Genomic DNA, 108,430 nt, shown 5'->3' with positions numbered 1-108,430 from the left:
ACTGTGAGGATTTCCCCAAGGATGGGGAACAAAGCCGTACAATTCTCTTTGTACAATGCCTTACCCAGCGCCAGCTGCAATGTAAAGCCCAGGAAAATTCTCTCCCCTTGGAGATAATAACAATACTAAAGGGACCAGTGATGGTGGCGAAGGTGGCCAGAGGAGTAGTTTTGTTGATGTCAACACTGAGAAGAGTGATGGAGGGAAGTGCTGGTAGTGATGGAGACAGAGAACGGAATCACGGGGGTGGAAGATGGAGGTGGAAATGTTGGCAATGATGATGCTGGGAAAGGACTAGTGGACAAGTGGAAAGCACACCGAAACGGAGTGGGAGTTCTGAGCTCAACATCCACTGGCTCTTTGACATTACCCTTGTTGAGCCTGTTTTTGCACTTATAAAGTAGGGATAATACTATCTGCAGGGAGATTGATTTTAAAGATATTTTTTTACATAACCTTCACGTGCAAACATATCTCCCTTCTCCTAGCCAATGAGCCATCCCTTGTCAAAAATATTTTTAAAAAAGTAATAATTCAGCCAAACCATCAGGCATGTAAATGCAGTACCTCACACCCATGACCTCCCTTTTCTGCAAAGACTAGAGAATGGTATTTATAGTTGAATTTAACCAATATTTATTAAGTCTCTACTCTGTATCCTATGCTTGGTTCTGGGCTTGCAAAGAGGGAAACTCTTAGTCCCCTTCCAGGATGTGGGTGAAAAAAGCATTTTGTAAACAAACTTTGAGCATCTAGGTGACGCTGCAGTGGATGGCATGCAACATCTGGAATCCGGAGACCTGAGTTCAAATACAGCCTCAGACACTGACTAGCTGGATCCCCTGGGCAAATCACTTCACTCTGTTTGCCTCAATTTTCTCACATGTAAAATGATCTGGGAAAAGGAAATGTAAAACTACTCCAGTATTTTTGCAAAGAAAATCCCAAATGGGGTCATAAAAAAATCAAACATGACTGAAAATGACTGAGAAACAACAGAAGCCTCAGGATCCTTAAAATAGGTGTGTGACCTGAATATTAAAGATTACATCATTTTTTAAAATTAGAAAATTAGAAAAAATTAAAAATTAAAAAATTAGAGAAATAAAAAAATTAGAAAAGCGCCAAATCATGTACCTTTTCCAAATCATGTATGGCTAGACCAAACAAGGTCTAGAAGGAGCAAAAGATAAAACATAACTTTGGTTACAAAAAATTGACAAGTTTTAGCACCAACAAAATTAATGCAACAAGAATATGAAACAATGTGTCAGAGGAAAATGTGTCAACTATTTCCACTAATGGTCTGGTGTCCAAGATATATAGGTAACTAATAAATTTATATAAGACCAACGTCATTCCCTACTAGATAAGTGGTAAAAGAAAATGAATAAACAGTAAACAAAAATTACAACATACCAACAGTCACAGGAAACATTGTTTCTAACACTAATAATAATAGAAATAACAATAACAACAATTTTGAGGTTTAATGCTACTTCCAGAAAGTTGGCAAGAATAACTAAAGATGGGAATAGTCAGTGTTGGAAGGTCTTTGGAAAGACACCACACTGATGCACTGTTGGTAGAGCTGCTCACATTCTGGAAAACATTCTGGGAAAAGATTTTAAAATAGACTTAAAAAGTGCCCAGAGCTCCTACCTCAAGTATGGACTCCCAAGGAGGTCAATTATTTTTTTAAGGTCCCTATATGCACCAAACTATTTATAGCAGCATTTTTGCAATAGCAAAGTAATTGCTTATCTATTGGGCAATGTTTAAATGAGTTGTACATGAATATAAAGCAATATTGCTACATAAGTAAGATATGATGAATGCAGATAAGTAGGAGATGATACATGAACTGAGGCAAAGCAAAGTAAGAACCAGGAAAACAATATATTGCTTGTGTATACACAAGCATGTCAATAAACCAACAAAACAATCACAGCTGATTATTGTGAAATTATAATGAATCCCAATAAGAGATATATGAAGATACCTTCCCTCCTTCTTTGAAGAAATAGGAAATTCTGGATATGGACCATTGCATATAATTTCAAACTTTTTTAAGGTAGTAGATCTGCTGAATTCTTTTTTTTTTTTTCCTTATTTGTTTTAAGGAATGACTCTTTCAGGAGAGAAGGGGAGAAGGATATACTTTGGGATTTTCAGCTGAAATAAAAACAGAACCTATTAAATACAATTTTTATTTTTATAAAATGCTTTGGGGCTAGAAGCAACTTTCAAGATGGTATCAGTCAATTTGTACTTTAACAAAACCCTTCTCTTGAGACCCTACGTGTCCCTCCAATACCTTCTGAAATGGCACTTTGCACTCTGAGCTCCAATTATAGAAAGTGTTTCCTTATGCCAAGACCAAATGTGCTTCTCTTTAACTTCTATCATTGATTCTAGTTTTGTCCAAATAGAATCTAATCCTCCTCCCATACGATGGTCTTCAGATACTTGAAGACAGTAATCATGTGCCCCACTACCCCTTCAAATCTCTTCTTCAGATCAAACATCTCAGGTTCCTTGAGCTACTACTATTTTCAGTTCCATTTTTTCTGAGCTCCGAATCTGCACCTTTGAGTACTCATATGACTTCTCCACTTGGCTATCCCACCACCACTTAAAACTCAGTATCCCAAACTGAGCTTAATATCTTTCCCCCTAAACTTTATCCTTCTGGTTTCACTGTTTCTGCCAGTGGTTCCGATATTTACCCAGTCTTCCATATATCCAACATGGGTGTGATCTTTCCCCATCTATCACTTCTTAAATCCAATCAGTTATAATACTTTGTCAAATCTCTTGCCATACTGTCTCTAACACTGTTTTTTTTCTTTCTATTCCTACTTCCATCTTGTTAGTTCTTATTACCAGGCATCTGAATATGGTGAAAGTCTCCTGAAACACTTGCTTGATCTCTACTCTTTCTTTCTAGTCCATCCTTCATATGACTGCCACTTTAATCTTACTTAAACATATCATTCTTCTACTAAAAATTCTCTTTATGATATTCATTGCATGTATTCTTATTTGTTCACTTTATAGTTATGATGCATGCACCCATTCATAATACATATATACATATACACATACATGCATGTATATATACCTGTTTGTTGCCTCTTCATTAGAATATACACTCCTTGTCAATAAAAATTGTTTCATTCTCTTTATTTGTAGCCCCAGTGCCTAGCAAAGTCCCTGGCATATATTAGGTGCCTAATAAATGCTTGTTGATTGATTGAGTCAAACTTCTCCACAATCTAGTCTCATCCTCCCTTTCTAGCATTTCTCCTATTCATGTGTTCCAACTAAATGGAACTATTCTGCCTCCCTTAAACTTGCCTTGTATTTTCCCATGTTTGTGTTTTTGTTCACTTTGTTCCCTGGAATGTCTTCAGTTCACCCTTTTGCCTGTTGGATTTCTACTCAACCTATGAAGTCCAACTCAAATGTCACATCCTTTATGAAACTTTTTCTGATTCCTCCCTCTTCCTCAAAAAATAATTATTGTCCCCTTTGACCTTCCTACCATCATTTTGGCCTATATTCACACTTGTCAGGAAGAGCTGTATATTATAGTTTTTGTCCTACCCTCCAATGGATTATAAACTCTGGGAACATATACTTATTTTATTGAAAATGTGTTCTCCCTCCGTGGCTCTGCACATAGTAGATGCTTAATGAATATTTGTTATACAGGGAACAGTGAGATTTGAATTGCTGAAGAAAGTAGGACAAAGGATGCCAGTTTCCCTAGTTCCAGCCAGTTCCTTTCAAGTCTTGCTCCTGAGATAATTTTCATTGACCAGAGACCACAATATTTGAAAGTCAATTCCTCACCACTGTTCAATCCAGCTCCTTCACAGTTTGCTAAGTAGAATTTCCCAAATGATTTTCAGGGACCCAGGCTAGCAACCAAGAATAGTAATTAAAAGGAAGAGTTTATACTGTACAGAGGAGTTTAGTTAAAAAACAGACGTAAATTTCAACAGGATTCTCTGGTTAGCAAGTTAGATGGAGCTTGTTGGAGTGTGGCCTGGAATCATAAAAGAGCTAAATCGTATCAGGAACGATGACCTAAAAGAGCTGATAAACTCCATCTTCTTATGGGAGGAAGAAGCCACATAGCAGATGAAGAGTGGAAGATGATAATAATAGAGAATGAGAGGATTCCACCAGCTCTTTTATGGATCAAGCAGTAGTGCCAGAGGCAAAATTGGTCTTGAGTGGGCATTCTTCCTTGGAAATGTGAATTCTCTGACTTTATGGAACCTTCAGCCATATGTTCCCTAGAAACCTATATCCCTTCTCTCACTATTGATGTGTTAACCTATAAAAGAGTATATTCTGTTTATGTATGAGAAAAATTTTTTTGCTGTTTTTTTTGTTGCTATATTGCTAAATTAAATGTCTTTTGTTTTAAACTAATGTGTCCTCTGACTGGCTAGTCTTTTTTTAAAAGCCCACATCAATGGGGGCTTATGACTTATGGTTTTGGACAGAAGAGCTTTATAATGTACTTAAATGTGGAATATCTTCCAGAGGACCCACACACAATTATGGAGATCCCCAAAGTGCTACATTTGTGGAAGCTCTTGTATTGCAAGGATCAACTGGAAATCTTTTATTTTAATGTTCTATCCTTGTCTGATTGGACAGTGGAACTTTTGGTATGTTTTTCACAGATGCAACCAGTTGCTTTGAAATAGTTATGTATTCCTGCCGATCAAGGTCAAACAACATTGTTGTTTATTGGTGTTATGGCTGTGTTGAGACAACTAGCACTATGGATGTTCAGCCATTGGAAAATTGATATGTGCCGGAATAGGAGTAGACCTTCACTGAAGATCTGGAAATATTTAATGATGATTTGGATTAAGGGATTGAAAATATTTTGGTAATACCGAGGTTAAATGGGGAAGAAATATTTGGCACTGTTTGTGGCAAAACTTGATCTGTATTATACAAATACAGAGATGTGTGCCAGCATCTGTAAAGAGATAAGTGTTGTTGTTGATGGCTGGAAACCAGTTAGTAAATCCGCTACGGTGGATTAGGACATAGTAAGAAGGTTCAAGGCATTTGTAAGAAAGAAGCATGGACTGAACATAAATTGAGAATTGTGGTAGGGCAGATGGCACTTAACAGTTCAGATTCTTGTAGTGAATATTAGGGATGGAGAAAAGATCACCAGCTTAAAAATATAAGAGATGTGCAAATGGTGTGGTCTTAGACAAAGCTTGTGACCCCTGGGTCTCAGTTTCCTCATCAAATGAAAGTCTTATTCTCTGAAGTCCCTTTCTGCTCTAGGTCTGTGTTACTAGGATTCTAATACATAAAAATATGATCATCTTTAAGGAAAAATTTCTGCCCCCAAATGAAAACTTTTTGAATCCTGGTTAGTTTGTAACATTAGACTATTTATGCCAATGGCAGGAAATCAATGCAGAGAAATGGAGGAGCCAAAGGAAAGCCTCAGGGGACCCACTTTTGATCTCATAAGCTCCATGAAATTGCCATGGCCCAAGGTCATGGAGTTGAAGTTCTTAGGAAGCCTGGGGGTATTAAGCAGGAGAAATCCTGGTCCAATTTTTCCATACCTTTCATCTGGAGAGAGTGAATCCTCTGACTGGCTTAGGGATGGAAAGGCTAGTCCAGAGACTGGTAGTCAAAGGATTTATTGATACAAAATCAGTGCGTGTTCTCAGACAGGCTCACGTAGCTCGTAGGCTGGTGTATATTGGAGATGGATTTGGGACATCTATCGCCCCTTGATCAGCAAGGATGATTCTCTGAGTATGTGGAGTGAAAAGATATTTAAGGCAAAAATGAAAGTCAGAGAGAGGTTGGAAATGAACAAAGCCTGCCCCAACTTGGTCTCATGCAGAGACCACTGAGATCAAAAGAAAGTCTCCCATAGACCACCTCACCCTCCATATAGAAGCCTAAAGCAAATCTGTGGGGTATGAGAACAGTGAGCAGCCGTGATTCTTCCAGGGCAACAAAGAATATGTGGGGGGAGGAGTGTTTGTATGAGAGGGGATGGAATCAGAGATCAATATTGACTGCTTCTTTCTCATGGGCTCAGCAATTTGCTTTTTCTACTGGGAAGAGAAGGACTATTCCTTCAACCCAGTCTCAAAGTTACGAGAAGCCATTTGGAGGGTTGAAGGAAGAGAGGGGCTTAGAGTGGAGCCACTTCCTTTTTAAGTGTCTCCTGAGGGCTGGCTCTTCCTGTTCAATGGTTATTATGGAAATACTTTGTCAAGGGGCAAGAGGGTTGAGGCACACAAAACGTAGCCAACGTATCTGTCATTTGCAAAGCATCAGGGTACTCCTCAGTGAGGAGTGAGGGTGTCCCTCGCATGGGAGCAGTTTGTTCAGATATATGGAGGCAAGGGAGGCCAGAAAGAGATGGGGAAAGTTGTTGGATAAAAGTAGAAGCAAAGTGAAAGAAGGCAGGAAACATTTTCTATTCAAAATATTTTCTCTCAGAAACTGGAAGAAATCTAGTGTTTACCTGCTCCTAAAGATGGTAAGTTTGGTCATCAGGATAGAGAATAATATGTGCGTTAAGGTTCAATATTATCTATCATCAAGTAAAATCCAATTTAATGATTACTTCTTCCTCATAATTAAGCACCCACTAAGTGACTAAAATTGTAAGGCTTTAGGAGATTAAATGAAGGTGAGACTATCGTAGCTGAAGTCCTCAAAGCAGCTACTTAGAATAGATAAGGCAACAGCTGGAGTTAGTTAAGGGTTAGGGTTTGGGAGACCAAAAAAAAAAGAAAAAAGAAAAAGAAAAGAAAAGAAAAGAAAAACAGGGATAGATAGACAGAGACAGAGAAAAGAGATACAGAAACAGAGGGATGCGGAGAGACCGGGAGAGCTAGATAGGCATATTAATAGAGACAAAGAAAGAGATAGAAAAAGGGAGATAGAGAAACAGAGGAAGAAGGAGACAGACAGAAGCAGAGGGAGATAAAAACAGAGAGAAGAGATACAGAAACAACAGAAAGATGCAGAGAGACTAGTGGGAGGGAGAGGGGAAACACAGAGAGAGAAAGACAGAGAAACACACACAGAGAGAAACAGAGAGACAAAGAATAAGAGACACAGAGAGAGAAAAGGTAAAATGTATAGGATCAAAGGATTTGGAGGTTAAAGGGGGCTTTAGACATTTTTTTAAATCATTTTTAAAGAAGTACCAAAGCCTAGATCACTATGGTTATTTAACTTACCTCATATCATTCAGAGAATAAGTTAATTGGAACCTAGGTTTCCCAACTTCAAATTCAGCATTCTCTCCACCTGGTTGACATCAGGAATAACAATGCTCTCCTCTGAGCTCTAGCTGGGCACCTCCAGCTGCCTGGATAGAGGATCCTTTTACTAGATTCCGGGTTCTTGAGCTGAGTCTGTGGAAATTTGTAAGAAATCTAGGACTCTAAATGGGTAAAAATCATATCTTTGTTTTCACTCATCTCTAATTGCAATTCAATATTGCTTTCAATTATGAATTTTAAAAAATTATTCTGGGGAATTTGTAGGTTTCACCAGACCACCAAAGGAGTTCATAATTCCAAAGGGTTTAAACCTTGGTCTAGAGCCAGCATCAGTGGTTATTTCTCTTAATATTTATGAGTAAGGAAACTGAGGCCTTGGGAAATTAAGCAGCTTCTATAAGTGTCTTTGGCAGGATTCAAATCCAGGACCTCTGACTCCAAAGCAGATGCTGATTTTGCCTCATCTCCACCTGTTTGACCTATCGTTGTAGGAAACATGACATCTTCACCCTTTTTTACCTTCTCTCTATGTGAGGGATGTAGAAGACCCTTACCCAAAATGATTACTCAGAGATCACTCAGTAGAAGGCAGAAAAGTTGTTTATTGAAAACCTCCGGAGGATGAGCCGTCCCATCTCGAAATAAGAAAGAGAAAGCTTACGATAGGAGGGCTAAAGAAGTAGTAAAGATACATAGCTTTTATACAAGAAATTACATCACAAGTAAGAGAGGATTGAGAAAGGGAGGGGAAGGCATCTAATTGGTTGTTGCTATTTGGGGAGATTGGAATGGAAGGTTTCTGTTTCCGCAAAATCTCCTGATTTCAAGGAAACAGAAAGTCAGGCCTTCAGGCTTAATCAAGCAGACAGTGGTCCAGCTAATAGACTAAATATCGATAAATGTCAAATACCAATAAATGTCATCAGCTCAAGTTAAGTAAATATGTTTCTAGCTGGCCAAGGCTCAAGTAGATATGAGCCTGCACATATTATACAGGTCAAAGGGGAAACACAGAAATAATGAAAATAAAATGCACAAAAAGAATTCATACATCCCTGTAAGTTCTTCACCTTATCTCTCTCTATTCCATACACTCTACCATTACTATTTCCTCTCCTACTCATTTATTTCCATCTTTTTCTGTCTTTCTCCATCTCTCTCTGATCTTTCTCTTTTTTCTCCCTCCTTGAACCTAGCCCAGTATTATGTTCATTGACGATTACTCAATTTATGCCTATGACTGACTCTCTCTGAGGGTCTTTCTATGCATTTTCCTACATGCTCGTGCACACACACACACACACACACACACACACACTCCCTAATGAGAGTCTCCTCTTTATTTCACTTTCTTTCCTTCTCTCCCAACCCCTCCCCCTCCATCCACACCACCCGACACCATACAACTGTTTCTATAGAGGCTGGGAAATTGTCCCTCGTGACAGATCGACCTTGAAACAGCTGTTTAATAAAATATGAGATCAGGAGGAGACAGCCGGCAACCAGTCCTCCCTCTCCTTCCCTGCCTTTTCTTCCTCTCTCGCTTCCCCAGCCAGAACAGGAAGCCACCGGCCTCAGAGACAGTGTCATCGTTGTTGCCGTTGTTCAATCATTTAGTTGTGTCCAATTCTTTATGACTCCATATGAGATTTTCTTGGCAGAGATACTGCAGGGATTTACCATTCCCTTCTCCAGTGGGTTAAGGCAAATGGAGGCTAAGTAACTTGCCCAGGATCACACAGTTAGTAAGTGTCTGAGGCCAGATTTGCACCAGGGTCCTCTTGACTCAAGTACTCTAACCACTGAGTTACCTAGCTGCCCAGAGGTAGTAAGAGCTTCATAAATCCAGGCTTCCCCAAAACTCCTAGACAAAAATTTGATATCAGGGGGAAGTTGCCCTTATCTCAAAATGTCTCCCATAGTAATGCTGGAAGCCTTGCCAATAGCAACTCATTTCTTGGGGCTCAGGATTTTTTTAGATTAAATCCTCTTTGAGTAGAGGATAATATGAGGTGTAGGGAGACAGAAAGTGTGACATAATCAGCCCCTAACCCTACATTAGAATTTGAGATTCAGAGTTGGAAGGTACATCAGACACTAATTAGTCAGTTCTTCTCATCTTACAGATGAGAAGACTGAGACCTATAGAGGTTAAAAGATTTGTCAGAAGATAATTTGAACCCAGTTCTCCTGACTCCAGGGCTACCAATAAGAAAAATGAAGCCCAGAGAAGGGAAATCCTATATTATAGTATCTTTCCATTAGGAAGAAAAAGTGGAAGAAGAAGAAGATGAGAGGAGGAGGAGGAGGAAAGAAGGAAAAGGTGGATGAGGAAGAAGAGGAGAAGGAGGAGGAGGAAAAAAAGGAGAATGAGAAGGAGTAGATAGAGAAAAAGAAGAAGGAGGTAGAGGAGGAGGAGGAAAAGGAGAAGAAAGAGGAGGAGGAGGAGGAAGAGGAGGAGGAGGAGGAGGAGGAGAAGAAGAAAAAGGAGGAGGAGGAGGAGGAGAAAAGTATAAAATAACATGTTTGTAGTACTTCCCCAAACAGCCTGATGGCCATAAACTCAGACCATAAACAGAAACCTTTCCTCTGCCCCTTTCTGGTAACTTTTCAGCAAGAATAAATTTATTAGATACAACACTGGAGAGAACACTGAAATTGGGATTAGGAACCTCCTTTTTGAGTTCAGGCTCTGCTACTTACTTGCTATGTAACTTTCAGCAAGTCCTTGGTGAGTTCTTTATATATCCTATTAAAGAAAGAATGGCCTAAGATAGGGGCAGCTGGATAGCACAGTGGATAGAGTGCTGGGCCTGGAGTTACCAAGACTCATCTTCCTGAATTCAAATTTGAACTCAAACACTTCCTAGTTATGTGACCCTGGACAAGTCACTGGATTCTGTTTACCTCAGTTTCCTCATCTGAAAAATGAGCCAGCAAAGAAAATGGCAAACTACACCAGGAGTTTTGCCAGAAAAACCTTAAATGGGACAATTGAAGAGTCAAAAATAGCTGAACAGCTATAGTATAAACTTTACTTTCTTCCTGAATTTCTGTGGCACTTGAATCCCATTCATACACTAATCCTTAACACAGACAGCTTTGTTTTAACATCTCTGTTTCTGACAATTCTCAGATGAAGAAAGACAATTCTCAGATGAAGAAATGGAAACTATTTCTAGTCATATGAAAAGATGCTCCAAGTCATTATTAATCAGAGAAATGCAAATTAAGACAACTCTAAGATACTTACTACACACCTGTCAGATTGGCTAAGATGACAGGAAAAATAATGATGATTGTTGAAGGGATGCGGGAAAACTGGGACATTGATGCATTGTTGGTGGAGTTGTGAACGAATCCAACCATTTTGGAGAGTAGTTTGGAACTATGCTCAAAAAGTTATCAAACTGTGCATACCCTTTGATCCAGTAGTGTTACTACTGGGATTATATCCCAAAGAGATTATAAAGAAGGGAAAGGGACCTGTATGTGCACGAATGTTTGTGGCAGCCCTTTTGTAGTGGCTTAAAACTGAAACTGAATGGATGTCCATCAGTTGGAGAATGGCTGAATAAATTGTGGTATATGAATATTATGGAATATTACTGTTCTGTAAGAAATGACCAACAAGGATAATTTCAGAAAGGCCTGAGAGACTTTACACGAACTGATGCTGAGTGAAATGAGCAGGACCAGGAGATCATTATATACTTCAACAACAATACTATATGATGACCAGTTCTGATGGACCAGGCCATCCTCAGCAACGAGATCAACCAAATCATTTCTAATGGAGCAGTAATGAACTGAACTAGCTATACCCAGAAAAAGAACTCTGGGAGATGACTAAAAACCATTACATTGAATCTCAATCCTCTATTTATGCCCACCTGCATTTTTGATTTCCTTCACAAGCTAATTGTACAATATTTCAGAGTCTGATTCTTTTTGTACAGCAAAATAACGTTTTGGTCATGTATACTTATTGTGTATCTAATTTATATTTTAATATATTTAACATCTACTGGTCATCCTGCCATCTAGGGGAGGGGGTTGGGGGGTAAGAGGTGAAAAATTGGAACAAGAGGTTTGGCAATTGTTAATGCTGTAAAGTTACCCATGTATATATCCTGTAAATAAAAGGCTATTAAATAAAAAAAATAAAATAAAAAAAATAACATCTCTGTTTCTTCAGATTCGGTATGGGTGTTAGAGGACCATAGATATATAGTTGGAAGGGACCTTCAAGACCACTGAGGAAATCTCTCCCATTTTATAGATAAGCAAATGGGGACTAGCAAGTGAAGTGACTTACCAAAGATTTCACAGAAAGTGAATAGAAGAGTGATTTGAACCTTGCTCTCCAACTATAAATTCAGTATTCTGCAATGAATGCCATCTCTCCCTATCTCAATCAAGCTCTTTGAAGGGAGGCACCATGTTTTGTCCTTCTCTTTCTTATATGGGAAGTAGGTCTTAAGATGTGTTTGGTCAATGAATGAATATTTTTTAAAAGTATACAGGACTACATCAGGAACTGACCAGGGAGACAAATGGCAATCTCTTCTCTGGGATCCTTGCTTCTTATTCCAGTCATAATGGCCAATCATCATGTCTCTGGAGCAAAGGATCCCTTTAAGTTGGAACCAGGGAATGGGGCTACAAGATTTGGGAGGGCTCAAAATAGAGTCGGATGGAAGTAGAGAAGGAACTGAATGAGGATATAATCCAAACAAGGAGATTAAAGGCAACAATTTAGGTCCAAAACTTTCTTCCCAGTTCATTGCTGGGAATGAACTTTCATCACCTTTCAAAAAGATGCTAGAAAGTAGTTCTAGTCAAGTGTTTCTCTTTCTTTAAGACTGCATAAGATTAAAAACCTTTGAATGAAAAATCTAGAATGTTTATTAAAGATATACTACTTGCTAGGCACTGTCCTAGGTGCTAAGGAGAGAAAGAAAATGATTCCATTCCTGCCCTTAAGGAACTGATCTTTTACTGAGAAGGAAAGTTGGTACACAGACAAATGTACTGCGGAGGTGGAAGGCAGATTGAAGTACTTTTAAAGTACTAAAAGTCAGGGGGGACATGAACAACCTTAAGCAGAAGACTAGGAAAGAAGGATGAATGCTGTGATGGAGGAGAGGGGAAAACAGTCAAGAAAAGGAAAGAGGATGAAAGACAAGAAGTAAAGCTAAAGCCATGGTTGGGAGGTAGGTGAGGGCCAAGACTGAGGGTTGTATCTGCACCCCTATCCCAGCTGCTGTGCCCTGGAGCCATCATCATACCCACCCTGCCCTAGTTATGCCACTACCTATACCCATCTCCTTCCACTTGGCTGCTGATCTTGCCTGATTGTTGTTCTGTACTCCCTGCTCTTGCTGTTCACTCCCATGGAAACCCTTTCAACCTGTCTCTGGCCCTGATACCTGAGATGGATGAAGCATGAGAGAGAGAGAGAGAGAAGGCTTAAAGAGGTTTCACCTGGGTGCTAGTTGTGTTTTAACTAAAAGAAGCACAAAGAATTGTGTATGTATAAGAGAGACAGAGGGAGGGAGGGAGAGAAACAGAGACACAGGAAGAGGGGGGAGAAATAGATGAGAGTTGACATGAGAGAAAGTAAAAATGGAAGAAAAAAGTGAATGAGAAAGAGGGGAAATGAAAAATAAGAGGAGTAAGATACTAAGAATTGGAGAGAAAATGAGAGAATGAGAAAACAAGAGAAACAATGAAAGTAGGAATAAAAGAGAGAAGGGTGAAAGAGAATAAGATAAATGGAATGAAAAATAATTAGAAAGAAAGCTGAGAAGAAATGTGAGACAAAGCAGAGAAAAGAAAGTAGGTTAAGATTGAGAGAGGGTAGATGAAAGAGAGAATGAAAGAGGAAAAAGATAAGAGAAAGGGAATAAGAATTATAAAGAATAGTGAGAAAGAAAAATTAGAAAAAGAGTATATGAGAGGAAAATAGATATGGAGGGAGAGAGAAAGGGAAAAAAACAGAAAGAAAGAGAGGAGAAAAAGAAGACAGAGACAAAAAGATGGAAAGGAAAGGAGGGAGGGAAAGGGAGAGAGAAACAGAAGCAAAAGCAGAGAGAAAGGAGGAGAAAAGAGAGGAAGGAAGAGAGAGAAACACAGAAAGAGAGAGGGAGGTAGAGACAGAGAGAGAAGGGGAGAGAGAGAGAAAGAGAGAGAGACAGAGACAGAAAGAGAGAGAGAAAAGGGGAGAGAGAGACAGAGACAGAGACAAAGAGAGAAGAGAACAGAAACAGAAAATAGAGATTGAGAGAAGGAAAGAGAGAGACAGAGAGAGCAAGTTTTCAGGCAGGTGCTGAGGCCCAGATGTCAGACTGATACTTCCAGTGATGCTCTGCCCCAGTTTCTCTTCCTCTGCTGTCAAGCTGTCAACTGAAAAGATCCAGTTCACCTGAGCTGAGCGTGCACCCACTCTACACATGTATTCATAGACACACACACATATATGCACCTACAGACTTAGAGGGACCAAAATGCAGATTAACAGTTATTGACCTATGCAAACACAATGAAATGTGCGTGCACACACACACACACACACACACACACACACACACACACCAGCACCCAAAGCCCCAGAAATGCAGAGGGTGGAGAATTGGGTCACCACCTCAGGTTGCTAAAACCTGCCCCTCCTCCTCCATGAGGCCTGCCCTGACTGCTCCAGCCCACACTGAGTGAGTCCCCCCTCCTCTGAACTGAGAATCCATAATTGGAGCAATAACTCAAAGTCATTTTAATGTGTGCAAAGTAAATAATCCAGTAAAGGACAAAAAGCCCCAGATAAGTTGCCAGTGATGTATGATTGCCTTTTCTAGGGTGGTAAATCAAGTCAGTTTCAATTGAATTCAGCAAGTGGTCCCTGCGTGGTGGGCCCTAGGCTCAGCAGGGTTGGTGGGATAGGGATGGAGAGAATAAGGAGACACTCTAGCTTTTTTGCTTATATTTTGGACAAATGAAACCTATAGAAACAGACCACACAGCTAAATTTGGGATTTTCAGACCCACTCCCACCACAAGTTATTACCAGAGAAATTGACAATAAGATTAATCTCAGCTTTGGGAGGAAAGGCTGAGAGGCAAAAGGAGGTAGCTGGACTAAGAATCTGTGGGTCCAAATTCTAGACCTCAGACTCAGTTTTCTCAGCTGTCAAATATACTCATGGTATCAGTCTTACAGGGTTTCATCTGGGAAATAATTAACTGAGCTGGCCATGCCTTCTGACCTTATATGAGACCACTGAGCTAGTTGGGATCAGGGATTCAAACAGATGAGAAGTTTGGCGAGAAGTGCTCCAATCTAACCCTTGAGAAGGAATCACTAAATCACTTGCAGAGGAATAAAAGCATTTCAGACTCCTCATATTCCATTCCCCTTGACCAGAGGGAAACTTCAGAAAACTGGATTTAGTCTGTTCCCTAGGCATCCTAGCATGTACCTGGGACAGCTGGCAATGTGTTTGCGTTAGGAGTGAAGAACAAGAAAGACTGGAGGAAGATTCAAAATCCTATAAAGAACCCAGAAAAAAACAAAACAGTGTAACTATACATGACAAGAGGGAACAACTTGAGGATTCTAGTGAAAAGATTTCCAGAAGCTATGAGTTGCACATTTTCTACATATACTCTCTAAGCTTGAGTCCATGTTTCCCTGGGCTCTGTATGTGCTTATAGAAGAATGGATCACATGCTTTTAGAGGAATGTTTTTTAATTGTTCTTATTATATCATCCTAGTAATTCCTAAATTCCTAAAAATTAATTGTTTGACCAATTGTTATCAACGGAAAATCATGGTGAGAAGCATACCAGTGGGGGCTCATGAATATTAGATATACAATCCTCATACTACCCAAGGGAAACAGTAGATATCCTTTTCTGGGTATTAGACTTGTAAGTTCAAATAAGGGTTAGGAAGGTAAATCCAAAGCTTAATTGTGCTGCATTATGTATGTGGTTTGGGGTTAGACACTTCCCCTTGGGTGGGATTGGGGCAAAAGCAGTTTGAACTAGATTCCATTCTGCTTACTATGCCATATCGTTTATTGTATAAATATAGTTCCTATAGAAAATTAATGCCCTGTTTAGTGATATGTTACACAACAATGAATGAATAGGGCTGATAGGAATATGAGAACATCATCAAGGAGGAGGTTAGAATGACCTTTTAAGTGGGTTCGATTCCATGAAACTTCCTTTTTTTAAAAAAGTGACCACTATTTGTGGTGGTCTTTTTCCAAAACACAACCAGGTGATAAAAGTTCAGATCTTTTATCAGCTGTAATGGGCTGAGGCTTGAGTTGATGCACTGAGGTCCCAAGCACATGAGGCTAAATAGTAATTGGACTATACTCTATTAATATACATGCTTGGATAAAGAATGGCCCCCGCCCACTCTCTGTGCAAGTCCAGATGTGTTGTATAGGAAATGACGATTTTGGTGGGTGGAGGCAGAGAGACAGGAAGAGAGGCTGGGAGAGATTGGGCCTGGGTTCTATGCTTGTAGCTGTTGGTCGTGTGGCTGCTGATCTAGCTAGCTTCTTGACTCAGCTGCACACATTGCTATCGCCCATTCTCTTCCACCTCTGATCTTTTTTCACTGAGAATAAAGATTGACGATTTTCCCCTAACCTGAATTCCTGACTCCGGCTGATTTTAAAATATGCGGTCTTCACAGGCTGCGATTTGGGAGTAATCATTGATTGTAACAGAGACTAAGGCTGCCTCCAGAAAAACCTTCACATATTGGTGGGGCTGACAGGCCCTTCAGTGGATTTCATTGGAAAAGCTGCAATCCTGATTTCCTTGGAAAAGCCTCTGATCCTGATTTAAGTGGAAAAGCCTGTGACCCTGATCGAGTGAATCAGGCCTCCTTTGGTAAGCAAAAGGATCTCGAAAGTTTTTGAAATTTAACAGGCAAAGTCTTCAGTTCACTCATCAAACTGCTGGCGTGTTCCTTTCTCCCATCTCTTATGAAGCACCCATTTTTATTTGTAATCGAAAGCCAGAAAATTAAGATTACATTTGTGGTGGAATGTCCCGTTACTCATCGACAGCCAAAAGCTCCACATCACTTCTAAAACAGCCTCGTGAGGAAGACAGGTCTTCTTGGAGGCCCCCATTAGACCGTAACTATTGTCCTCACTTGCTATTTGCACAGATTACATAAAGGCTTGACAAACAACACTCAAGACAAGCAATAAGCAATTGCTGGATAGAAATACCTTTATTTCTAATATTAGTAATACGGAGTTACACAGTATTATAATCATAACACTCAGTTGTAGATATATTTAAGTTCGGTGCTCTCTAAATGGCAAGGGTGAAAGGGCATCTGACTATTTTCCACAGACTAATTTGAAAATTCAGTTTTCCTAATAAGCATTGATGTGGTGCAAAGAAAAGTAGAAATCAAACTGTTTATTGTTGGTTTACCATTTGGAGGCATTTTACATAAATATCAAATCTTGAGGTTACCCTGGATGCAGTAGAAAAACCTTTTAAATGAAGTTTTTGTACAATAGAAACTTCTCAGCAGTCAAAATTTAGACTGTAAAAAATACATGCAAAACATACTTCGCTAAAACACTTAACTTTGAACAAAGCACCAAACTACACAAATGCAGAATGAAAACAGTATTTCAACTCCACCAAAAGTGGTCTTCATAAAAGGTGTAAAAGTCACCTATTCACTAGGCACTGTTCACAATAAAAAAAAATATTGTCCACAAAACAAAAATCCCATTTCAGAAATTCACCATCTTCATGCTCTAATAGCCACAAGGTGAATAAAATCGAGATCAAGACCATGACCTATAACCCCCACGACTGTAATATGGGGAGGGTGATGGCCTCCTGTAAATCTGATCCCTGTCTTGGGCAGCTCTCCACCCTCCTCCTCCTCCACCTTCTCCTCTGTAAGATCTGCTGTAATAATCACGATCATCATACCCTCGATTGTAGCCTCTATCATAGTAACCACGACGGCGGGAACTGCCATAAGTAGGTCTTCCCATGTAGATTCCAGGGGTTGGGGTGTGGGGTCTTTTTGTTATAGAAAAGTCTACTCGGACCCTCCGGCCATCCAGTTCCATTCCATTGGCACGCTCTTTAGCTTCCTTGGCATCATCCACATTCTCAAAGTAGACAAAGGCAAATCCTCGGGAGCGCCGAGACTGTTGGTCATACACAATGGACACATCCGCAATTGGGCCATATTTGGAAAATACTTCTCTGAGATCCCTCTCATTAGTATACAAACTCAATCCAAACACTCCGAGACAACAATTGGGGTCGGGATTGGCTCTATTCCCAACGTGACACCTGCGGGTAGACTTTGGAGAGTGACTGTGGCTATGTCGCCTTCGGTAATCTCGACTGTACGACCTGCTCCGGGATCGTCTGTGGGAGCGGGAGCGAGAACGTGATCTAGTATAATGCCAACGAGAACTTCTTCTGGATCTCGATTGAGACTCAAACCTGGACCTCGACTTGGATCTGGAGGGCAGGGAATCTTCCTTGGAACGTGACCTTGCTGGGGTGTGCCCTGTGGATTTCCCAGATCCATGGGCACTCCCACTTCTGGAAGCGGAACGGGATTCCGGCTCGCTGTAGTTCTGATCCCCGCTGTAGCTCATGGTGCCGCCGGGCTGCCTCGCTGCCCTGTCTTGCCGTCGAATCCGCCTCTGCTGCCGCTGTCGCTGCCTCAGCTGCTCGCTGCTGCTGCCGTCTCCTCTGCCGAAGACTGACCTCCCGCCACTGCCTCTGTGTCCCGCTCTGCCCCTTCTACTCGCAAATGAAAAAGCGTCGTATTTAATACATATAATTTAATACTTCCCTCGATTAGGGTCACAGGCTTTTCCACTTAAATCATGATCGCAGCTTTTCCAATGAAATCCACTGAAGGGCCTGTCAGCCCCATGTTCAAGGCGCCAATATGTGAAGGTTTTTCTGGAGGCAGCCTTAGTCTCAGTTACAATCAATAATTACTCCAAAATCGCAGCCAGCTGATAAAAGATCTGAACTTTAATGTGTCCTACAATGTAACCCAGTTAGCCCAGAGGTCTATCTCTGGTTCCAAGAGATCTTGCAGGTTTGTCCTTGGCTCCTGCCTCTGCTTTCTTCAGCCTCCAGCTCAGCTCCGACTTGTGGCTTCTCAATCTCCAACTGAGGCGAGTAGGCTTCTGTATCTCCCAATCTGGTTGCGCGTCTGGGAGTGGGCTTCTGCTGAACTGACCAACGCTCCCTTCTTCAGTCTAATTCAGCTGAACTCTTCTCTCAGTGTTTTCAGCTCAACTTCCCAAGAGAGACTCTGTCTGTTTCTTATATAGGATCTCTGAGAGAGAGGGATTATGGGTTATCTCCCAGAGTGCTCTCTGGCCCTAAGGGAGGTGTGAATTCGGATCTCATACTAAGCCCTGAACTGTGTGAACTCCATTGAGTACTTAGATACTTATGAGCTCTCTAAAGGTATGAACACAAGCATTGTTTCCATCAGTATTAGCAACTTATCACCTTGTAAGGATTCCCTCTAAGGTGTGAGCCAATAAGCACTGTATCAATTCTATTGAGTTAACACCAGGATTCTGACATCACCCTTGAGTTTTCACCTTGTTTCAAGTTGAGTTGACACTAGGATTCCAACAACTATTTACATGGAGCATTCTATACACCTAGTTTCCCCTCCCCCCAACCTTTCTACCCAAAGGAGGGAGGTCTTCTTCCCCTTCTCCAAGGCCAACATTGGTCATTATAATTTTACTGTGTCAGTTTCATTTCCTTGTTCTTTTCATTTACATTGCTATCAACTTGGTATACATTTTTCTGCTTCTGTTTATTTAGCTATGCATCATTTCAAAGGAGTTTTCCCGGTTCCTTTGAATTCTTTGTTTTTTTTGTTTGTTTGTTTCTTATGTTTTAATAATATGCAAGAAGGGGGACTTGCTAGGGGATCAGTACAGAAGGTTCAGGGCAGAGAAGCCCAGAACATCAAAAAAGCTATAGACCTAGCTTCAGTCTTTGAAGCTCAGCACTGAAGAGAGGAGACAAGAAATGCCATAGTGATGGAAGAAGGTAGTTTGGTGTGGTGGGGAGAGAGTGTCTGAGGATACATACTGTGTAGCCCTGAACAACTCTATGATCCTATGTGTGACCTTGGTCATTTAATTTTCTGAGATGTTTCCCCATCTGTAAAATGAAGGAGTTGGATTAAATGATCTATGAGATTCTTTCCAGAGTAATGATCCTGCAATATGTCTGTCCTGTAATATGATGAGGGACCCCAGAATGTCCCAGATCTTCACCATTAGAAACGCTGAGATTTAGCACCGCTCTCTCTCTCTGGGTTCAACTTTTAAAGTGTAAACAATTCTGGGAGAGATCCCATTTTTCATCACTCATCATTCAGTGAGAACAAGGTTATCAGATACTCTCCAACTGCCAGGAAGACATTGTGGAAGGTGCTGAGCTGAAGAGGAGAAGGGGGTAAGGAGAGAGAGAGAGCAAACAAGGACAAGCTTCTTTGGCTTTTTGTGAAGGTTTGGGCCTTGTTTTCCTGGCTTTCTGCCCTGTCCTTTTCCTAGTTACAGCTGGCCTGGCCTATTTGCAATGCTTAATGTCTCTGGACAGCCTTTTGGAAGGGAGAAAACAGCACTGGACAGAAGGACAGAGCAGCTGTCTTCGGCTTCTGACCACAGCGGGGTTTCTCAATCCAGGACAAATAAAGAAAGAATAATGAAAACTGCTCCAACAGCTTTGCTGGAGATGGCCAGAGGAGCAAGGGAGTCTCTGGGGGAATTGAGAGGAGGGGAAGAAGGAAAGAAATGGATATTGGCCCAGGAGGTAGAGGTAGGAGGTAGACTCCAGAAGAACATGGAGATGAAGAAGCATAGAAGTCTTGGAAGGATGATGACAGAGCCACGGGGGGTGGAAGAAGGAAGGGGATATCCTTCTAATTTTCTCTGGCCCAGTTATTTACCTCCTCTTTTTCCAAATCCCCCTCCTCAAATCTTTCCTTTAGTAAGATGGAAGGAGAGGCATTGATCCATTCTCCCCTAGTACAGGTCTGAAAGCAGAGGCTTGGGAAGAAAATATCCAGCCTGGATCTAGAACTTCTTCTCTGACCTTTTCCCAGTTCTCTCTTTTTCTCCATTAGCTATGGGGATGGGAGGGACCAAGTTCTTTGGTTTCAGGTGAGGACTCAGACTTGGAGACTAGTGACTTAGTCTTAGACCCACCTGTCATCACCCTCCAAGCACTCATCCCTACTCCTATGTGAGCGATTATCCCATAAAGAGGGGAATCTGAAGATGAAGCTAGGCAAGTGTAAGATTAATCTAGGTTCGGAATTTACATTTCAACAGGCATAGTCTTAAAGAGGGTGGGTATAAGTTTATTACTGCTCAGAATCTTGATTTAAATAAGACATAAGGAAAGAGGAAACTCATAGTACAAAAGAAACAAACACACTGACCACTATAACAAACAAACAATATACAACATGCATCATTGCCACTCAGAGGAAGCACCAATATCTGAATTCCTTGGCTAAGAAAATGTCACAGCTATTCAGAGTCTCTAGTGGAAGCCATTGCTAGGCAAGCTGTCCAAGTACTTCCTAGCCCAAATCCTCAAAGTCCCTTTCCACTGAGGAGTTTTTAGAGGCTGAGAACAAAGAAGACACTAAGCTAAGTATTGTCATTTGATACATGACTCTTGAGACATAGCAGCCTCCCACGCACAGGATGCTCCATCACAAGAGGCCCACCAAAGAGAATATTTGTTCATTCTTTTAGGAGGATCGTGTTTACTTCAGGAACTGGCCAAGTTTTCTGGATAAACACAGGCCTGCAATGAGGAATACTCATTAATTAAGGCACCAAAAGGATGGTTGACCTTTCTTTTATTCTTCCTTGGCATTCCATCAGATAACTGCATGTCTGTTCTCATGTTGTCAGCAAAAAAATAAAAATAAAAATCACAAAACACATGGCTTAGACTTACTTAAGATTCTTTTCTCACTAGGATTCCTTACAGCAGGGTAAATCCCAAAGGTGTAGCTTCTGGGCTAAGAGTGGTTGGTTGATAGGAGCCAATAATTTTGAAAATCAGTAAAAATTTCTCCAGAATCCAGTCAATTACTTATTAGGCAACTATGATGTGCCAGATACTATGTCAGGAGCGGGGAAAACACAAACAAAAATCAGTCTCTGACCTCCCTGAGCTTCCTTTTGGAGAATGGATTCCTCAGTATCTTTCCAGAAAAGTTTAAAATGCTCCCAATTCCTGGGGTGTGAGCTAACTATAAGAGGAAGGGGCCATGTCTGAGTATTTTGGGGGCATTCAGAAACAGAGGCTGATCCAGGTAGGAGATTGAAAAAAGAGAAAGAGGGAAAAGAGAAAAGAGAATGAAGAACAAAGGAAGGGAGGGAGAAGAAAGATCCTGGAAGCCACTCCCTTTGTCCTTCTCATTTTTCAGAATCCCACCCTGCCCTCTGCTTCCACCCAAAAGCAACCTAAGTTTCTTAAGAATCTGAATTGTGTTATCTTAAACCTTTGCATGTGCCCAGCATCTAATACAGTGATCTGCACTTATAAATGTTCTTGAGCTGAGAAATGAGAGACTGGAAGAGACAAGAAAGGAGAAAAGAAAAGGGGATGAGATAGAGTGAGAGAGGCAAAGAGAAAGGAGTAAAAAAAGAGACAGGAGAAAGGGAGATAGATGAGGTTATAGAGAGATGAGACTGAGAAAATAATAAATGGAAAACAAAGAGAAGGTGAAGGGGAGGAGATAGAGTAGAGTGATCTAAGAGGACAAGAAGAAAAGCAGAAGGAGGGGGAGGAAGGAGAAAAGAAAGAAGAGAAGAGAAGAGAAAGATGAAGGAAGACAATAGCTTGAAGGAAATCAAGAGAAGCATAAAGGCTGAAGGAATTGAAAGTCTATTGGGAGAAAGACAAATCCTCTAGGCTGGAGCTACAGGTACCCCTCTGTTTCCCTTATCTCCCCCAATCCAGAGAGCCTTTCACAACTGACTGGAGGGGAGAGGAAGGTTACTGAACCTGCCTTGTTAGTTGCCCTGGGGATGTCTGTCTGTTCCTGCAGGGAGCTATCTTTTGACAGGAAGTCCAAATCCCTGTGATAAATCAAATGAGAGCAAAGTGAAGACCCAGAGGTGTTCCACCTCCCTTACTCCCCACCTCTGGGATAACCCTGGTTTCCAGCCTGGGAGGAGGGAGCTATCTTCTAATTCTCTAAAGCCAAGTTCCTCTTTTTGAATCCTATCCAGCTTTCCAGTCAAATCAGTCTTTCCCCTTATTTCTAGTGAATGGCCAGAAAGTTACCTTGAGTCTGCATCATTCAGGACTTTGAATGCTAGACTAAAATTTGAACCCAAGTCCTATGTCCCTGGAGTCATTATTCTTTCCAGCGTCGCAGAAGCTCACACACTCAAGGTGAACTTATTGGCAAACATCTGCTTTGGGCCTCTGAGGCTTATCTAAGCAATGCTACAGTGGCATTTCACAATGAATGAATTAAGATCTTTATTAACCACTTAATAATCAAACAATTAAACACTGGTCTAAAACTGGAGGTCCATAAACAAGACTGAGATGGTTGCTATTTTCATGGAGCTTACATTCTAATGGAAGAGGGGACACATAGAGGGGAGCTGTAGCCAGGGAAGGGAGTTTGGTCTAGGAAGCCACAAGGATAAGTAAAGTGAATGGATATTAACATAATCAGCATCCACTTATTAATGCCTAATGTTATGCCAGAGACAGCTTATATTGCTAATTAATAATGTTTTCCCCCCAAAAATGTTGGTAGACATCCTCACTCTTTCTAAACCAGTTACTCTCTCCTTTCAGTGAAATTCAATTTAACAAACATTTATTTAGTTCCTTAATTAGTATGCTAGGGACTGAGGATAAAGCACAGATAAAAAGGGGGGAGGTCAGGAAATAGTCCCCACTCTCAAAGATCTGACTTCCCACTGAAAGAATAGGACGTAGAACCAGAGAAGTAAATATAAGAGAATTTGAGGAAAGGATCATGATGGCACCCAAACTGAGATTTGAAGGAAGTGAAATACTTTAAGAGTCCAAAGGGAAAAAGGAATAAGCATTAATAAAGTGCCTACTATGCACCGGTACTTTACAAGTATGAAATCATTTAAGCTTCACAACTCTATTAACAAAGTACCATTTCTATGTCTGAAATAACTGAGGCAAAAAGTGGTTAAGTGACTTGTTCAGGACCATAGAGACTGGATTTGAATTCACATTTCTTGACTGTGAACTCAGTACTCTATCTACCTTGATATCTAGCTACTGAGGAAAGAGGCATTAAAGACAGCTTATCCAAAGGCATGGATGGGAAGGAGAGAGGAATTCCCCAAATTTGGGGAATGGCTACTACACCCATCTAGATAGAATATAGATCAATCAGCCTGGAAAGGGGAGCTAGAGTCAGATTCCTGATCTGAGGATTGACATTGTCAGACCTATGACTTGGGGAAACTATTTAGGGAGTTGTGTGGTGAGGGGAGAGAAAAAGACTGGAAGGAGGAACACTAATTAGCAAGTTACTGCAATAGTCCAAAGAGAGAGATGATAAGGCCCTGAAGCTGGATAGTAACTGTGAATAGAAAGAGGACAATAGGAGGGATATGATCCAAGTGTGATTGAAAAGTCTTGGAGAATTTGGAATAAAGGGATGGAGAAAAGGAAGGCGTCAAGAATGGTTATGAGGTTGGGAACTTGGGCAACAACCTTTAGCAAAAATGGAAAAGCATGGAGTATGGTGGTAAGGTGGAAGAAAATGAGATAATTGGGGACAGTTGAGTTTGAGATGTCTGTGGGTCATTCAAGTAGTGATATCCAGTTAACTAGAAATAAAGCTTTGGTCATTATCTCATTATCTGTGTTGAGGTGACACCAAAATTGATGGCAATTCATGAGATCATTACGGGAGGGAACAAAGAAAAAGAATAGAATAAGACTCAGGGAAAAGCCTTGCAAGAAAAACATGGATGTGTGAATGGCAATGCAGTTAATGAGTGTATCAGAACACATAGAGAGGGAGCTTAAAGGACCAATGTCAAGGAAACCTAGAGAAGAGAGAGGATTCAAGGGGGTGGTGGTCAGTGGTGTCAAAGGTTTCAGAGAGGTCAAGATATTGAATTTGGATGATTAAGAGATAACTTTGGAGTTAGCCTTGGGCTTTAAAGAGATTGAAAAGTGAGTAAGAGATGAAGAAATGGAGGTAACAAATGTATTCATGACTTTTTCTAGAAGTTTGTTAATGGGGAAAGGAAAAATAAGCAAGGCCCATCATTTGACATGGGGAGAGCTAGGTGACACAGTAGATAGACAACAAAACCTGGAATTAGGAGACTCATCTTTCTGAAATCAAGTCTGACCTCAGATACTTAATAGTTGTGTGATCTTGGGCAAGCCTCAGTTTCCTCATCTGTAAAATGAGCTGGAGAAGGAAATGGCAAGCTACTCCAATATCTCTGTCAAGAAAGCCCCAAATGGGGTCACAAAAAGTCAGACATGACTGAAAAGTGGCTGAACAACATACCTTGAAATGATGGAAGGGGCCAGCAATAGTTTTAAGACTATGTGTTAATGATGACATTTGTTTTTTATAGCATAGTCATTTGATCTATTCTGACTCTTCCCAGAATCCTCCCCTCTATCATAGGCATTTGCTGATATCACTGTGTCCCAACCTTCACCCCTCAGCGTTGAGCCCTCTTGTAAGAAAGAAAAATTGTCAAGCTAAACTAAAGGTCAGACTTCATATAACATCATCATGGCACTTAATACACGATGGATGACCATGACCAGTGCTGGTTCTTCACTGAGAGGAAAGGGAAGAAGAAGAAGGATTGATTGGGCTCAAAAAGGGAGGGGAAAGTTTGAAATTGTCCTTGTAGAGAATGTGATTGAGTCAGAAAGGGAAGAATAAAGGGATTGTCATATGACAGTGAAGAACCAATTGAATTTGGAAACCTAAATCTGTAGTGGACCCAGTTTGCCTAGTTCTGTGACTCTTCCACAGGAGCAGAAAAGGATGCTGGGGGCAGCCAAAATCTCATTTTGCGAAGACCTGAGCAGTAGGACAAGGGACAAGAGATTCGAGGATACATGATATCTAGTGGAACTGATCAACTATAGATTTAAGATTGAGACCAGAGCAGCTGTGATGGAAGAGAAGGAGGGGAGAAGGACAAGAGGGAACTAAGAGACCTATTTTGAAGTGACTAAGTATGAGCTGGAGGATGGCAGTGATGGCAGGAAAACTCTGGATGAAGAGATACAGACAAGGGAGAACTTTTCAAAGGAAGAGGTCGCTGGTTTACAGGGGCTCTGAAAAGTAAAAAATATACCTTCCTCTCTTCCTGGTCCAGGGACCAGAGGGAATAATCACCCTCTGCTGGAGGTCACCAGAATCTTACAGAGGGACTCCAGAAGGCCACAAGTTCACTAATGGAGAGCTAAAAATGACCATGTAGTCCAAACCCTTCATCTTTACACATCAAGAAACTGAGTCTCAGACAGGTTAAGTAACTTCCCTAAGATCACACAGGTGATAAGCATCTTGTGCATTGACCCCTGCTGCCTCGTAGACACCTCAAGGTGACGAACTTTAGAACCAAGGGAAGTTTGTTAACAACAGTGTTCAAGGGTATTTACATTATTATAAGGGACTTCTTGGAGACCAAAAAATCTAGTAGATCCAAAGTAGTAAATCTCTAATGGTGAAATTTTAGGCGTCAGTGAGGAAGATATCCGGGGGCAGGAGAGAATCCAGTGTTCTTTATATCAAACTACCCTTACCCCACCATCAATCATCAGCTTTCTCCAGCCCCAGGAGGAGCCTGAGACCCCATCAGGGAAGGTCAGGGTGAGGGAAAGCATCACAATAGGAAAACCCAAAGGAAGAAAAAAGAGAAGATTAACAAAAGGATGGGGGTGATGGTGGAGGAAGCTCACAACCATTTATATATTGTGCTCTTTCTTCTTTTCCATTCACTGAAATGTTAGCATTTGCCCATGAGCGTTTACTTCCCGATAGAATCTGCAACGCCATTGTCCAGTAAGGAACTTCTCCCAGCACAGGTCGGCACCTTCTGTACAAAATAGAAGCTTAAGCATAATGATGATATGTTAATTGACTTGACCAGGATCACACAGCCAGCATATGTCAGAGCCAGGACTTCCTGACTTCCCATACAATTCTCTCCACTATACTTTGCTGTCTCTCATAAAAATGATTATTTTTACAAAGAATGAAATAACGAAGGAGAAAAACAAAGAATAAAACAAGAGAAAATGAGGGCTGTGGACCAGCTCCCTTTTCTCAATATGCTACAAAGGCTCTTGGAAAACCCTAAAATTAGGACAAGGGACGGGGATTGAGCTGAGCCAGGGCGTGTGCTCCCAGACAAAGAGGCAAGTTTCTCTCACCCTCTGGCAGGATGGGCACATGCTAGCTCAGACCTTTGTCCGCACACGTGCGTTCAGGACCATCCAAACCAACCCCTGGACTAGAAAACCCCAAATCCCAACAAAGAGGGAGAATGGGCAGACACACCCAGGAGATCCTTCCACTCACCTCCCAGCAATCCCCACGCCCACAGGGCTTCAGACCTCAGCCACAAACACAGCCCTCCAACCGAACACACACACATTGCTATGGCAGCCCTTGCACACCCGCCAGGAGAGAAGCTCAAAAACACAGGGTGTCCCTGGAGCGCTCACACACTCTCAAACGCGCTCACCAACGCACTATAAATAATGGATCATTGAACATCACCCAAAAAAGCCCCTGCAGTGCTGACAGCAGCAAGGCGGCCTCCGCTTTCTGACCCTGCCTTTAATTACTCCTCTAGGGACCTGAAAGAGGTTGATTTAGCATCCTGCAGCAGAGGCTGCGGCAGATATAAACCTCTGGGCTGGGGCCCAGCCCAAGGACTGCCCTGACCCACCTGTTTGTCGAAAATAATAATTAAATCACTTTATACTAATATCACATAATAGCCATAATTAAATCACTTTATACTGATATCATAATAGCTAGCATTTCTATAATGTTCTAAGGTTTGCAGAGCACTTCGTGCATCTTATCCTCATTACAAACCTTTTGAGTTTCAAATCATTTTACGGATGATGAGACCGCACTTAAGTATTGGAGGCAGAATTCAAACTCAGGGCTTCCTTGCCAGGTCTAGTCCTCTAGTTCGCTATATTACCCAGGTAACTTTTCTTTCCTTTGCCATTATTCAATTCTTCATTCTAAAGGGGCGGGGGGGGGGGGAAATCTGCTTCCCTCCTATGTACTTACCACCCATCATCTCAGTTCTTTCTCCCTCCCTTTCCATCCCACTGATCCTCAGATTGGGAAAGGTCCCCAGGCTCAAACCCTTTCAGGGGCTCAAGCCACAACCGCTCGGCCCTGGTCACAGATCCCTGGGCCAGGTATCAACAAAGAGTGAGTCTATTTCCACCTGAACTTTTGTTGGGGAATGGGACTAGTAACTCAGGTTTAAAGCATTCCACATTTCTGACACTCCTATCTATTTTACAATCTATCGGTGGTTGATTTTTTCTTCCTATGGTTGGAAATTAGCTACAGTCCAAAGGGTCTCAGCTGGCTTCCTGATAGATGAAGAGCAGGCTATTGGCTGTAAATGAGGATAGTGTGTGTGTGTGTGTGTGTGTGTGTGTGTGTGTGTGTTGTGTGTGTGTATGTGTGTGTGTGTGTGTGTGTGTGTGTGTGTGTGGCTTGGGAAGAGAAATCTAAATTAACTGCTCCTTTAATTCTGTGAGGAAGCAGGACCCTTCCAGCCTAGAGGGAATCACAGCCAAGTCTGGGTCAAGGGAATAGTAGCTGGACAGACTGGCTTAGCACCTAAGCACCAGCTAGGCTGGGAGTGGGGAGCTTCTTTCAATCACTCCATCAACAAGCAATTTTAAAGTACCCATAATACATCACGCACTGAGCTGAGCGCTGAAGATACAAATCCAAAAGTGAAGCCATCTTTTTTTTTTTTTTTTTTTTGCAAATGAAAAGATACTTAAACAACATCCAAATAAAGTGACAAGCAAAGAATTCTTCCTTTTCCTTCCCTCCCCCATAAACATATGGCAGCAAGGTGGTACAGTGGAGAGGGAAGAGAGCTTGGAGCCTGGAATCCCTGAGTTCAAATCTGGCTTCAGACACTTACTAGATATGTGACCTTGGTTTCTTCAACTGCAGAAGGGGGATCATTATAACACCCACCTCCCAGGACTGTTGTGAGGATAAAATGAGATGATATTTGTAGAGTGCTCAGCACAGTGCCTGGCATATAGATAGTGAATAAATGCTTGTGCCCTTCTCTTGCATGCAGGGGCCATCCGTGACTGAGAGCATATGGTCAGAGAACATATATTCATGTGTGTGTGTGTGTGTGTGTGTGTGTGTGTATAACCCTCCTGGAATACACATGGAGGATTAACATTAAGGAAGTCCTTTGATTTGAGTGCATGTGTAGTATATATATATATATATATATATATATATATATATATATATATGACACATACATGAGCAGACCAAGTTGGATTTTAGTGCCGTTAATCTTCTGATGTCATCAATCACATCGCCTTCTGTCATTCAGTGGTGGACGTCAACTCTTTGCTCTCCACTGGGCTCCTTGTCTTTGCTGAGGGCATCATCTCTGAGCTAGAAGTCACATCTCCACACTGAGTATCATCCGGGTTCCCCTCATCTCTGAGCTGCTCTCTGCTACCACTTACTGGGTGTCAGTTCTTCAGGGTCTTTTCCCCATCTATTAAAGTGTGATGGCCAGAAAGCCTCTCCCTGACAAGGGAGTGCTTAACTGCTCCAGGAGCCCCCACATCTAACTAGAGAGCCAGCAAAGATCGGCTGGAATACTTCAGGATGAATAAACCCATTGTTTTAACTTCTGAGGACTCACGTTGATTTGAAATAGTCTTTTACAACTAAAGGTCTTAGGGCTAGGAAATTCCTTGAAACTACCCTTTTAAACCTTCATGAGGATCCTGTGTCTTTCCCCACTCCCAACCCATTTGAGGGATCTTTTTTTTCTCTTAAAGCTTTTTATTTGTCAAAACATATGCGTGGACAATTCTTCAACATTAGCCCTTGTAAAAGCCTGTGTTCCAATTTTCTCCCCTTTCCCCCACGCCCTCCCCTAGATGGCACATAGTCCAATATATGTTAAACACAGTAGAAATATATGTTAAATCCAATATATGCACACATATTTATACAATTATTGTGCTGCACAAGAGAAAAAGTGAAGCAAAATAAAATGCAAGCAAACAACAAAAAGAGTGAGAATGTTCTGTTGTGGTTCACACTCAATTCCCACAGTCCTCTCTCTGGGTGCAGATGGCTCTCTTCATCATTAACAGTTGGAACTGGTCTGAAATATCACATTGTTAAAGAGAGCCACGTCCATCAGAACTGATCATCGGATAGTCTTGTTGTTACCATGTGCCATGATCTCCTGATCCTGCTCGTTTCACTCAGCATCAGCTCCTGTCAGTCTCTTCAGGCCTTTCTGAAATCCTCCTGCTGATCGTTTCTTACAGAACAATAATATTCTATAACCCATACACCACAATTTATTCAGCCGTTCCCCAACTGCTGGGCATCCACTCAGTTTCCAGTGTCCTGCCACTACAAAGAGGGCTGCCACAAACATTTTTGCCCACGTGGGTCCCTTTCTTGAGGGATTTTTTAAACACAGAAGCACCATCTAGAGACTGGAGCAATGAAGGTTCCTTCACTCTCCAAATCCTCTCTGAAGAGGAGCAAAAACAAGTGAAAATTGAAGAATTCCATTTCCCCTTCCCTTCATGGCTCAACATCTCTCATTTCTGTCCATATTATGTATATTTGTCAACAACAAAGAAACCTTGACCTGTATTCTAAATAGAAATACTTATTTTCTTTTCCACAGAGTCCACCACTTGGTCATACGCCATAGTATTGTTCTCTCATTGTTTCTAAGGTGTGACTCTTGTCTCCCAGATAGATTGTGCACTCCTCAGTGGCAGGGATTATGTTGTATTTCCCATAACAGCTAGCACAAGGCTGGGCACAAATCAAGGGAGAGGGAGGGGAAAAGGTGTTAACCTGTTTTCTTTCTTTTTTTTTTTTCCCTTGAGACAATTGGGGTTAAGTGACTTGCCCAGGGTCACACAGGTAGGGAGTAAGTATCTGAGATCAAATTTGAACTCAGGTTCTGCTGACTTCAGGGCTGGTGCTCTCTCCACCTAGTTTTCTGACATCTAGAGAGCCAAAAAATGAAAACTGCATCCTTCCTCTCTCCAAATAGCAGGATGCTATTTACAGCTAATGCCACTCCAAAGGGGCCAGGCTCCCCATTAACTCATCCTGTGACCCCTCTGGAGCCCTGACTTCCTTTTCTGGGTCTCCGTTTTCCCTCTTGTAAAATGAAAACAATTATTCCTTGTGCTTGCTACTTCCCCTTGAGAACTAGAAGATGACAGAAACAATCTGAAATCCCTTGCCTGAGTCTCCCTACTCTAAAGGGTTCATGGAAATGTCACCTAAGCCGAATTTTTATTTGGGGTGAACTGAGCAGACCCAGAGCCTGCCTGATGGGGAGAAGGGGGGGCAGAGATCCTCGGGCTAGGGACCAAGAACTGGGAGATCACAGAACTCCGAGGCATCTAGAGCAACCACCTCTTCATTTGATAGGCGAGGACATTGTTAGGTGATTGTTCAGGATCAATAGAAAGCATCAGAGTTGGAATTTGAACACAGGTCTTCCGTGCTGCCAATTGGAGAAGCAACTGAGCCACTGAGCCTGGCGGGAGACCCGGTCCCGGGAAGGGATCGCCCTCAGTTTGGGGACAGATGTCAGGCTGGTCTGCTCATTATAGCAGATTGTCATAACGGGCTCTTCTCTAGATAACAGGGAACGCCATCACTGATGGACACTGATTGGGGCAATGTCAGTGGGAGTAGCCCTATAGAAATGCACTTTTTATCAGGCAAACCGATCCCATTAGAATGTTCCTTGGGACGTGGCCAGGGAGGGGGCCCTTCCCGAGCTTGACCAGGTTTTCTCTGAGCTCGGGGGCTCATTAGACTGCAGCAGTTCACTGACTGGTCCCCTGAAGAGAAAGGAGAATTTCTAATAACTCCCCTTTCCTCTCAGGAGGGCAGCCCCCCATTCCCTGGTTAACCTAATTACATGGGGCTCGAGCCTGGGATGAAAGCTATTCTCCAGCCAGGCTGGAAGAATATTAAATCTGCAGGAGGCCAGAGGGAGAGGAGGGTGGCGAAGTTATTTTTAGACAATGAGGCCATGGCTGCTGGTGGTGTTTTGAAGTCTAGCTCTCGGGCTGCTGGGGAGGGAGGCGGCGCAGGAGAAGCTTTAAAAGGGAGGGAGACTTGGAAGGGGAACCGTGCTGGCCAGTACGGCCCCCCAAGCAGACACGGTCCAGGAACAAAGGAGGTGGAAGAGAGAAAATGGTTCTTTGCTGGATTCTTCTAGGCGAGGGGAGGTCTCACCGCCATGTCTTCCTCCTCTCTGATTCTTCCTCCCAAATAAGGTGGCCCAACCTGAGATCCCATGGCAGACCCTGGCACCTGTGGGCCGTGATGGAGGCACATCACGCCCCATTTGAGGTTGAGGCTGTTAACCTTAGTTTCCTTCCTCTCCATCCCTTTTCTCCCATCCCATCCCTTACGCACCTTAACAGGAAGGTACAAGGGAGAAAAAGTCAGATTCTCAAAAGCTTAGTACAGTGGGAATGGCCCTGGGAGCATCAGATCCAAGTTCAAATCTTACTTCTGAAACTCCCCGAGACAACCTCCCTGAACCTCAGTTTCCCCCTTTGTAAAACGAGGGGGTTGGGCAAGATGCCCCTTTAGGTCCTTTCCAGCTCTCCACCTGATTCTCTCTCACAAGGTGGAAGAAGTTTGTCAGATGCAGTGACTTTTGCTGAGCAGTCCATCTGTTTACCTGTCCCTCTTCCCCTGTTGTTCTTAATAGGACAGGACAGGCTCCTTTCCCATAAGGAGGGGAATCAGGGGTAGGAGGGAAAGAGCAAGGGAAGCATTTATTAAACACCTACTAGATGCTGGCACTACGTGAGATCCAAAGTTCCTCCCTGTTCCATTGTGAGAAGCAAGCGGCTCCTCAGCTAATCAAATACGAATTAGACCCATATTGACCAGGGCTGGGAAAAGCTCGAAAATGAAAAACAAATTGACAGTACAACAGGGAAGTGAAGAATGGTGATGGGATCGATGCTTCATTTCTGCTGATCTCACATTTTCAGATTTGAGTAGGGAGTGAAAGCAGATAGACCCATTGCTGGATGAGGAAAACCAACAAGTGAGCTGACAGGGACAGAGGAGAGGCAGTCAAAAGTCCTGGTTTCAAATCCTATGTCCAAGGATTATTTGCCCTCTCCCTGCCTCCGTTTCCACTCTTAGGGGTTTCTCTGAGAGCCTCACCTGGGGAGGGAGGGAGCGTTCTCCCCTCTTTCCCCTTCCCTTGCCCTCTATTCTGTCTCCCAGTCACCCCTTCTCCCAAGCAACCCTCTTGTCCCGGAGGACGGAGAGCACAGAGATCACATTCCCGATCGCTGTCCTTGGACATCTCTCAAGGCTTCCTGGGCCAAACCACAGTTACTGCCCCGACCTGGCTGGAGGCAGGCGGGAGGGACCAGGGTTCCTGCGTGTTTCATGGGCAGGGAACCCAACCCAAGAGCAAGAATACCATCATATCCTTGGGCCCAGAGTCTACACCAGCTCAAGAGCTGGAGCCACAGGGGACCTCAGTCAGCTAATCCAACCTCTTTTCACCAATGAGGAAACTGAGGTAAACAGAGTAAGGTGACTAGCCCAGGGTCACAGCTAGTAGTGTCTGAGGCTGGTTTTCTACTCAGTTCTTGACTCCAGCATCACTAATCTACGTCAATAGGGGTGATCTCTTCATCTCTCTCTCCTTCCTTCCCCCCAGAGGCCCTTGCTGTAGGAAAAAAGGCCAGGCTGGCGCGGGGAACGACTCTTTCAAACCCAGACTGCCACATTCTAGGGGAAAGTTAGACGGCACTTAAATTCTCGACCCCAGGTGACTCTGTGAGACAGTGGCGGGGAACAGCAAGATCGTGTGATGATCAGTTTAGTTCCTCTCAGCGACACCGTGATCCAAGACACTTCCCATAGACTTGGGATGGAAAATGGCATCTGCATTCAGAGAAAGAACTAGGGAGACCGAACATGGATCAAAGCATACTCTTTTCCCCTTCCTTTTGTTTTATTCTTTTTCATGAATTTTCCCTTTTAATTTTCCTTTTCCAACATGACCCAGATGGAAATGTTAAAAATGATCACACGTGTATAACCTACATCAGGTTGCTTGCTGGAAAAAAAAAAAACTGGAACTGAAAATCTTACAAAAATGAATATTGAAAGCCATTTTCACATTAATTGGAAAAATAATATACTATTAAAATAAAAAATAAATCTAAAGTTGCAGATGGGTTGCTGATCTGCCTGGGGCAGAGGGGAGAGGATGGTCCACACTCAGAGTTCCTGAAACTGATTGGTTTGTCATTTTAGCCTCATAGGTAGTACAAATATTGCTGCCATTTTACAGATAAGGAAACTGAGGTGCAGAGAAGTGATTTGTCCAAGGTGATACAGACAATGAGTAGGAAAATGGAGTCCCTGGATTCTACTCCGGGGTTTTTCCCACTGTGCTCCATTTGAAAGGACTGAGAAGAGACCACTCTCCAAAGCAAGAGTCAGAACCTTAAAAATGAAGACTGAGGAAGCCTCTCGAAGGGCCAGCCAGGCGGCCATTGTCTCTGCTGGAAGGGAGGCTGCAGCCCCTCTCTATTGTTCCCTGCCAGCTGTCTTCCCCCGCAGGCCCAGGCTGGAGGACGAGACTGAATCTCGGCTGCTTTCTGCCCTAGGCTGGCCAGGCCACTGCTAATGAGGAGGAGGGAAGGGCAGGGACCCAGGGGACTCTGGGAAGGCACTCGGACTTGTGATATCAAGCCTGGCTCTTTGCTGGAGTTCAGCATCATCCCCGAGCTCTGGGAACACGGGGGGGGGGGGGGGGGGGCGGGGGCAGCAGAGAGGGGGGGAGGTAAGCCAGCCCAGAGAGCTCGTAAGTGGGTTAATTAAGGAGAACCTTCTGGGGCCCTCAGTAATTAGTAATGGGAACCATCCTGAAAACCCACATCTGGAGCCCAGAGAAGAGCACATCACCAGAGTGGGGCCTGCGGCAGAGGCTACATCCAGGACCGCCTGGAGGGGCTCACCATGGACCCATTGCCCACCTCCCTGTGACCATGTCAGGGACATCATTCCCCCCCCCCCCAACATACCACTGGCAGGCCCATTTGCCCCCAAGTCTGGAGTGAATCCACCATCCTACTGAGCCAAAGGCTGAGGCTGGTAATTACCTCATTGGAGAAATGGGCTTTGTTTTTTTCTTTTTTTCGGGGGGGGGGGGAGGACAAAATGAGTAGCCATATGCTTTATCTATCTTTCTTTCTCGTTCTCTCCTTCTCTTTTCTTTCTTTCTAGATATCCATTTTTGGTGAGGAAATTGGGGTTAAGTGACTTGCCCAGGGTCACACAGTTAGTACACATCAAATATCTGAGGTTGGATTTGAAGTCAGTTCTTCCCGACTCCATAGCCAGCACTCCACCCACTGTGCCACCTGGCTGCCCCGTGACCGTATGCTTTAAAAATTAGGTTGCCAGCCTAGCCTTCTGATGTCCAATGGTCCTATAGCTCTTGTTGCCCTTGAAAAAGAGTAAGGATATTAATATTGATAATATAACACCTACTATGTGCTAGATCCTTTACAAAGATTATCCCAGCTGTCACTGGGAGACAGGTGCTATTTATTATCTCTATTTATAGTTGAGGCAACTGATGTAAGCAGCGATTAAGTGACCTGCCAAGATCAGAGTTAGTAAGCATCCCAGGATCATGGTTCTAGAGCTGAAAGGGATTTTAGAATTATTTTCTCTTACAGTAATTTGGAAAAATGCTTAATATGATTGAACACGTATTACTTATAAGAGATTGCTTATCATCTTGGAGACGGGAGAAGGGAAGGAGGAAAGAAAATTGGAATTCAAAATCTTATTAAAAACAAATGTTGTTGGGGGGGAAATCTTTCAAAAAGGAAAAGAATAAAAAAGAAAACTGAGGTCCAGGAAGGTTAAGGGCCTTGAAGCATGATTGGGGGAGGAAGGGAGGGGAGGATGGATGGGGCTCACCAAGGTAGCAAGGATCAGAATTTGAACCCAGGACCTATGCACTTCCCATTCTCCTATTTCTACCATCATCCTGGCTTTCCCAAATCCAGCTCCTTAATGGATTCATCCCCAGTTTCTAGGCTCACTGACTAGGCTATTATTCCCTCCCAGCTTGGCTTGGGAATGCTAATGTTTCCTCAGCCCCATCCATCGGCTCCTTCTCCTCAGCCACAAGCCTTCAGCACCCTCTCCTGGCCCCTCGAGGTGTCGCCGGGAGACACTTGGCAGCTGTGAAAGAAAAGGCCTTTTTGGGACACAGGCCGATAACCGGGGTCTTTGTGTCACCGATAACCGCTCTGGATCCTCGCCAAGCTAAAAACCGTTCGCCCCCTGCCCTCGTCTCAGCAGAAAGGGACTCGATTCCCTCCATGCCTTCTCATTATCCAACTTGGCTATAACCATGTCCATCACTGAAGCTGCAATTAGTTTGCAGGACACACTGTTTCACCATCTAATTATCCTGATTGCCAGAAAGCCATTTCCGCAGCAATCCTCGGCTTTGTTCCCTACCAGCAGGACCTACTGTACACACGGCTTCCCCTTGATTTTTCCTAGCAAGGTTCACGGGCCATTGGTCTCAAGTCACAAATGCAGGAAATTCAACCCAACTGGTTTGGGATCTCTCCCGGAGGAAGGCGGAGGTTGTAGTTAGTTTGGGGAGGCTGAAAAAGCGAGTGGGGGCTGGAGAATTTGGGGGTCATAGCTGGGGATGGAAAGGAAGGTCAGAGGTTTATTTCTTTTAAGGAGATAACTCATCTACGGCTTTCCAAGCTTTGTGGAAATGGAGGCTAGGAGATACCTGGAGGCTCCCCCATATTTTCACACCCCCAGCATCTAACATGCTTTGGACTCTTTAACTAGGACTACTCCGGCATCTCTTAACTGATCACCCCTCCTCATTCACTTCCTTGTGCACCCTCCCCATCCCTGCCCGATTAATCATCCCAATGCACAGCTTTGAATGTCATTCTCTTCTCAAAATGGGGTCATGTAATGGGAAGGATAGAGCAGGTCGATCAATGCTCTCTCCCCACATTGTATGAATGCAACAGTCTCTAAAGAAGAGTGAATAAGGACCAGTCAGAGGGATGGAGAGACCCCAGCGGGGTGTGAGAGAGGGTGCGTCGGAGCCAACTAGAAAAGCATCATTGCATGATTCAGCATGAACCTTTATGCTTGGGAAATCGGCAAACGCTACACGTTGGAAACTGAGCCGCTGTTTTCGTGTTGTCTAGGTTTAAACGGAGAAAACCATCATGTCCATTAAACTTAAAAGGATGTACTGGGACAGTTCTTGGGAAAACCGATTTCCCAGCACACCCCAGGAAAGCTGCCTGCCACATTCTAGACAGAGATTAAGGACACCCAGAGTAAAAGATGCTACCAAATGAATGAATAAACGAGTAGGTGAATGAATGAAAGTGCATTTAATGACCCCTTGCTATGTTCCAGGGACTGTGCTTTGTACTGGAGATACGAATACAAAGTGAAGCAGTTTCTGACCTTAGAACACTTAAAATCTGGCCTGTGATGGCCAGGCGGGGAGTTTTGGTCTGGAAAGGCATAAAGCTGATGAGTGGGAAAATTGTTCTTATTAGGTATCATTATATTATATAATAACAATATTTAGTTATTACCCCCATTTTGGGGCAGCTGGCTGGCACAGTGAATAGAACACTGGGCAAACTTGGCCTTGAACCTGGCTTCAGACACTTACTAGCTGAGTGATTTTGCCCAAGTCACTTCACTCTGCCTCAGTTTACTCATCTGTAAAAGGAGACAAAGGAGCTGCAAACCTCAGTTCCAGCCTCACCTGTAGAATGAGGAGGTTGGACTGAATGCTTTTCCGGTCCCTTCCAGCTCTAAATCCATGATCCTGTCAGGGAAAGTGGAGGGGTGGGGGCTGGATCCGTGACAGGGGGACCGACCACTTGGCGAGAGCACGAACTAAACGATGGATGGCCCTCAGGCCCCAATGGACAGAGAGACTGCAATCTCTATCCCCACACCCATTTGGGTGGGTATGACTACTCTGGTCCTGACTCAATTTACCAGGCTCATTTCCCACTAATTCCCCCCCCCCACCCCCCACCCCCCAGTCAGCCGGGATGATTTGTTCATCATCATCAGGTGGCAGCCTCATTTTTTTTTGTTTGTTTTAAATTTTTATTTTTATTTTTATTTTATTTTTTTAATAACTTTTTATTGACAGAACCTATGCCAGAGTAGTTTTTTACAACATTATCCCTTGCACTCACTTCTGTTCTGATTTTTCCCCTCCCTCCCTCCACCCTCTCCCCAAAGATGGCAAGCAGTCCTATACATGTTAAATAGATTGCAGTGGATCTTGGATATAATATATGTGTGCAGAACCGAACAGTTTTCTTGTTGCTCAAAGAGAATTGGATTTAGAAGGTATAAATAACCCGGGAAGAAGAACAAAAATGCAAGCAGTTTACATTCATTTCCTAGTGTTCTTTCTTTGGGTGTAGCTGCTTCTGTCCATCCTTGATCAATTGAAACTCAGTTGGATCTTGTCTTTGTTTAAGAAATCCACTTCCATCAGAATACATTCTCATACAGTATCGCTGTTGAGGTATATAATGATTTCCTGGTTCTGCTCATTTCACTCAGCATCAGTTCATGTAAGTCTCGCCAATCCTCTCTGTATTCGTCCTGTTGGTCATTTCTTACAGAACAATAATATTCCATAACATTCATATACCACAATTTACTCAACCATTCTCCAATTGATGGGCATCCATTCATTTTCCAGCTTCTGGCCACTACAAAGAGGGCTGCCACAAACATTTTGGCACATACAGGTCCCTTTCCCTTTTTTAGTATCTCTTTGGGGTATAAGCCCAGTAGAGACACTGGCAGCCTCATTTTCAAAACTGGGGGCAAAGGCCAAAGCCATGCCCAATACCCCAAAGCTTCTTTGCGCTTCCGTTTTAAGTCTTTAATGATCGACCCTTCTCCTCCAGGAGGGGCCGTTTCCTCCCTTGTCTTCCCCGACACCCCTCAGCTCTGTTTCTGCCTCTCCTCTGCTGGCCTTCCCTCTGGGCAGCCTGTAAGGTGCGCTGACGTCTCCGGTGGATTAGAAGCTCCCTGCAGAAGCCCCACATGTGCCGTTCAGCAGATGAGTTGAATGAATTGTCCCTCTCTTCCTCAGTGGGATCACCTTCCTCCCCTACTGTGCCAAATGAGACGACCACTTGTCTGCCCCCCCCCCAGCTCTGCACTGCGTCCCCCATTTTTCCACAGGGATTTGGGGCTTGCTGATGGCACACACTCCATCCAAGCTACCAGAGGCTGGCTTTGGCCGGCCCACCGTCTGTGTCTGAGATCAGCCTAAAAGCAGACAAAGTGGGTTACCAGAATGGCTTGGGGTGGGGGTGGGGGACGACTGGTGTGGCTATTTAGTTTTTTCCACCCAAAACGACTCAACAGGGACAGTGGAGAAAGTTGTGACATCAATGAGGAAATCACAGGCTCTTATTACACACAATTCCCCTTCACAGACCTGGCAGTGCAGCCCCAACTGGCTGAAGCCATCTTGGCTTTCTGGCCCATTTATCACCCAACTCTCCCTTCCTCGTTTATGTGGGTGCAGATCATCCCCCTGCCTAAAACATATCCTTCACCAGCTTCTCACAGCCTTTCGTTTACCCAAGAAGTTTAAGCATTTCCTTCTTTATTGGACAGCTTGCCCCATTGACTGGAATCTTGGGGAATAGTGGGAACACAGATTGGCAGGTCAGGATAAGTCTTTTCTGATCTCCTCAGCTGCCAGTGCCCCCTCCCCAAAAAACTTACCTTGCACGTATTCTACTTGCACGTGTCCACACCAGCTTCCCGCTAGAACACCGAGGGCATCGTCTGTGTCCCCAGCACCTAGCACAGTCCCCGACACTCAGCGGGTGCAAGACTTGCTTGACTTTAATTCTGAGGATCACTAAGACCTACATGAAAAGAACTTTAGTCCTCCCTTCTTTCCTGGGGCCTCATCATCAAAGGCATTTTTATTCTAAGCCCCATTAGTGTCAGAAAATCCCTTCTTTGAGAGCCAAATCGGAATATTAAATTCTCCCTTTCTTTCTGGAGGCAGCAGTGGAAAGCTCCCGTTATGATGGAGGCTCAGGACTGGTGGAGCTTAATCCTTCTGCCTCCCTCACCAATGGGCTCCCGCGTTCCCTTCATGTGCTGGGGGGCCTTGGTCACAAACTAATTAGATTGAGATGGAATGGGAGGCCAGCCGACATGCTCCTGTGGAACCGAACCTACTTCCACGTCGCGGTCTCTCTCTCCTCCACCTGCAGCTAAAGAAAGCAATCCAGGGCTGCCAGAGCGTGGTTACTGTCAGTGATCGCCCGAGGCGGCAGCAGCTACCAAGGAGCATAAATGAGTCTGGGACAGTGGAGGAGGAGGGAAGGAAACTATCCCAGCAACAGCCCTGCAGTCTCATCTACTGAGAACTGGGACCAGCAGCTGAGATGAGCCTTTCTTGCCTCCTTGGATGAAGAAGACACCCCCAGGTCTGAAAACCACAACTAAATCAACTCTATCACTGATGCTGGACAAGGAGCGTCCCCATGGGGTCCTGTTTACCACCTGTCATAACTTTCCTCACCAAGGTGCTCCTCCTCCCGCCGCTTCTGTGACAACATAGGTTTTCTGAGAGCAGCAATAATCTTAGCTTCTGAATTTTCATCCCCAGTGCTTAGAACCCCAAGACTGAAACCTGGAAGGAACCTCAGATTATTGAGTATAAAATATTAACTGTTTTTTGTCGTAACCTATGGTCTTCTCTGAATCATGGACAAATTCTCATAATCACATTAGAATGTAAGCTTCCTGGGAAAAGGAATTATCTTTTTCTATTTATGCAATGTGTTTAATAAATGTATTTTTAATATTCATTAAAAAAAACCCACAAGATTGAGGAAAATCAATTATGCTGGGATAAAGTATTAAAAAAAAAAAACAAGTACACCGACTCCTAGCTAAGAGTCCCTTGTCTACACTGACCCCTTCATTTTAATAGATGAGGAAACTAAGATCTAGAAAAATAATCCAGGAAGACGTCAGAATCGAGGCCAAATGATACAGAACCACAGAATTTGGGCTGGCGAAGGGACCTTGGAGCAGTCTAAGCTCTCTTCTGTCAGACCCACAGGCCTTAGCCACCTTAGTTTCAGGCTATGGTAATACTGCAGCCACTTCCCTTCCCTCTGTAGCATCACAGAGCGACACTCACTGCCACCCTCCCTGATCATCACCATGGCCCGTGGGAGCTCACCACAGAGGGGCTCCTGAAAGCCCCAGGCCTTTCTATTCTCCTTAGGTTCAGTTAAGGAGGGCAGTGCTGATGTCATGATTTCAAGGTTGGTTCCTGGGCTGTGTAAGTCTCTGTGGCGTACTCTCAGAGACGCCGTACCGAGGACCATCAGGAAAGCATCAGTTTGGGAAGAATCGGATCGGCCCCAGGAAAATAGAAGGCGGTACGGCAGGTGTACGAGCACCCGCTTCCAATGCTGTCCCACCAGACTCAGTCCCCGGTACCAACGCAGGAGGTGGGCCAAATGTCGCCCCAGGAAGGAGTGAAATGGGAGCCTGTGGTACTTACAAAGAAGCCCCCACAGGATGCTACCCTTTGAGGGTCAAGGGCTAGAAGAGGGCCACCAGCCCCACCCTGACCCCAAAGAAGGCTCAGAGAAGGAACCACAGGAGAAAAAAGATGGCCGCTTTATTGATGTGCCAATATACCAATCGACAAAATTCCTTAATACAATCGCTCTCCTCAGAGAAGACGCATTGCTTAAGAAACAGCTTTCAAGTGACATGATGCTTTAATAAATTAAGGAAAAGGATTCCTCTTTTCACAGGACCGTTTTCTCACTTCATACTCTTCACAAAATCCTCTCCTTTCTTGATGGAAGCCTTCAGCTCAGGAATAGCCTCAGCAACCATCTTCTGTTCAAAAGGTGAGAGCTTGCCGATGCCCAGGTTCTTCTCGATGCCTTTTTTCTGTAAGGGAAAAGAAATCGATTCTGGGAATTGCAGCAATTGGGCTAATATACCCAATACTCCCCCGTACCCCACGTCTGGGCCACAAAGCAAGGGCATCAAGCTCAGAATGAGATTCAAATACAATGGGGAAAGGCTTAACAAAACGACAAGAAAACACAGCTTTTAGCATTATGAGGTTTTCTAAATCAGAATGATGGCCCCTCGGGGAGGCGTTTCAGAGTCCCTTTTCTATTTGAGTTTGACGCCCCTAGCTTGACCCCATGGATATCAGCTGTAACCTCCCAAATCCCCCCAGAGCAGAGCTTGCACTTCTTTCCTTCTTAGCATCACTAGGGAGATGACTAAAGAATGAAACTGAGATGCTTATTGCTAATTATTGTATTTACAAGGGATGATATATACATAATGATACTCTGGAGGCCTGGCAATGTCATCCCACTGTACAGACAGGGAAACTGAGGTACAGCAAGACCAAGTGTTGTCGGACGGGAAGTGTTAGGGCCAAAACCTCAGATTTCATTCTTTTCTCTTAGACTTCATGGCTAAAAATGAAAAAGCACCAACTTCTGCCCTCCTGTTCACTGTTCAACAGTTTCGTGCCAAACAGGGCCTTCTGACAGAAGTCTGCTTTAGTGGGAGACCCGCTCCTGCTACATCTCATCAGTCCTAGAGTTTGTGAAGGCCCAGGTGTCCCAACTGCTTGGAGCTCTGCACAAAGCACATCTGGGACAGGGCAGCCTCACCTGTCCAGGGGAGGGAGGAGAAAGAACAGGGACCTGGAAGTGCTGGCTCCCCACCACCAGCGGTCCAGATCTCAGAGCTCTCAAGAATTTAGGAGGTCCCTAAACTAGGCGGTCTGGCTCAGCGGGCAGTGGGTTCTCAGAGGTCTGTGAGTGAACGCTGACTGTCTACAGATGGTGGCCATGAGGCCTTCTGGAAGGAGCTGGGCTGGGGATGACCCGAGGCCCCTTCCCTTTGCTACAGAACTTAAACAACGGGCCGCCCAAGGGGCTTTCTACTTCCAGAAAAAGCTGGGACCTTGTTTTAGCACACACCCTTCACCCTGGTCTTCAGGGATCAGGAACTGCTAGCATCATCGCACATACAGAAGCTCTGCTGGACAGTGGGCCCATTTCCCGAGTCCCCAGAAACATACCCCGAGCAGCAAGGGCGTGGAAAAGTAGGAGCACTCTGTCTCTTCTGATCTGACAAAGGAGCACTCCACGACTCCCTCCTTCCCATTCATTGCATCCACAACAGAGAACACAAATCTGGCGCCGGCATAGGCCATTGACAGGGTAGCAGAACCTAGAGGATAAAATCAGGTTAGTAACAGTCTGTTCTGAAACCAGCACCAGTCAATGCTCAATGATTGAACAGCAGCATGGACTTTCAAGTCCATTGTCCCCCTTTATCACCTGATGCTTCCACTAGCTACCGTCAAGCACCCCGAGCCACAAGCAGGCTCACTCGCCGTGGCACAGACATGCGAAGCCCCCGCCAGGGACCCCCGCCACGCTGCCCACAAGAACCCACCTGCTCCGGCTTTGGCTTTGACGACCTCTGTCCCAGCCTCCTGGATCCTTCCCGTCAGGGTTTTCAGCTGATCCTCAGGAAACTCCACCTTGGGTGTGCACTGGAAAGCAGAGGGGGATGATCTTACACAAGCGCTCGCGGCTCTCAGAGCAGCAGACTCTGAGCTTCACCAGCACAGCCCCCCCACAACCTCCTGGACTCCAGTGGCCTCTGATTCTAGGAGGGTTGGGTGGCCACACCTCAGGACACAGGGCACGGCTGTTGTGACTCAGGTTTCTGAGAGCTGCGGTGGAACTGGGACACATTCAGCCTGTGTCCCATCTCTAGACTTAACCAGGCCGGGATCACAGCCATAGAGGCCACCCCAGGCCTTCCCCAAGGTTCCACCATCAGAGCTGGTGCCGGCCGGTTCAAGGTTCTGTGCCACAATCAGAGTTAAGAAGACTTTATTGGGAGAAGAGACTCTTTATCAAGATAAAAAGTCTTCAAATGATTCATTTATCCCAGGCTTCCTGGAGCTTCTGATAAGCCAGCTAGATGGCACAGCAGATAGAATGCTGGGCTTGGAGCCAGGAAGGCTAATCTTCCCAAGTTCAATTCTGGCCTCAAACACTTACTAGCTGTGTGACCCTGGGCAAGTCAGTTCACCCTGCCTGCCTCAGTTTCCTCATCTGTAAAATGAGCTGGAGAAGGAAATAGCAAACCACTTTGGTATCTTTGTCAAGAAAACCCTAAATGGGGTGAGAGAAATTAATATTGCATTAATCATTATTAATCTGTGATCCACTCTTTCCCTTTCCCTTTCTTTTCTATTAAGAATTGATTTCTAAAAAGGTCAGTCAGTCTCCATTTAGAACAGAGGGAGGAACCTTTGCCTGTAGGAGAAACCCCCTAGTTTTTGATCTGCTCCAATACAGTTTAGGGCAACCCAGCTCCAGAAGAATAAACTAAGTCGAAGGAAAAGGGCTCAGACCAGATTCTTGTGGCTATAGAAACTCAATATCAAGCCAATATTTCAGCAGGAGGAGCTAAAAACCTTGAGCCCACTTCCTCATTAAATCACTAAATATCCACCAATCAGGGGTGAGTTTCGCCTGGCAAGGGAGTTCCCTTTCAGAAGGGATTTAAGATGCTTCAGGATCTCCATTAGGAAGAGAAACCATCAATTTACTGATCACAAGCTAGCCTAATTTACAAACCGAATACAAATTACCCAGAAATTCTTTCCAGAGTTTCCTTGGTCATGGGTGTCATGAAGAGTAAGGCATGACTGAAAGGACTCCACGACAGGCCCCGCCTTCTAGCTCAGCTAGAAGCACAGTCCACAGACCCTTCTCTCCCACCAGTGCAGCCAAGCCCTCTTGGCAAGTCCCATAACGTAATCCACATCTAGGTCTAACCAAGGTCTAACTGGCAAGCCTCTTTACTGACACTCATCCCAGGTCTGGCCCCAGAAACTCAGGGCAGAAAGAACACTGACTTTCACTCTCTCCCTGACACTGGTTTGAATTGGGGCAGCTCCCTCACCTCCCTGTGCCCATTTTCTCATCCACCAAAAGAGGCGGGGAGGGACCCCAGGCAGCTCGGGGACCTGTCTGGTAACTCCCTTCACCTACTTCCTTTTGCTCATCTTTAAACGTGGGAATGGACCACGTGGTCTCTGAGGCCTCTTCGCACTCCAGACCCAAGAACCATGATCCCTTTAGTGAACAACTTGGCTTCGTTCCTCCCAGACAACTGTAGGAGAGCATACTTCTTAGAGGCCGGAAGCAGACCCCGGCCAGGGAGCACATACCTGAGAGATCAGGGGGATGATAGTCTTCCCTGCATGGCCTCCGATGACGGGGACGTTGACTCGAGCTGGATCTAGGCCCTGCCAGAGTTTAAGGCTCAGTTAATTTCTAACCAGATGTTCCACAGTAAGTTTCTGCATGACCTTTCCTCCAAGCCTTCTCTCCTCATTCTGGTAACACCACAGCCCCCAAACCCACAAAGCTTTATCAAAAACAAACTCAGAAGATAAAGAGTCAGGTCACAAAGCTCAGGCCTAACACCACCTATAAAAGAAGGCTGGAAGTACATGAAAGAAATTGACTTTAAGGGTTCGTAACCTGTGAACTTTTTTTTTTTTTTTTTTTTAAATACGGTTGAATATTTAACATGTATTGGTCAACCTGCCATCTGGGGGAGGAGGTGAGGGGAAGGAGGGGAAAAATTGGAACAAAAGGTTTTGCAATTGTCAATGCTGAAAAATTACCCATGCATGTATTTTATAAATAAAAAGCTATAATAATAAAAACATAAAAACATAAAAATAAAAATACGGTTGATACCCACATTTTGTTATCATTGGTTTCCTCTGGAATCCGATATATTTTATTTTATACATACAGGGACATGATTTGGAGAAGGGAAGCATAGCTTTCACCAGATAGCCAATGGAGACCACGACAGGCAAAAAGCCGAGAAGCCTGCTCAAACGAGCCAATGACGGTTTAAAAAAGGTTGCCTGATGCACCTGTCACCTGCCACATGGTCAGCTGGGAAATGTTGCCCAGGCAGTCAGGAAACACGGGTGTCATGCGACACCTGCTCTGCAAAGGGCTTTGAGCTCAGCACATTTCCCTAAGCTCCAGGGCTCCCCAATACAAGCTGCTCACCCCTGGCTGAGACAAGGATGGCATGCAGCTCACTAGAACTTTTGGATGCACTAGGTTAAAATTACACAGACACAGAGCTGGGAAATGAGCCTCCTTAATCCCCAAAGAGCTGGTGTGACCAAGGAAACCAGTCACGGTCAGATTCCCTAAATCTGGCTAAGAGATATGCTGGGTGGTCGGAGCCGAAGTAAGCCTTACCTTCAGTTCTGCCACAAAAGTATTTGCTCTGACGATATCCAGGGTTGTGACCCCAAAGATTTTGTTGGGGTTGTACACGCCTTCTTTCTTAAAAACTTCAGATGTGATCGGGATGGTAGAATTGACCTGGGAGAGGGAACAGACAAGATGTCACTTCCCCATTTCAGAGATGGGGGTGGGGGGGCAGCGACAAAGCATCCCATCAGGTACCGACCAGCAAAGTTCATCTGCTCTTAAAGCCCAGGGGCTACATCTCTCCATGTCACAGTAAAGAGAACGTATTTGGCACAATGGGGTGCTTGTTCCAATGCCTGAACTACTGGTGATAGGGCTGATAACCTGAGGCGCAGCCTCAGCTTCATTTCATGGCCTCTAGAAAACTAACGGTGTCTTCATCATAAGCTACTCGGTCTGGGTGAGTCTGAAGCTGTGGACACTACCCCAAAGCACAGCCGGGCCTTTCAAAGTTCAGCAGCTATGTGGAAAACCCTGCCAGCGAGTCCAGTCCATATCCTCACGGAGAAATAACTAGGTAAGAGGCTGGGAAAAGAGCAAGCACCCACCACCAAGAAGCAAGGGAACCACCTTTAACTACTGGACAAAGGCTGCTTTCCTTCACTGAGCACCTTCATCCAATCCTTACTGTGATAGTCAAGTCCAAACTTAGCCTAAGCATTGATAAGAGCAGAAGGCTCCTGCTCCACAAGTACCCTGTGGAAAACAATCCACATGTGTCTGGAGGCTGTAGTGGGGACTGAGTAGGGGCCGATCACACAGACTATTTCCACCAACAAGGCAATGGCAGCAGGGATTGGATGGGCTAAAGAGTAACGACTAAGCTCTAGGAGGAAGACCAGATAGTAACCATAAAGGGCAAAAACCAAGAGATCTAGGAGAGAGAGAAAAGGCTGCGCGATATTAAAGGAAGAAAACCACCTAGATAAGACCTGTTATAAACGGCCAAAGAATTAAAGGGAGTCTAATGCTATAGAGAGCTGGACAAGCCAGTTCTCATTTATGGAAACCGAGTAAATGTTGGGGAAACCCACTTCAAGTACAGACCCACACTGCCACATGTAAAGTCTTCACACAGCAGAGTGCCCTTCTTGGTTACAGGCCCGCCTGAGGCCCAAATGCTAAGGGATGATGCTCACCGGGTTCGCAATAATACAGATCATGGCTTCTGGGCAATGCTTGGCACAGGCAGCAGCCAGAGTAGCTACAATTGTAGCATTGGTGTTGAAAAGGTCGTCACGAGTCATTCCTAGAAGCAAGCAAAGGAAAGGGGAATCACTTCCTCTCCTCCCACTGCTGCCATCCTGGGTCCAAGTTTAGCCCTGGGGCGAGTGGGGAGGCCATGCTGGGGGCTCAGGCAGCAGCTCTACCAGACATACCTGGCTTTCTGGGGACTCCGGCAGGAATCACGACAACGTCACAGCCTTTCAAGCAATCTGGCAGCTGCTCGGGTCCCATGTAACCTAGAAAAAAAAAACAGTTCACGGACTCAAAGATGCTAGCGTCTACGTGGAAAGGAAATGGGCACAATTCCAGCAGACCCAAATATTTCAAATGAGAAAAGAGTTTGTGTTCTTACACATGGATTCCACTTAATGTTGTTTCACAAAAGTCTTTAAGACGTTGGCACCTGCTCCATCCTATCATCCCCAATCAGTGTGGCTCCAGCCTACCCTCTTTCAACTTTTCTGTGCCAGACCAGCTCATTCTTTCCTTCCCCTTTACTGCCTCCCCAGAAAGAGATGGGGAAAGGAAGCAAGGAAGAAGGCATCTAGGCTTTGCTTCTAGGACATGCTCTGGCTCTTGGTGAGTAGTGCCTTTTCCTCCCCCAAACACATCCTTTGACAGAGTCACTGACCAATATTATAGTATAATGTGGGCCAGTACAGCCCATTCCTCACCAACATCCCAGCTATTATTTTTTTAATTATACAGATGAGGAAACTAAAAATGACTAGCAATTGGAAGATTTGAGACCCCAAATCAATTCTTCTGATTTCAAACCAGATGCTCTGTTTTAAAAAAAAAAAATCTCAACTGTCTCCTGAGGCAAGCTTAGAATGGACCCAAATCTCTAAAGTCATTGATCAACAAAAAGTTATTATAACAGTCCCAGAAAGGGACGATAAGGGCTGCTTGGATTCTGATGAATTTTTCAGATCATAAGCTTTACAAAATTGGCACAACTAGAATATGACGAAATATTTTTAGACATTTCTGTTTAATGAGATCTCTGCCTATTAAAGTTCAAGATGGTACAAGTGTCGTAAAAGTCTAAATCTATATCGACGATGAAGCTTTAGAATCATATATGTCTGATTAAAACTAAAAATAACCCACTAAAAATAGACTCAGAGCAACTCAAGCTCTGACTCTGAAGTAAAAGGATCATTCATTCATTCAAAATAGAAGCCAAGGACAGATTTTTGTGGGCTTGCTGGCAGTACCTTTTACATTTGCTCTGGTCTCAATGTGGCTCAAATCAGCTGCTACACCCGGAGTATGAGCAATGTCGTAAAGCGTTAACCGGCTCACCAAAGGGCTATTCTTCAGGAGTAGCGAAAGGGGCTGTCCGATTCCTCCGGAAGCACCTAGCACAGCAACTTTTGCATTATTCTAGAACAAGGAAAAAGAAAGAAAAAGACAATGTCAACAGATTAATAGAAGGAATAAAAGCCCTATAGAGTAGTCTGGCATCACATTTCAGCAGAAAAACACAACATTCAGGAAACGTATGATAGCCAACTTCATTCATTAGAAAACATTTTTGTTGCAAAGTTTTGTCAGAAAAAGTTATTTTAAATGGTATCTATACAATGGTCAAATAGATGGGCAGCTATGTGGCTCAGTGGAATAGAGCACTGAAAAAGCCCGAGTTCAGATCTAGCTGTGTGATCCTGGGTGAGTCACTTAATCCTGTTTGCCTCAGTTTCCTTATTTGTAAAATAAGGTGGTGAAGGAAATGGTTAACCTGCTCTAGTATTTTTGCGTGGAAAGCCCCAAATGGGGTTAACAAAGAGGAGGATGTGACTGAAATTATTAACACCTTCACCTTCACCCCCAGTCTTACTCAATTTGACAGTATTTCAGTACCATACCCAATAATTTCCATTCAAATAGTCTTATTGTTGATCCATAACCAAAACTGACCATTACCCAACTACCACTGATAGCCAGGCAAGCCTAAGAGCCCTGGGGTCAGCAGGGTCTGAGCCCTTTCCCCTCACATATCCTTGCCCTGGTTACAGTCTAGCCTCAATGGCCAATGGGACCTGATAATTTCCTCTGTTGAACCCCAATATCAGAAAAAGAAATAGTTTCATCAATGGAAATGACATTGTACCATCTGCTTTGTCAGTGAAAGTGAACTTTGTCACAGATTTAATATGTCACAGATGAAATATAACCTATTAAATATAGAGAATCTGAACTACTTGAGAGCAGGGATGTTTTGCGTTCTATTTGTATTTCCAGTGCTCAGCACAGACTGAGCCTTTAACAAATACTTTTTTCTTTTATTCATTCATTCATTTCTAACTAAAAACCTATCTATTAGAAACTTAAATTAAGGCTAGCCTCCCTGAGACAATTCTACTCCATGGCAGAAGTCATGAGAGAATTGTTTTTTAGTCAACGGAGTATATAAAAACGCTTTCCCCCACCAAGGCTACACAAAGTTTTTGCTGCACTTCCTCACCATTTCACTAACCTAGAAGGTCTCAGCCCACAGAAGCTCCACCTGGCATGATCTCAAAAAAGTTAGTCTTACCTCCTCTTAAGGTAAGGAAGCAAATACATTTTGTTCTCCATATAATAAAAGCCCTAACAATGTGTTTCAAAACCTCATGACATAATAATCCCACAATGAGAACCTGCTAACTCAAGCTGAGGCCATCTCAGCTCCAGTCTATACCTTCTTGTCAGCCACTGGAAGGACTAAGAAAGTGCCTGAAAACAAACAAAACCAAACCCTAAACTCAATATGAAGAGACTGTCATTGGTAAAAGGAAATCTCCCTTTTCTGGATGTAAATCATCCACCTCTTGTTCTCCTGTTTGAGAAGCTCAGTGACTTCCCAGGTTCTAACAATGAAATCTTCCTGCCCCCAAGGCCAGCTGTCTCTTCCGGGCCCACCTGCTCACCCGGAGACAACTGGCCAGAGGAACTAAGTCAAGGCAGAAAATAGGGACAGAAGTAGAACTGGGCTAGTTCTGGTTGGGCGGTGTGGCCTTCTCCCCACTCATCATGGCCAAGCATCAAGATCAACTGACAAGCACCAATTGGGGAGTCCCTGAGCGTAAGGCAGCCATGGCCAGAGCATTTGTCCTCAAGGAGCAGCCCCTGCATGGAAGGGACAATCACCTGAGTATCCGAGCAGGCTTCCCAGAAGACAGGAGCTCTGGATTGAGAGGGAAATGGGAAAGTAGAAAAAGTGTGGGATCTGCAAGTAGAGAATTTGGGTTCAAAATCCAGGCTCTGCTTTTTATTCTACTTAGAAATATTTAAAACCAGCTGCTTACAGGAGGCTGAGTGAGAGGCCTTAGGTGCAGCTCTGCTAGCTCTTCTGTTCTCTCCCTGGGTCAATCTCCTCGACTGTAAATTGAGAGGGCTGGATCATGTGGCCAACAGGCCGGTGAAGAGTAAGACCACTCCAAATGTGGGTACGGATTGCTTGCTGTAGAGCATGGAGGTGGAAGATCAGGGCTGGTGTGGCTGAACTAGGATGAGGTGGAGCCAGCTGGTCTAAGGTGAAGCAGAGTTTTAAGGAACATGCAGGGGAGGAGCATGCACTTTATCCTAGAGCTAAAGGCTGAAGGACCAGAATGGGCCAGTAACTTTTCCAGCCTGACACAAGCACTTAAGTGACAACCAGAATTCGCACCCAGCTCCTCTCATTCTGATATCACCAAACTGTGACTTGCAGTGGTGGGAGAAGCCTGCTCAGCCAGAACAGATTAGTACCTGCTCCACAATGGTCAGTCTTAGAGGATCCAAGTTCTATTATTCCTATTTTTCAGATGAGAAAACGGAGGCCTAACATGGAAGGGTCAGAGAGATGATTCAAAAACAAGTTTCCCACTTATTCCTAATTGGCTGAAAATATTCTCTTTCTTCACCTGCATCATCAAGAACCAAAACTGTGGGTAGAGGCTGTCCCCTTCTTATAAATGCTTTATTACATCAGGGTTCCAAAGTGATCTCTATTGACAATAGTGAACATCAGGGATTTTTTTGGGCCCAGTGGCAGACGTGCAACTTCAGGCTTGAAGGACAGTAGTCTGGGGCCAAGGGTGAGTACAAAGGGGCACACACAATAGACTGCCAGCCCTGTTCTCTATCCATACCACTATTTCCTCTCTATTGGCTTTAATCAAGGAAGGGCAAATTGAGGTGACATCACCTTTCAAGTCCAAGAATTATCATTCCTGACCCCATCCCAAGAAAGAATATGACTGGTCCAAGGTCCCACAGCTGGAGCCTGAACCTAGAACTTCTGCCCTCAAGTCACTGTCCTCCCCACTTTATTCCCCAGCTTTCCTATTACTGAATGTAAAGACTTTGCTAAATGCAACACTGAGGTACTGTTTAGAATTCATCCATGAATTCATACTTCATAGACGCAACCTGGCAAATCCCATAACAACCATACACTTTCTTAATTAAGAGGCAGTTTAATGGGATTCCAAGGAATTAATGAATAAAGCAGCATGAATTAAACAAGAAAAGTCAAACTTCTAAGTTATAAATACTGGGGAGTAAAACAGAAAATTGCAGACAATCTCTGCCCTCAAGGACCTTGCACTCTAATTGGGAAAGACGATACATAAAAGTTCCGTTGTCTGGAAGATGTAAAATCCTAAAGACCTAAGGGTGTGAGAATAAGGCAAATACCAAAACCAGAGGTCCTTAAGTTACTTAGTTAAAATGATAGTGCAATGAGATGCAAGCACAGAGATAGGACACTCCATTTCATGGAGGAGATTGCACTCTCATTCAAGTCCTGTGAGCAGCCAAGCAGCCAAGGCAAAAAGGACTTAAACTGGCAGAAACAAATTTAATATGGCTTCCCAGTACATGGCAGATTAATAACAAATCAGAAAGTGGTTGATCTGCTCCAGCTAGGAACTTCATAGCTAAAAGGACCACTGAAACTGGAGCTCCAGGTCTGTGGACAGCAGTCCTTTACCTTTGGTAGGCTAGAAGCTTAGGGCTTTGCTTAGCTCAGTAAATGAGTGGTATGTCATTCTTAGGCCTCCCCATCTCCATTGACTTGCTTTAGATACGAGTGAATTAATCTATAACTTTCTATAGTGAGTACCTTTTATTTGCTTTCTAAAGGAAAGAAAAAGAGATAGTTCTGTCCTGTTGGAATTAATGATCTAGTTGGGAGAGAAGATAACATACCTGAAACGATTAGTAAAAAACACGGTACAATAAAATCTTCCCAACACCCATTGCTATTTCTGAGTACTCTGAATATTCCAGGTAAATTTCAAACTAATCATTACCAAATTTACTCTAAATTTTTCCACCTTGTTAAATTCAGGATATAGAACATAAATCTTTCTTGTTGACTCATTGTTTCAAATGAACATGGTCATGGGTCTGGGAAGGACCTTAGAGCATCTGGTCTCTGCACTCAGTGGTTGAAAATCATTAGGCTTACCGATTTCCCTTGTTCTGTATTATTTTTCTGGATCCTCCACTTTCAGTGGTCCTTTTAGCTATGAAGTTCCTAGCTGGAGCAGATCAACCACTTTCTGATTTGTTATTAATCTGCCATGTACTGGGAAGCCATATTAAATTTGTTAAAAACTGACCCTGAATGAGGGCTTATCCTACCAGCAAAAGGCATTATCTTTATCTAATGGAGTTTTATATTCTGAATAGAGGACTTTTTTTCTCTAATTGTTGACCATGTTTCTGCCAGTTTAAGTTATGCTAAATTCTAATAAGGCACATTCTACCAAATTCTAAGGGTGAAGAGAAGAAATGAGGACCCCAAGAAAAATTCAGGCAATATAGAAACAAAAGATCAACATGCATGGCAGATTAATAGTAAATCAAAGTGGTCGAGGGTCCCCTCTAGTCAGGAACTTCATAATTAAAAGAAAGGACCACTGGAGGTGGAGGGGGACCCGGAAAAATAATATAGAACTAGGAAAATCAGTTACTTAATGATACTTGAAGAGGAGAGAAACGAACAGAGAGGCTGTGTTTGGCCCCTAACAGGTGGGTATGATTTGGCCCATTTTGGGACTTCCTCAAGTGTAAATGACGGTTGAAGAATAAAAAACTTAATGGTTCTCTTCTTAATAAGCGAGTCACAGCTCTTGGTCCTGCCCTTTCAGAATGTAAATGGGGAGCTCTCTCTGAACATGTTGTAACTGGCATTCAGAAGAGCACTCATGAAGCTCCCAGATCACTTTTCTTCACGATGTTTGCCAAGCTGAAATGCATGAGACTGGCTCCCGACTATGCTCCCTCTGCCTGCCAAACTTAACACCAAGTTTTTAAAGACTATTGAGTTTGGCAGGTGGCAGAGCATATACATACACACGCGCATCTCTATCTCCGGGGCGTTGCTAACACTGAAGGAGACCAGCCCCCTCTCCAGTATCTTTCCCAGGAGGCACCTGGCGCTCCCACGGGAACAACTGCCCCGGTTGGTTGTGCCCTAGTCTCCAGCTGTCCTCCTTTTTGCCTTGGCTGCTCACAGGACTCGAATGAGCGCAATCCGTGCCCTCTCCGGGGCCCAGGGCCTCGCGGCACCCCCGACCTTCCTTCCCTAGGGTCTGAGCGCGGCCTCTGCCCCGGAGCAGCCTCCCCCCCCTTCTCCCGCCGAGGCCTCCTCGGAGGGGCTGGCCTCCATCTTGAGGACCGGCCCGCGCGCCACGCGCCCACGGCCCCCTCACGGCCGGGGGCGGGCACTCTTCCCTCCCAGTCCCGTCCCCCGCTGACGCTCCTTGCGTGCGGATGCACGGCGGGCACTGAGCCGCTTCCCCTCCGCGGGCCTCAGTTTCTCCCCCCCCCCCCCCCCCCGGCTCTATTACTCTGAACTCCCCCTCCCCCCTGCCCGCGGCCCTCCTGTCAGTCATCCCATGACCTTAAGGAGCGGCCGAGCTCTCGCGGCCTCAGCTCCCCCTCTGTCCTCGGGGCCGGCGCCTCCCGGCCGGCGGGGGGCCCCGGGCCTTACCTGCGCCGAGGTGCTCAGGCCGCGGCGGAGGGCGCTGCCGACGGGGCGGGCGAAGGAGGACAGCATGATGGAGCGGACGGAGGGCTCGGGCTCGGCGCCGGGCAGGAAAAGGGCCGGTGACTCCAACGACCTCCAGCACGCACGCAACACGCAGATACGCGATCACGCCGTGGCCGCGTCAGGCTCCCGGAATCCAACCCCGCGAGATTTGACGCAATCGCCCGGCCACGCCTCCTTTCAAACCCGACCAGCCTGAACCTCGTCCAATCTCGCGAGATCAGCCTTCCAAATCCCGCAAGAGTCCCGCTTTCTTGTTCTCCTGCTTGCCAAGGTTGAAAGGGACGCCGCGAAGGGGATGCAAATCTCGCGAGAGTTGGAAGGCGTGGTAGGAGTTGGGCCTTGCAGCCTTCGGCGGTATGGTCCTTAGCAACCGGTTGCTGGCGGAAACGGAGGAAGAAGCACCGTCAGAGGTGGAGGCAGGACCGAGAAAGAAGGGAGGGAGGGAGGGAGGTACAGAGGGAGAGCCTGGGGATTACTAGCAATAACAGTAATAACAATAACGTGTTAGCTATAATGATGATGATGATGGCAATGATAACAACAAATAGCCACGAAAAGCACAAAGATGACCCAAGCCTGGGCCCACGTACTGTCCCTGGGCGGAGCGGGGGGCCCAGAGTCGGGTCTGGCCAGGGACAGTTACCGAGGGCCCCTCAGGCCCAGCGGGGCCTGCCGGCGGAATCGGTTCCCTTCTGTTTTAGACATTTTCTCTCTTGCATTTAAAGACACGAGGCTGAGAAACGGTCCTTAGGCCAAAGGGGCTCGGACCAGCCTTGTAGGGTTGCCTAGAGCCCTGCCAGGGTTTAGTTCTTAATCAAAGTCACAGCCAGGATATTAGAGTAGGACTTGAACCCAGATCCTCTCAGCTCCCAGGACAATTCTCTATTACACCAACACTTCATGGTAACTAACAAGAGGTAACTAAGAAACGGTAACTAACAAGAGGTAACTAAGAAACGGTTAATTAACAAGAGGTAACTAAGAAACGGTAATTAACAAGAGGTAACTAAGAAACGGTAACTAACAAGAGGTAACTAAGAAATGGTTAATTAACAAGAGGTAACTAAGAAACGGTAATTAACAAGAGGTAACTAAGAAATGGTAACTAACAAGAGGTAACCAAGAAACGGTAATTAACAAGAGGTAACTAAGAAATGGTAGTTAACAAGAGGTAACTAAGAAACGGTAACTAACAAGAGGTAACTAAGAAACGGTAATTAACAAGAGGTAATTAATAAAAGGCGGTTAAAAGGGCCATGGACCGTCCAAGTACCACATCGTGAGAGCCACAAACTCCTGCCCTCGTAACTTTCCTCCCAGAAATCATTCACACATCGACATACACTTACAGATACAACAGAGACACAGCATTAAAGTAACCTGGAGAAATGGAGCATGTGCTGAGGTCCCCCATTGTATTATGTAGTCATTTATCCAGCCTCAAGTGGAATATTTTCTAGGAGAATGGTTTTTGTTTATTTTTGAAGATTTACTAAGTGGGAGTAAATCCTGATTTCAAAACCAGCGCATGCCCCATTGCACAATCAATTCCATTCACCAACAATGGAGCATGTGCTGGTTTTGAAATCGGGATAAACTGCCCCTTACTATCTGTGTGAAATGACCTCTGGAGCCTTTAGTTTGCTCATGTGCAAAGATGAGGATGAAAGTCCCTTCTAACTTTAAATCTCTGCTCCCGGTGTGTGTGTGTGTGTGTGTGTCCTCTTAGCAAAGAAATGGAGATAGGACATTTTCCTATTTAATTAGCCAATAAAACATTTTTAAGTCCCAGTGCTAGACCCCGAAGATAAAATGACCAAAAAATAAAACAAACTTCTGAAGAAGCTTATATTACATAGAGAACTCTTAAGAAATTTTAGTCTCATTCAGTTTGTTAACTAAAAAGATATAATCTCTCTAAACCTAAATTTAGATGGCAGATGAGGTAAAATGTTAAAAAGTCAAAATGTTCTGCATTAAAAAAGACATTAAACTAACAGTGGGGAATTAGAAATAGTGATCTTGACTTCTCATAAATCTGGCCTTTATTTTTTATTGTCTTAGTGAATAAGGATTTTTTAAATCTTTATTTTTATCGGTGCCTTTTGTTGTTATGCCTCATTAATGTCCAAACATATCTCCTCTCTTTCCTCAAGGCAAATATTAGGATAGAAAAAGGAAAAAGAAGTTTAACACAACCAATATCTTGACCATGTCTGATAGTATATGCAATATGTGGAATAAGATTTTAATAAAACTGAATTGGATTTGGATAAATGGATTAAAAATATAATTTGTCATTTAATCGAGAGCCCCAGTTGTCTTTCTGATCATTCTATAATATACCTAGTCATATATGTATATATACTATATATAATATATATGTAAACCATGCCTATGTACATATGTATGTACTATACACACATATGCATATAAGAATATTATGTGCATAGAACAAGTTATTCAATCATTTTTCAGTCTTGTCCAACTCTTCATGAACTCATTTGGAGTCTTCTTGGTAAAGATACTGGAGTGGTTTGCTATTTCTTTCTGTAGCTCATTTAACAGATGAGGAAACTAAGACAAACAGGATTAAGTGACTTGCTCAGGGTCACATAGCTAATAAGTGAGGCCAAATTTGAATTCAGGAAGCCGAGTCTTCATGCTTCCAAACCCAGTATTTTATCCACTGTGCCATTTGGCTGCCCCATAGTACCAAGTACATTTTGCTTAATATTTTTTGAAATCTTTATTCTTCACTGAAGATGCTGCATTATAAGTTCTTTGAAGTTGCTTCTTATGGACATTCAAATGATTCTTTGCATATCTAGATAACTTAAGCTACATTTAAATTGAACTATTACTTCCTAGTAATTATTTTAATAGTATTTTTTTTCCAAATACATGCAAAGATAGTTTTCAACATTCACTTTTGCAAATCCTTGTATTCCAGATTTTTTTCCTTCTCTTTCCCCCTTCCCTTTCCTCAAGAAAGCTAGCAATCTGGTACAGGTTAAACAAGTTCAATTCTTCTAAACATATTCCTATATTCGTCATGCTGTGCAAGTAAAATCAGATCAAAAATGAAAAAAAAATCACGAGGAAAAAAAACAAGCAAACAACTACAGCAAAGTTGAAAATACTATGCTTTGACCTACATTTACTCTTCATAGTTCTCTTCTCTGGATGCCGATAGCTCTTTCCATCACAAGTCTTGAATCACCTCATTGTTGAAAAGAGCCAAGTCTATCACAGTTGATCATCACATAGTCTGTGTATGTATTGTTGTGTACAATGTTCTCTTGGTTCTGCTCACTTCACTAAGTATCAGTTCATGTAAATCTTTCCAGGCCTTTCTGAAATCATCCTACTCATCATTTCTTACAGAACAATAATAATCTATTACAATCACATACCATAACTTATTATTTTTATTTATTTATTTTATTATAGTAACTTTTTATTGACAGAATCCATGCCAGGGTAATTTTTTTTTACAACATTATCCCTTGCACTCACTTCTGGTCCAATTTTTCCCTCCCACCCTCCACCCCCTCCCCTAGATGTCAAGCAGTCCTATATATGTTGAATATGTCCTAGTACATACCATAACTTATTCAGCCATTCCCCAGCTGAGGAGCATCCACTCATCATCCAGTTCCTTGCCATTACAAAAAGAGCTGCTGCAAATATTCTTGCTCACATGGGGCCTTTTCCCTTTTTGATGATCTCTTTGGGATACAGACCCAGTAAAGACACTGCTGGATCAAAAGATATACAGTTTTATAGCCCTTTGGACATAGTTCTAAATTGTTCTCCAGAATTATTGAATTATAAATGACTTTTTTAAGATGAAAAGAAATATATTTATAAAAGTTCCTAATTGTCCCTTCCCAGTAGAATGGCTGGATTCCTTTTGTGTGAACCAACAACACTTTACAACATCCTGAATCAGGAGGCAAAGTATTCTAGATTAGCAGAGCCCAACTATCTCTACTTACTAGGTAAGTTAGATATTACTTTCCTATTCATTTGTTGTATAGGATTGGTCATTGAACATAAATCTTGTACATGTGGGGTTCTAAACTTGCCCATGCTGTGGAAAATGAATTCAGAAATGGATAAAACCAGGTCCAATAATTTCTCCTCCCTGTCCAGCCTGAGCAAGGGGAGTGGAGTGGTGAAGGAACATGTTTGGCCATAAGCTATGACAGAGATGTCTCAAGAGAGTGGTGCTGTAAATTGAGCTGGCCCAGTAGCCTGGGCTGGGCGATGCCGTTTGTAAAGGTTACATGTCTGAGTGAAAGGCTAGAAGCAAGTGGGAAGTTTCTGGAGACAAGAATCAGTTCTCCTGAGGTTCTGAGCAGGTTGGTCTCGGAGGCAAAATATGATATTGTCAGGCTCCACTGTGGGAAGCAAAGGAAGATGGGCCATACTTAGATAAAAGTCCAAGAAATCCGGGGTCCAGAGTGGTTTAAGTTCATGCAAAAGGTATATTTTTCTAATTTGTTTTGAATCGTAACATTTGGGGAATACTTATGCATCTTGGTCTTCTAAATGAATTTTATTTGTCAACCTCTTCCAGTCACTGCTTGCATTTCCTAAATGGGAAACAGTGGAGTTTGCAGGGCAGTAGCTACTTTACAATTTATATTTTGATAAGACATACAACAGTGACCATAAAACAAAATGGAGTATTGTTAATGTAAAAGATATATTTATGGATTATTGATTTCCAATAATACTTGGGACCAAAAGAACCAAGATTTATTGGGGGAGATTTCTGATCTGTACTTTCTCAAAGTGGTTGAATATGAACTCTTTCCACAATGATGTAATCTAGTTTGGGAAGATTTTTTTTCCCCAAGCACTAGAGGCATTGTGGTATAGTATGAGAGGTGTAGAAAGCTAAGAGATGGAGAGGCCATAACTTAAAAGGGGCAACAGACATGGTAGTATCAGATAGAGCCATCCTGGGAAGTCAACACTATCTAGAGTCCCAATCAAAAGAAGTCATCATTCTCTAGCTTTCTATGCCAAGAGAAGTGTTTGATGTATTGCTGTGTTGAGATTGAAAGGGCAATGATTAAGACAAACAGCTTTGAACTCTTTATTTTCAACCCTGGTACCAGATGTGATCTGGCCATTGCTTCCTTTGAGGAAATGGAAGGATTAATTAGAAAGTTAAAGAATACCTTTCAGGATACTGTTGGATTACTTGCCAGGATAAAACATACATTGCTTTTCTATTTTAATTAAATTCTTTGTGCTCTGATTTCATGCGTCACTATAGACAGATAGATTGGTGGGGGCTCTGTGGACTTAAATAGATGATGATCTTAACAATATTATGAACTGGATATAGCCATGTCTTATTGGGACCATTTGGGTTCCATTTCTTTTTTTTATTGAATGATCCTAGTTTGGTCAGGCAAAGGTTCCCTGCTCTAGAACTTCAGAACTGCTCTAGAATATTTTTATTTTATTTTATCATTTTATTTATTATTTTTATTTTATTTTATTTTTATTTCTAGGCTTTAATTTGATAGCAAAATTTAACAGTACAACTTTTATAGACCAGACCAGTTGTTTTAAATAATTGTTATCCTGTTGAATGCCAAAAAGTCATTGGAGTTTTGCTGAAGTGACCTTGTGGAATTCTCATTCTAAATTACATTCTTGAATTGGGGAATAAGCACCATGTTTATTCAGCTGGTAGAAAATTTGGGCAGAACCATAGAATTTGGTCTCCATTGAGTACTGACGCCTGATTGGCCCTTAAGGGAGATATAAAGTACTGCTTAAAGGAAATGAGAATAGCTGGAGTGTGTCAATTGCCTGAAGAAGTAGAAGATCCCAGTATCTCCAAGGAGGTTCCTGTGATTGGGACAATTTGAGAAATAGGTATTGAACTCTCTGTTGCTTACCAAGAGATGATAAGACATTTTATATCTTTTTTGGTGAGAGAAAGATGAATTGGGAATGATAGAAGAGGCTTCCTGGGGGAAGCTGCCCCCTCTTCAACATCTAGGAGTTCAGCGTCCACATCGTCAGTGGTCTTGTGAGTATAGGTAGTCATGGACTGCCTTTGTCACAAAGGCCTCATGCCCACTGCCCAGGAGGGGAACTGCTTGAATGTGGGGCTTGGCTGGGATGATTTACACCCCATGCAGAAGGTAAAGGTGGGAGATTGCCCAACAGCAAAAGGACAGGGAGGGGCGAAGGATACCTGCGGTTATGTTGCAGGCCAGCCCCATGATTGGCTGTTGGAATGAGGCCAGGATCCTTCCACCCTTTGGAGAGTAGATCCCTAGAGTTCATGCTGAGGCCCTCACTTGGATACCACTCTTTTGAAAGTCAAGATTGTGACTCAGACATATCATTTGTCCTAAATGCAGCTTATTTTTACTCATATTATTGTTTTAAAAAGTTTCTTTGGGGAGGAAATGTCACAGAATGATAATGGTCCTCAAGTCTGATCCCCTTGTTCTACTAAGGAAGCTGAGGGGCATCCCCAGTCTCATCTAGTTTGTTAATGATAGGCCCAGAAGAACAGTAAGCCTAAGCCTTCTAATTCCTTGTCCATCAAGAACCAGGCACCAGAAGGGTTTATTTCAGAGACAGTTTGGAAAAGTTGCAGGAAATAAATCGTATAATGCTGGGAATGGAGGGAAGAGTTGAAACCTGGGGACTATCTCATAGAGATTCAAGCCCACTGCTTGATGGGATAGAGCCAGAGTGATCTCCCTCAAGAAGAGGGCAAAATCAGTGAAAGAACTCTGGGAGATGACTAAGAACCATTACATTGAATTCCCAATCCCTCTATTTTTGCCTGCCAGCATTTTGGATTTCCTTCACAAGCTAACTGTACAATATTTCAGAGTCCGATTCTTTTTGTGCAGCAAAATAACGGTTTGATCATGTATATTTATTGTGTACCTAATTTATACTTTAACATATTTAACATGTATTGGTCATCCTGCCATCTAGGGGAGGGGGTGGGGGGAAAGAGGGGGAAAATTGGAACAAAGGGTTCAGCAATTGTCAATGCTGTAAAATTACCCATACATATAACTTGTAAATAAAAAACTATTAAAAAATTAAAAAAAGAAAACAAGAGGGCAAAAGCCAGCAGAGGAGCAAATTCATGAGAGGGTTTTCACTTTCTGAATTGAAATGTCCTGAATTCTGATGTAGGTGAAGAAAGAAGAATATTGCAAATTCACTTCCATTCCACAAGCATCTCTTCCATTTAAGGAAACAAGCATATTTCCTTATATTTTGTAAGGAAAATGGAAACAGTCCCTGCCCTCAAGAAGCTTTCACTCTGCTGAGGGGAAACCCTATGTCCACCAAGGGTAAAAGTCCCACTTTCTGGGGAAACAAACACTGTTGAGTGGGAGGATCCAGAAAGGCTTCGTGTAGGAGGTGGCTTTGGTGCTTGAGTGAGACTTCGGATCCCCAGGGATGCAAGTGACGAGGAACATGTTCCAGGCTATAGAGTGTATAGTGCAAACAGCACAAAACCATTCAACCAGGAGAGCTGATGCCACTGGCTCCGGCTCTCCTGCGCCAACCTCAGTGACTGTTAACCTGCTTTGCATTTTCAGATGTCCGAACCAAGCGAGAGTATGATGAAAGTCACATCATCACAGCTCAGAGGATGAAACAGGTACTTGGTGGGGCTGCAATATCTGACCTTTGTAGCCAACCCTGGGTCTCCCTTTGTTTCTCCTCTCCCTTCTCATCATGCTGTGGTGGACAGACCTAAGCCTTGAAATCAGAGCTGCTGGCCCCACCCCACACAACTCCATGAGCCTCAGTTTTTTCATCTATAAAATGGAGGTGATAATGCTTATGTTAACTTCCCTTAATACATTCTGTTCCACGGGTCCAACCATTTTGGAGAGTAGTTTGGAACTATGCTCAAAAAGTTATCAAACTGTGCATACCCTTTGATCCAGCAGTGTTACTACTGGGATTATATCCCAAAGAGATTATAAAGAAGGGAAAGGGACCTGTATGTGCACGAATGTTTGTGGCAGCCCTTTTTGTAGTGGCTAGAAACTGGAAACTGAATGGATGTCCATCAGTTGGAGAATGGCTGAATAAATTGTGGTATATGAATACTATGGGAATATTACTGTTCTGTAAGAAATGACCAACAGGATGATTTCAGAAAGGCCTGGAGAGACTTACATGAACTGATGCTGAGTGAAATGAGCAGGACCAGGAGATCATTATATACTTCAACAACAATACTATATGAGGATCAATCCTGATGGACCTGGCCATCCTCAGCAACGAGATCAACCAAATCATTTCTAATGGACCAGTAATGAACTGAGCTAGCTATGCCCAGAAAAATAACTCTGGGAGATGACTAAAAACCATTACATTAAATTCCCAATCCCTATATTTATGCACACATGCATTTTTGATTTCCTTCACAAGCTAATTGTACAATAATTCAGAGTCTGATTCTTTTTGTACAGCAAAATAATGTTTTGGTCATGTATACTTATTGTGTATCTAAGTTATATTTTAATATATTTAACATCTACTGGTCATCCTGCCATCTAGGGGAGGAGGTGGGGGGGGGGGCGGTAAGAGGTGAAAAATTGGAACAAGAGGTTTGGCAATTGTTAATGCTGTAAAGTTACCCATGTATAAATCCTGTAAATAAAAGGCTATTAAATAAAAAACAAACAAACAAACAAAAAAATACATTCTGTTCCAGTCAGACCAGCCTGCCCATTTAGATCTATTTAGCTTGTTTCCTCCTCAGTAGAATGTCAGCCCACTGAGGACAGGAACTATTTCATTTCTTTTTTGTTTTTTAATCTCAAGGCCCTAGCTCAGTGCCTTCCCCTTAATGCTTATGGGATTGAATTGAATTGAATTGAATTGGGATGATCTTAAAATAGTATGAGATAATAGAAGTAAAGTGCTTTGTAACTGCAAAGTGCTATATAAATGTCAAATAATTTACTTCTAATAAGAGAGATAAATAGGAAGCTAGAAGGACAGGCACCATTGACATTTTTTTGGTGCCTCCATATTTGACTTAGTAGTAAAAGTCTTTCACACCATTAATGATTAAGTGCAACATCAGAGATGAAGAAATAAATTGTTCCCAAGGACAATCTCAGCTGAAGGCACAAGTGGGGATTTTTCTACCTTTTCCATTTGCTGCTGGAGTTGTTTAATATTTAAGGTGATATCATGAGCACGTTCTCTCAGTTTCATTTCCTAGTTTGGGACAGATGCCACAAAGGACTTTTGCAAACATATTCAGCCTTTTTCTCCTTAAATGTAGAATTGATCAGAATAAACAAAACAAAGCCAAGACCAAAGAACAAATATGACAGCTACTAAATTGTCACCATGCTTGCTTTTTTAATGTTTCACTTACCTGTTTCAGGCTTAGTATTTATTATGCTTATTTTTCATGTATATATTCATATATGTGTACACTGTCATCATCAATAGAATATAACATCATTGATGACAGGTTTCTCATTTTTGAGGACAGATTTTCTCACTTTTAAGGACAGGGATTCTCATTTTTGAGGTTATGGATTCTCACTTTTGAGAACAGGTTCTCTCATTTTTGAGATTAGGGATTCTCATTTTTGAGGACAGGGACTCTCATTTTTGTTTTTAAGAGAAAGAGGTTGTGATTTCACCCCCTACCCTTCAGCATAGCTATGGCAATCCCAGATGTAATCAACCAGATGAAGTTGTAATATGTGAGCAGGATGAGTTTAAATATGAGTTGTGAGCATCTCAAGAAGGGATTTCAAATAGCTGAAGAAATTTCAGCAGGTTGCTAAGCCAGTGGAGCGGGGTTCCGAGATGCAAGATTGCAACAAGAAGTAGAAAGACCAGGCCTCTGAAAGAGAATCACTTTTGGAGGCAATTGGGGTTAAGTGACTTGTCCAGAACCACATAATTAATAAGTATCAAGGGTCTGAAACTAGTTAAAAAATCAGGTCCTTGTGACTCCATCCACTAAGAATCACTCTTGGAGAGTTTCTCCTCTGTTTCCTCTACTGGCGGGATGTCACTGTATCCATCTAAGAGCAGAGGAATCCCAAGGACAGATGGATGTGGAAAGGCAGACACTTAAGGAAAGAGAGGAATGCCAGATGTGGGCTCCAGAAAGAATGTCTAGTGCCAGGACCCAGGAGTTATCCTTGTGCTACAAGACTTCTCCACATGAATATCTCACCCCTCCAAGATTGAACCAGTCTTCCCTTGGACGCCATTTTATTTATGGGAAAATGTACTCCAAGATTTTTGGGGAAATGTACCAACAGTCTTTGCTAAGCATGTGTGGTAAATGCCTTTGAAGAGAGTCTTCTAGCTATTTGTAGAAATCACACAACAGGAGGAAGTCCATTCTCACAGGGTTACTCCCCAAACTCTAAATATAGTGAAACCCAACCTGCCAGTGCAGTTTGGGAGAATATGGCTACACACACACATATGTATATATATATACACACACATAAACATCAATCAGGTTAAGCTCCTTAAGGACAAAAACTATTTCATTTTTTGGTTTTTTTACCCCCAGCACTTAGCATAGCGCTTGACATACAGTAGGTACTTGATGAATGTTTGCTGATGAATTAAATAGTCAATTGGGAGCATTCTGGGGCTTTGTATCATGTGTTGAAACAAGACTTGTCAATGACATTTTTTAAAGTAGAGTTGAAAGAAAGCATGTGGTTTACCTTAGCTATTTGATGCTCTTCACTAACTTTATTTTCTTATCTTTCATGAAATTAGCTTCTTAAGTCTACCTCCTGTCTCATTCCCTTTGCTCACCCCCTGCCCCATCCCCAGCTTTCCAAGTGTCTGGGTAGAAGAAGAGTTTGAGAGCAGGGCCAGTGATGGTGATCCACCACTTATGGAAAGGAAGAGAAAAGGAAAGAATTGGAGCTCTACAGCATGGACTCCTTTTCTCCCATTTTGACAAAGTTGAATGGTGGCACCAACCATAATTAGATGGCCCAGGAGATAGAAGGCTTGACTTGAGTTCAAATGTGGCCTCAGAAACTTCCTGACACAGTGATTCTGAGAAAATCACTTTATCTCTGTTTGCCTCAGTTCCTCATCTGTAAAATGGGGACCCAGTGGAGAAGGAAGTGACCAGTTATTCCAATGTCTTTGCCAAGAAAACCCCATGGACAAACCCATGGGGTTATGGAAAGTGGGATGGGATTGATTGACTGAACAAGCACAACCAAGCCACCCTCTCACCTAGGAGAAGGCAGAATCCTCAAAGTCCCTGGGAGGCCAGGAGGGCATTATCTTTGTCATTGACACAGCTCCAGTACTTAGCTTAGCTCCCTCCCCGTGGACACTCAGAAATTAAAAAGTGCCATCCTTCTCCTGCTTTCCCAACAAAATCTCTTTTCTTTAGAACCTATTTCCTTGTAATATCTGATGAAGACAAAACTCATTCATCTTTACTCTTTATCCATCACCAACATTTCTTAAATACAAGACACACGGTGAGATTTTATACAAAGAAGTTACCCAGAAGATGTAGGGGAGGGAGATAAGTCTCCAAAGGGCTACACTGTGAAACTCTGGGATCACTAGGTACAAGTTACAGGAGACTTGGTTTTGGAGAAGAATTTTCTAACAGAGCTATTTGAAAATGAAATGAAATAGCTGCCTTCTGAGGCCATGAATTCTTTGGCACTCGAAGTATGACAAGCAATTACCAGATATATTGTTACAGGTGATTTCTGTGTTAGTTGGAGAGTTAAACAGGGTGATTGCTCAGGTCTCTTTCAATTATACAGCCCTATCATGAATGCCATGAGCTGTCCCTAAGGTGGCTGCTCATCTTGCAACACCTTTGATTAAGGCCTTCCAAAGCAATCTGAACAACACATGGATTTATCAGCCCAGGAATAGGGCCGTGCCATGATTAGTTCCTTTCTAGGACTCCATAATGTTATCCTGCTAACGTCCTTTTCTTGTTGTTTTGTTAGAATGGAAGTGAATATATTATTCCAGAATCAATGGATCTGGAGTGTGTGAAATACTGCATTGTGTATGATGGAACCACTGACTCCTTGGATGTGAAGTTTGAACTCACTCTCAGAGAGATGACTGAAAGCGAAGAGGATGAAGGTGGGTCTGCACAACCCCCTCGTTGGCATTCAGGAGTGGGAGAAGGGGGTGAGGGCTGAAAAATCACTGTGTCTTCTATACTTAGAACACTGCAGCTGTGGGCTTACAGAAGGCGGCTTGGGCCAAGTCTCTGCCAGGGCGACATCAGTGTCCTGGGTCTGGGAACTCTGGGCAGGTGTCCCTTCTAGTCCTAGGGCTATGGGCCTGTATTCCTAAGTCATTTAACTTCTCTGGACCTTACTGTAAAATGAGATTCAATTAGATGACTTCTTGGAAGCCTTCCACCTTTCTTAGAAATTAAATTCTTTTCATTATGAATTAGAAATTCATTATTAAAGATGAATATGTCCATATACAGTGGTCAGAAAATTGTACACAAAACCAAAAAGCTGTTGTATGCAACTTGTGGTAGTACTGACATTACCCTGCTTGTCCATGGTCCCCTCTGAACTCCATTCCCATCTCTTCCATATTTTTGTAATGTTTCATTGGCACTCTTTTCTTTATTTCTCTTTTTATTACTATCCCCACCCAGTTCTCCCCATAACTTTTTCTACCCTTGCTTATAATGAAAGTATAGTCAAACAAAATAAATTGGTGCTGTAATAGTAGTATCTCATCTGTAATCCATCACTTGTCTACCACACAATAGGAGGTGTGATTTATCATCATTCTTCCAGAAATATGATTAGTTATTTCATTGACCAGAGGTCTCATCTCTTTCCAAACTGGCCTTATCATTTATATTATTGTATAGATTGTTTTCTTAGTTCTGCTCCCTTAGTACATAAAAGTTTTCCCATTTTTCTCTCTTTTCCATCCTTTATTATAAAGCAATAATATTTTTATATAAGATAATTCCCAGATTGACAGGCATCCATTTTGTTTCCAGTTCTTTGCTATCAAACAGAAGTGCCACTGTAAGCATTTTTGTACTCCTAGGTCCTTTCCCTTTTACTTTGATGTGTTAGGGGCCCATCCTTCGTTTTCCTGAGTCACAGGGTGTGCAGAGCTGAATGATGCTTTCCAGAATGTCTAGACCAGTCCACTGTCCACCAGCAGCCATGTCTTCTCATAACCCCTTGAGCTGTGGTCTTGTTCTTATCCTCTTTGCCAGTTAGGAAACTATCAAGTGGACCCTCCTAGTTGTCTTAATTTGCACTTCTCTTATTGGTGGTTCTTTAAAAGCATTTTTCATTTGTGTTGGGTTTGTTTGTTTGTTTTGATAGTTTGAATTTCTTCTTTGGGGAAACTTTGTATCCTTTGACCATTCATCTACTAGAGAGGGACTTTTGCCCTTTTGATATTTATATCAATTCTTCATGGTTTTGGAACCAACCTTTGTCAGGGAAATTTGCTGCAATGATTTTTTTTACCCTTGTGAATTACTTCCCTTCTAACTGCATTGCTTTTGTTTGTGCAAAAGCTTTTCAGTTTTGTGTAATCAGAACCATCCACTTTATCTCCTGTGATTCTCTCTATCCCTTGTTTGGCTAAGAATTCTTCTGTTATCCATAGGTATGCAAGGAATCTCCTTCCATGCTCTTCTTTTTTTTGTGACATGATACAAAAAAATGGATGTCTAGGAGCTTACCGTGGTAAGAATGAGGGTTAAGCTAAGCTTTATTTCACAGTTTTCCTTCTCTTGATTTTCAGTCCTGTACCCCCGGCCTCAGACACCTACTAGCTGTGTGGGCCTGGACAAGTCGCTTCATCGTCTGCCTCAGTTTCCTCAAATGCAAATGAGCTGGAGAAGGAAATGGCAAACTGTTTGCTCCAGTATCTTTGCCAAGAAAAATCACAAATGAGGTCACACAGAGGCAGGTGTGAGTGAAAAACCACTCACCAACAATGAACTTTATTAAAACCTCTTCCTCCTGTGTCTGTGTCTGTGAAGCATTCTCCGCCCTGTTAGTTTCCTTTGACTCACCTCTTCCAGACCAACCGAGTCATCTCCAACCCACCCCCAGGGCCCTCCCGTGGCTACCCTCCTCATTCAGACTCTTGTTGCCACAGCCAACGGACTGTAGCCCTGGCCGCTCGTCAGGCTCTGTTCTCCCTCCCCAAATGGTTTCTCCCGAGCAAAACTCTACCCCTGATATCTCTGGGATGAAATAGAAATTCCTCAGTCTTGGGCGGCCTGTGGAGGACAGTTCCTGGTTTCTAGCCAGACCGGTCCAACAGGCCTTCACCAGCTCACGCTTCACATTTTTGTCCCAGCACTGGTGGAGGAACTAGGAGCTGGAGACTGGCTCCTCAGGGCTTCTGTTGTAAAAGTTAACAGTCTCTCTGGGCCTGAGTCTGCCCAGCAGTGCTGCTTGGGGCCCCTGTCTCTGCCTGCAGCCACCTGGCCAGGGTTGCCCAATCCCCGCCCCTGCCAGTGCAGCTGGGGCACATGGACAGTGATCCTTTGGTGCAGGTGCCAGCCTGGGGCCATGACTTCCCTCCACCCAACCCCTCTAATTTTCCTTTCCTCACTTGAAGGAACATTGGAATAGAGGGCGGCCCAATCTGTGGCTCAGTCTGTAGGGAAGTGCGGAGCCACTCAGGCCTTGGATTTATAGATAACATTTTTACACAAAGAGCTGACATTCTGGGGTTGTCCTTTCATTGGTGGATCAAGGCAGTGGGCCTCCTTTTTAATTTCTCTAGAAAAGTTAAGCAATAACATTTCCCCAGCCTAAAATTCTTTCTAGATTTTCACTTATAAAGTGAGCTCAGCCAAAGCCAGGGGTTTTCTGAGGGAAATAGATTGAGTGCTGAGGACATTTGCCTTTCCCACCCAAGGGAGAATCCTCTTTCTTTGAAGGGGAGGCACCTTCTCCCCAGGCTGCCTCAGTTTAGTATAGATTCTGATAAAGGTCTCTGGAATTGTGCCTGGAGTGGTCCTTGGTTGCTCAATCCTTCCGAATGTTAACACAGAACTGTTTTGTTACTGTCTTGATTTCCTTCCTTAGATTTCTATAAATGTTATCTAGAATTATGTAGGCTCTTTTTAGGGAAAGAGCCATTTTTGAAATCTCTGTAAGCCAGAAATGACCAAGAGACTGGTCTGAACAAAATGAAATAAAGTCATTTCTAGCAGACATATGCCCAAAAGCAGAGCATATATGGTTATTTTCTCTTCAGCACTGCCCTCTGATCCCCCAAATTATGTGTCCGAATAAAAGAAATACTGATTATTCTTTAATCAAATTCCTGGCCAGTTAGTTGGGAAAATAGAGAGGGCCCAGAATCAGGAAGACACAAGTTCAAGTCCATCATCTGACACATACTAGCTGTGAGAGAATTAGTTAACTTCTGTTTGCCTCGGTTTCCTTAACTGTAGCTGACACATAGTTGGCACAATAATAAATGCTTATTGTCTTCTATAATAATTGTGTACCTCATTAAAAATGGGTCAGATACACTTTGTGGTTAAATTGTATTTGATTGTAACACTGAGTCATTCATATACATTCAGTCTTTTTTTTAATTTGTGATACTGCTAGCTATTTTAAAATTTATTATCACTCACACATGAACTAATTGAACAATAAAAAGAAAATCAAAACCAAAAATCCTCAGAACCAGTTTGTGTGGCCCAGTAAAATAAATCCCCACATTGACACATCCAAAAATTTCTGCCTTGTTCTGCATCCTAAGACCAGGCTTCTGACAGGAAGTGGATGAGTTGTTCCCTCCTCAGCCTTCTCTTTGCATTGGTCAGAGTTCTTTGCAGAGTAGTTTGACTTTAAAATGTCTTTTCCTAAATCATCCTCCTGGTTCTGCTCATGTTGCTCTGCATCAGTTCATAGGAGTCCCCCAGTTTCCTCCATTGTCATTCATTTCATCCTTTCTTACGTCCATTGCATTCACAGAGCATTATTTGTTTTGTTATTTCCTAATGGGGGGCACCCCTTAGTTTCCAGTTTGGGAATAAGAGAAATACTTTTGGTCACATAGGTCCTTTTCTTCCTTTGATCTCTTTAGGTTAATTATAACATTTACATGTGCAGTTTTACAGTGCACTTTCCAAATATTTTACTTTATGCTCGCGTGGGAGGAAACTGAGGCAGGCAGAGATTAAGTGACTCGGCAAGGGCTGGGCAGTGAGTAAGTGTCTGAGGCCAGATTTGAGCCCACTGTGGCGCTGTCAGAGGCTTCCAGAAATAGGCCTGTTAGGAGATGGGCCAAAGAAGAGCTGTGTGGGCCCAGGGCAGTGATCAGGAGGGCCCCGCTGGGCCCAGTTTCCCCGCAGAGGCTGCCTTAGACATCCCCTCTTTGTTCTTTACCAGGCTGCCCGATGCCGGGTAGAACCTCAGAGGTGCTTGAGTCTGCATTTTGCTCAGTACACAGGTTCAGGCTTTATAGCTTAGGGCTTGTGGATCACCCTCCCCTATCCGTGATCTGCGCAAGGATGGGGTAGAATAGGGTGGGATTGATTCTTGCTTTGGGTCTTTGTTCATTCAGACAATGTTGTTTTGGGGGCTGCCATCGAGGGTGCCAAGGTCTTGGCAGAGCACACGCGCCACCCTGTCTACATCCTGAATGGGGGCTACGAGCGGTTCTCGGCTTGCTACCATTTCTTCAGGACCCAGAAGATTTTCTCAATGCCTCAGGTAAGGTCGGAGCAGGGGAGCTTTCTCATAATAAGCCAGTTCTTAGAATCAGAAGTTTAGCTTCCCAAGTCAGTATGCCTGGGTTCGAGTCCCAGTTTTCTCATCTGGGTGAGCTACTTCTTAGCTTCCCCCCTGGAAAGGGTGAGAGCTGGATGAGGTGGCCTCCGGGGGACCTTGTTATTGTACAGAGGAACCCGAGCTCTCCAGAGCAGAAGGAGCTAAGACCAGAGCTGGGGCCAGAGAATGCCAAGGTTTTTATAAACATTTCAGCGGAGGGGCATGGCCAAGGTTGTGTGGCAGTTATGGGGCTTTTCCCCTTGCCTCGGTCATCGTGTTCCCTAATTGGAGCCGTCTGACATAGAATCATCAAGAGAGGGGCTTTTCCAGTAGTCATGCTTTGGGGCCAGTAGAAGCTTTGCACTTGGGACCACTTTATCGTCACCGTTAGCAGATGGATCTAGAGCAGGGATTTAAAAGGGGCTCCTCAGATGAGGGAGATTCATCAGCCCGTGCTGATAACCATAGACCCTTTATGGCTAAACGTACTCAGACACTGGGGATACAAAGAGGAAAGAGGGGTGTTCCTGCTTGCCAGGAAATCACAGTCTAATGGAGGGGACACAGCCGCAAGTCAGGTAGAAAGGCCCCATGATCCTTAGGGTGCAGCAGACCCTGAAGAAGAGGGTCATTCCACTGGTAAAATGCTATCATTTTCTGATGCTGAACCACCAGATAGGGCCAAGGCTTTTGGGGACAAGACCTTTCCTCAGTGGGTCCTCAGGGGCTGTGGTCCTGCAGGAGTAGGTCCAGGCTGCCTCTCCAAGGGGCTATTTCTTGGGATGGTGGCTGAGGACACTGGGCTGAAAATATGGCGATTTCCAAGGCTTTAGGGCTGTCTCCACTAAGATCTGAGGGGGAGAGCAGTCGTGGTGGTAGTTTGGCTTGCCTGCCCTGGTAGCTAGTTGGCAGTTGGTGAGCATGGCTGGCTCCTTCTCTCCACAGGAGTCACTTTATTTAAACACCATCTATCTGTTTATTATTTTATTCACATTTATTAGTATATATACATATATATTTGTGTATGTATTTTTGGTACATTGATGACTGTATAATTTAATAGAAAACACTTGAGGAATAGAGAGGGTCATCAAAGGTCATCATGAGCTGCATCCAACCCCTAAACTGGACCAGAAGTTGACAAATCTACCAGCAGCAGTGTGCAAGCCCTAATGGCAGCAGTCCCACTTCCACAGCAGAAACAGGGCAGAGTAAGAATACAGGCAGGGGGTGGCCAGAGGGCCTGTGGGCCCACAAGGGGCTTCCCCAGGATTTGGCTAATTGCAACACCAAGTTCTCAACATGTAACATCGGGATCCTTTGCTCTCCATGTCTCACCTCTGCTCAGAGATGTCTAAGAGCATCAGGTTTCCCTAATATGTGTCTGATTGTCTCTCTGCCTCTGATGTCTTGGGTAGAGGCACCAGCTACTAAGGTTGCATGGGATATGGAGTTCAAAAAAGGGAGAACTGATCAAGAGAAAAGGCTTGACTTGGTCTGTTGACGAAAGAGAAGGCTCCCAAAGCTGAGATTTTCTAAAATACAACAACCCTGCAAGGACAGCTCCCCAAATGAGAACAACCTGTAACCTGTTAAGGGACAGGTCAATTCTCTGAGAGCTTCCACAGCTGTGGATCACAGCATCCAAAGGAACTGCAGGGCAGCCTTTGCTGACCCAGGGGTTGCGGACTGAGAATGAGATAAATTGGAGGCAGAGGGAAGAGGAGAGATGTCAGACAACACAACCGGCTTCTTAGTCTCCTTGTATCATCCTCTCACAAGAGGAGATCCATTCTGGGTTGGATCTCCAGCAGCCTCTGTCATGAAATACACTCCTATGTATTCCAACCGCTCCCATGTATTCCAGCAATAACAACCATACTAACTAGAAAATGGCAGAATAAATTATAGTACATTAATTTAATGGATAATGGTGCTATAAAATTATCATCAAGGATCATAAAAGGAAATATTGGAAGATCACATGAAACAATGAAAAGCAAATACAGATCAAAACAAAACTATATACACCAATTATAGCTGTACAAAGCAAAAAAAAAAAAAAATTAAGAAATAAAACACAGAACAGTGAGCAGACCTGGAAAGGAACATAAAGCAAAAACATTTGTTACTTGTTTGTTTTTATTCATTTGGTTCTACTGAGTTAAGTGAACTTTATGTAAGATTTTATCCCATGTTTTGGAAGGTTACTAGATTGTTTTTGTGGTTCTTCATGGTTTGTAATAAAACGTAAGGAATATGATATACAATTTCCCAAATGTGCCCCAGCCTGGTGGTCTCTTCTTTTTTAATTATGAGACCATTCTATTAGAATCATTTTAGTCTAGAGCATAGAGAACTGCTCTTGGAGCCAGGAATATCACAGTTCTGACACATAAATAGACAATTCATTTAGCTTCTGGGCAACTCCTTAAGACTAAATTGCAAAGGTGCCTGCCTGTATTGATAGAGGAAATTTCTCACTGGAGGCATCCTACACAGGTGAGAACACAGGTCCAAAAGACCCCAGAGCATCATTGATCTGTAGAACCTAAGATATATACACAAGACGTGTGCATGGGTGTATATATACATATGTATGTATGTGTTCATAAGCGTGTATACATATAAACACATCTGTAAATTTAATTTGATTCATGCATTTTACATCCACTTTGTTTTTTAAGTGTGAATGGCTGAAGTAAACTTCTGTAATGGTGTCAGTTCCAACAAAAAGGCTTTGTGGCATTCTCCAACAAAGTAGTCAATCAGTCAGTCAGTCAGTCATCTGCAAATAAGAGCATCTAAAGAATCTCATGGTTATCAAAGTATTCTTTTATTTTGGTTCTTTGCAGGGCATCTCCCTTAGATGACTCTATATTTCCCTGTTTTTCCCCCTGTGTGAGGTTAGTGTCCAGATTGCTGAATATTATCTCCATAGTTAGATCATCTAAGAGTCTTATAGAATCACAACATATTCTTAGGATGCATTTACTTCGGTGAAAGATAACAGGGCAATGATAACCATAACATATCTTAAAATCCAGAGGAAGATCTTTAGCAAGTTGCATAACCTGAGTTGACCAACTCTCAGAAGATCCATGATAAATTTAAAGGGGAACTTGGATGGGGAAAATGGCCTCTTTATAACACCACTGTGAAATTGAAATTTAGCATTTCCTTCAGTAATAGCAAAACATTTTTCTGAGGTTTGCTCTGTAGGCTTCCCCCAACTGTCATATAAATGGAAAACATAGTGTGCTGTTGCACACTGAAACATCAAAAGTAAATATAATAAAATTTAAAAAATCAAATGGGATTCAAATAAAAGATATGAGAAGACACCAACTCACCCCTGGGTAGAAGTGGGAGACCCATAGGTGTTACACATGGCACATATTTACAGACTTTTTCAATGTATCCATCAGTCATGATTTTTTTTTCCATTCTTAAAAACAAAAAACAAGACATATCCCACTATGAGTCATAGGGAATGACTCTTAGGAAGAAGAATGAGGGACACATGGGATACTATAAAGATATAAGAAACAGAAAACTATTCCATTTCCAAAAGGAATGAAGCTGAGTAGAACAATGAACCATAACTAAGCTGAAAACTCTTAGTCTTTCTTCTATCAGGAACAGGACCCATTGTGATCTGAAGCCAAGAAAGATCTTTGGTACAGGTTGGAATCTTCCAGCCAATGAAGACGGGAAGACGGAAACTCTGCATTGTTGGTGAAATTGTGGAATGATCCAACCAATCTAGAGAGCAATTTGGAACTATGTTCAAAGGTCTATAAAATACTGCATATCCTTTAATCGAGCAGTCTCATAAAGGGAAATACCTGTTGTATAAGAAATGAGCAGACTGAGTTCAGAAAAGTCTAAAAAGACTTACATGAAAGACTTACATGAATTGATGCTAAGTGAAGTGAATGGAACCAGGAGTATATTGTACACAATAACAATATGTGATGATCAGTTATGATGGACTTGGCTTTTTTCAACATTGCAGTGATTCAAGGCAATTCCAAAAGACTTGGAATGGAAAATGCCAGCTGTATTCTTAGAGAAATATATGGAGACTGAATGTGGATCAAAGCATAGAATTTTCATCTATTTTTGCTCATTTTTTTTCTTTCTCCTGTTTTTTTTTTCCCTTTTGGTCTGATTTTTCTTGTACAACATGACAAATACGGAAAAAATGTTTAAAAGGATTACACATATTTAACCTATATCAAATTGCCTGCTGCCTTGGTAAGGGGAAGGTAAAGGAGGGAAGAGAAAAATTTGGAACACAAAGTGTTACAGAAATGAATGTGGAAAACTTATCTTTACATGTATTTAGAAAAACAAAATACTATTGAGGAAAAAATAAAAATTAGTTTCAAATAAAAAGTGTTTTTCTGTTAAGTTGCATGAAACCAAATGGAAAGACTGTGGTTCACTCACAAGTCAATCCTTTCCTTCTCCCTCTACAGGAATTGGATGCATTTAAGCCATATCCTATAGAGATAGTGCCTGGGGAAGTCTATCTGGGAACTTCTGAACAGGCTTGCAGTTCTCAAATTCATAAACATCTGAAAGTCAAAGCTCATGTCAATGTCTGCTTTGAAACAACACCCTTGTAAGTAATGGGACTTCGGTGTGCTTGGTGGGAGACTGAGTCTTTTTAATTTATAACATGATTAATGAAATATGCATATGCCCCTCAGAATTATAGAATCTAAGTTTCAAAGCCTCAGAGAGCTCATTTAGCACAACTTCATCCCTAGTGCAGTACGTTGAGGTCATCTGAAGAGGCATAAGTCAATAAACATTTATTGTTTATTAACAATTTGTTGATTGAGGTTTGAGTTCGACAGTAAAGCTTTTTTGTGACATCATTTCACCACGGCCAAGTATCCATGGAATTGATTGATGCCCATTGGTATATAACTATAATTTCTATCCCCTGTCTAGATTAAAAAAAAGAAAAAGAAAAAGAAAATTGGTTGATTTGTTAATTCATTCAATCTAATTTTCTAAATTCCTTCTCTTACCAGGAGAGTTGTATTCAATCTACAATCCAGATATCAATTTCAGTTAGCACATATGTTCATGTCTTTTCAAAAGCTGCAATTCTGTCCTGAAACTCATCCTCCCTGGGATTTTTAGCACTGGACAATTCCCTCAGTTGGTATTACTTATAATTATAATAGTTTAGGGAAACACTTTAATCCAATTAATGGTACTTTTGTTGTTATCAAGAGAGCTTCAAAGGAAGTGTGGATTTAATCTTTTCTCTCTCCATTGTCATGTTTGAAATATTATATCTGTCTCTCAATGAAATGTGGACACTACTATAGTTTTACAAGAGCAATTTTGAAAGATCCAGTTTAATAGTAGGAAACAGAGTCATCAGTTGGAAACCTTTTCCCCTCTAGTTAAAAGTATAATATCCTTCTAAAAATGATCTCCTCACCTGGCATTATTAGGAAAGGAGGAGTGTTGCCTGAACTTTCTAAATGAATGAATCTTACCATATAAAGTATATAATCTTCTAAAAATGTTTTGAAATCATTTCTGGAGGGCCTTCAAAACATAATATGCTAAATATAGAGTGTCCCAAAAGTCTTAGTATCATTTAAAGCTTATTAAAGCTAAAGAAGGAAGAGAAAGAAAGAAAGGGAAGAAGGAAGGGGGGAAAAGAAAGAAGGAAGGAAAGAAAGAAAAGGAAGGAAGGAAAGAAGGAAAGAAAAAAAGGAAGGAAAGAAATAAAAGGAAGGAAGGAAAGAAGAGAAAGAAAGGAAGGAAGGAAGAAAGAAAGAAAAAAGAAAGGAAGGAAGGAAGCTTATGAAGGCTGTAAACTGCATTAAGACTCTTGAGATACCTGGTATAGCTTGGCCTTTTCGTGCTAACTCAGGTCAGTCTATCAAAATTATCTACTTAAGTTGAGCTCCACTGAAGCTCATGATGCTGTCAAGGTCCCAGACATGTATAATTTTTTTAGTTCTTGGGTTACTGATATGGGTTACTGAGAGATAACAACAATACTAATAATCATAACTGGAATTTTAGATTTCTACAGTGCTTTATATTTATCATCTCACTGGATTTTTACAATAACCCTGTGAGTTGTGCTGTAAGGTGTTATAATTGCCTATGAAAAGTTATGGGATCACCTGGCTGGTGTCAGAAGTGGGGTAGGAGGCCAAATCTTCCTGATCCCAAATCTGGAAGGCTTTATGGCAGAGGTGGCATCAGAGTTGGGCTTTAAGAGTTAAGGATACAAGAAGCAGAAGTTTATTGAGAAAATATGGAAGCGTGAAAGACCTAATGTGTCCAGGAGCCAGTAACTCTCTTCCCCACCTGCACGTGTCCTGTCTCTCCGTGGCTAGACTATAAGCCCTACAAAGCAACAATCAGGTGTATCTTGAATCTCCTGTGTCTGGCCCTGAGGGACCTCACAGACCTAAGAGGACCTCCTTCCCATTTTATTTCAGGATCTAGAGGAAGCACAGAATTGGTCAGAGTGCCCTGCCCGTGGTTACTCGCTAATAAGTGACAGAGTCAGGATTTGATACCAGGTTTTCTGAAGTCAGATTCTTTGGTCTTTTCATAAAAATGTTTGCTGGACTGAGTTGGTTGCAATGAAGAGATTGCAGAGATTGTGATCAGCTGTGGCTAAAGAGGAGAGATTACGACCATAGCTTATACCTAAAATGTGGGAAAGTTACTGTTCGGGTTATGGTGTGGATCTCTCCTGGAAGCCAGTAAGGCATGTGCTAAAGTGTGGGCAAAGTTTCAAGGCCAGCTGGTCCCCATCCTGAAAGGGGGTGACTGCCCCCACCCCCACTGCCGCCTGAGAAGAAGGTTCTCCCACCAAAATCCGTGGCTCCATTGGACAGATCAGCAGCAGAAACAGATACGGTTTTATCTGTGGGAATGACATTAAAGATGAGTTTGTATGTTAGCATGATCTCCCCTCTCTACTCCAGCCAGACTGAAATCTCTACTAACCAAACTTGTGCATCTTCCAGTCTTGCCTAACGATACGTTAATGTGATGAGGGTCAGGCTGGTGGTGGGCAGCAGGTCAGTGCTGTGGCCATTGCTTCTGTGCCTTCAGCCTGAGGATTTCTCAGGAAGAGTTCCCTATCCCTTTCCCTTCCTGATTTCCACTCCCTAGTGTGGCTTGTATGAAGCTGGCCATCTTGAAAGAGTCAAAAAGGGGTAACAGGAAAAAGGACAGCAGTTACAGGCCACACTCCTGCTTTATGTGAACCAGTCCATGGCCCATTTGGGAATCAGAGAGGATTGCTTATGTTGGGGGAAACAGCAGTTAAGTTGTGCAAGTCAGAACACCCTTCCTCTCCCCAAGCCCTACTTTCATTATCTCCTTTCTCCCCCATTGCCTCCTGGGCAGCTGATGTGAAAAATACCAGATTCTTTTTTAACAGGTATATTCTTCAACAAACTGTAGTTTCCCCCATATCGACCATACCTGATTCAAAGAAAATAAGCTAAAAAAGTGCTTTGTTAAGTTAATTAGCATTTAGTAAGCACCAAACAATATGCCAGATACCATTCTTGCTCTCAGGAAGTGAATGGGGGAGAGAGCATGTAAACAACTTACATACAAGATAATAACAATAATAGTTAATATATATGTGCACTTTAGGGTTGGGAGAGCACTTTACAAATCTTATCTCATTTGATCCTCATAGCAACCCAGTAAGTTAGGGGCTATTATGTGCATTTTCCAAGAAGGAAATGGAGGCAAACCTAAGTTGAGGAGCTTGCACAAGGTTGCTCAACCAGTAAGTATCTGAGGCCCAGATTTGAAATCAAATCTTCCTGACTCCAGGCCTGTTATTCCATCTGTTGCCCCACCCAGCTGGAGATAATCTCAGAAGGAAGACACCAGTGATAAGGGGGATCAGTTAATGACAAGGTATGTCACAAAGTCCATACTTGGAAGCTTATGCAGCTTATTCATAGGAAAGACCTCTCTCATTCATAGCCCGTTTGCTCTTTCACTTCTTTATAAAATACCACAATCTCCAAAACCTGCTGGTTTCCCATAAGCCAATTGAGAGACAGACCTAGGACCCAACAATGCCAAGGATGACCTACATACGTTGTATAAACCATCATCAGGGGAAAATGTAATTATGGGGGAGCCAGACTGAGGGAGTGAAGGATGACAGGCTGGTCAGAGGCACCCTAAAACAGCTCCGAGGCCTAAAGGCAGGCCTCCAGCACATTGGACAGCTCTTTTTTGAAGGCTCTGTGATGGGAAATGAAGATAAATATTAAAGGCAGCAAGGGATGGTGTGGCAGGTAAAAGGGAAAGAGTGGAGTTTGGCCTCTGGGAGACAATCCTCCACAAAGAAGTCTCACAGAGAAAAGGGAATTTTTTCTGAAAGACCCTTCCTGGGAATCACGGTGCTGAGTCAACCTGTCTGGCTCCACCAGAAATCAGTGGATGAAAGATGGAATGGCTGAGGAAACAAAGGTCCCAGGCTTCCGAGCATATTGATTTACTAAGTAATGAGTGCCAGTAACATAACAAATAGGGACCAGCCCTCCTCAGCTTGGCCCCGGACCCCTAATCCAGGGAGAGACATGTTTATGCATTAAGAGAAAATAATGAACAGGCTATAAACCAGAATATAAGATTAGGCAACCTGATTTCTAAATGGAGGCAAGATTAGGGGCTTTTTGAGTTGGGAGAGGAAGAGTGAACAGGTGTAATTCACTGAGGTGTCTCACTCCCCATCCCCAAGTGTTCAGTCAAAGAAACAAGGAAACAGTAGTTGATTGACCAGTATGGGGCCACTTTCCAGCTAAAACATATGGGTTGCTTGAGATGTGTAATTATGAGAAAACTCCTTGCATCTGTCTCGGGATCTGCCTGGCTTTCTGGTCAGCGTAACTTAAGCCTTTGATGAAGGGTCTCTAAACAACAGGTAGAAGTGGTCCAACTTCCCAGTCATGTAGGGCTAGGTTGAAACCATGCAATAAAGTTTTTATACAAGACAGAAACTGGGACAGACCCATTATTTAATAGAGAGGGAACTGAGGTGGCTCCAGAATTATCACTAGGTGGAGGCAGTATGGTTCACCCAATTCCCACAATGACAAGTAAGGGATTGAGGTTGTAATCTGCACCTTCTGAAGGGGAAAACTTAAGCACTTGTGTTAAAGAAACACCCTGTCTGCCAATCAGAAAATCCAACTATCCAAAAGAATTCATTCTGTAAAGGTTCTGAAAACAAAGGTTCTGCCATATCATAACAATCATCATGAAAGGAAAGGCAGTGTGGTGTGTTGGGTAGATTGCTAGATTTATAAGAAGGAAGACTTGGGTTCAAACCTTGCCTCTAACACATGGTTCTGTAACTACCAGATGATCACTGTAAGTTCCAACAACTCTCTATGACTATAAACTGAGTTATAATCTGTGTTGGTGGAGAGAATTCCTATCAGTCAAATCCCCTAACGTCTCCCGCTGTTGTGGAAAGAATTCTGGGATCAGAAGATCCGGGTCATATCTTCCCTCTAGCACTTCATGAGTGACCTTGAACAAGTCCCTTCAACTCTCAGAACCTCGTTTTCTTCATCTGTCAAATAAGTGGGTAGATTAAATGTCCTCTTTCCACTTCCTTTATGGCTCTAAATCTATGCTTCTATGATCCACAGTAATAAAGAATTAGGGAGTTCTAAGTAGTCATTGTAGCCTTAGCAAGCCAAAAGCTGGGCTCCAGTTCCTTGCTAGGATTTACGTTGTGGTTCCACGTCACTCGCCAGATATATCGGACAATAGCAGCCTAAGCCCTCCAGAGGCTCCCTGGGGATGTGATGAATCATGGAGGGTGTTAGATGTTCCCTTCCAGTCCCTCCTGAGAAAGGCAGTGATTTTTATACTCAACAGATATTTCTCATTGGTTCAAAGGTTTTGAAAAAAGTAAAAGCCAATTCTCCAAAAGATCGTTTTGTGGAGATTTTCCTCTTAACTAGTCATGAAAGTCTGAAGGTATGATAAAAAAGGTAGGACCAAGACCTAAGTTAGATTCTGCCCACACAACAGCTTTGTGAGCTTAGGAAATTCAATTTCTGAACCTCAGTTTCCCCCTCTGGAAAATAGAGATGACAACCCGTGCCCTATCTCATGAGTTTGTTGGATGAGAGTGTAGGTGGAAGCCAGCACTATGGGGATGAGTATTGTGAGCTAAGAGCCAATTCTGGGCCCACTTTTTAATTCCTTGGCCCATCTAAACCTACCAGGGAAGTAATGGAGTTGGCCTGGAGATTTTTCTTTGTCTATCGAGTGTCCTTGGCCAGGGAGGGGGTTGTGAAGAATTTGCTGTGAGGAGGGCAGAAGATGAGAAATCTGAGTCAGATCCCTAAGCCGCCTAATTAAACCACAATCCCTACCCTCCAGTTATAGCAAAGACGAGAGGGCAGGAGGCCAATGGGGAAGAAGCAGATGCTTCTGGCTCTCTCCGGCTGTACAGGTCATGTCCAAGGGCCCGCCTTCCACGGAAGCAGATGTTTTCATTAGGACCGATGATGCTGATGAGATGAAGCAGAGAGGACACAGGAGACCCTCAGACTGACCCCAGAAAGGAATGATTGAGGTGAGATTGGACAGAAGATGGTGATCAGCTGTTCTTTGTCTGCAGAGACTTAGATAAGAGAAAACAGAGTTAAGTGCAGCGGGAGATGTTTGTACATGGAGGTCAGGCAGGTTACAAGAACTGTCCTGGGCTTTCGTATCTCTTCTCACCTCAATGGAAATCTGAGAAGTGCTGGAAGTGGCCCCCAGAGAGCGGGGGGGACAAATGGAATGGGATTTGTGAGACAACACTGGACACTGGAGGACAGTGCACAAGGATGTGAAGAGATCTGGGAACGGATCTTCCACCTGGGAACCTTTTCTTCTTCCAAAGCTTCTGGGGACCACACAGGGCACAGAAAAGAGACAGCTTCTGGGATGGGACTGAGTTCTGGAGGGCCAACTTCTAGCTTAAATGGAGACTGCTCAGCAGCTGCTTTTAGAGCCTCCACTTCCAGAAGAGCAGTAATTAACTGAGATGGGGGATCATTGATGACTCTGAGAGTCCATGAGCTGATGACCAGGAGCCGAGGAGAGGGGCCCAGACCGGGAGTCAGTATCCTTCTGAATCACCCTGGTACCTGGAGACGAAGAGGAGAGGGACTGGCACCCACTGAAGATCGCATCGGCTAGTGAGCTGCAGGCGAAGAGAGCCCTCCCCTCTTTTACCCTGAGGGGCCCAGACATACAGGTCTTCCTTAATCCTCTCCACAACCTGAGGAAATTTCAAGTGAATCGGCACTATACTTCCCTTCATTGTCACTATACTCGATAATTTGTATGTTCAGTCAACTACCAGACATTTATTAAGCACCTACTGTGTGCCAGGCATTCTGAGGACACAGAGAAAGGCTAAAAAATGACCTCTTTCCTCAAGGACGCCGCACTTAAATGAGAGGAGAAAACATGTCAATTGCTGTGTATATACCAGCTATACACCGGCTAAATAGGAAATAATCCTAGGAGAGAAGCCCATAGAATCGGGAAAGGCTTCTTGTAGAATGTGGGACCTACGTGGGATCCAAGCGGACTGAGGAGATTCCAGATTCAGGTTTAGGGCGAGATGTGTAGATTTCCAATTTTTAATCTCATCCCCTAGTTTAAATTCAAACCATTCAGGGAAATGGCCTGAATATTTGCAGGCTGAGCTCCCTCTAGTGGCCACTGTGGAGACGGCAGCCTTTTGGAAGACTGGACCATGTCTACACCAGAGCAGCAGCAGCAGCAGCAGCTACTGAGAGGGTGGCTCCTGGTCTGGAGATTGTATTTGCTGGATAAGTCATCCATGGGGGGGTCACACTGCCTTCCTCCGGCAGGAAGACAAAGTGCCACATACTGCACTCAGCCCGGGAATCCCGAGGCAAGGCCCTTCCATTCCACAGGGAGCAACACGTACGCGTATTTGTTGTTATTTTTCAGGTGTTCAGGTGACTCCTTGTGATCCCATTTGAGGTTTTCTTGGCAAAGGTGATGGAGTTAATGGAGCGGTTGGCCACTTTCTTCTCCAACTCATTTGGCAGGAGAGGAAACTGAGGCAAACAGGGTTAAATGACTTGTCCAGGGTCACACAGCTAGTGAGTGTGTGAGGCTGGATTTGAACTCAGCAAGAGGAGACTTCCTGATTTCAGGCCCGGCATTGTATTCACTGTGCTTCTAGCTGCCCAGGTACACATAAGTAGCTATAAAAGTATCTCTATAGAAACAAGTATATAATAAGTAGTTACAAAATATATCTACATATACAAGTAAATACAGCGGGGAATCAATAGCTTCTGAGAGGATCCGGAAAAGTCTCATGTTGGAGGATCATCCAAGCTGAGCTTTGTAGGAGTCCAAGGGTTGGTTCTAAGAGGTCAGAGGTGAGGAGGGGCTGCTTCTAGACCTGAGGCAGAGCCTGGACAAAGGTGAGGAGATTGGCAAAGGTGAGCTAATCTAACCATTCTAGAGAACAATTTGGAACTGTGTCCAAAGCGCAGTCAAACCCAGCAAAGCCACTACTGGTTCTATATTCCAGAAAGGTTTTTTAAAAGGGGGAAAGGAACCTATATATATATATATATATATATATATATATATATATAATATCTATAACAACTCTTTTTTGTGGTAAAGAATTGGAAGTTGAGGGGATGGGCAAACAAGTTATAATATATGATTATGAATGACAAGCAGAATGATTTCAGAAAAAACTAGAAAGACATATATGAACTGATGCAAAGTAAAGTAAGCAGAACCAGATAACATTGCACACAGTAGCAACAATGTCACAGCAATGCAGTAATCCGAGACAGTTCTGAATTCAGGACATGATAAAAATACTATCCATTCTCAGAGAAGGAACTGATAAGAGTTTGAATGCAGATCAAAGAATACTTTTTCTTTTTACTTTTTTTTTTCTTTTACAACATGACAAATATGGAAATATGTATTATATGATGGCATATCTATTATCTCTGTCAAATTGTTTGCCTTCTCACTGAGGGGAATAAGGAGAAATGGAAGAAGAAAGTTTGAAACTCAGTTGTTTTTTAAGTGAATGTTAAGAACTTCTATAACTAGAAATATAAAACATGTGAAAATAGAAAAAAGTAGAAAATAAAACTGATAGCAGAGTAAACAAACAAGTTCAAAAATGGACATCGTTTACCCCCAACCAAAGGCTGGGGAGGGAGAGGAATAAATTCTCTAAATTCCCTGCTACGATTCAGCTTTTATCAGTTTTTTCATCAGAATGCAATATGATCACTCAAAATAACACATCTTTTTGCCCTCTCTGCTGCTGCTACTGACCCAGTCCTCCTCCTCCTCTACCTGTTTACCTTTCTTTCCCTCCCTTTTCTCCCATTCCCCCCCTTCTCTCACCTTCTTTTTTTTCTGTTTCCTCTTCTCTCCCTTGCTCTCTCTCTCTTCCCATGGCTTTTTAATTACTCTTTCTTGTCAGCCTCTTTAAGTCTTTCCCACATCCCCAAAACATGCAATATTTCCTTGGTCTGCGGGATGATTAGAAACTTGAAATCCTAAGAATCTCAGCAAGTCTGTGTCATTTCTGCTGCCTGGGAGGGAGGTGGAAGCTATCCAAATAGGAGGAAAATCACTTTGGTAATTATGTAAAGTTTGGATTGGGGAGGGGAAAGACTGGAGGCAGAGAGATTAAATCATTCTGTTATGGTCTAGGTTAGAGGAGATACAGTTCCATGAGTAAGTGGGGGTCCTAAGCCAATTTATTGCTGCTACTATTGTATAACCAATCCCAAGGAACTCACGGCACAAACTCAGAATGTCACATACAGCCCAATGTATCATGAGTTCATAGATTAAAAAGCTAGGAGGGACCTCTAAGACTATCTTAGTCCAACCCCCTTCATTTTATTGAAACAGAAACTGAAACCCAGGGAAGATTGCCCAGTCAGTTGCCCAGAATCATACTGGTTGTCAGTACCAGTGACAGGATTTGAACCATGGTGCAGGTTCCAAATTCAGTGTTCTTTCCCCTGGTCTACACCACCCCACTCCCTTGTCCAATCTTGACATTTTTCAGGCCCACCAAAGGCGTTTAAAGGAGAATTTGAATTCTTCCTGACTTTTAAGATCATCATTCAATCCACTATACACCTATATAATCCCAGCATCTAACACAGTACCTGGCCCATCATAGGCACTTAAAAAGTGCTGATTTTTTGTTTGATGTAGTCATAGACTTTAGAGCTAGAAAGAACTCATGGAATCAGAGCAAATGACAGAATTTCTGTAAAAATCATGACATGCAATGCTTTAATCTCCTAGATGAAGACACAAAGCCAGGAGAGCACAGCCAAGCCTTGTGGTTATAGCACTTGGGCTGCAAGCCCCTTCTCTTGAATATTCATTGACTGCTCTTTGGGCAGACACTGCCATGTGCCCCAATTCACTGCCCCCACTTTGAGAGCCTCTCCTTCTTTGGCACTTCTGGTTCTCCTCCTACCTCTTAGACCACTCTCCCTGCTCTTTTTCAGTTCTTTCTTAATGTCCTTCCCATGGTGACTCCACACCCCTCTTATGCCTTCCAGTTTGGCATCCCTCCTCCTGGTCTCTGCGTGTGTTTATAGTGCCCCATTCTACTAGTTTACCAAGCTCACTGCCACCCCTTCCCAAGTAGACTGGAAGCTCCTTGAGGTAGGGATGGTTTCACTTTTGTACTTGCATCTCTAGTGAGAAGCATGGTGCCTGACTCATAATTAACATAACTGCGAGTTGATTAAGTCAGTCACACCCAGGGAATTACAGGATTCTGCCTTTGAAAATCACTCTCTCTGCATCCAGTCTCCATTCTCATCACTGCCACCATAACTCAAGCCCTTGTTTTTTCCAGACCTCAATTCTTTCTCTGCTTTAATCTACCCCTGTGCTGCCATATTACTCTTCTTACCTACACACATGCAATTGTAGATCATAGGTGTAGAGCCAGAAGGGACTCAGAGGTCTTACAGATGGGGAAACTGAGGCTCAGAAAGGTTGAGCCATCTCTTCAGGCTCACACAGCCAGGGATTTTAATTCAGCTTCCTACCTCCAAGCTCAGTACTCAGTTTACCACAAAAGCACCTTGTTCCTGCCCCCAAGACATTCACTTTTGATCCATTGCCTCTCAGGAACTTAACTTGACATTCAAAGCCCTCCACAATCTGGACCTAACTGGACCTCTCTGGCCTTCTGTTCCATCAGGCCCCTTTCAGTCCTGCTAGGGCCATTCTCTGTTCACCAAACCCATCCAGCAGTTCCCATGTCTCATGTTCCCCAGTTGAAATTGCTCTCAGTCCTGACCCCATTGCCAAATCTAGTGACCTCTTATTAGTCATCTTGCTCCATCTTTTGGTAACATTGCACTTCTCCCTCTTCCATTCTCTCTCTTGCTTTGATTTTGTTTTCACTGTTCCCTTCTTGTCTTCCTTCTATCTCTCTGATGCTTCTCTGTCTCTTTTCTAGTTCCCCTTCCTTCTTCCACTTAGAGTCTGTCTCAACCCTCCTCTTTTCTTTCTTGGCTAACTTCCCAATTTCTTTGTTTGTCTTAATGGTGCCCATTAAATCTCCCCATCAAAATCACCAGGGCATTCTTGATTTTCCCTGCTCTGTTTCCTCCCTATGTCCAGCAGGCTGCTTCCTGCATCTCCCCATTGTGGCTTTCCATGGTTTGAAGTAAAACTGAATGTGTTTGAATAGCTCCATCATGTTCCACAAAGCACCAGCTTTAGGATGATCGCTCTGCTGAATTGTCAAGTTGACTTTCCTGATAACAGCTGAGCAGGTACTAAACTTAGAGCCAGGGGTCCTGATTTTGAATCCCTTCTGCCAGTTCCTGCTTATTTTGAACAAGTCACAATCTTTCTGAGCCTCAGTTTCTTATCTGTAAAAGAAGTGAGTTGGATTAAATCTTCCCCATGGTTGTTTCTGGTTGTAATCTGTGGCCCTAAACTTCTGAGCTGAAAGCTGTTTGCTATGCAAAACATTACTCAGATCACAAGTCTTCTCAGAATATAGCACTTTATTTTCAAAAGGCCACATCCCACTCTTTTCCTCTCCATATTTTGCTTTCAGAAGGTACCTTCTCCATCCCCCTCTCCAAATATTATTCAAATTTATCCATCTAAATTATAATCTGTCAGATATAACCCTATGTATGCTCAATCCAAGCTCCAGGGAATAAGCTCATCCATCTGTCCACCTAGTAATGATCGCCTTATACTTTTAGATCAGTCCATTTCTTTGTTACTCTGCCCTGCTCCCTGCTGCTCTGGCATTTCTTCAACCCTCTGGAACATGGACAGTCTCTTCCTGTTGATGTCTAGTAAATCCAACTGAGTAACATGCCAGGGAAGCATTCTGTCTCTTATACATCTTCAGATAAAATATTTGGAGAAAAATAAAGAAACGAGTCATTTCTAAAGATAAATGAAAACTAGCAAGGCAATTTCTTTGTTCATTTGTGAGTAACTCTTCATGATCCCCTTTGGGTTTTCTGGGCAAGAAACTAGATTAATTTGCCGTTTCCTTCTCTCGCTCATTTTCCAGATGAGGAGACTGAGGCAAGTGGGGTTAAATGACTTGCCTGGGATCACACAGCTAGTTAGTGTCTGAGGTCAGATTTGAATTCAAGTCCTCCTGACTCTAGGCCCTGCACTCTGTACATTACAGTACCACGTAGCTGCCTGAAATTCTAGCCAAAGGGCCCAGTTGCTACTCAAGACTTCAGGTATCTTTGGTCCTGTCTTTTCTTTCTCTTTGCTTCAGCTGTTCAACTCTGCTGACATAACCACTATCAAGTCCTGTCCATTATTCACTTCTAATTCTCCCCATTTACCTCTTCCTCTTTACTTTCAGTGCTATCATGTTCAGACTCCCATCATCCTTTTCCGCCTGGCTTAATGTAGCACCCTTCTGACTGATCTCTTTACCTCCACATCTTCTCTTTATAACCTAATAGTTTAAAATACTGTCAGAGTAATATCTCTCATACACAGGGCTGATCCCCATTATAGCCCTGTTCAAAGCCCCTGTCTTTTAACTCCCCACTCACTTCAGAATAAAAGGCCTTGACTGGTACTTAAGGCCCTTTACAGCTAGCTTTAACCTACTGGACTAGATCAGACGAAAACAAAAAAAGTTATTATAGCGAGTCAAGTCCAAAGACAAACGAAGCGCTAGGAAGCTAGATCTTGAGGCCCTTGTTGAGTTAAAAGTCAGCCCGAATAAAGCACATACGTGTTTGAAACACCTGTCAGTAAATCAGGTAAATCAGTAAAAGGCCACAGGAATGGTAGCAGGGCCACAGGACTAGAAAGGACCAGTGCTATCCTGATGCTCAAAAAAAGAAAAAGAAAAAAAGAATAGAGTTTGACAGCCATAATTTGGTAAGCTTAACCTCAGCTCTTAGAAAGATTCTAGAATGTATTATCAAACGGGGTCATTTGTAAACAACTCTTCAATTGTAGACATTTAAAAAAGGAAATGCCAGCATGACTTAATCAAGAATGAGTCAAACCAGACTAATTTTATTTCCTTTTTTGGACAGGTCATTAGCCTCCAAAAAGACTTCAACAAGCTAGATCTGGGAGACCAAGAGCATGACATTTAATAGAGATAAATATAAAGTTATACACTCATGTGCACAAGTACACATGCAGGATGATGGAGACATGGGCAGCTAGCATCTCAGTGAAAATGATCTGGGATTTCAGTTCAGTGATTGTAAATGCTCAAACTGTCAGCAGGGTGATCATGGCAACCAAAAAAGTCGTATTCAGTCTCGGCTAACTTTGAGAGTCATGTGATGTGATACCCTCACAGATCACATAGAGAGCGTTGTATTCAGTTCTGGTGCCATATATTGGGAAGGAGGTTGATCATGTGGAACATATCCAGAGGAGGATAACTAGGAGGATGATGGGAATCAAGACCTTGCCATAGTAAGATGGGAGAAAAAAAGGCTTGGGAAATGGGGAGATAGGAGCTTGAGTTATCTTTAAGATCCTGTGAGATGAGGAAGAGGGACTTAATCCGTTTTGATTGATCCCCCAAGTTTAAGAAAGAAAAAGTTTCAGAGAAGCATATTTTGTTAAGCCAAGGAAAAACTTTCTCACAGTTGCTTGAATTGAAGCAGAATGAACTGACTTGAAGTGTAGTCACCACAATTCAGTGGAGAGAGAAATCAACTGTGGAGCCAGAGAACATGCTCTGACCTCTCCTGGCAGGTAATTTCTTGGTCCTGGGCTGTAGTTTCTTCAGCTATTGCTGAAGAGGTTAGACTCAGTGACTGCCAAGGACTCTTCTAGATCCCAGGAAGCGAAGGTTGGATGACCCTATTATTAGAGAGGGATTCCTGAACAGCTCTGGTCACTGAGGTCTCTTCCAACTCCAAGACTCAATGGCTCTGACAACTTTGTAGCTTGAATGAATGTGTGTCCTCAGCTCTTCAGCCATTCTGAACACTTCACTGGTCTCCAGTTTTGTTCTGACTCTCTCATTTCTTGTCCTTGTGCATGTAAGGAAGCATAGTGGACAAAAGATGAACCTGAGTTCAAATCCAGCTTCAGACACTTAACTAGCTGTAGGATTCTGAGCAAGTCACTTAACCACTGCCTGCTTCAATTTCCTCATCTGTAAAATGGGATAATAGTATCTATCTCCCACGATTGTTGGATGATATTTATAAAGCACTTTGCAAATCCTACAATGTTATCGGAAAGGTTGCTATTATTATGATCATTGTGTTGCCCACTGTCAGTAGAATGTGCTGACTTCTCTCCCTATTGACGTTCTTTCACTGCCCAGCTCATATCCCACTTGCCCTAGGAAGTCTTTCTGGATCCCTCAGCTACTTGGTCTAATTCTTCTTAGCAAATCATCCCTTTGTAACTTGTATTATAGTTGCCTGGATATTCAGAGGGTCCCAAAAATCTTAGTGCAATTTGAAAGCTTTTAAAACTATACAGATGGGACAGCCAGGTGGCGCATTGGATAGAGCACCAGCCCTGAAGTCAGGAGGACCTGAGTTCAAATGTGACCTCAGACACTTAACACTTCCTGGCTGTATCACTTAACCCCAACTGTCTCAGCAAAAAAAGCAACAACAACAAAAAAGAATTTAAAGCTAAAACTATACAGAGACTTGTGGATCACCCCTGTAGATCTCACTGTATTCCCTATGTCTAACCCAGTGCCACACAGACACAAGGCACGTGGTGATTATTGAAATAACTTTGAAATAATCATCGGAATCCGGACCCTGCAGAGCCCAACTCAGATGGCACCCTCTCTATTATAGACATATTGTTGACACATGTGTATGTCCCTTTTTTGGATTCCCATTACACTTTGGGACTATACCTCTCTCAGCGACTCTCACCCTCTGCAATATTATTTTCTTATGTACTTATGTACAATCTTCTCTCCCTTCTAGTAGACTGTGTGACTACACAGCCCTTCCCATTCAACCTTAGATCAGGGATTCTTGCCGTGGGATCCACAGTCCATGAATAGATTTTAGGGAGTCTATGAATTTGTTATTGTTGTTTTGATATCTTGGTTACTTTATTTTAATAGAATTGGGTTTTTTTGTGTGATCTTATATATTTTATGCTTTAAAAAGATGATTCTTAGAAGGGGTCCAGAGACTTCACCAGCCTGCCTAAAGAGTCCAGAATCCAAGATGGCTGAAGAACCTGAGCTAGATAGAGGGAGAGACAGACAGACTAACATATAGACAACAGACAGAAGAATGGCTGGAGAGAGAGAGAGAGAGAGATGGGTGAAAAGATAGACAGACTGAGCATGTATTAAGCTCTTACTGTGTCAAGCACAATGCTAAGTGTTGCAGGGACAAATAAAAAATCAAGCTGGTCCCTCTCCTCAGAGAGACATAAGACAAGACATAAAGAAGAGTTGGAAAGCTGCTTGGAGAGGAGCCCTGGAGAAGGAGGAAGAGGTCAGACAGGACTGAGCTGAAGTGTGCCTGAGCTCCTTCCTAAAATAGGGATCTCAGGGAGGGAAAGGAGAAGGGCCCAGACAAGGGGTTTCTCCAGGGCAATGTGGTGGTGGGTGAGGAGAAACAGGAGTCAATCGATCAATCAGTATTTACTAAGGGCCTACTATGTGCAAAATACTATGCTAAGCTAAGAGTCCAGAGCAGAAGTCCACATCCTGTCTATATTTTGCAGGGGGTGGGGGTGGGGGGCGGGAGGGAATGAGGGGATAGGGGAGTGGGACCAGACCCATGATCTCATTGGCAAAGGAAACTCAGGGAGAAAAATCTGTCAGTGCAGCCTGACTCCTGCAGTCTAGAGCCTCATGCAGCTTCTGGGGCCCAGGACAGTCTCCCTCTGAGAACAGCTTTCTCTAAACCACGCTACCTCTCCCATACAGCCGGAGTGCAGCCCAACTTACAGTTGCTGACCCCCTTCCTGTGTGTATCTTTAGCTTTCAGGGAGATAAGAATAAACTTCTTCACATAGAAGTGACGGACTCCCCTGAAGAGGATCTTTTCTCTCACTTCCGGCATACCTCTCACTTCATGGGTAAGCATGGCCGTGGTTGGGGGGGCCCCAAGCAGGGAGGGCAGCGTGCCCGTGACTCTGCTCTGGCTGTGGTGGATGTGACCTCTGATGAACGGCATATGGGGAGTGTCAGCATATCTGAAGGCCGGAGGTGTGTCCCCAGTGTCCCCTCACTAGGTCCCGTATGGAGCCAGGGGTTCTCCTGGATGGATAAGCTCCCTTTTCCCATTCCTGGCAAAAGACTGATCAAGGAGCCCCTTCAATGGAGCAGCTGGAGGGAGGTGTATCAGATGAATTGAATGTAATGGGCCTGGGACGGGGGAACTAGCCACTGAGCACCCGAGACCCGCAATGCAGGCAGTGCTTTGCCAAGGACGCAGAGCCAGTGTTATGCGGGCATGTTCAGCAGCATGTCTGCGTCCATGAACAGCACCCGCCATCTGAGAAGTGTCACAGAATCATGAGGAGGGAAAGTCATGACCGTCGGTCCCAAGGCTGGAGAGCACCGCGGGAACGGGACAGACCTGATGGTTCCTGGTCCTTGGCGCCTTGCTTCCTCTCCCTCTTCCCCATCCCTGAGTCTTCAGGGTTGCTGTTCTGCTGCTGTTTTAAATAGTTTCCTCTAAGGTAAAGTGGTTGACTCCTGTCTTCCTGTTCTCTGCATAGATGTCTTGCACAAATGCAACACAAGAGGAGGCAAAAGGATGGAAATGCATAGGAAAAGAGAAAGAGTCTTTTAAATGGGTCCCCCCTTTCACAGGGGCTTAGGGCAAACAAAAGAGAACAACTGAGCCATATTTCCCGTACAGCAGCTAGGAGCGCAGCAGTTAAACCACCAGGCCTGAAGTCAGCAAGACCTGAGTTCAAATCCAGCCTCAGACACTTCCTAGCTGTATGACTGTGGGCAAGTCACCTCACCCCGTCTACCTCAGCTTCCTCATTAGTCAAATGACTTGGAGAAGGAAATGGCAAACTATTCTGGTATCTCTGCCAAGAAAACCTCAGAAGGTCATGAAGAGTCAGATAAGACTGAAAACAAGAAGTGCCGACAAACTTTTAGGTAACCCAAGTCCCAAAGCCCTTTGAAATGAGACTCTGCTCATTGGTGGAAGTCAATCCCCCCCATGTAAGGGGCAGGATAGAGCTGATAAGAGTGGAGAGAGGAGGCTTTCCTCTCTTTGGTCTCTTCTGCAGCCTCAAGACCATCTTTTTTCTTTTCTTTCTTTTTTGAAATTGTATTTTCTTGGGGCAGCTAGGTGGCGCAGTGGATAAAGCACCAGCCCTGAAGTCAGGAGGACCTGAGTTCAAATGTGTCTCAGACACTTAACATTTCCTGGCTGTGTGTGACCCTGGGCAAGTCACTTAACCCCAAATGCCTCAGCGGGGGAAAAAAAAATGTATTTTACTTTTCCCCCCAATTACATATCAAGACAATTTTAAGCTCATTTTTACAAGATTTTGAGTTCTAAATTTTTGCTCCCTCTCTCCCCTCCCTTCCCACTTCTGAAAATTTGATATAGATTAAACACGTGCTATCAGCATAACATGTCCATATTGGTCATAGTTGTGAAAGAAGAAACAGGTCAAAAGGAAAAAAAAGCACAAAAAAGAATAAAGTTAAGTGAAAAAAGTCTGCTTCACTCTGTATCCAGAGTCTATCAACTTCTTTGGATGTGGAGAGCATTTTCCTTCCTGAAGCTTTGGTACTAGTCTTGAATCATTGTGTTCTTGAGAAGAGCTGAGTCCTTCAGAGGTAGGTGATCACGGCACAGTCTTGCTGTTACTGTGTACAGTGTTCTTCTGGTTCTGCTCATTCCACTCAGCATCACATAAGTCTTCCCAGGTTTTCTAAAATCCACCCACTCATCCTTTGTTAGAACACAAAACATTACATTTATATCTCACAGCTTATTGAGCCGTTCCCCAATTGTTGCTCATCCTCTCAATTTCCAATGTTTTGCCCCCACAAAAGACGGACTATGAATATTTTTGCATGGGTAGGTCCTTTTCCCTTTTTTATGCTCTCTTTGTAGTGGTATTGCTGGATCAAAGGGCAGGCTATGCACCGTTTCATTGCCCTTTGGCCATAACTCCAAGTTGCTCTCCAGAATGGTTGAATCAGTTTACAACTCCACAGCATATTAGTGTCCAAATTTTTGCACATCCTCTCCAACATTTTCCTTTTTTGTTATATTAGCCCATCTGATGGGTATGAGGTGAGATGTTTTAATTTGCATCAGAAAGCCAAGTTATAATGTCAGACTATAAAAGATCTGCTCGTTCTATAACTCCTTCCTAACTCCTCTTTGGCGTTAGCCCATATATGTAATTCTAAAGTCCACAAGGTCACTTAGACTTGCCCTCCCAGGCTAATCCATTCCCATTAAGCTATGAAACAATATGGTTGCTTTCTTCTTGTGCAGAGATGATGGCAAAGAGTTGGAAAAGAATTATACAGTGTATAGAAAATCTGTAAAGATTATAAGGTAACCTTATTCAATGTTTGATTAGTAAATGTAGTATTGGAGAAACTGAGTTATATTCATCCTGACATTCTTGATATAAAATAAACCAGAGGACAGAAACAAATAGCAGCAAAATGGTAGGACTGGCCACAGGTGGGTTTTTTTTTTAATCAAACTTTATGACTAGTTTTTAATTTTCAGTTTCCACAACAAAATGGAATTATGTACCTTGAGAAAGATGTATTCAAACAGAAATGTATGTAAGGGACAGAGAGAGAAAGATATATATATATATATATATATATATATATATATATATGAAATAGGAAAAGTAAAAAGTAAAACAAATATTACACATATAAATCTATTATTATATTACAATACAAAATTGTAGAACATTATATTGTACCAAAATGATGTTCTGTTCAAAGGTACATATTTAGTTCTCACACCAATATGGCCATAAAATCATTGTATCAAATCTCCTCCCTCAGGGAAAGCATTTTTAGGTATATAAAAATTCATTTGTTTTGGGACAGCTAGGTGGCGCAGTTGATAGAGCACCAGCCCTGAAGTCAGGAGGACCTGAGTTCAAATGTGATCTCAGACATTTAACACTTCCTAGCTGTGTGATCCTGGGCAAGTCACTTAACCCCAATTGCCATGGGGGAGGGGGGAATCACTGTAAAATCAGTGCCAGAAACCCCAAAGTAACATACTTCGAAGAGGAAGATATGGATGCTTTTTGTTTTACATCATTCCCACAAATAACTAGAAACTGGTTCATTTCATAAAAGTATCAACAGAGGTAAGCAATTTCACTCCTCACCACAAGCAGTTCATCAGTCATTCACTCAGCCAACAAGCATTTATTATGAGAAGATACCCAAATCAGTAGTTGATTTATAATAGTCACACACACATATTTTGTCAAATTTCATTACCCACAATGACCAAGTAAATAGTTGACACCTATGATCTGCATAGGTGGTTCTTGTAAAGACAAATAAAGTGATTGGTTAGAGTTGATTTTATTGTGCACCAGAGGCAAGAAAAAAATATCCTTTTGGAGGACATGTGTTCATCTCATATAACAGGGCTTGTGGCAGGGATTTGAAAAGAAAACCACTAAAAAATTAATTGCAGGTTAGGCGCCTTCATCTGTAACAATGGATGAAGAGAAGAAGAATTTATATCAAGGACTCGATCACACTCTTCCCTATTAAATTAGAAAAAACTTTGTTTAGTGAGAATAGGTAAGGATAGTAAAGAACACACTGGAAAATATGGATAAAGGGAGTAGTAAAGACTAACCCAAGTCACAGAGACTATATAAAGGTTTCATGTGTTTATGTTCTGAGTGCTGCCTTAGAGAAAGAATTGAGAGACCTCCATGTGTTGATTCATGGTGTCATGAATGGTACAATCACATTTTAAGTGATGTGAATGACTCATTACTTCTGTGAGGGTCATCTCTCATCAGCTGATGGGATCCAGACCACCAATTTGTTAAGAGCAAAGATCAAAATTAATACAAGGCTGGGAGAATACATATAAAAGACAAACAAGAAAAAGAAAGCTGAGGAAAAGATTTAACATCATCCATCTGGACCCCTGATGCATTGGACTCTGCAGACTCTCCTGGATGTTCTCTTCTCACTGGGTTTTGGTGTCATGGCTGTCATCTCATACTCTTCCTACCCATCTGACTGCTCATTTTCAGTTCCCTTTGATGACTCACATTGAGGACATCATATGCAATATTCCATTCTTATAGACTCCTACTTCTTCAAAAGAATGGGAGTGGATGTTGGACTGTATCTATTGATTGTTGAGATTATTAATCTCATTGATTATCAAACTCGTTGAACTCAAACCAGCCTCCTAATTTCCCTCTATAAACCTTTGGATAACCTTTGGATTAAAAGGAGTTGAAGATGCAGTTCAATGCTGAGCTCTACAACTTTTGGCTTTTTGCCATTTTTTGCCTGGAAGCTCCCAGTCTTCAGCTAAAAGGCTTATTTGGGTGTTCAGATTCTAGAGTCAGGGCCATTTGACAGGCAGAGGTCTTTAGCCAGATCTCTGGCACTTACCTTGAATTCATAAAGGTCATGGAAGTATTCTAAGCTCTCTCAGAGCTTAGCTTTTAAGTATCACATGCTTTCAGCTCTTGTCCATCACTCAGCCCCCTGAACCCATCACTTAAGTGGGTGCTAAGCAAGTGTAAGACACTGACTCCTCCTCTCCACATCTTCTGCTCATCAGAGAGGAGTCACAGTAGAATTCAGTTATGGGGAAAGTTCATATGCCATTTCTCAGGATGGAAAGGAAATGCCATTTCCCAGAATCAACACAGATCATCTATTCATTTCATTCAACTCTGCTTAATAAATACAATGCTAAGTTTTAGATAAGATATCATTCTTTCTCTCTTGGAGCTGATTGTCTCAGAGGCTGATAAGACAGTGGGAGGACCATGGTTCAATTCTGCCTCTGACATTTGATACTTATGTGACCTTGGATAAACTGGGCCTCAGTTTCCTGCACTGTAAAATGAAGGGATTGAATTAGATGGTTTCTGATGTCTTTTTTCATCTCTAGATATATTTTCCCACCAGGCTATAATTATACATGTACATGACACGGGAAGGACAATTTACAAAACCAAAGTGTATAAAATTTAACTAACATAACTTTTGTTTGTCTGTTTGTTTCAGATGCCCATGTTAGCAATGGCTCGGTCATCCTCGTTTTCTCTACTCTGGGAATAAGTCGAGGTTCTACCATGATTTTGGCTTATCTCATGCATCGGAATAGAGAATCCTTAAGGGTATGTAGACCAACATGGCGTTTTTCTTCCTTCATTTCCTTGGAGTACAGGCAGGGCTGCTGTGGGCCTCCAAAGAGATAATGGACCTAAAGCACTTTGCAAATCTTCGATAGATGCTAATAATGATCATAATGATAATAATTATTATGGTGATCATTATTATATTATTATCCTCTAGGATTGGGATGACTTCTACTCATGAGCCTCCCAGTAATCTCATGCTGAGCTTAAGCAGTGTCTGTAGGGCAATACAAGAATGTGCTGATAAATGTTTAACTCAGGCTCTCAGAATAAAAAATACATGCACACACTTCATTTAATCTACATAATTAATACTTTTATAAGTCTAGACAATCTATAAAACTAGGAACCAAGCCCTGATTTGTAGCAATTGCTGGTTTCTCAGATGCATTTGATCACACAAGCTGGCTCCAGCATACCCCTATGTTGACATTTATCTATCTCATTATCTATTTCATTTTTATCTGTGTTTACTGTATACCTGACATCAGTCTGTTGATTCTGCTAATCAGACCGGTCAATCAGTTATATGGCAAACACTGATAGAAACGATAGAAGATCTTATTGTATCTTAGTCCAACACTTTTTCTTCATGAAATTAGAGGAACAGCAAAATTACTTAGAAGATTGGGAAAATCCTCTCTTCCCCAAACTAGCTAAAATCTACATAACTATAGACTTATGTAACTATATATAACTATAGACTTATAGAAAATCTGCTCCTGATTTACAATATTGTGTGGGTAAAGTTTACTCAGGATGAATAAAGTTTGGGTCCTTCTGATGTGTTTACTTTTATCATCTAGCCAAAGGATTTATTAGTTCAAGCAAAAGATAGTAAATATCATATTAAATAAAATAATTTAAATAATAATAATATTAATAATAATAACAGTAAACCAATCTTTAGAAAATTCTCTCCATGTATATACACATGGGGAGTATCACACACAATCACCATTCAGAATGCACATACAAAGAATATATGTGCCTAAAATATATTTGACAGAGCAACTCACACCTTCAGTGTTTACAAGGTTCCTAATGTCCCGGTTCTTGCCAAGATTCCCTCTATTGGATGTGTCATCTCTGAAGAACATATCCCCTGGGGGTTATTTGCTGTTATCTTGGTCATTGAGCTTTTCTCGGTTAGCATTTTCTTATCTTTATCTCTTGAGGGTCAATAGCCACTATCACTGTTTCCATCTGTTAGGATGTACTGACTAGAAAGCCCCTCCCTAATAAGAGCTAACTCTTTAGTCATGAATAGAAGCTGTGAGAGGCCATATCCAATTAAAGGAGAACAGAAGATAGGCAGGGTACCCTTCAGCAAAGATTTAAATTTTTTTTTAACCTCTATTGAAGGCTAAATCATCATCCATGAAACCAAACAAGTATCTGACTTAGAGTTGGAAATTTCTGATATTTCCCACTTAAGGCCTTAAGGGGAGATGGTGCCTCCAAGATCCATTTTAAAGGTTTATGTCAAAAATATCCACAAAATCTTTATGGAACGTAGGAGAGCAAAGCCCACTTTCCTCCCAAGATCTTTTCTGGGTTGGCAAGCAAATGAATTTAAGCTAAACAAAACAATTATGGCTATTGTCCTTTATAATCCAGACCCATATTCCTGACTTTATTATATATATAATATTTGTCAAGAGACAGAACAAACTCAACCTAGGGTTGTTATATGTTGGCTAGTGAAAAACTCCATGACCCTCCTACTTAGTCTGTATTTTAGTCACCGTATCACACACTAGGAAAGACACGTCAGTCCAACCCATTGGAACATGAGCCTTTGTCTTGGCAATCATGGGATAAAGTTTGTCTATTAAACAAAGTAGATTTGCTACTTTGAAGTCTTTCTTGACTCTGCCCTCCTCAGCCCATGGCTATTAACTGTCTCCCTTTAGATTACTTTGTATTACTTCTTGGGAACATGTAGCATCCTCCCACTCCAGGCCTGCTACTAAGAATCAAAGAAACAGAGGAGCATGGAGATGTGGGCCGACCCCTTAGGACGCTGCTCGGTCGTCAGTCTGGCACAAGATAGTCAAGTTAGTGTCTGTCTGCAAGAAAGAAAGCTGGATCCAGGAAAATCTGAAATATCAAAATTGCCCCTCCTGGCAATGTTTCAGTGCCCAGTGCTGAATGCCAAGGGGGCAGGTGAAAGAGGAGGAAGGCAGGAGAGGAAGGAGGAAAAAGCTTATATTAAGCATTTATTGTGTTACACTGTGCCAACCTTTGGGGATACAAATAGAAAAGTAACACAGTTGTGTTCTGAATGAGCTCACATTCTATTTGGAAAGGTAACACATATGGATGATTTCATCTGCCCAGTAGAAAAGCCATGAGGACTCATGAACTGAACTAAGGACACGAAGGCTTTCTTAAATCAGCCACCTTCAAAATGGACCTTACCCAGTTATAGACAAGGGCTTCCTAACACTTTTTGTCAACATATTATCAGCTCCAAGTCACAAAATAAAGCAACCAATATAGGGCAAAAGCAAAAAACAAAAAACTTTACCCTTTAACCTAGAATAGATGAAATAAGAGAGAATTTGTGGAGTTGCTGATGTCTAAAGAGGGGAAAGGTTCAGAAACCCGAAATCACTGAAAATCCAAACTTTGGAAATTATATCTAAAAACCAAACAGATGACAAAAACAAAACTAGTATCTCAGCTGCCTTTGAAAAGGAGAAGCCCATACTTACATCAGAATTTCAAGGAGCCATTCTTCAGCATAACCATATAAACCTAACTAGAAGACCTGGGTACCAAAACAGAATAATCCCAAAATAAAATGTCCTATGTCACCATGAGTGAATGCATTTTCCCATAAAAGAATATGAACGTTTGAGGACAGCACTATAATATATAAGCTGTAATCATTGCTATGGATTAGGCTAAGGAGGACATTCAGTGCCATCAAGAAATGCTGGTAGGGGCAAGATAAATAGCACCGTGGCATTAGCAATTTGGGAGATTCCTGGAGACCTGGAAATGGGCTTTGGAAAATTAGGTCATTATATACTTCATATATGTGGTAGAAAACATGAAGGCAGTACTCCCCAAATAAGGCAACATAAAAGTAATCTACAAAATGGATCTTGGAAAATAAAAGTATAATAGAAATTCTGTATTCTTTTAATTAGAAATGGAAAGAAAAAAACAAAAGTTAAGGTAATACAAGAAGTCAAAGCTAGGATAAATAATCCAATGTCAAGTGAAAACTTTTACTAAAGTGAATGGAAAGAGATTCCCTCCTTCCCCTCCCCCCCCCCCCAGAAGGAATAGGGAAAGCATTTCTAATTTCCAAATGATTCCAAGAACCCAATGCCACAAAACATAATCAAATGATCAACAGAAATCATGTGAAGGGAGTTGACAAACTCCAGGTGTTCTGCCCTCTTGGAATGGGTAAAGGGCAGGAGAGATCTGGGGCTATGGCTCATGTACATGACAGCAATCTCTGAATGACTAGCAAAGGGACAGAAACCTGATCCTATCTTCACTACCAGAAAGCATCACATTCATTCCCAGAAGATGAGATGACCAGAGAGGGTTCCAGAAGTCTTGGTGCAGCCCTATGCTTTTAGAGACCAGTGCTGGCCATTTGCGTGTTTGTGTTCTTTATGTAAAGCATATACAGTTTTTAATCCCTCAAATCTCTAACACTTAAAAAAGAACCATATATTAACTGAAGAGCAAAAGGGGTTAGGCCCAGGTAACAACAAGAGAAACTCTCTACTTGGTAGTTGAATTAGCTGTCCCAAAGGGCCATCACATCTGTGCTGCTTTTCGTGATTATGGCAAAGCCTTTGACTCTGTCTCATACTCATACTTGTCCACTTACTGGGACTAAGCAAAATAAATCCAACTATAGCAGTAGCACTAAAGAGCACTTGATATGCATACTGGAAAACTAGTTTGTATTTAAAACAACCTACCAGCACAATAACATAAAGAGTAATTGATAGGGGCAGCTAGGTGGAGAAGTAGATAGAGCACCAGCCCTAAAGTCAGGAGGACCTGAGTTCAAATTTGATCTCAGACCCTTAACACTTCCTAGCTGTGTGACCTTGGGCAAGCCACTTAATCCCAACTGCCTCAGCAAAAAAAAAAAAAAAAAAAAAAAAAAAAGTAATTGATATGAATCATGATTTGTCTTCCATCATAATTTATATCAATTACTTTTTACAGAAAACCTATTATGATTCTGCCTGAAATCCCTCATTATCACTCTTCAACAGAAGTAAGCCTGAGTTCCAAATCAAAGAAAGAGTCAAGCCCAAACATCTTATTAATCATTTGAATGGGATGGAGAAGGTCAACTTTTAAGACTCCACCAAAGGGCTCCTTCCTTTTGTGAATTCCTTCTCCAACAATATCAAAATGGTATCTGGACTCAACCAGTATAATGTCCTTAAGGTATGCCAAGGAAAGCTAGGCACTGAAACCTTTGAGCTTGAATGTGGAAGTCACATTGAACCGAATGAATAAAGATGATAACATAGACACACTAAGCAAAAAGGAAATGGAAGCCTAAATATCCAAGACATTTACTAGCAGCCTGAAATCAAATCTGAATGGAAAGAGTAGGTTTACAGAACGAGAACTCACCAGAGGCGGTCTTATTATCCACTTTCAGAATTATAAAATAGCTTGTAACAGATTTGAAAAGTAGCCTAGAAAAAATCCATCCAATATTTGTGAAACGTGGGTTCTGTCACTGTGAGTGGTCTATAAGGGAAAAACAAAAAACAAAAATGAATATTTACCAAAAAAGAAGGAAGCAGATTAATAACAGTTTAAAAAAATCGAAATCAAAAATATTTTTGGAACAAGTAGACATCAACCCCTGTGCCGTAGTTAAGACTGATAATGGGGTTTCTCTCAGAAAACTGAATGTGGTTTACCTCTAGATAAAGGCTGTAGAATGACTGGGCTTCAAGAATGGACTCAAGAGACACTGCATGGGAAATGTCTATATATTGATAAACATCGAGCAAATGACTGTTGTATGGAAATGAGGGACTTACAATGACAACTTAACACCAGACCATCAAACAGAGATTACAAAAGAAATATCCTTTAAGGAGCCCAGACTTAGTGATCAAAGTTAGTTTTACAAAGAAATGTCAGAAACACTTAACTCCAGGCTATCATTATATATCTTCTATGGAATACTTAGAATACTTAGTAAAATGTGACCTGTGGCAAGAATCAGATCAGAAGCCTGCTAACTTTCATGGACTGACAGATGACAAATCTCTATCCTATAATTACAGATTTTAAAATAACAGCCAAGTCATCCAGTAAACTTGTACAGAAACGGAACCCGTTGTTATTTAGTCATTTCTGGTCATGTCTAACACTTCATGTCTCCCTTTAGGGTTTTCTTGGCACAGATGCCATTTCCTTCTCACTGAGGCAAATGACGTGTCTGGGGTAGGTCACTTAATAAATGTCTGAGGCCAGATAATAAACTTCCTGATTTCCTGGTTCAGTCCTGGGCCACCTATCTGCCCTCACTGAACCATCATCATAGGTCAAACTGGTGTCTATAATTGCCTGTACATTAAATTGACCCATAGAAATTTTGAACATTGCTCTTAACTGATGTCACCCTATCAGAACTTTATAATCTCTCCAAACTAAAGTGTGGGACTCAGGGGGTCCTCAAACTACGGCCTGCGGGCCAGATGCAGCAGCTGAGGACGATTATCCCCCTCACCCAGGGCTATGAAGTTTATTTAAAGGCCCACAAAACAAAGTTTTTGTTTTTACTCTAGTCCAGTCCTTCAACAGTCTGAGGGACAGTGAACTGGCCCCCTAGTTAAAAAGTTTGAGGATCCCTGGTGTAGGTTGTCAAAATTATATGGGAACAGGTTGAATATTTGTTATTCTGGTTACTACTGGAGTTGGATCAGAGATTCTTTGCATGAGCCTACAGAGGAAGAGCTTGTATCCAAATATGGCTATTCAACTGCGATTTTTTTTTTTAAAAAAAGCATTTATTGTATCTGTACATAAAAGTAGTTCACAGAACATTTAATATAAAAAATAATTTCAGGAGGGTAACTTGTCTCAGGACCATTTGTTATTGAAAAAGATGAAAAGAATAAGAAATTTGATAGCTACTATCAGAAGATAAAATAAAACAGGTTACATGTTTACTTTTGAGGAAAAAAAAAAGACTTTTTCCAAAAGAAAATGCTTTTCCAAAAAGAAAGATTTTTTCCAAAGGAAATACTTTTTTGGGAAAAAAAACCCAGCCCTTGATTCACAAAGGCCATTCCCAAGCACATCATACATTGTGTTTGTCAAATGGAAGTGAAAATGATTTTTTGTTGGATGGAATTCCCTAAGATCCAAGGATGGAATCAAAGTGCTCTTCGTGGGTGACATCTGCATGAACTCAAGCAACAAGATGTTAAAAAAGCAGCAGCCAACAAATGATTGCTGCTGAGTGTAGTGAGCACAGTTAGCAGGACAAGTTATGCAATAACAACATCAGGAAGACAATAAAGCCCTTGAAAGAACTCTGGCCATTGTAACGGCCAACTGTGATTCCAGGTGACTGAGGAAGGAGCATGCTCCGCACTTTGTGAAAGGTGATGGATTGAAGATGCAGAGCAAGACATGGCCAGGGTGGAGATGTGCTTTGTGAACACGTGTATATATGTTGCAAAGATTTTTTTTTCTTCTTGAATTGGGGTATGGGAAGGAATTTGAGAGGGAGAGGAAATAAATGCTTGTTAATTGAATAATAAAGCAAAAGACTGAAAATAAATATTACCAGGGAACATTATCTTATGGGTTCTTACATAAGGGAGGATACTGCCACAGGCTGCTCCACCCTCTTGACAAAACTTGGCTTTCTTCTTCCTGCAGAGATCCTGGATTCACGTGCAGAATTGTAAAAACAACATTCGACCTAACAGAGGCTTTGTGAAGCAGTTGGTGGAATGGGAGAAAGTGATCCATGGAGCTCCTGTCACCGACATTTCGGATCCTCTTTACTGACCCTTCCCCAAAGCTTCCCAGAAAAACAAAGCCTTCTATTTCTTCACTTCAGCTGAGGTCGATTTTTTGACCAGCTTGGGCCAGGACGGAGGGAGGGGATTCTTGTGGTTCACCTCCTCATCCTTGGATTCCAGAATTTCCAAGTGGTTTTGGCTTCCAAGCACTGCTTAGGAGAAGATGATCGCTCAGATCTCTTCCAATCCCCAGTCTTATGATGTGAATTTTCATGTATTTGCATCCTTGGCCCAATTGGAGCATATCTGGCAATGGCTCTCCAGCCTGACTGAAAAAGGTGTCCTGTCCCCCATGCCTCCACCCCCAACCAAGCCAAAGTCAAAATTTATACTTTCATAACAATGAGGTGGGTACCCTTCAGGTCTTTGCACTGAAGGGGAACACCGGGCCCACACAGCTTATCCCACGCATCAGTGAAGCGCCAAGGATCCTGAAGCTTCCTGACCTATGGGACCCAGCACAGCCCAAAGCTGCCACATCAGGGTCTGCCTCAGCCTCAAGGCTGTCCCAAGAGTTTCAGGAATGATTTGGAACTCTGAAGTTGGAGAGGGGGAGATGGGGATTGGAAAAACATTCTTCCCAGAGTGCTCTCCACCAACCAAAATCCAATTCTGAATCTCCCAAGCTTTGAAGCCTCAATGATCGCCCAGATTCCAGTGAGATTCCAAATAGAGTTATAGGGTTCTGCTATCCAAAGAATGGGGAGGGATCAAATGTTATCAGTCCTCAGGACAGCTACAACCACTTGGCCTGTGGATCCTGACCAACGAGAACCACGCCTTCAGTGAGCCCAGAGCGAGGGGTCTCCAGAGCATCTCATTATTCCCAGTTTGTTAGCTTTTCCCTGCTGCCTGCCTTGGTGATCTCTGTTGCTCACAGAAAGATGCCCACATTTCTAGAACTATTAGGCCTCGACACAATCTCCTGGGGTTTGATTTAAGTTCCTTTAGACCATAGCAGATCCCTCTGATGGCCAGGGAACTCAGCTGGCTAATGTAGGGGATCACTTGTATTCTGGAAAGACAACTGGGTCTGGATTCAAGCCAGGCCTCTGCTACTTGACAGGGGCCCCTGTCAAGTAGGGGACTTCAGGCAAGCCACTTTCTCCCCTGAGCTTAAGGATCCATCTGTAAATAAGAGAGCTAAGCTACACATTTTTTTTGCAATCAAAACCCTATGAAATAACCTCAAGGAAGATCAGCACAGAATATCCCATTTTACAAATGAAACTGAAAAGGAAAATGTAAACGCGGTGACTTTAACAGTCATAGCCAGGTCATTCCTGACTGAATGCATGTCTGGCATTCTACCCCACAAGTCTGCCTCTCAGAAGAAACAGCGATAATCCAAAACACAGGGAATTTAGGATATTTAAGACCTTATCTGAGGGACTGCAGGGCAGTGAGAAGAAAGACAAGCCCTGCCTTTGACTTAGACTGGCTATATGACTCTGGACAAGTCACAGTGACCACCTGGAGCAAGCAATTCTCTGTATGCTGCAGAGCAGTCACTGAAATATATGAGTTTATCCACTGGGAGCTCCCTATGCTAATGAAATCGTAGATCCAGTCAAAAATAAACTTAGTGAAGCAGCCACTAACTGTTGTACAATTAAGGCCTTTCTGTACTTCCCAGATCTCGGGTATCAGAGATGGATGTGCAAAGGTGGAGAAGGTGAGGGATGGGGAGAGCGTGAGGATCCCTCATAAAGGACAGAAGTTCTGAAAAGAGCCCCACACGTTTGGGGACCATATTCCTTGATGGCTTCTGGATTGCATCTGCAGCAAATCAGGAAGAGATGCAGAGAAGACTAGGACTCTTGGGGGCCTCTGGGTTTCCTCTTGGGGCAAGTCGGCAGGGACCCCAAGATGAGCTGTTACATGCATGTGGCAAAATGGCCCAAAGTCAGAGGATGTGAGCTGCTTGTGGTCAGCAGGGTCCCAGACCCTTTTAGTGACTGTCTGGTAAAGTCTGTGAACCCCATCTCAGATGTTTTTAAATGGGTAAAATAAAAATATATAATTATTTTAGTATATTAGAATAATTTTATAGTATAATATAAAAAATTTATTATAGGATTAATAGGATTATAAAGGATGCCTACTATGTTGAAATAGTGTTTGATTTTTTTAATTCATGGACCTCCAGGTTAAAATCACCTGCTTTAGACAATGTTTGGTGGCACTCCTCTGTCCCTAGAAAGGTCTCTGGATGGGTCCGTCCCCAGAGAAAGGATAGGAAGGGGAGAGAGTCAAGTCTACAAGCTTTAGCACTATGAATTGGGCAGTGTGCTAAACTCTAGGGTTACAAATACAAGCAAAAAGATAATTTCTGCTCTCCAAGAATGAAAGCTGGAAGGTGGGGCATGGTGGTGCAATCTGGAGAATTGGAAACAAAAGATGTGAGAGATGAGAACTCATCAGTGAAAGAAAGGAGCCTTGAGGTTCCAGAGTGAAAAAGCCCTGCTGATGAGGGTGACCAAGCAGAGATTCAGACATCTGCTCTATTCAGTGCTTCAGTCTAAGTATGCTAAGTGACACTGTGAACTTGATCCAGTATTTTGGAGAGCAATCTGGAAATAAGCCCAAAGAGTTATAAAACTGCCTATACCCTTTGACCCACCAATACCATTGTAAGGTCTGTTTCCCAAGAGGATTATGGAAAAAGGAAAAGGAACTTTGTTCTGTGTTCTAACATATTTATAGGTTCTCTTTGTGGTGGCAAAGAACTGGAAGTGGAATGCCCAGCTTTGGAGAATGGCTGAGTAAGATTGGATATATATGATTGTGATGGAATATTTCACTGTAAGAAATGAGCTGGGTGATTTTAGAAAAAGTAGAAAGGTGCATAAAATAATGAAAAGTGAAATGAACAATACCAAGAGAATATTGTGTACAATAATTTGTATTTGCAGTATTATTTGCAGAAGAATTGTAAATTGCTATTAGTCTGAGTAAACACTCAAATCAACTACAAATGACCTATGAAGGAAAATACTATCCACCTGTAAAAACTGAAAAATAGAAATAGTATGGATTTATACACACACACGCACGCACACACAGGTGTGTGTGCGTGCGTGTGTGTGTGTGTGTGTGTGTGTGTGTGTGTGTCTGTTTTAGTGGCCTCTAGCAGAATGGGTAGCAAGATAGTTGGATCTTAAAATGTAACAAAAACAATCTTTAAAAAGACATGATACAAGTGAAAAAATGTAACAGCTCTTTTTATAGTAGCAAGGAACTGGAAACTGAGTAGACGCCCATCAGTTGGGGAATGGCTAAGTTACAGTACATGAATATTATTTTCTATGAAATAAGCAGGTTGATTTCAGAAAATTCTGGAAAGACACGAGCAGATGCTAAGTAAGTAGAACCAAGAGAACCTTGTACGCAGCCACAACAAAATTATGTGATGATCTTGGCTCTTTTCAACAATGAAGTAATTCAAAGCAATTCCAATAGACTCGTGATGGAAAAAGCCATCCTCAACCAGAGAGAGGACTATGAAGACTGAATGTGGATCACAACATAGTGTTTTCACCTTTTTTTTTATTTGTTTGCTTGTTCTTATTTCCCCTTTTGATCTGATTTTTCTTGTGCAGCATAATGAATGTGGAAATGTGTTTAGAAGAATTGCACATATGTAATCTAGATCAGATCAAATTCTGTCTACTAGGTGGGGAAGGAGGGAGAAAAATTTGGAACACAAGGTTTTGCAAGGATGGATGTTGGAAACTATATTTTGAAAAATAAGCTATTAAAATAAAACATTATTGGGGGGAAAAGATGTGATAATTTACTTTTGACTTCTCTTTGGAAAGCAGGTTGGGAAGCCCCTATAAAGTGGAAGCCAAAGCCATTCTGATAAATTGTTTCTATGGGAACTAATATAAGCCTCTAATTTTAAATACAAACTCAGGAAGTTGGGAAGGAATTGAGAAGGACTTCAACGATTTAGGAGGACCTATTGAAGCCTTCCATTGTTCTGGTTTCCCCCAGGAAGGGGAAACAGAAGGAATCCTAAGACTCGATTTCAAGACCCATTCACTCTGTGATCCTGGCCTAGTCATACATCACAAGGTTGCTCTCTCAGGTCCTGAGAGGCAAGATGGCCGTCTAGTCAAATCAACAAACATTCATTTATTGAGTACATCCTGTGTCAGACAACAAGTTAAGTTGCTAGAGGTACAAAGATGGGCAAAAGACAGTTGCTGTTC

At 42.6% G+C, this 108,430-nt stretch overlaps 2 protein-coding genes and 1 pseudogene across 5 annotated transcripts; 1 reads left to right on the top strand and 2 right to left on the bottom strand.

Moving 5' to 3' along the window:
• Positions 1-17,141: 17,141 nt before the first annotated feature.
• Positions 17,142-17,978, bottom strand: LOC100933234 (annotated as a pseudogene).
• Positions 17,979-41,432: 23,454 nt separating this feature from the next.
• Positions 41,433-54,551, bottom strand: MDH2 (malate dehydrogenase 2). Its single transcript, XM_012549946.2, has 9 exons — positions 54,347-54,551; positions 48,597-48,765; positions 47,529-47,612; positions 47,289-47,398; positions 46,135-46,260; positions 45,072-45,149; positions 43,277-43,376; positions 42,897-43,048; positions 41,433-41,737 (listed from the first exon to the last, which is right to left on the bottom strand). Exons 1-9 carry the CDS (start codon positions 54,410-54,412, stop codon positions 41,606-41,608), a joined length of 1,017 nt encoding a protein of 338 aa, XP_012405400.1. The 5' UTR covers positions 54,413-54,551; the 3' UTR covers positions 41,433-41,605.
• Positions 54,552-54,636: 85 nt separating this feature from the next.
• On the top strand, positions 54,637-104,250 carry STYXL1 (serine/threonine/tyrosine interacting like 1). 4 transcript variants are annotated; one of them, XM_031967980.1, is made up of 9 exons: positions 54,637-54,816; positions 58,307-58,410; positions 62,017-62,078; positions 66,421-66,562; positions 71,015-71,163; positions 75,705-75,850; positions 91,772-91,869; positions 97,031-97,143; positions 104,068-104,250. In XM_031967980.1, the coding sequence occupies exons 2-9, from the start codon at positions 58,308-58,310 to the stop codon at positions 104,197-104,199; spliced, it is 945 nt and encodes a 314-aa protein (XP_031823840.1). In that variant the 5' UTR covers positions 54,637-54,816; position 58,307; the 3' UTR covers positions 104,200-104,250. The 4 variants fall into 4 exon arrangements, with proteins under 4 accessions (XP_031823840.1, XP_003770243.1, XP_031823841.1 ...); XM_003770195.4 differs by having other exon boundaries at positions 58,304-58,410; XM_031967979.1 differs by lacking the exon at positions 54,637-54,816 and adding an exon at positions 54,946-55,323 and having other exon boundaries at positions 58,304-58,410.
• Positions 104,251-108,430: the final 4,180 nt, after the last annotated feature.

This window comes from Sarcophilus harrisii, chromosome 4 (genome assembly GCF_902635505.1).
Source record: "Sarcophilus harrisii chromosome 4, mSarHar1.11, whole genome shotgun sequence".
Taxonomy (NCBI): Eukaryota; Metazoa; Chordata; class Mammalia; order Dasyuromorphia; family Dasyuridae; genus Sarcophilus; species Sarcophilus harrisii.
Note: the sequence above shows the minus strand (reverse complement) of the source record. Positions and strands in the feature narration are given on the sequence as shown.

Bases quoted from the DNA above. Each gene is read 5' to 3' on its own strand.
- STYXL1 (XM_031967979.1), top strand. The intron at 58,411-62,016 runs GTAAGTTAGATA...TTGCATTTTCAG, and splicing joins CAACTATCTCTACTTACTAG to ATGTCCGAACCAAGCGAGAG. The intron at 75,851-91,771 runs GTAAGTAATGGG...GTGTATCTTTAG, and splicing joins TGCTTTGAAACAACACCCTT to CTTTCAGGGAGATAAGAATA.
- MDH2 (XM_012549946.2), bottom strand. From the start codon at position 54,412: ATGCTGTCCTCCTTCGCCCGCCCCGTCGGCAGCGCCCTCCGCCGCGGC. The intron at 47,613-48,596 runs GTACTGCCAGCA...TTTTTTTTCTAG, and splicing joins GACCAGAGCAAATGTAAAAG to GTTACATGGGACCCGAGCAG. The intron at 45,150-46,134 runs GTAAGGCTTACT...AAACTCTGGCAG, and splicing joins CTTTTGTGGCAGAACTGAAG to GGCCTAGATCCAGCTCGAGT.